At 45.2% G+C, this 142,890-nt stretch overlaps 3 protein-coding genes across 4 annotated transcripts; 1 reads left to right on the top strand and 2 right to left on the bottom strand.

Moving 5' to 3' along the window:
- The first annotated feature begins 33,732 nt into the window (after nt 1-33,732).
- Nucleotides 33,733-94,286, top strand: ARHGAP31 (Rho GTPase activating protein 31). 2 transcript variants are annotated; one of them, XM_035540387.2, is made up of 12 exons: nt 33,733-35,429; nt 69,059-69,161; nt 69,662-69,806; nt 75,106-75,188; nt 75,903-76,010; nt 77,764-77,909; nt 79,315-79,513; nt 81,242-81,366; nt 83,651-83,710; nt 84,368-84,994; nt 85,347-85,660; nt 86,536-94,286. In XM_035540387.2, exons 1-12 carry the CDS (start codon nt 35,330-35,332, stop codon nt 89,002-89,004), a joined length of 4,479 nt encoding a protein of 1,492 aa, XP_035396280.1. In that variant the 5' UTR covers nt 33,733-35,329; the 3' UTR covers nt 89,005-94,286. The 2 variants fall into 2 exon arrangements, with proteins under 2 accessions (XP_035396280.1, XP_035396281.1); XM_035540388.2 differs by having other exon boundaries at nt 34,672-35,429; nt 81,245-81,366.
- A 5,525-nt stretch (nt 94,287-99,811) lies between these two features.
- On the bottom strand, nt 99,812-106,490 carry UPK1B (uroplakin 1B). The gene is made up of 7 exons (XM_035540389.1): nt 106,408-106,490; nt 105,659-105,859; nt 103,993-104,067; nt 103,124-103,246; nt 102,645-102,824; nt 101,679-101,762; nt 99,812-101,073 (listed from the first exon to the last, which is right to left on the bottom strand). Exons 1-7 carry the CDS (start codon nt 106,474-106,476, stop codon nt 101,023-101,025), a joined length of 783 nt encoding a protein of 260 aa, XP_035396282.1. The 5' UTR covers nt 106,477-106,490; the 3' UTR covers nt 99,812-101,022.
- Nucleotides 106,491-122,938: 16,448 nt separating this feature from the next.
- Nucleotides 122,939-124,335, bottom strand: TEX55 (testis expressed 55). The gene is made up of 3 exons (XM_035540777.1): nt 124,223-124,335; nt 123,886-123,948; nt 122,939-123,141 (listed from the first exon to the last, which is right to left on the bottom strand). Exons 1-3 carry the CDS (start codon nt 124,292-124,294, stop codon nt 123,028-123,030), a joined length of 249 nt encoding a protein of 82 aa, XP_035396670.1. The 5' UTR covers nt 124,295-124,335; the 3' UTR covers nt 122,939-123,027.
- Between the last annotated feature and the right edge of the window lie 18,555 nt (nt 124,336-142,890).

Here is a 142,890-nt window from a genome sequence, read left to right as displayed (position 1 = left end):
GGTGCAGATCCCCCTAAATTTAGGCAATTCCTATCCTTCTATGGTCTGTGCTATGCACCTGGTCTGACTAAATGACGGAAAAAAACACGAACTATTTCTGAATAGGCGTGGAAGTGTTATCTTGGATTGCAGTGCTGTTTTGTCCTGGGAATTGGAAGATCTGCCTGGACTCTGCAGCTACCTTTGCTGGTCCTGCTTTATACGTGTTCTTTCCCTGCTGCACTACAGTATAACACAGTATGACAGAGTAATACCCACAGGTCTGGGTTAAAGACAGTCTTCCAGATGAGAGGAGTGAGTTCAGCCCTCCTCACAATGCTATGCCACAGATGACCTCGTGTTCATGTTTTGCTGATTTTTAGGATTTGCTCCTCAGACCTCTAATGTCAACAAAAAGGAAGACAGATCAAGCAGCAGCACAGTGTTAGTTTTGATTCTCCAAGCTCCCCATCTGCTTCCACAGCAGCCGTATGGACTAATGTGATCACAGGTGGCAGGACCAGACCCTCTCTTTACTTCTTGGAGATCAGATTTTTACAGCATGGCTCATTTGACAGAGCAAACGCAAATGTAATTCCTGGGTCTGCAGAGTTTCTGGCTAAAAGGAATCACAGTTTGATCAAGCAGCCTGACCTTTTGTGCACTGCAGGTCTCTTACATTTTTATTCAGCTGCCACTGCAATGAGAGGAGAGAACTTGTGTTTGGTGAAAGCATCTTTTTTTTTTCTTTTTTTTTTCTTTTTTTTTTTTTTCAGATGAGTATTTAGTCTTGATTTAAAGACAGCAGAGGATGGGACATCCACATTTTATGTCCATGACTGTTACCTGGTTAACCACCTTCTCTCTTGAAATTCATGCTTCATCTCCAGTATAAATTTGTCCAGCTTCAGCTTCCAGTCAGTGATTCCAACTCCTTTTTTTTTCCCCGTCTAGATTAGAAAGCCCTTTAATAGCTAACATTTTCTCCCCATGAAGGTACTTGTACATTGCAGTCAAGTCACTTCTCAGTCTTCTTTTTGACAAGCTAAACAGACTAATCTCTGAGAGTCCCACAGGCAGCTCTTTACAAATTTTTGTGTCTATTTCCTTCCTTCTTTGCTTTTCCCACATCCTTTTAGGAGTGGACAACAGAACTGAACATACTATTCCAGACTTACGTCTCACTAGTGCTACTATACAAACAAAAAATAACCTCTCTAAACCAGAGAAGCAAGAGGCATTTTTTTTCTTGTACATTCAAGGCTCTTACTAGCCCCCTTTTATCAGACGATAGTGCATGATCAGCTTTGTCTACCTTAACCACTACATCCTATTCAGAGACAATATGTACTCAGGCACTTTTGGTAGAAAAGGCTTGCATGCTTTCCTCTTAGCTTCGCATTGAACCATGTAAAAATGCGTTTTGTCTGCAAGCACATGCTTGCTGTTGAATGCATTTCAGGGTTTATGACTGCCTTTTTCGTTATATTTACCAGTCTGTCAAACTTTACGTCTCAATAAACATTACTGGCTGTGATTTTTCATTCACTTCCAGATCATTAGGCATCAGGCCCAGTTCTGGTGGTGGGTCTGGATGAGCAGCAGCCCCCATTTGAGGAGAAGTTCTTACTGACAACTCTTTTCAGAGGTCTTGCATCTGTTTATTCTTAACTCATTTATGATGTGCTTTACAGCTGCTGTAAATCATCACAGGTCTATTTTTAATCAGAATATCATGCACTACTAAATGAACAGAAATCTTTGTGGTTATCCTTATCAGCTAAACTTGTGAATCCAAGAAAATCATATCAGGTTTGACATGTTCTCTTGCAGTAAGAACACATTGATTGGCATTAATTATATTTCTGCGCATTACTTTGTCAGCAACTGACATCTGGTTATTTGACCTACCATTACTTGGAACGGGCTGCTTGCATCTTTTTCTACATTAACACAGCATTAGCGTCCTCTCAGGCTTCTGAGATTTTCCCTCCATGCCAAGATTTGTTTATTGTAGGCTGCTGCCTGTAATCAATAGGTAACACAGCACACTCTTTACAAATCGGGCACAAGTCATTCAGATCTGGAAACGTTAAAATATCTAACCTTAGCAGGTGATGTTTAATATCCTCAGACACTAATGGACTGGAAAGTACTTCATCCTCTTATGATTTTTTTACTTTTATTTTTTAATACAGACCAGAAGAAGTACTTAAGCTAGTCTCCCTTCTTCCAATAATAAAAAAAAAATGTTACCTCCATTAGTTATGGACCCATGCAACTGATAGAAATTATTTTGTTCCTAACACTCTGGAAATTCTCCTTATTGTCCTTAGATCTGCCAGTCACTTGTTTTTAACATGTATTTAGTTTCCTTCATAAATGTTCTATATTCATAGCTTCTAATTTATATTGACTGCCATCTATTTCTTGATAGAATTTAACTCATTTATCATACTTCTTTTCAGTTTCTGATTGCTGCTTTGACTTTGCAGCTGAATAAGGATGATGAGCTCTCAGCCAAAGTATGCCTTTTGTTGATTGCAAAACCCTACTTTTTTTTTTTTTTTCCCTTACAAATTCTTCTGTAAGACCTGCCAATTTTCAGTCATCTTTTATACCTACTTTTTCCCCCATCAATTTCTCTTCTACTGTTGAGAAATTAGCTCTTTGGAACTGCCCTCTGTTGGCCCACATTTAATGTAATCATCTCAGATTCATTATCATCTGGAGTTTTAGAAACCTTTAAACTCTATCAGCTCCAGCATATATCCTTACAAAAATCAAAGCCCCATGAAACAGTGCTTTCATATTTTTCCCTCTGCAGTGGGTATGAAGGAGGGAGCAGTGCTTAAAGAATAACTCATTTTCTGGTTTGATTTATTGGTCTCAAACATCCTTGTACCAGCTTGGCTCTGGGGGTTTATTAGGTGACACGTTAATCCATATGCATTCAACATCCTTTGGTTCTGGGTAAGTCTAGAATAACTGTAATCAAATAATGATGTCTTTAGTGTAGACTGCCACCACTTCTTTTATCTACTCACTTATATCAAAACTGATTAAAACTGTGGATTTTATCATTCTACTCATGCAAATTGTCCCACCAGGTTTCGGCAATGCCGGTTATATCAATGAGAATTTCTAATTTCTCCTGCTTGTTACAGAGTCCCTTTGCACTGCAACATGAACAGCTGAAACATTTCTTCCCATACATGCTGCCGTGTCAGTGCAGTTTATCTGTGATGAGATGAGTTTAACATCACTTTTTTCACTCCTGCACTCTGTGGCTAGAGTCTTAGGGTGTGGAGAACTTGATCCAGTATGAGGATATATATATACAGCATTCTTGATTTGTAACAGTACTTTAGACTAGCTTTGGAGATGACTTGCTCTTTTGTCTACAAGAACTGCATTGGAAGTTGGCACATGTCAAGTCCCTCTGTCTTCAGTAAGCTCATGATATAGTATTTAATGACAAGAGATGCTAAATAAGCAGGGCAAAAATGTCTTTATTCTGATATTTACAGCTGCAGGGAGATTTGTGGGGAGTCAATGGGAGAGGTAGCACTTGTACTTTAGTCTGGAGATGATGAGATAGAGTCCAGAGTGCAGCAGAATCTGTGCACATGCTCTGGAGGGTAGGGAGTCTCTTTAGCTGGTAGCCACAAGGAAAGTCGGAATATTTCTCTCTACATTCCAGCTAAATGTTTGTTTTTTTTTTTTTTTTTTTCCGAGTTGTTGCTCTCCATCCAGTTAAATTTTGCAGAGTTCACTGAAACTGGGCACGCTGTGCTGACCATGTCAGATGCAAGGTTGGTTAGCAGCAGACTGGGAATCAGTGATATCTCTCCATCTTCCCAGGGTTTTCAGGGGATAACATATTAAGTTGTGTATTAAGTTGTGCTAGCAGGAGCTTCTGAGGCAGATGAGCAACTGTCCATCATAACAGGATATCTCCTCTATAGTTTCCCTGGGGCACAGATTTCCAGGGCTATTTGCTGAGCAGGGGACAGACAGTTAGAAGGGAGAAAAATCTTTGCAGCAGGGGACGTCAAATAGCAGATAATAAATCTGAGACAGGAGTTCTTGTGACGCTGATAGTTGTACACATATAGATAGAACGATAACACAGGGGAGGATGTTTTGAAACACAAAATGAGATTAAAATTTCAATATAATCCCCTGAAATAAGATCTTGTCCTTATAAAAAGAGCCAGTCCCACAGATTCTAGGGTTTGATGCCTCAGTATCAAATCTTTGGGGTCACCAGGAGAGGGAAGTTGACTCAACTGATAAATGGTTCCCAACCCACAGCAGACTCCTACTGGAGGAGGCCAGGGGGAGAGAGACAATGTTTGTCTATCCTGGAGCAAGACAGGCACCTGCCAACCTTCTCTGTAGGGGAAAGACCTGTTGGTTATACTTCTTGGTACACCTCCAGCAGTGGCCAACAGGGAACAAACCAAAGCAAGAAAAAAAATCTCCCTAGCACATGTACCTCTATCAGAAATGTGCTCTTGATCCATGCTTATCATTATTTTAGGCTTTCAGTTACTATCACTAAGTGCAACACCAGACATTGTTCTTGTTTGCATCAGGCTGTCAAGCACCAGCACTTGTGTCACCCTCCACTGAGGCAAAGCTCAGGTGCCTGCTCCAATGCAAATCATTCAGGAGATGCTTGGTCACCTCTCAGCTGAGTCAAGCATTTAAAAAAGAACACATCACAGGAAGGGACACATCAGCTGCTTCCTCAGCCTTTCATACTGCTGGCTGCTTGATAACATGGAAGAGGAACTCGGCTCCATCTGAACAGTATTAATCATGGCTGGATTGTCAGCAGTACTAGAGGCAAAAAGATTTAACAGTAGTGTGGCTGAAGAGAAACATATTTGTCACAAAAGCCTGGGGGTCCCCTGATAGTGGCAGGGGCTTCTGGAGTGAAACCCTGGGCTGATGGGGAGGTGCTGTCAGGTGACTGCTCCCTTTTCTGGCCCTCAGAGTGATGGGGTGCTGATATCCCAACTAAGAACAGATGGAAAAACATTGCATTGCATTGCAACATGCCTCAGTAGTGCTTAAAGAGCAATCCTGCAGGGAGCCACCTCAGGACATGGTCACCACCGTTCATGCTGCCTAAGCTCTGGGCAAAGCACGGACACTCAGAGCCTCCTTGTGCAAATGTGCTCCATGCCTTCAGGACTGAAGTTTCAGGATTTATTCTACCAGACTCTGAGATAATATGACAAATTTGCATTTTCAGCTAGGTTGTGCAAATTCCACCACTTCCCGCCGCATGTAGCCATGCTTTGCTCCGTCAGGAGTGGCTCCCTTTGTTTCAGCAGGACAGCTGAGGAATGAGATATTATTCATTGTGAATGAAAAACCAGCAGATAACACTTAAGGAAACTAAGATGAGTAAACTGTCCCATGGGTCAGACGCTCCATCCACGGCAGAGGAAACTGGGAATATGACCAGAAGTTTAGCTTGCAATGGGGCAAAATGCTGCAGGGCTTCATATCACACAGGCTTTGCTAATTAGCCAGCTGGAAAACTCTACAGATAGATGTGCAATTATTTATGAACATATGATTGCAAGAACTCTCCAAGGTGACTGAGTCCAGCCCCTGCTAACAAAAGCAACTATACCACAATGCTCCTTCTAAACTGATCAAGTGCCAAGTAGCAACAAGGCTTGACCCTTCCCTCCCTTGGACTCCACATAATGCAAGACCAAAGATTATGAAAGACTTCGGAGTATCTGAACAAAGACAGGCAAAAACCACCACGCTGGTAGAGAGAGTTCAGCTGTTGAATTCTGTCTGACATATTCGGAGGAACCATCTCACTGAGCCCTACATGTCACAGGACCCAAATCAGCTCTCCCTAATGAACAGGTCATTGAAAACTTGTGCTCTGTTGCAGCGTTAGATGAAAACAAGCAGACAGAGGAAGGAGGAAGGGTACAGGACTTCTGTACGTGTTGGCAGAAATGTTTACAAAAACCTACGTTTGCAATGGCAGAGTTTTCCTTCTGTGATGGCTTGTGCTGACTGAAAGTGGTGACAACTGTCCAGCAGCACATTGAGCTTGAGCACTGGGTGAATGCTTCCCACCTTTACACCTGTCTGTAAAACAAACAGCATTAAATGTGGATGTATTAAATGACAACTTTTACTATTATATATAATAAACCACTCCCCGAAATGATCCAGGCTGGGAATTTTCAGAGTGTTTGTCTTAAAGGAAAGAGTCCCAGGACGTGCTAACTCTACTTTTTTCTTCCATTTGCTATTTTATGCTCCCCTAACCTAACAATTCTTATATGTCTCTTCTTCAAACTAATGGATCACATCCTTCTCAATCTTTCTTCAACAGTAGCCTCCCAGGCAGACAATCATTCATGTCACCAGTCTCTGAACTTCTTCCATTTCTTCTGCAACCACTTTGAGGGCTGGTGACTAGGACTGAACACAACATTCTGAGTGAAAGCACACTATTGATTTATTGAATGTCTTTATAATTTCAGTAATCTCTTTCATGCATGCTTTCTTACTGCTGATGCCAGAGGAGTAAATGGATAAAGCAATGTCTTTCAAATACACTGAAATGGAAGATCTCAGATATAAACCCTTCCTTCCCCTTGGAGAAGTAGCACATTTGACAACCTCTACGTTGCAAAAAGTGCACATCCATCTTGCCTTTTCAGGCAGCTGAACTTTTGACTTTCAGTGTGACTTTCAAAAATGCTGGTGTTTATTGTGTTACTGCACATTTTCAAAGTACCTGTATCTCATTTATAGAGGTGGAATTCAGTTAGCTGAAAATACGAATATCTTATATTGGGTTGAGATACATTGAAGGCGGGAATGCTGAAGGACTTTTCTTTGCCAATAACCATTTCTGTAGGTGGATTTTACCATTAAGCATCTGCTACTGTTTTAACAAAGGATTCTTTTTTCATATAAAATATATGGGTCATCTGTAGTACAGTGGTGGTGTTCAAGGAAAGGTTGGACCTGGTGACATAGTTTAGTGGGTGACATTGGTGGTTGGACCAGATGATCTTGGAGGTCTTTTCTAACCTTCTAGGATTCTCTGTTTCTAATATCACATAAATATGATGGCATAAAATATATATATGAAAACTGAATTCCTGAAATCAGTCCCAGAATATGTACAGCAGCACTTAGATTAGGTATTAGAAACTTCTTTTTCTTTTGGGACTTCATTTTGAAAAGTTTGCCTGTGGACGATTCTCTCCTATGTATATACCAGCCCTTGGAATAAATCACTTCAGCAGGCTAAAAGTTTGTTATGCCTTAAAAAAGCATTTTAAGGGAGGGAAAAAAAAAAAAAAGAAGAAGTGATGTATCTTCTGGAAAAACAAGAAGCAAGAATTTTTAGGAATTCAAAAGTAACTGATTCCTTCCGGCCACCTCCTGGCATGCTCTTCTCTGCCAGCTCCTGGATCCCTAAAAGTTGCACTTGGCCTTTAAGAAGGGGAGCATATATGTTTAGATATAAGGAGCAGATGCCTGTTGTCCCTAAAGCAGCAGTGCAGATACCCTCAGAGGCAGGTTTGGACTGAGTGCTAGCAGCCTCCATGCTGACTCCGAGATTTTTCTGCTCTGGTAAGGACTTAAGGATGAAGCTTCTGGACATACAGGCCCTTAGACTCTATTTATCTTGGCATATGCCAGTGTAGATGAAAGAGTATATGGCTATATGCTGAAGCTGTCTGCTAGAGCCAATTGACAAGAAATAAATGAAAAATTTAGACATAATTACGACTAAGTGTCTTCTAGACAACAAGGATCATCCTCACCTACAGGATACGAATCTCATGGAGTGCCTAATGAAACAGGCAGTAAGATGATTTTGCATCCAACTTACCATCCATTGCCTTCATCCATTGCTCTTTCTCAGTGTATAGTCACACTCTGTGGTCCACTAATTGACTCAGGATTTAATCATACTAAAAAGAGGCAGCTATTTAAATGACGACACTTGCACCTAATTTCCTAATTTCCTTTTTTTTTTTTTTTTTTTTGACTACTGAAAGCCACCTGAAGTTATTGGTGTCATGGGAGAACATACCCAGTCCTGAGAGTAACCACAGCCACGACTAAATGCTCACTTGTGTCAGCACATGTATTAGACAGGTCTCCTACACACAGAAACCTTCCCCAGGTGCTTATAACAAGCATTTAGCTATCACAACAGACTTGCAAATATGAAATATGAATCTTTAACACTGAGGGTATCTTTAGGGATAAGAACAGTTGTGCTTCTGAATCTAAACTGTTCACAGCACATATTTGATGTCAGTCTACCTATCAGCAAACAGCAGAGGTGATTAACAGACATGTATCTACAAAAGTGATACCTTAGGAGGCTAGGACTCCATGCAAATGCCTGTTATTTGATCTTGCTCATGTTTATCACCAAAGAATTTGATCATTTAACAGTGAATGCATGCAAATCTTGCAGTGAGACAGCAGGGAAGTGCTGGTCAGTCAGCAGGGTAGTTATCTGACAGGAACAGTTCCTCTTTGAATAGCTCGTTGAGCGTCACATTCTCCTGCTATGATCAGATGGAGAAAAAAATGGTTGGAGGATCTGGTTCAGACCATTAACCATGAGGCTGATGGGACATGTGCAGGCTTCATCCTTGGAGGTTTCCAAGATCAGGCAGAACCGAGCCCTGAGCAACCTGGTGTGACCTCACTGTTGACCCTGCTTTGAGCAGCAGATTGGACCAGAAGACTTCCTGAGGTCCCTTTTAACCTGAATTAAATTACCCTATCATCCTTTTTATTTTTTATTTTTTTTTGGGGGGTGGTGGGAACAAGAGTAATTTGCATTATCTAAGAGCCTGCAACTCAGTAAGAGCTATCTGACAGTTCCTGTTGCCAGGGTCCCAAATCACTGCTCTGATGCCAGAACATCTTCAAAGTCCAGCGTGCTTTCTTAGCTGACAGCAACCTTGCTATTAGCTTCACTTTTTGCAATCTATACTTTGAAAGCATTCTGCAGTCAGTGAAGCCACAGGTCTAGAAAAAAAATATCAACAGGGGATCCTTGGCTGTGAAATTCACATCCAGAGAGCAGACTAAAATGATGGACAGTAGCTATAACTTCCTATCACTTTCCCCAAGTCCATTTACCTTTCATTAGGACTAACGAAATATGGTGGCTATTTTCCACACATGACCTTCACCACAAATGTACAACTTTCATTTTTCTCCAAAGTTTTCCCCACCACTGACTTTGTTTCCTTTAGGAACTGTTGTGGTTTTAACCTGGCCGGCAGCTAAACACCACACAGCCATTCGCTCACCCTCCCCCGTCCCTCTCTGGGATGGGGGAGAGAAATGAGAGAAACTGAAGCCTGTGGGTTGAGATAGAGACAGTTTATTAGGAGAGAAAATATAATAATAATAATAATAATAATAATAGTAATAATAGTATGTACAAAACAAGTGATGCACAATGCAGTTGCTCACCACCCGCTGACCGATGCCCAGCATATCCCCGAGCAGCCGGCCCCCCCATCCCAGTTAGCCACCCCTATATATTGTTTAGCATGACATCAGATGGTATGGAATACCCCTTTGGCCAGTTTGGGTCAGCTGTCCTGGGTCTGTCCCCTCCCAGCTCCTGCTGCACCCCCAGCCTGCCCGCTGGCAGGACAGAGCGAGAAGCTGGAAAGTCCTTGGCTTGGTGTAAGCACTGCTCTGCAACAATTAAAACATCAGCATGTTATCAGCACTCTTCTCATCCTAATCCAAAACATAGCACCCTACCAGCTACTAGGAGGAAAATTAACTCTGTCCTAGCTAAAACCAGGACAGGAACGGACACTAAAACATACTTCCTGTTTTCATTTCATGTGGACTTTTTTTTCTGTCATATCAAACAATTTCATTCCATTTCAGTTCTAACAGAAAGATGTTTGTTTGTTTTAATACCCCTTCCTCAGCCTAAACAAACAAAAAATTGGAGATGAATCAAGTGCTTTTTTATTCTGAAGAATTAAAATCTCTAAGGCAACAAACATTTCTTTTGAGCATCCATTCCTTTGAAAACTAGTTTTTCGCCCAGAAAAAAAAAAAGGAAAAGCAAGCCTTTGATGAATGTATTAGCAACTCACTCTAACTACATTAATAAATGAAACCCTCTGGAAGCAAAAAGAACTAAATAGCCTCTTAAAGCAGATAGCTGCCTCTGTTGGCTTTTTATGGACTGATGAACTCGGCACAGCGTGCTCACGTAATCCTTCTGCAAGATGCTCTCCCACTTCGAGGTGCAATAGAAGTCACTATACCATTGTGGGAATCCCTCTGTGAACGGCTACCATGCACACAGGGGCTATATATAGTCTGAAATCAGGTTAAATGCCTATAATGCACCCTTCATTCTCTTTGTTGAGTTTATTGCTGCTGAAAGATGTCAGCCTGACAAGTGTTGAGACTGAAAACCCTTGTCTTCCACAGGGTAGATGACTGCAAGTGTAGGACAGGCTCCAGCAACATTTCGTCCCCTCTGCTGAGGCTGGGTATAATGGGACAAATGTGGTGACGTTTTTGTGATGCAGACAGTTCCTCAAGAGCAGTAAGACAGGATTGCCCACAACAGATAGCCATTGTTAGACAGAAGACACTTACGGCTACTGCTCAGTGGAAAAGATTTGAGGTTAATCATATTATTTTGAATTCAGAGGCTTCATACATTTTGGTGCACAGGCAGGTTTCTATATCTTTTCAGCTCTCTAAACTCCTCGTGAGGTGATCAGTCAGGTCCAGTGTCCCACTAGGGAACCCAAGCAGGAGCAGCAGAGACAGAGCTCGACACAGAGCTAGAGAAAAGACTTTCTGTAGTGCAGGGCCAGCATCCCTGCAGAAATACCACTCACTGAATTAGGACAAAGCTGAGCACAGGTGCACAGGCAACACAGACCAGGAGCTTTATTTAAGCTCAGGTCTGGGCTGCTGGGCAGAGGGTGCATGGGTGGAGGGCCCAGGTAAGCTGGCCGGGGTAATTAAGGTCTGTCAGTGCCTTCAGGGCCTGGCAGATAAATACCATAAAGGTCGTAAATAAGGGGAAGCACAGTTAAACAGAATGTGAACACAGAATCACAGGGAGCTCGCTCCAAACATCTTGCAAACAAGTGCCTCAGGGCTAAGCATGAATTGATAATCACACTTTTTTTTTTTTTTTTTTTTTTTTTGCAAAGGGCAGAAAACATTTTATCTTTGCACTGGGCTACAAGCCGCAATACACGGGCACAAAGGATACACATGTCTCAGCAGAAAAGCTGCGGATTCGGCAGAGAGGAGCAAGGTATATTAGGAGAAAATTGAAGGTAGGTGGAGAGGAGGAGGCCAGCATGTGCAGAAGAACAGAATTTGTAGGGCTACCTGCAGGTGAAAACAACCACAACTACCAGTTGTCATGTGTCAAGGTCCAAGTGGATCACCAGCTGGGGTCAGGAGGGCATTTCCTATCAAAGTAGACATGAAAGCATGAGATGAATCGTCAGCAATTTTATGTTATCTTAAAATGCATCTGGCTGGTCATTATTAGGGAGAGGATTCCATGGAAGACGATAACCAGAGCTGCCCTAGCACACAAGCTTCTGCTATTCCTCTGGCTCCTTCAGATTTGCCAGGCTCTATTCACCTCAGAGAACAGACTTGATAGAGCCTTATCCCATCAGAATGTTTTAGGGACGTAAGGTGTGAAGGTTTAGTCCCTATACATATACACTATAACAATCAGAAGGATCTTCATTTCTGTCTGGAAACATTATAGGACCATATTAACTTCTGTGGGCCAACCCCTGGAGAAATGCAGTATACCACCATCTCCTAGCACACCCTGCACACACTTCATGTGCTATTTGCACTTGAGAAGGGGACTTAGACAGCAGATGCTGCAGAAAAGGGAATTGCTGAATGTTTATTCAGATTCTGCACAGCTGCTCAGCTCCACTCCTCCCCCACTCCCTTTTGTCTCTTATTCATGAGCACTGGTGTGAATGGGGTTCTGCCTGGCGTGTAGTATTTGGGACACAGCTGTGGCAGGGGGATTTCATGCACGAGGAAGGCAAAATCTTGTCATTAAAAGGATTCTGATGCACAGTGCAAGAGCAGGAAAGCACAGCATGCATCGCCTAGGGAGCCACTTAGACGCCCTGAACAGGAGAGGGGAGCAAGCTGCAGACACATCCCACAGACAAGTTTATTTGCATGAACCATTCATGAAATAATTACCAAGAGCAACAAAAAGCAAAGTCTGTTTGCTAATGATTCATGAGCTGGATAAAGGGCTGAATTAGTCAGATAATTTATTTGTAAAAATAATCTACCCAGCTGTAATTAGAAGGCTGGATAGAGTGATCTAGAAAGAGAAGGGAAACATTCCCAACAGCACACGACCTTCTAGAGGTTATTGTTATTTTTGAATAGAAGTAGTCCTAAGAGCTTGTGAATTTGCCTGGGTGTAGGTTGGATCTGGTGGAGGCCCTGGAACTAGGATTTTTTTTTTTTTTTTTTTTTTTGTGGGGGGATCCTTTCCTTTCTTGGCCTTGGCCTGTTTGAGCAGTTGGTGCTATTCCCAGTGGCTTTTGGGTGTAGATCAAAGCATTGCTGAAATCACTTTCAAGTTAAGCAGAGAGCATTTGGAATTAGATCAGCAACTAGCTTCATTTTAAAGGAGTTAGAGATTTTCTGGTGAAAAAAAATATATTTATTTATTTATTTATTTATTTTATTTTAAACTTAGTAGGGCATTAACTTTCCTGAAAGCCTCTCCATACAGTTCAGGTCTTCTCCCCAACTCCAGCCCTGTGACTGAACAGGCTGAGACAGGGATATCCCTTGTGTGGAACACCATCCTCTGGGAATGTGCATCTAGCGATGATGAACATCTACAGGCCTGTGTGTGAGGGATCCCACACTATTCATGTAGCTTGCCAAAGAGGTGACCTCCAACAATTCCTTGTCTGCCAGCTGGCCTGGCCCTGACATCAGGAGTGTTGGCTGGCAATTCTGCTTTGTCCTGGGCCTTGCTGCCGGGTTGTCTTCTCTTTTTCTTCCAAGCAGGGCGTGGGGAGGACAAAGAGCTTATCTGAGAACAAGAAGAGGGGAAGAGGGGCATTTGCTAGGACCTCTCCCTGAGCAAACACCTCCAGCCACTTACGCACACTACTAGGCATGAAGGTGGCAGGGCAGTCCCTTTGGATGTTATCTACCTCCCCTGGGCCACTGCAGAGTTCAGGATGGTGAGCTGTGTGAATAGAGGCAGGGCCCTCCTTTGCCAGAGGAGAAATCCTCTGGAAGGAAGACAAGCACTGGCTGACCCCAACATCAGCAGTTGTGTCAAGCTCACCTCAGCCGGTCTGTAGTTTAATCATCTTTGCCTGTTTTTGTTGGCCTGCTCCGAAGCCCTTGGAACAACATGCAAAGGGGCCTTTCCTTGGAGCTGCAGCGAAATGTTAAAGGGATCGCTGCAGCTCTCCGTTGCACGGTGAAGCGATGAGGGAAGATAATATGCCAACTGTGCCACAGATTTTTGAACAAAGGGCTCTCATAAGTGTTCTCCCTCTAAACTATGCTGAGTCCTCCATCCCAGCAGGACAGGCAACAAAACTCTCTTTCATACCCACGGGATGCTGCAGCACAAGCTGACCCCTTCCTGACCCACACGCTGCTGGAGCGAGCCCTGTTCTGCTGCCAGGGACCTGGACGGTGTCAGCCAAGATGGGGTGAAAGCTTCATAGAGGGGTTAAAAGGACCTCACATGGAGAGTCCTATTTTTGAACAGCTATGCAAATTGGTGTCATCATTTTGAGGATATCATGGATTGTTCTTATAAGGTATATCTGGGAGCCACAGGGGATTTTTTCTTCTATCCTATGTGCAAAGTTAGTAACATCCAAAGTGAAGCAAGTCCCTTAGATATTGAAAAGTAACCATTCATTGCCAGCTATATAACAGATCTATAGAGATGGACTTGAGAAAAGAGTGGATGGGAAGGTTTTCCACTGGATCAAAATAAGATTGTAAATCATCAACGTCACATTGTTGTGACAACGTGTAAGACCATATGGCTAGACTCCTGGTAAGATTTAGGAAGTAATCCTTCAGCACTATCATCGGTATGAACTCAGCTCTACAGCTGGCACCACACTTCAAACACTTTGTGGATCGACTGGGCAGAGTCTAGGAAGGTCAGTGGTCAAGAAAACACAGTTTGTGAGAAAAGACAGAAAGAGCTGGGCTAGCTTAATCTAAAGAAGAAGACATTGGCTGATGAGGAGGAAGTGAAGTACAGTCTCCAACACATAAAAGGACCACTGCAAAAAGGACAAGAATAATTCTTTCTTAAGATCTATGCTGGGGAAAGGACATGTAGTGTACTGCAGCAAGAGGATTTCAAGCCAGACATTCAAGTTTTATGGGTAAGGCTAGCAATGCAATGATGTAGATCATTTGGGAAGGGTGAATTTCCATCACAATAAACTTTAGAAAGGGAGATACTAAATACCTGCCAGGAATGATCCAGCTATAGGTAATTCTCCTTTGGTAAAGCAACGGATGAAATGAATGCCTGAGGTCCCTTTTAACACATATTTTTGAATAGTCTACAACAAGTATCATAAAGCCTCATACTAGCCACACACAGAAGATAGGATTTTTGCACTGGAATAAGGGGAGAAGGAATGGACATTCATTCCAAAAGATGCTACACTTTAAAAAGGGAATCAGAGGGTATCCAGGTTAGAACATGCAATCAGACAATATTTATTTTCTGCATTAGCATGCCAAGCAGAACGCTGTCCACTCGTCATTAGGAAACATGGCCTGTAAAGTCTGCTCCGCAGTGGCACAGAAGACAAAAAAATTTCCCTGATAGGCTGTGTAAAAACAGAAAAAAATTCTCCCCCATGCCTAGCTGCCCCACACTGACTTCTGAACACGATTTGTTTGCCACTCTCCAGCCCAGTGATGGCTCAAAGTATAGCAGGAAGGTGTGCAGAATGCTTCAGGATGAAAGTTTCTCCCTACAGAGCCATATGGCCACTAGCAGATAACGCTGTGAGCAGCATTCATTAACAATTTCCAAATCTGCAGCAGCTGGAGCGTGGGATCATTTAAAACATGACTGATTTACTTCCTGCAGCCTTGAAAAGGAGGGATCAGTTCGAACCCAAAATGCACAACACATTTCTCTGGACTTATCAAATAAAGCCACATGCCTCTCATTACAAACGCACACGCGCAGGAGTTACCTCTTGGGGAGGGAAAACTGCAGAGGCTCACAGGACAGATGCTCGGTGGAACATTGGCAGGAGACCAGGTATCCCAGTTTGCTGGGGCGCCTCCAGAATCTGAGCAGAATGGCACAGAGAACATCCATAATAACTCCGATGAAAGCAAAGTATCAGGCTACTCGTTTATTTTAGCAGCGGCAAGAACAACAATAAAAGCTGTTAGAGGCAAGACCATTCTTTCAGCAAAACTGGTATGTGAAGGCTCGTAATGAGTGGCACTCACCTAAAAATAGTGCTCAAGTTAACACAGTATGCCTTAATTTGTGGGACGATGATCCAACTTTGCGCCCACCAGATGTTACCACATTAATTATTGACAACGGCATGGCATTTCTATAGCACTTCATAGGTTATAAATAGATAGATAAAAAATTAATCAATTGATTTTGTTAGACAATTAACTACCATCCACCATTTTAGTCTGAGATGATGCCAAGATGATGTTGTGTTTTTTTTTCCAAAGCATGCAAGAAGGGAGACTGAACTTGCCAGAAAAAAGGAGAAATGCTTCCAACTTAAAAAAAAAACATGGAATAATTTCTGAATGTTAAGCAATGGGGTTAAGTGTTTAGAGCCTCCAAAAATTTTGGGCGCTGGGACGGAATTCATCTCCCTCAACTTGATTGAATGCAGACGTTCGCAGCTAGGCTCATCATCATGGACTCCCTTTATAGTCAGCAGAAAGAAATGAACCATGCCCTTCAACTGCCTGTTCCTTTTGGTTGATCATAAAAAGAGATATTGTAGATGACAAGCTCTGACGTAGGCATGGCACATCTGGGGGAGAAGAATCCTCCCCTGACCGCTCCTTTGAAAATCCATCAGGAAAAACATTTCCAGCTCCAACCCCGGAGTTGCTGCAGTTCAGTTCTTTAAAGCCGAAGCGAGATGGGACCTCCAGAGGGCATGGACAACCCTGTTCCTCTGGCAGTTCAGCATGGGCTGTGCCTCTGAACTGCTCTGCCGCAGAGAATAAGCATCTGAGGTTCAGCTCATGGTGGACACTGTTGTCCAGAAAGAGGCTGCTTAAATTGCAGTGATGCTGGGGCTCTGGCTGGGATTTCAGGGGGGATGCTGGAAGCACAGGAGGTAGTGATCACCAGCTGCTGCTCATACTGCCATCCCAGCTCTGTGCTCTACACTGCCTGTGTGGCCTCGGGGAGCCCAAGGCAGTAAAATGACGCCAGCACCACAATGAGCTGGAGGGGCCTTAGTGACAAATGGCAACAATATCCAGAAGTGGATTGCAAAAGCCCCAACTCTGTTGTCCTTGGAAAAGGCATCAGAGCTGCTGATGCACTGTGATACATGGCCTCCTTCAGCCAATTCTCCACAGCAAAAAAAAAAGTGTTTTATTGTGCTTTTTTAGGATGTAAGAGGTCAGCTGGGTAACAGGAGCGTAGAGAGCTGATAGTGTTCAGGAAATACAGTATGTCCCTATGGCTGGGAGACTCACAGAGTAAAACAGTAGGACCAGCAGAAACCAGCACTCACCTGATTATTCAAGGTGGGAGGAGAAAGGGGAAGGGGTAACTTCCATAAACGGAGATGAAAATCCCATGTCTTCCTCCCATTTTGGAGGCCAAGACCAGGGCAGATTTTACCTTGGGGACAGAAGTGTCCAATTCCATCAGAGTTTTATAAATTTCACTAAAATCTTTCCTTCTCGTTTTGTTTTAACAGTGATGTACAGTCACAGCACAATGCAACAGATGTTTAAGGGAACAATATTGTACAAAGCAAGAACAGCACTGGTTATCATTATCAAGATAATTCTAACAAGACAGGAACATTTTGTTGTTATATGTTAGAAGACATACAGCCATTACTTTGTAAAGGACCAGCCTTTGCAACTTTCTCCTTCAGAGGGCCTTTTGGGATCATCTGAGTAGTACTCTGCAAATATTCAAATGTTATTTGAAAAATACATCCAAGGAAATTAGTTACAAGTACTTATAGTGAGCTCCCATATAATAATATATTTTGTAATAAGGCATAAACTTTTTAGAGTTCTTCTGCATTTGCACTCCTGTGTAGTAGTCCTCAACGGGGATTTTATTGCATGGAGACAGGCTCAGAGATGGGCATGCAGCAACTTAGGCTGATTGCAAAGGCAAGACATATAGAGGAAAGCTACAGGGTCTTTTTCAAGGTAATGGGCATTTTTCTCATCCCTTCCCACCCCTCCGCCCAAACAAAACAAAACAAAACAAAAAACAAAAAACCGACAACCGTGTATACTCTCTTCATGTAGCAATGTCTTGATTGTGAATTCACTGCTCATCCGATATTCTTTCTTTAAACCTCTATCACATTACATATGCATAAGCAAATCTACTACTTTTTTTTTTTTTTCCAAGTTCTCCATCAGGTAGAACACAATAGAGCTGCCTTTGGCCAGGACACTGATACTTTTGCTCTGGATCTTTTGCTGCTGCTGGATTATCTCCTCCTCCTGTGAAAGTACCTGCTTTCTAGAGGCAGCACGACTATGTTCATCTTGTGCCACAAATGTTTGTGGCACCTTCCTGGCAGACAGGCAGACATAGTTCCTGCCCTGAGGAGCTCTTGACTGCAGCTATGTTAAAAAGACATAATGACAGAGACAAGAGAGTGAAATGTGAGGCTTTTATGGAATTTCTTGTGCAGATTTTCTCTGATCCACGCTGGGATGTGTTGCTCTGTAACTCTCCTCAGAATTAAGGGTGTCATTAGGAAACCGTGCCATCTCTTTTGAATGTCCGAGGAAGCAAGCTGCTGTGAAGTGCATAAACAGGGCTGCGGACAGACTCTGAAGCCTTGACTGAGTTACCCTGACACTCAGATCTTGTGTCTCTTTGTTGTGTGTGAACTGGCCACAGGATAGAGCAAGAATGGGGTCAACAGGGGATTTCCCTTACGACCAACTGGTGTCAACTGGCACTTCTTGCTCCTTTCCACCCCTAGCACTTGGAGACCTCTGCAATCTGGAGACCACTAGTTAGGGAAGCCCTGGTTCCCATCTACCTTCCAGGGGAAACCAACCCACCCTGCCTCTCCAGCCATCCAGGCCCTCTGCCTGGCCGAGATAACAGGAATATTTCCAAGCAGGCAGGCTGATAAAGCAAGCCTAAGCTTATGGCCTTTCAGTTGAACATCCCCGTATGTACCTGTTGGACAGTTACAAATCTTGGGCTTGCTTCTGCCAGGAAAAAGCTGGCAAGGTGATTTTCAGGTGATCAGCTGAGCTACATCCTGAGAAGAGTTAAAACTGCACACTTCAATATAATCTAGAGACTGAGAAATCGCTCCCCAAGGAGCAAATATTATTTTACTGCACCAGAGAGTGGTTTGCACAGCAGCCCTATAGGGTTCACATAATGGTGCTACAGAGACTGAGCACTAGCCCCTGCATTAATGTACACAGAAAATGTGTTTACTTCCCAAAGATAGAAGGGGAATAGAGGCTCTCTACTCTGACATATCTGGAGGATAGGGAATGTGATTTCAACAACTCTAAACCATAACTGCTATTCTGATTTAAGCATTATTTTTATTTTCTCTTTCTGAAAATAAATAGAAAGAAAACAATTACTCTAAGTGCTCAAAAACTCTTAATATAATTTCTAATTAACACTCGTTCTTTTATTTCAGAATGTGGGCAGGTACACAGTGGACCGAATTCATTCCTGGTAAAATGTTACTAATCCCTGTACACCTATCTAATCTAATGTTTGCAGGCAGATGGAGAAACTGCCCAACCCCTATCTGTTTGTACAAGTAGGTTTTAGTAGCAAGAAGCAGATCTTGCAGGTTCAGAGGATCTGCTCACACTTGCACCCTAAGTTGAGTTTCTTTGAGGTAGAAACTAGCCAAACTTTTTAAGAGCATGCAATTTCCCTGTGAGATTTTGAGTTGGGCTGGAATCATGCTTCTAAAGGGATAATGATACTTTCCCATTCTGATTGTAGGAAATGTGGAGAAATACAAAAATAACAAAGATTTCAGTCTGTCTGTAACCCCCAGGTTGTGCTGCTGCTCACGTCACCTGAATCATTTTGCTCTTTGCTACATTTTCTTTTAATAAAGGCAGCTCTATCTGTGCATTCATTATTCAGCTCCTAGCAGCAGATCAGTTCCACAAGACTCTCCTGGTTGCAGTCATAACTGGCACCAGTCAAACCTGGAGCTGAAATATCTCAAATTTCTTTAAATTTGTCAGCCATCGAAATTAACTCTTTGGATATCTGTTGCTTTACTTAGGTTAAGACCCTCCTCCAATTGCTTCATTAGCATGGAAAAAGCATGCATAATGACACAAGATATCCCAAGCAGAGAGATCAAAACACAAATCTTAAAAGAGGTTGCTTCTCTGGATGAAACATGACCTGGGCCTACCTCCTAGCTGTTTTTCTCCCTTAATCTAATGTCAGTGGAGGACAGATGGCTCATAATACCAAGGTGCATGGCCGTACATGCAGCATGCAAGTGTGTCCCCTGCTGAGAAGTGGTGGATCCTCTCCCAGCCTGCTTTACCCGTGAATGTGACCCTTGCACTTGCCAGTGCGAGCTCTGGGATTATACCCAGGCGTTACCACTAGATGTCCAACTCTGTCCCAGATCCACAAATGCCTCCAGTGTCGAGTGAGGAGGCCCCTACGTGCTCTTCCAGCTGCAGCCATCTCAGCAGCAGTGTCAGGGTGGATTTGAAGTTTTCCCCAGAGGAAAATGATTGACGTATTTAAAGGGCTTTAACTACTGCAGCCGCAGGGATTTCTAAGGGGGGTACTTTGCCCACAGAGGCAGGCTCAGTGTTACTAAGAGGTACTAATCATGATTTTGTTCAAAAATTAAATCTACCTGCTCATACTGTTAATGAAAAAAATCAATTAATATAGGTCCATTGAGAAAATGTTAACTTATCAGCAACAGAAGCTACATGCTTCTTTGTTCCCTCTTGGACAGTTTGAGTTGCTCAGAAACCAAAATCAGTAAAGACAAAAAGCTGGGGAGCCTTTATCTTAGGTCTGCAGCTCTAGCAGCACTCATATGCGAAGCACAAAAAGTCCTCATCAGCATATGGATCAAAGATTACCCTGCAAACAATAAAACCCACAAGAACAGCCGAGTGGCTTCATTTAGAAATGGTGGAGATGCTCTCTTTCAGATGAGCTGAATACTGAAGCACCTAATGAAGAGTGTTTTTTAGAAGTCCCGTTTTTCCTTCTTCTGGAAAGGTCTATTGCACTGGTACTCTGGCCAGATTTGATGTGTTTAATCTACCTTTCACGTGTTTAATTTCTCAGATGTGTGCTTCTTTCCACTATTTTTGCTGTTAAATGACAGCTCTGTTCCCTCCCAGAGGGGGTTGCTTCTAAGCAGGAAGTGAAGGAATTCCTATTTAACTAAATACTTCTTCCACAAAAATGTATTACATGAGGGATGAGATCTTGCTTTTACTGTATAGAGGAAAATATATGTGGTTTGTTACGAGTAGGCTTCTGAAAGGACACCACTTGGGCTCTTTTTAGCTTCACCAGCAACCTTCCTGTTTCAGCCAAAAATAAACACAGTGAGGCTTTTCTTCTTTAGCAGTTCAGTCCCTCCTGGCTTTGTCACCAGTTGTGTGACAGGATGTCCCACATCACCACAAAGCACCACACCTCCACAACGTGACACAGGCTGAGATCACCCCAGAGCTCTCTCCTGCGAGGCAGTGGCCAGGCCCCCTCGTGCCCGCGGTGCCTCCTCATCTCCTCCCTGTGGATTAAGTGTGGCCAGAGACAGCCTGGGCATGTGCAGCCTCCACAGGGTAATGAGGAGGATTTCATCACCTCACTTTGGTCTTCTTGTGTAGCAACTGTGCCTTACACCTCTGAAAGGGCCAGAGCAAAACTTCTGAAACCTGAGTACTTGTGGGCAACAAGGATGCAGGGCCCCAGCTTGACAGCAGGGAGTTTATCTCATCTGGGTCACTGAATGGTCATCAGAGGGGAGCAAACATCATAAAAAAGTTGTAGGCTTAACAGGGCCAGTGTGAATAACCACATCTGGGGCCTTGCCCAACTCCCGCCCTGCATACAGACACTGTCATCCTCCACAAGGCCTAGCAATGGCTCATGTCTCATATTGGTTTGGTGCCTCCATGATACCTTCTGTGCTCTGTTTCCATGACTAGTGAGCCAAGCAGAGGCCGTGGTGTCTCCACAGTACTTTCTGTGGTCTGTTTCTATGACTAGCGAGCCAGGCAGAGGCCCTGAGGCACAGCTCTGAAAGGAGAGAGTGTCTATCAAGCAGAGAGTGTGGTGGTGGTGGTCTGCTCTGGCTGCACCCGACAGCCTAAGAGCGGTGTGGGAAGGAAGGGCTGTCTTGAAGTCCTTCATTTACACCTGGGACATTACCTGAAGGCCCATGGCAGGGCCTCTTTGGCAGTCCTGCTTTTGTGCACAGAGCAGCACATATAAGAGGAGGGTCTCCTTAGCCAGACAGGCTGCAGAATGAGCATGGTTAGAAATGCTGCTGCTCGTTACTTGTCCCTAGAGTTATTCTGTCAGCCAGAAAATTTCATCTTGACAGGAGGGCAGACTCCTCAGCAAGTGAGCTCTATCATGATTGGGGAAGAAAGGGCCTTGTGCCAACAAAACCAGCCCAAAACTATGCAACTGGACCTTCAGCACATTTAAAAATATATCTGGGTCCCTGAACATCCCACTTCTCCTGGCTCCCTTTCCAGCCTGCTCCTCATTGTGAGGAAGGACTCAGCTGCTAGCTGGGCTTTGGGATGTGGTTGAGACGTTTCTGTGGTAAGAGGGTGGAGTTCCTCTTTTCTTTTTTCTTTTTTTTTTTTTTTTTTCCATCCCCAAAGTACCCTGGCTCTTGGTCAGTGCCTGTTCAAATAAACCGTCACTATTCCTCTCCACTCCCTGCCTCTTTTTTAATCACTGGAAAGGTAAATTAAGGATCTCAGAGATGATGGGAGCCAGCAGCAAACCTGTGCTTTCCACCAACCCTCTCATTACAGCAAGGTGGGGCCAGCAGACAACCCAGCAGGGCAGCTAAGCCAAGCACATCCCTTCCAGGTGCCTCCCTCATACTGTACCATCTCTGGGACACCCTTTTCATGGGATTTCCTTAGTATGGCAACCCACACTCACATGGTGATTAAAGCAAAGATGGATTTGTTTTTTCCTGTGCCACTACCTGCTCTATGTGCCTTCAGAGCCATCTCCTGCAGCCAAACAACAAATTCGCAGGGACTGGGATGGGGATGTAGAAAACACCAGGGCACCTCAGGATAGCAATGTATAGCAAAGAGCCTACATAGAGCATATAGCAACATGTAACAAAGAGCCTGTTGGCACCTTGGCAATATAATTTCTCAGTCATCATTTCTTCCTCTGAATTCTGTTGGGCTTTATCCTGTTCTGAATATAATGCAAAAGTTATCCCCCTTCAACGATATACACCCTTATATGTAAAAGATTCTCCCTTCAGTGTTCATCTTTCCCATTCAGTTGTGAAAGACCTAAGTGTAAAAGTCAATTGTAACTTAAAGTAATGATGATCGTTTTGTGGTCAAACAGTGGCATGTGACTATGCACTTGATTTTTCTCAAGCCGTGCAGTCTAGCTGATCACTACAGGCCAATGTGCTTGAAACCACAACCAGCCATATAGCCCCTTCAAAGTCCACAAAGAATCCATGGACAAGAAGAAGAAGCTGTAGAAGACTTGCCAGTTAACATAGGATAACAAAGAACCTAAAGAAATTGCAGCCTCCTCTGGCATAGTCCACAAATGGAAAAAGAAGCTAGGTTTGCTGAATAAACAAATAATTGCAAAATTATTCACTGAACTCTAGGGGACAAATAAAAGGAGGGAGAAGGACCCAGAAGATGTTAAGGTAATAGAAGTTATGGTGTTACTGACACAGGAGGGATACACTTCCTAGGAAGGATGACAAAGAGGAGCTAGATCTTTACTGGCATTTTTCAGAAGCAGAACAAGAGGTAAGAATCTAGAAGAAAAATAGAGGTAGTTTTTATCCACAGCTCATAGATCCTGGGGCCCCAGAGCTGAGCTGTCACTTCTTATTTTTATATCCTACTCCCAGTGTGTGAGTGTTTTACCAAGATGTTTTCTTTTCTTCCATTTCATATTTTCAGCAATTGCTATTGTTCTGCAGCCTACACACAAGCTCTGGGAACCCAAGGACGGCATGAAAAACTGAAGTACAGGAAGCGTTGTACCAGGAAAGGGCAGAGCTAGAGGAATGATAGGGGTGACAGGGACTCCAAGGTCTTCTGAAAATGTGGCACCTAACCATGTCTGGTGCAAGAGCTGTGCTCAGATGCAATGGCACTTCAAAGCTTAGGTAGCAAGTTCAAAGAAATTTATAGTCTTTAGGTATTGAGTGTCTGTGGTTTCACAAGTCTGTAATAAGCAGCAGATAGTGTTTGACTATAGTGAACAGAAAGGGTGTTCCTTCCTTCCTTTTTTCTTTCTTTCTTTCTTTTTCTTTCTTTCTTTCTTTCTTTCTTTCTTTCTTTCTTTCTTTCTTTCTTTCTTTCTTTCTCTTTCTTTCTTTCTTTCTTTCTTTCTTTCTTTCTTTCTTTTTTATTTCTTTTCTTTCTTTTTCTTTTTCTTTCTTTCTTTCTTTCTTTCTTTCTTTCTCTCTCTCTTTCTCTGTTTCTCTCTCTTTCTCTTTCTCTCTTTTTTTCCTTTCTTTCTTTTTCTTTCTTTCTTTCTTTCTTTCTTTCTTTCTTTCTTTCTTTCTTTCTTTCTTTCTTTCTTTTTCTTTTTCTCTCTCTCTCTCTTTCTTTCTTTCTTTCTTTCTTTCTTTCCTTTCTTTCTTTCTCTTTCCTTCTCTCTCTCTCTCTCTCTTTCTCTCTTTCTCTATTTCTCTTTCATGCTCCTGGACACATACGGAAAGTTCTGGGTCTCCACTGTTCTTTGCTTCTGGCCACGAGGAGATAGGGAAAACAGCAAACACATGAGACACTGTGTTACTTATTGCAAAAGTTAATTTGAAAAGAGGAGATGATACAGCTCACACTCATTTGTGGGTAGCCCAGACAGTTTAAAAGGGTAATGAAAGTAAGTTGGCATGAACATGGAAAAACCTTTGTAAAATTTCCACAAGACTGATATGTGATAATGTCTGTTCAAGATGGTGTGATGTAAAAATGTCAGATAGCAAAATAAGATGATTGGAGCAATCTATTTTAATTATGTTTCAGATTTGTAGTTATTTCCAAAACACATAAAAATTACCAGAAAACAAAACAAAACTAAACTAAAAAGGTTGCTTCCTGTTAGCTGATAATTAAAGCATCCTGATTTGAAACTAAATATAGCCTTTCCACTAAATCTGGTAACTTTTTGCTAGCCTGAGCTCTCTGCACATTTAAATAGAACAATTTAATCGCTTACATTTATTCAGAAACATAATTTGCATTTAGTTATGTTAGAAAATAGTGAATGGCCTTGCTTATTTACATGATAATTATTTTTTTACTTTTGATTTGTGTCAAGCTATTTCTGGATGAGAATTGAAATTCAATTAAGATGCTGAAAGCCAGCATTTTAATTCTGCCTTTTATTAGATAATAAAACTGTACAGTAACTGCACAGGATATGCAAGACAAATTGATCAAAACCGATTAAGTAAGAGAAAAACATGTTATAAGTAGGTAGTGAATTCAATTGTTTCGTTTTGGTCAATATGTCCCACAAGGTTTTACAGCTAATAGATCTCAGCATCTCACGTCTCATTTGTACTGAGACCAAAAAAGAAAACCTAGTCTTCCTTGTTTTTCCAACATGCTACGTATTTCTTAGTGCTGATCAGAACATTAATGATTGAATCAAATATATACATATATATATATAAATTTTAAGGAAGTCTTCTCTAGAACTTCAAAAAAAGCTACAAATTGTAGAGAAAACAGTTTTTTGATTTCAGCAAACATTTCCTGGACTTTGTACTGATGACTTGCTTCTCTTCAGTGATGTGAGATCAGACCTTAAAACAATGTGTCAAAATTTTACATTCACTTTTCAAACATCTTTACTTTCTAAAATGAATATCCATGTCATTTAAAGGCTAAAGTTGCAATTAAAAGAAAAGTTAGGCAGCTATGATTCCTCCCTAGCTGTCCTCCTATTGCTCCTACTCCATTTCACACCTAAACAAGGGTTCCTGACAGAGGCTCCTCCCAGGGCATGGTCCACCACACAACCGCTCAATGCAGGTTTTTGCCAAGGGTCCCCGAGAGAATTGGCGTCACCTCAGCAGCCCTTTTCTTGCCATCCTTGAGCTTCTCAGTGTTTCATTAATACACCTTCTTCCCCCGATCCTCCTGGCCAGTAAGTTTCTCTGTTTCCTGTCCAGTTGAAGTTTAGGAGTTCCTCCACCTGGTCTTGCTGTCACAGAAGGTCACAAAAGGGGCCTAAGTGTGAAATCCTTGATTTCAAGCAATTGTCCACTGGTTTGCTTGTAGGTAAGGGGCTGCAGCGCTATCTTGGGGAAGTCAGAAGAGGGAAGTGGCTGCAGGCCAATCCTTCTCGCATCTCCTAAGCAACCACTAAAATAGATGAACAGTCTTTTCATAATGGCATCATGATAAAGTGATTTGGCAAAATGAGAATATAATTTCCTGTTGACTATTAAGGCTCCACAAATGATCTTTAGTCACTGAGCACAGTGGATCTGTGTTCTGCAATAAATAGCAAGTATGAAATAAACCCCTTTATTATTGCAACATGAACCAAGAGGATCCCAGATTTCTCAGCCAGACTGTGTGTACCAAATAAGGAGCTGCTATAGAGACAGGCCTTTGTTTTTTAGCTCGCCATCCAAAATTTTCCGAGCTTTTAGAGTTTGTATCTTTAAAATTTCCCTGTGCACTAGTGAAAGCTGTAGATTTTTCTTTTGGTACTGGTTTTAATGGAAAGCTGAGATTCTTACAAGAAGTCCCTTGACTCTAGGAGCTGGGCCTTTAAGAAAATCACTATGTGTGACAATAAAATTACAACTCAGAATACCTGATGTATATGAAACTGCCTTATTTCCCTATGACAAGGGCTATTCCCAGAAGATTCCTTCAGTCAGTTTTATTAGTTATGTTTGAATTATTCAGGTGGCCTTCTGCAATATGTTGAAGTGCAGCATTGCCAGATCCTGCTTACTGTATCCTATAAACCCTATCTGCTAAGGGTCAGTCTGAAATTCAGCCTTTCCTTGCTGCATTAATTTCTCCCCCTTACCTGATTTGCCTGCTGTAACTCTCAAATTACTCCCTGTACTTTCCACTAATCTACAAAATTTCTGCCTAAGACTGCTGTCCTACAATGCCTGTCAGCTGGTGCTGTGTACCCATGGTGTCAAAATACTATTATCTACTTATTTCTCCCCCTGCAGTGTTTTTGCTGCCAGCATGCGTTCTCCTGAGTCGTTCTTAACATTGGTTCTATTTTCAACTTGCAAACACTTGGCATCATTGCAGAAAAAAAAAGATGCTACGTAACTATAACTCAAACCTTTGGAATCGTCCCAACTTCTCTTAAATTTGCCAAAGAGGAGTGCATACCTGGTGACTGGTGGAGCAATAGTATGACATTCTGGCACTGGGGACGCACGTGCTCCCTCAATCCCTCTTCTCAGGCAGGAGCACCAGATGCCGGCATGGTTTGGGCAGATACCTTTTCAGCTGATCATTCTCTTGCCCTAAATTTTGCTCTGGTACTCAGCATCTTTATTCTACTTCTGGAAATGTTGATTCTTGTTGGCATCTATTTTTTGCAAGCTCTGACCTCTCAGAGGCTTTATGAGCCTAAAGGAAAACCCAGAACAGATCCAACTGAAGGACGTTCTTGGAATCTCCCTTTGGGATACACATCCTTTTCTGGCTAGAGAGAGTTTGGCTCAGGAGACCAAAAGAAGCAACAAAGTTGGAACCTAAGATAATGGAACAAAATCCATTTTGGATGCAAATCTGCAATTTCCAGGCTCTCATCCTTTAGGCTGCTGGGGATCAGGCAGACCCCTTGTTTTAAAGAAATCTCTGCTGATTCTCTTTCCTTTCCTTTCCTTGCCTTGCCTTGCCTTGCCTTGCCTTGCCTTGCCTCGCCTTGCCTCGCCTTGCCTCACCTTTCTTGCCTTGCCTTTTCCTTTCTTTTCTTTTCTTTTCTTTTCTTTTCTTTTCTTTTCTTTTCTTTTCTTTTCTTTTCTTTTCTTTTCTTTTCTTTTCTTTTCTTTTCTTTTCTTTTCTTTTCTTTTCTTTTCTTCTATTATTATTATTATTATTATTATTATTATTATTATTTTTCCCCCCACTTTGGCTCCATTTCTTTAAAACAAGCAGGAGAAATCTTAACATGTTTCTTGCTCTGCTCACCAGTGGGGTTGTGGCTGCTTTTTTTTCCTCACCATACAGTGCTTAGGTTGCAGAAAATGGTAGCCAAGCACCACAAGAGCTTAGAAAAGAAACACGGGGTGGGTGAGAAGGGCATCTGACCGCACCTCTAACTCTATATGTACACAAGCAGCTTCTGCTACAATCAGGAAAGATAGCAAAGTCTTTCCAGGAACAACCTGCCACTAAAACGCACATTGGCAGCAATACAGGATTAGGGGGTGAGGGAGAACAGAGAGCAGATCTCACATCGCTCCTTGCCACCCTGATTTGTTGCCTCTTCGCCTTCCTCCTCCCAGGTCTTCTGACACCTCCTCAGAGATAGTCCCTGGGGCTGGATCATACCACAGAGCTCTTAGCAAGGGGAAGAAGGCCGTGCTGGAGGTTGGAGCTGGAGGGACAATTGCTTCCCATTTCCCAGTACAGTATGTTACAAATGGCTGTTGCAAAGCTTGGCCGCCTGACAATTTCGTTTGCAAGAGCGCTGGCCCCTTTCCAAGCAATTCTTTCAGGTCTCATTGTTTGGTAGGAAACAAACAAGGGGAACAGCACTGGGTGGGCACACCAGAAGAGGGTCTAAAAATAGCAGGGCAGCATTAGGGAGCCAGACTTCTTAGCCAAAGCTTACTCTAAAGATAACAAAACCCCTCTGCTGGCCTGCAGAAAAGACGTGGCCACCTCAGTTATGCAGGAGAGGGCTCCCCAGATGTCCTGACCATATTGGCCTGCTACAATGATGCTCAACTAGCCATAAAAGTTGAAAGCAGACCATTAAGGTGTGTAAGTAATTGCAAAGCACAGAGAGAAAATTATTGGTTCCAGCCTGAAGTCTTCTGAGCACTTTCTGCTATAATTCACACCCAACACAATTTTGGATTGAGTCAGGAAATAATCTAAACCACAGGTTTAGACGATGAGGTGTCAGAGCCAAGGCAAGCCAAGACCTTTCAGCCTGTGATGGAAAGAAGATAACTTTGTGCCGCCTTTGGATGGAGGCGTTGAGACTCAGTCGGATTCAAGCTAAATAACGTTGTTGACAGCACTGCAGGACTGGTGACATTTCCAACAGCAGAGGAAAAGAAAAAAGCAAGTGTGCCAAAGAAGTTTAATAAATCCAACAAAATCTGGCAGATCCTCCCAGAAAACACCTCCTGATAAAACAGCCAAGGCCCAGGTAAGGAAATGTTAAAGAAGAGATGTGGCTTTCCCTAATGGAGAATATGGGGACCATTAATATTGTACATCCTGAGAGAGGGGGCACTCAAATCTCAGGCAGAAGGAATCTCCTCACTTAGCTGATTTCCCCACTCAGTACTGTCAGCATCTGAGAGCACAACAGACGGGTAAGTTGTTTTTCTACTTAGCCTAGGCACATGCCTGACCGTGAAGAGGGATGTGGTGCAAGGCAGGAAGAGAAAGCCTAGAAGGGAGAGAGGATATGGTCAGCTTTGCAGAGAAAACAATAGGAGATCATTTGTACAGACCCACCAGTATGTTCCCTACAGGGACTTAGACCAGAGTGTAGAAATAAGAAACAACAACTGCGCCGGAGCCTGCCACTTGCAAGAACACCTGGCTTTGCCTGCCACAGCTGCTAGCACTCTACCCATCACAGCTGACAGCCCTCTCACAGAGGTGTTTGCAGGGGGGACACATGGCTTTTGAAAACTTGTGTTTCCTCTCTCCCCTCTTCCTGCCTCAGACCCTGTTTTGCCTTGCTGAAGACAGAAGGAAGAGAGGTAGCAGTCTGTCCTAGCTGGAGACCATCATCATAGCTCACAGTTCTTCGTAGGAACTCTTCCTTGGCATGCTGGACATTCAGAAAAAATACAAGGAGTCCTAACTGAAAGCTTGTGCTAAAACAAGACATAACTCTCTCAGGGAAAATTTATTTCTCTCAAGTGATTAAGAGAAGACCCCAGAATAAAAATCAGGTTTTAAGTGGCTTCTAAAAATAGCACATAACAGGCTAGCTTTTATCCCTAAAATATTGAACATCCTGAGCTATATTTTATTTCAACAAATAAGGTATTACAGAACAGTCCTTATCTTCTACAGAAAGTGATCAAAACAGATTATTGCTTGAGTGAATGCCTGGATAAACTCATTTCTTTCCTCCCTTCCAGCCTAGTCCTTATAATTGAGACTTTTTCACAGTCTTTAGCTTACCATCACCATTAAAATAAAGCAACTGTAACAGACTGCTGTTTTTGTGGTTAACCCACAACTTCTTTCTCCCAGGGCAAAATGATTGGCAGACCTATTAATAACAGACGGGCATTTCAAAGTGGAGATACAGGCAGTGGAGAGGATGGTGGTGTTGGTGTCCTCTGAGAGGCTGGGAGCTGGGCTAATCAGAAGTTACACACTTGGGGACCTTTATAGTATACTAGCAATGCTGTTGGTTGGCAGAACTGGAAGTAGGAGAGACTAAATAGTTTCTCTTTTAGTGATTTAGGCCTCTGGTTCAACTGATTTCTCATTTCTGCTAGAACAATAACTATAGGATAAAGGGTCAGGGAAACTCCAGCAAAACCAGTGGGGTGCAAATATGGAGGAACAGATACTGAAAATCTTCTGTTCTGCTTTAGGCTGTGGTAGTATAGCAGCTGGACATAGTGACTAAGCAAAGGGTGTCTGAAGTGATAGATCTGAGGATTTTCTTCCCCTGTTAAGTTTTCTCAGCTCCTATAGATGCTGACTGCTTGAGAATCCTGGTTATTACCTGTGTTCACAGGCTGGTAAGACTTGAGGAGCAAAGAGATTACAGTCTAAAGTATTTACCACATTCATAGGTGTTGTTGATTGGCTTTTTGCTTTGCTATAGTTTAAAAAAATATTTTCAAGCAAGTTGTTTAATTCTTGTAGGCCTCTTTGGTTACCTGGTCAGGGGGAAAAAGTGAGACCAAAAAATTTCCCAGTTTGATGGGACTGCTTATTCCTGCTAGTTGCATTGAGGTAATGTGTTGAAGAATCACCTCTAAACGATGTGCTGTCTTGCTCGTACTCAGCACAGAGATGCCAGCTGCCTCTTCCATGTTATCCAAAAAGCTGCTGGCAAGATGCTCATGAAAGGGCCTGTGTGAATTTGGAATGGCTCCATGGTGTGAGGTTTGTGGACTTCCTGCCTCACCAAATGGGTCATCTCATTGGTTAGATGCATGGAGAGGGTTCAGAGCATGCCTCTGAGATGAAGGAAGCCTTTGCTAGCTGTACGGCTGGTCTGGAAGAGGTTTTCTCTGAATGTTTGCTTTATAATACTATTGCATATTATTGCACTATCAATGGAGTTTTACACTGGGAAACATAAAGTCTTCCTAGAATGGTTTTTATATTGTTTAAACAAAGAATAATTAGACCCCCCTGTCAAGAATTAGAGTTCCTCTGTGCTAGATGTTGTACAAACACAGAATTAAACAACCATCACTATTCAGACAAGTTTGTGGTCTGAGCAAGGGAAGGGAGATACATTCTTCACCTGTTTTTCTGTACACAAGACACCTCTGACATGACTGCGAACACTGGGAGAAGGCAGTCTGGCTAAAGATGTAGTTGCATGTTTGGTAGCTGTGGTATGTATAGTCAGTAACTGAATATTGAGGTATTAGGCTAATTCAGGGGATCGGTAGCAGGTGAGTGTGAGGTGCCTCCTTCATTTGTAGCTGAAGTGCTAGCACCTTCCTAGTAGCCAACAAAGTGCTGGGAGACCCATTGCATTGGGCAGATGGACACAGGAAAGGAGGTGTGTCACTTTGTGGAGCAAGAGGGTCTCTTGGGAGGTGGGAAGGGAGGTGAGAACTGGGGGAAACAGGACTTGTGACTGGGAGGAGGGGGTGTTTGGAAGTGGGAGTGGTGGGTGCCCTGTGACAAGAGGAGCCCCAGATTTGTGGTCCAATGGGTACTCAGAGAAACAAAAGCCTCCACACCAGGCTTTAGGCTTCACAATACGATGGGAGTAGGCAGGAAACAGGGACGGAGAGGGGCAGGGGAAGAAAGAGAGTATGTGGAGGGGCGGGGAGGGAGGTTGAACTGGCGTGTCAGGGTCTAACAATGACCCATCTGTGTCAGGAAAACAGTCCTACTCAGCAGGGCTATTTTTAGGGGAACCCACCCCCCCACAGTTCTTCCATTCCCCCCTGCCCCCAGCCGATCCTTTGTGCCGAGTGGCGCCTGGCAGGTCGGTGGAGATTTCAAAGCCATGGGCAGGGAAGAGCTCCACACAACGACGGAAACGCAGCAGGGAAGGGAGAGGTGGGAGCCCAGAAATAGCCCGCGTGACATCTCTGGTGCAGCCCCAGGCCTGCAGGAGGGGAAGCCTCATGGCCAAGGCTCTTCCCCAAGCTCTCCGTCTGCTTCTGGGGCCATGGACACCCCACCTGTGAGAACGAGGAGGACTGCATGGTCATTACCCATGCTACTTTCGTTCACACATAAAAACACCTCTTCTCTTCTCTTCTCTTCTCTTCTCTTCTCTTCTCTTCTCTTCTCTTCTCTTCTCTTCTCTTCTCTTCTCTTCTCTTCTCTTCTCTTCTCTTCTCTTCTCTTCTCTTCTCTTCTCTTCTCTTCTCCTTTTTGGTGGAATAAAAAATTTCCCCTTCTTTTCCAACTGCTTCAGCTTTAAACTACTTTTTCCTTTCCATACATCTAGCCCAAGCACTTTTCCTCTCTGGCTTTGTATGTCCTCATCAGAGAAAACTTTTCCAGGAGGGACACTGGTTTACATTTTAACCCCACAGCTCACGCCTGCTATTGCAGAGACTTTACCACCTTCCAGGCCATGCAAATCCAGACTTCTTATTTTTAACTCTGTGGAGGAGAATATCGCCCCTTTCCCTCAGAAAAATCCCCTGGCTCAGCACTGATTTTAGGCTGTGATATGAAGCGCTTTGTTTGTATAGCCTCTCTTGTTTGGTTCCCACTCACCTTGCGTGACCTCCTCCTCCTCCTCCCCCTCCTCCTCCTCCTCCTCCTCTCAGCCCAGGCTCCCCGGGCAATCCTCTCTGTCCTCATGCTGAACCTTGTCCTGGTGCAGCACAAGCCACCCCTGCAGCCCAGCCTCTTCTGGAGCTTCTCATGCCGCAGCACAGTGCCTCTTTCACCCCACCCATCACGCTGTTTTGGACTTCGAAGAAGATGGCGTGGTGGCTCACAGTGGTGAAGCCGCTCCCACCAGCTGGAGCGGTGCTGAGGCTGAGCATCACGGAGTGGGTTGATGTGAGCAGGAGGACATGCTTCCCACCCAAAGGGGCAAGGAGATGGGTTTCTCTTCCTGCAGAGGGTGGCCAGCCACCCGGGTGGTAGAGGACAGCCTAGTGGGACACGTGGAGCTGAGTGTCCTGTTGTCCATCCAACCCCTTTGAAGTCTGCCCCTTGGCAGGAAGGCAGGATTCTCTGTGGCATGCGATGGGTTTGGCGGAGTGCCATTATGGGGAAGGATCCCAACCCAACACTGAGGTGCTGTGAGAAGCCCAAGATAAATTAAAGTCAGTTTTAATTTCTGTAGGGACACAGAGGGTTCCTGAGAACAGCTGTTGGTCTGGTCAAAAGAGCTCAGTCTTCCCTCTTAGCCTGGTAGAAGGAACAGGAGGCTGGGGGCCCACAGACCAGACATCTCTCTGATACCCTTCTGCAAATCATCTTCCCATCAGCCATCGTGCTATAAAATGAGGATAATGGCAATAATTGCAATGATAAGCTGCACAATAGGAGTTATAATTGCTCAAGGTCCTTCACTAGGGCTCGTGGTGTTTTTTCTCGTATGTGATGTGATAACATTCAACCCTTTTGACGAAAAAGGAAAAAAAGTTGCCCTACTGAGGGACAGAACCTGAATGGCTTTTGACAGCAGAAGAATCACAACGAGGCTTGATTTATCAGAAAATCTTTGTTAAAATAAAGGAGTGTGGGTCTGTGGGAGGAGGCAGGTTTTCTGTGCTGGTAGGGGCTGAGGCAGGACAGAGTCCTTTGCCCCATTTCCTGGCCAATTTTCCTCCAAACCAAAGCTCTTTGGTCAGAATATAACTCATTTTTGGTGAAAAGCTGCAAGGTCCTGTTTTTGCTTGTTTATTTTTCACTGAGACCCACAGACTGACAAGTGGTGTGTGGCAAGAGGGGGCAGTGAAGCCTTGGCAGAGCTAGGCTTGCCTCCTGAGAAGAAGCGTGCAGCCCACGGGCATTCCCAGCTCTGTAAGGAGGTCTGAGTTTCTGGAATAAAAAATGTGGAGAAGGGACAAGGGACTGCCCTCATGATCAGAGATGCATGTAGGGTAGGGTAGAGAGGTGTTGGTGGGGGGCAGGTATCAAGGCTGAGGGAAAGCCCATCCAATTTTCTTTCTTTCCACTACTGGGTGATTGCTGTCCCTTGCCTCCTAACCCCTTCTTTGGCAGAGGGCAGCCTTTTCTGGGAGCTGACTCTGCAGCATGGGAACTTCAGTGCCCGGATGGCATCTGTTTCTGCTTGCTGGGCGGGGAGCCGGGGAGGAGGGAGCTGAGGGCTTCCTGCCTCCCCCCTCTTCAGTTTCCCAACTTTCTGCCCCCGTCTCATGCTTTGCCAGCCCCAGCCCATGCCCCTGAAGGGACAGAGACACGGTGGAGGGATGCCTTGGGATGGAGGAACCAGCCAGCAGAGGCAGAGACCTCCTGGAGCAGCTCCTGGCCTCCCTCCTCCTCACCGGCCCTTCCTTGGGCCTTTCTAGGGCTGAGACCTGGTAGTGCAGGAAGCACCCGACCGCGGGCCACAGCTCTCCCAGCCGTGATTTCCTCTGGCGGCCCGTTATCTGCCCACGGGCAGGGAAGGCTTCCCCTCTTCCTCCCCCCGTCCCCCAACTCCTCTCTCCGCCTCCCCTCAGCCTCTTGCACACAAACGCACTTTACTGCCAAAAAAGTCTTCCCCCCCCCCCCCCCCCCCCAGCTCCTCCTCGGCTAACTTCCTTTCAGCATTTTTTTGAGCTGGATAATCCTAGGATTTGTCAAAGGGGGGAAAGGAGGGAGAGCGGGCGAGGGAGTCAGGACAGGAAGCTGGTTTCTCATTCCTCTTGCTGTCCGACGACGGCAGGAGGAGGGGAAGGGGGGGAGCCAGCGAGGAGCCTCGCACAGGCTCTTCCCCAGTCCCTTTCCATTAGCCTGCTGGAGCTCCCACTCTCCTCCGAAAGCTGGGAGAAGGAAGACCAGAGTGGGACGCCTGCGGCTGGCGGCAGCGACAGCCCAGCTGACAAAACCCAGAAGGGTGGCCGTGAAGGGTCCCAGTACAGCGCTGAGGGACAGACGTCCCCACCACCACCACCATCTCGACAGCTCGGATGCGGGCACCCGTCCACCACAGGCTTCCCCTCGATGCGAAGCCTTCCGGGCTCGGGCTATGATCGCTGCTGCTGCCGGCTGGGGAGCCTCCTCGCGCCCTGACCTTCCCCTGCCGCCGGAGCAGCCCAACATCTGGTGGGGATTAATGTTGATTTCTCCAGACGGACGCCGCGTGGGACCCCCGATGCTACCCCCTGGAAGCGGGACACGGGCGGTGGTCTGAGGAGAAGAGACAGCTTTTTGCCTCCCAGCGTGAGGCCGGGGGGAGGGGGGCAAGGCAGGAGGGGGGCAAACCTCTTTTGGGACTAACCTCATGAAGAACAAGGGAGCCAAGCAGAAACTCAAGAGGAAGGGAGCCGCGAGCGCGTTCGGCTGCGACCTGACGGAGCATCTGGAGAGCTCTGGGCAGGATGGTAAATGCCTCTTTATTTTCACTCTGGTTGCGGAGGAGCAGAGTGCGCGTCCTGTTTTTGGTTTTGTCTGTTTGCTCATTCTCCATCAGTGGGATTGGAAACCAAACATTTCCGAAGGGCGAGGGCTAAGCAACCTGGAGCTGTTTTATCTGTGGGAAGTAGAGTCACTGCCCAGGCACTCACAATGAATGAACGAGCGGGGGATTGCTTTGGTGACGCGCCTGCATGGCCCTTGCATGAGTAGCACAGTGCGTAGGGAAAGGACAGGGACAGGGCTGTGTGAGCGGGGACAGAGACGGCCAGGCGTATGCTGTGCAGCCCTCTCCCGTGCCCTTGGCCTTGGGAGTGGGGGTAGCACGCTTTTAGGGAGCTAGGCTTGGAAAGCAGAGCGTTGTCTCCTCCCAAACCCAAAAATCCTCACGAAGTCCATGAGAGGAGAGCACAGCAGGGCCTGTAGAGGGAAGCTGGGGATGTCCTATCCACCCCTCCTTGACTCCAGGTCCCATATCGCCCTTTCACTGCTGGACTGAGGCAGGATAGAGGCTGGGGATGGAGAACGGATGGGTGTGAGGTGCTGGGGGCAGCTGAGCTAATATTTTCAGTACCCTGCCTGTTATCTTTCCCTCCTTGCCTCCTCCCCCTGACCTCCATGCCCCCAGATATCGGATGGGAACACGGTAGCTCAGCCAAGAGATAACAGCGATAAGATCAGAGGGTCCCAGGCTTGAAATGATCAGTCGTGGGTGCAGGAAGGAGCACAAGATTTTTTTCTGAAAGAGGGTTGGAGGATAAGAGAAGCAGCTGAGAGTTTGGCTTACAGAAAGACTGGCAGTTTAGAAAGAGGAAAAGTAAATACGTGCCTGTTCCCATCCCTGCTGTTAGCACTGTGTGCCAGTTGGAGTTAACTAAGTTTTACCAAAGTCAGGCTACTCAGAGCAAAAAAAGCTTCCAGCAGCAATGTCAGCTTTGTACGGGGAGGGCTGTACAATCAGGTCTTTCATTTGCTGATGAGCATGGCTGATGAAGTGCAGTGTGGAAGTACAGTGGCAGAGGGATGGACTGCTTAGCAGCAGCCCTTTCCACTGCACAGGGAGGAGGACAGTGCATATATCACTAAGATAAAACGTTATATATGTGCATTTATTTAGGTATGGTGGAAAATAGACATTCAATTTCATTGTGAGATGACAGTAACAATTACTGTATCTTTTAACTTATATAGCCCTTAATGGCAACTGAATCGAAACAGCCAAAGTAACAGACTTAATGAACTGGTATCACTTTGCCAGCACAAGATGCAGTTAGATAAATTCCATTCATTGCTTACACGAGCTACCACAGCAGAGGAACAGCTTACAGCTGTTTACAGGGACACTAAAAAACAACACAGGGAAGGCAGGTACAGAGAGTATATTCAGCTGAAGCATTGAGGGGGATTTTTAAGTGAGAAATATAAGTACTGCGGCTGAAATTATGCAAAAACAGCAGAATTTACTACCAGAAATCCTATATTCCTCTAAAATTGTTTTTGGGGCACAAGAAAGAAAGACATTGTCTCAAGTCTCATCTGTGGGATGGTTCACAGTTCCAACCTACTTAACTCTCTGTGCTGAGGAGTGCCGGGGGAGGACACGAAGTCCCTTTTCCTTTATACAGTACTGCTGTTTGCTGAATAGCACATCCCGTTGCCCAGTGCTGTGGGATCCTGAAATGAAAGGCTCAATTGTTACAGGTTTATTGGGAAGAGTGTACAATTGGTACAATTCGAACTGTTGGGATAGTGGGAGAAGAAATCAGAGAACTGGAGATACTTGTTTCTTTGCTAGCAGGGCTCTCAGGATCAGTAGGAATGTGCTCGAGTATGCCAAGGTGGCCTCCTGAGAAGAAACAAGTGTTCAGATGTCACCAGGACATCGTAAATATGCACCCTGTAACCGTGAAACAAAATCAGAAGAACAATTAGGGTGTGAGAGATGGCTGGTTTGAGGTTAAATTGTTCTGCTAAGAACAGTTCTCAGCGACAAGCCAGCGCTCCTGTGAGCAGAGGCTATGTCAGAGACGTAAAGCAATAACTTTCTGACTGCTTTAGATTGTGCTCTGAGTTTAACTGGTGGGATGCTGGCTCTGGTTGTTCCCTACTTGGAAGCAGCGACGATACAAGACCGTTCATGGTAGCTGGCAGTGCTGAGGAGGGGTAGAGCGCTTTGGCTGCTGTCCAGGAAATGGTTTGCTGCGGAAAGCAAGTTCTAAAACACACCCAGAAGGGTTAACTGGGAAAGAAGAAGCGGTTGTCGGGATGGTATAATTGGTTCTGCATTTGGGCTCAGGTCTGCTTTGTGCCGCCCTGAAGTGCTGCTTTGCGTGACATGGGTCCCGCACACTCGCACAGACGAAGGCAAACTGAGATGGCAAAGGCAACGGCTAGCATAGACAACTCAATTTTTTTTTTTTTTTTTTTTTTTTCCCCGATCTGGATTAATGCACAGCCGTTACAGTTAGGGGGTGCTGCTCTACTCATGTGATGCTTCGCGGAGGCAATACACGAGTTGGGTCCCTACACGCTTGCGGTTGTTGAGGAGCAGCTTGTGTGCCCTGTACGGACCTTAGTCCCTGTGTCCTTGCCAAATTCCAGTGGAGAGAATAATGTCCTGCTTAAGGTATCAGCATTTCCTCTCCTGTCATGTTAACTGTTTAATAACTTGCTGCGGTCCTCATCAGAGATGGCTGTGTTTCAATGAAAGGTGGAAAGATCTCTCGGTCTACCTTATCAGACGGATGTAGCTAGGGCTCAGTTGTCATAAGCTTTATATAATGCAATAAAAGCTGTGGTGGAATTACAAAATATTTAAGAGTGGTGTAGATGTAAAGACTTTAGCAGGTATAGTGGGGATAGCTCAGGAGATTTAAAATCAGTGGTGATGGACAGATAGATGTTTCTGTCTGGTGGTTGGTTTGAAGCTTGGCTGTGCTGAATTTACCATATTTCAAGGCAGCTCCTGTCATTGCCGCATTTGACCCTACTTGGCCTTTTCCTGCTGGCAGTCTCGACACAGAGGCTGGTTATGCTCCTTACAGAGGCAGACTGTTATCAGTGCTCCCAAGCATTTGAAGTCATGAGTCAGGCCACAAAAATCATGAGATAAAATGCTGTCTCTGCCAGCATCAAATTCACACATGGAGACAAGTGGTCTTCTGGACTATAAACCTTCACTAGAAAGCAGGCTTTGGGCATGGGTAGGCACCCATGCAGGAGGAGGTTTGCCCCCTACTAAAACATTTTATTGTGGCTGAAGTGTCTTAAAATGTTATAGCAGTGCAATGGAGCTAGTGGGTATTAACCCTGAATGGTTAATATTAGAGTTATATTTTGGCCTCTTGATAATCAGCCAGGTGTCCAGCAGAGAAAAGCAGACAGTGCTTCTGCTGAATGAGTGCTTTTCTCAATGAGAGCTGCATGTCAGGCCCCCAGTTCCTTTTATAACAACAGTATAATATTATAGCCATGGGTGGGCCAGCAGAATAGATAAGTCGCAAAGCTGTGAATGAACCTTAATTGAGGCAAGATAGTCTGCTCTGCTTAAGGAAACAGTCAGAAAGAGTAGCCTTGCTTCTGGTCATATCAAAGAATTGCTGTAAGAGGGGGCTGAAAAAGTTAAAGCTGTTAAAATGAGAGGAACTAAGTCAAAATGGAGTTTAATATTTCCAGTATTCCTAGTTGTTGGAAATTCAGACTGGGGTATCAGGTATACAACCAGGTACCACTTCTATGCTTTTTAAATGGAAATGGCCACAGCATCTATGAAACTTGGATTATGCTGGTAAAAGATGATCCAGTCTTTTGCTTAGGAACCACTACTGATTCAGGTCTACCTTTGCTTCATTTGCTCAGAGCCAGCTAGGACTTGGAGAAAGGCTGAGGCATTTCCTTAGATTTTATTATGATGGTGTCTAGATGCAGGGCAAGGAGATGATACCTGGATGGCAAAAGGCCAAATCTCAGATTAGACACCTTCTTCTCAGGCTGCAGGTCAGCTCTGCACGTCCTAGCTTCCCCCATTTGCCAGAGAGTTATTTCTGCAGTTGCTGTACCCCTCTGTGGTTTGTTGCACATCTGTTTCCTGCCTGATGTTGTCTGGTTGGGATGCAATGAGCTCAGCTTTTCCCCTTAACCCCCTCCCACACTCCCCACAGCTCCCTCGGTGATTCTCATCCTGAGCCTGTAGCACCCTAAGCACTTTTGGTCTCTTTGTCCAAGGCTGGTTATTGTCTTTATTTGTTATTTGTTGTTGAAATGTGGCTGGTTGACTACAGGAGCTCTCTTGTGCTCTCCTTCTTGCCATGGCAGAGCTCAGGGCTGGCCACCATCACTCCCTGGAGGCAGGGGAGGGAAAGGGATTTGTGTTCTGCAGACATAGCACAGGGAGACATTATCAGCCTTTGCAGTGACTGCTTCTGCCTTCTCACAACTGCATTTGAATGAAAGAGTAAGAAAAGTTTTCATTTAGTGCTAACGGTCTCACAGAAACATGGTGGTTCTGGCTGGCACTAGTTCCTCTAACAAAATCTTAACTGCTGCAGTAGGTCAAGGATTGTCAAGCAATTCTGAGGGAAAATAGTAACAATAATTCAATGGTAATAGGCTTTGTACAAAGGAAAGGTGGCCCTGGACGCTCTTGGGCTGCTTTGGGACAGCCCCTTAACATGCTGCCTACTGCCTGGTTTTGATGCTCTGTATTTCATCACGAAGCTGCCTCTTCCGTGCTCAGGCAGATGAGACCTGCCACTCGAGAAGAAAGTTTGCTTTGACGCCTCCCATCAGAGCCAATCCTTAAACCTGCTGCCCAGATGTGAAGCAGCTTTTAGGGGTCACGGGGCTTTCTTTCCTCACACTTGCATGTGCAGCAGAGTGCTTCTGGGATAAGAGCATGCAGGGATGAGCGTGGGGGTGTGCACAAGCCCAGAGCGCATGTAAGCGTGTAGCAACCAGCATGTGCTTTTGCCTAACATAGCTGAACATCAAAGAATTACCCAATGCTGCTGTGTGTATTTCTAGGCTCCTAAGTGGAATTAGATGCTGCAAACTTACACCACGAAAAAATAAGCATTTGTGATTACTTTATTTTCTCTTTAAGCTGCTCTTCCTGTGTTGACGTATTGAAGTGAATGCATGCCCTTGCTTTTGGTTAGGTGATTCTGGTTAGTGATGCATGCAGAAAGTCCTGGGAAAGCTGCTGAAGGATCATTAATGGCAATGTGGAAGAAAAAGAGAAAAAGAGGAGGCCTTTTTTTTAAAAAAAATCTCCTTGGAAAAATGAAAATGCCACATGCTCATTTAATCTGCTGCAGAATGAAGAGCTGCCTTCATCCCGCTCTCAAAATTAGAAACTTTGGCACTGGGGATTTCTCTCAAGAAATGATCTGAAAAGAAGCCTTCTTCTCTTTTTGTGCCAGGTGCTTTCAATCTACATCAGTTCCCTGACCCACTTCACACCGGGGCTAGGCAAACACTTGTCACCCTGCACAGGAGGAAGGGGCAGGGGCTGGAGGAGAAGGGGACAAGCAAAGCCTCTTGGGCTGGCTTGAAAGGCAGTAGTCCTCTTCTTTTGCTGGACATGCCACTGCAGTCTGCTCTGCATTTCACACTGCTGATGTACCAAGCAGCCCCATGACTTGTGCTCTGTGGGGTCCGTTCCTGGCAGGAGACATGTGGCCTGTGTGGATACTTAAGTCTGCATCTCCTCATCTTTGTGACAGGAGCCGGAGGGACAGTTGGGCTCTCAAGTTTGGGGCTAAAGAAGGGGTCTGCATTGTTATGCAGTAAAGGAGAACCATGGCAGAGGGGTCCTGAGAGCTGAGTACATGAAATGGAGGAGCTGGGCTGGGGTTACCACTTCAGGGTCTGCCAAGGCACGTGCAGGGGACAGAGGGGTGAGGCAGAGTGCTGCCAAGATGGACAGCAGAGGGGGAAAATTGTTAATCACACAGAGGTTGCTTTTTCTCCCCCCTGTTCTCACAAGTGGAGTGTCACGTTTTGGGTCCCAGATACCAGCCTCTATGGCAACAAAGTGAGAGCAACGAGACACTGGGAACAACGGGAGCAGGAGCCATCTGTCTGCTTCTGCTGCTCCGCTGTTACTCCTTGCTTTGGACGATGTTTGTGTTACTTCCTCAATCTGTTTTTCCTGGGAGTTTTTTTTTTTTTTTTTTTTTTGTGTCACTGTGGCACAGTGTTGCTGCAGTTAAAAATTCATGTTGCAGCTCCTTGTTCTGTATTGACTTTTCATTGCTAGCACCGTGTGATTAGCGGGGAGCTCTTCCACACTACGTCCTGCATTACGTTTCCCTTACCAAGCACTGCAGGAGGCACACGTGTCCTCTGCATGCACTAAGCCCCACTTTGATCCTGCCTTCTCCCCCATCCCTGGTGAAGAACAGCATGAATCACGTCTTGCCTGCAGATCCTAGATTAGAAAATGTATTTTGATTTAGCAAATGTTTTCTCTTTGTGGGGAATAGCCGATTTCATCTGGACATGGGCACCAAGGACTAGAGACTTCAGTGCCTGTGATATGACAGCTCGCAAAGGCTCAAGCAAATTGAATACCTGCAATGGATGAAATGCTGGCACTGCACAAGGTGGATGTACAGCACAGGCTGATGTAGCTGTGGCGAACAAGTAGGTTGAGTGATCTCAGTGCTCAGATCCAGAGTTTTGGTGTAGGCCTGGTTCTGCTTTGGAGAGCTTGTGACACAAAAGAAATACTAGAAAGGTTGCATCCATGACACAGTTCTACAGCAGCAGCATTTGCTTGCAGTCAGGGCTGTGCCAAAAATGTATGTTCTGGTGTTTCTCCTTTACTGGTATTAGGGGAAATGAAAACAGCCCATCACTAACAGCGTACCCAGTCCTGCTCTGCGGGGTGGGCTCAATGTCAGATTGACCACCGGTGTCACTTCTTGGACTGTATCTCTGATTTGCAGCAGATGTGGTTTTCCTAAGTGTGAAATACAAATGGAGGGTGACTAAAGGATGGAGAGCTACCAGCATCTACCTCCAGTCCTGAACTACCTGCCTAAGGGCACACAGGGAACCTATGTGTGGACATGGTGTTTAGGGTTTAGTGGTGGATGACACAGTAGTGTTAGGTTGATGGTTGGGCTTGATTTTAAGTGTCTTTTCCAACCTAAATGATTCTATGATTCTAGGTACTTATTACAATATCAAAGCTGCTGACTGGCTCCACTGATGGTTGTTTTAAGGGCAACTAAAGTGTCCATCTACTTTCCATCAATTCCCAGAGCCTCAAGACCCAATTATCCTTTGTTCGTATGCCAGAGCCTTCAGTTTCTCCTCTGATAACTTCAGTGGACGTTTTGCATTGTCAACAAAAAATTCTGCAGCATGTTTACAATGGACACAGACAGAACAGAGTAACATAAATTTAATTTAGTGTTAAATCAAATAACGTGGGGCAACTGTGCTGACTGTATTATTAACTTTCCTACTTAATGCAATAATGTAACCCTCTGTTTTCTGTATTTATCTGAAACTGCAAGCAGACTTTCTGGTCTTCTGCACCAGAGTGACTGAAGAAAGGAAAGAACTTAACATGGGCCTTGAGACCTAGTTTGCTGTCAGATGTATAGACCCTTGTATATAATGAAGTTAAAGACACTGGTACTGAACTTTACACTCACTAGAGTGTTAAATCAATGCAATTATTGTGTGTGGAAGTGAGGAGTTCAGTCCCTAAGACTACAAGCCTTCTGGCATACACCACTTAAGTGGACAGGGAAGTCCCAGTCCTCTTCTGCCTCCTGGAGATGGCTGCCCAGGACCATGTCCAGTTGAGCTTTGAATATCTCCACAGGTAGAGATTCCACAACCTCTCTGGACAACCTGTGCCATCCTTTGAATTTGGCACAGTTAAGTAGGTATTTCCTTGTGTTCATATGGAATCTCATGGTTTTTAATTCATGCCCATTGCCTCTTGTCATCCCAGTGGGCACCACTAAGAAAAGCCTGTCCCCTTTTATCATTCCCTCCCTCCCATCAGGTATCTGTTAGAATTGATAAGATCCCTCTGGAGCCTTCTCTTCTCTGTGCTGAACAGTCCCAGCTCTTTCAGCCTTTCTTCATGTGAGAGATGCTCCTGTTCCTTAATCATCCCTGCAGCGCTGAGCCAGACTAGCTCCGGTAAGTCCATGTCCTCTCCTGGGGAGCCCAGAGCTGGACACAGCACTCCAGACATGATCTCACCAGTGCTGAGTAGATGGGAAGGATCACCTCCCTTGACCCGCTGGTAATGCTCTTCCCGGTTCTTCTAGCATTCCCAGTAATGTACAGTTTCTGTCAGAAATTGGCCTTGGTAACCAAGGCCAGCAATTTCAGTAAGTAACTAACATGCAATTGAGACAATGTTGAGCATCCTTTCTACCCTGGTTAATGCTGAAAATGAATTATATTTTCATAAAGGGCCGCTGTTCTTTAATGGTTTCTGCAGTCTTGCTGCTGGCCAGCTCAAGCAACTTAATGTATGCTTTATGTAATACGCTGGTACGCTGCATCTTGTGAAAGCTGTGCAGCACCTTGGCTTAATAAAGGCCTAAAAATAATGTTGCAAGGCAGCACGCCATTCTCAGGTGCTTAGCTGTGTAGTCCTGCAGGCACCAAGCTGGGACTTGTGGGCTGGCTTTTTCCTTTGCTGTTGGGTGTGTTACATGCCCTCCTCCAGCATGGGGACTGGGCAAGGCAGGGGGATATGTGTGTCCCCATGAAGGATGCTCAGCTGTGGCTGCTGCTCTCCAAAATATGCCCTGAGCAGCTGAGCTGGGTTCACAGCCATTTGTCTCCACCTCCTCTCTGCCCTCTTCTACACTCAAGGCTCAGCTAACTAAATGCCTTTGGAAATGCTATTATCTCCTGTGCTCTCTGGGGCCAGGAGCAGCTTGAAGATTTATCATCTGGAACAAGAGGCTTTGTTTAGTTCTGTAAAGCACAGAACAGTTAAAGAAAGAATAAAAACTAAACCCCAAACCAAATGCAAAACTCCCTTTACATCTCATGTCCTTTCTTTGCTCTCTCTCATCTGTGGCGGTGTGTACATTTGTTTTTGTAATGTGATTAAATACATGGCTAAATGGTTAGAGGAGATGTACCTACATCTCTAAAACAGGGATTGAACAGCCAAAGGGCCAGGAGACATCCTTGCTATAATTAAGCTGTGTAACTTGCTTCCTGAAGATTGTAGGCAAGAGAGTGGTTCAGATTCCCCAGCACCACCTTCATTTAGAGAATATCACTGTGGTTTTCACCAGACACAGCGGCATCGGTGCTGCTTTTTTGTTTCCTGAAAGGTGCTGACATACTCACAAACTTTCTCTGAATTTGGGATGCAGGGCCCAGAAGGCAGGGTGAGATCCAGGCCAGAGCCGTGCAAAGCTCACCAGCTCATCAAAAACGCTGATTTGGCAAACCCAGAACACTGGGAAGAAAGGGAGGGGTTTGTTTATCTGGATCTGAGTATTTCAGATGGGATATTCTTGCTACTGTTAGTATTCTGCGCTTGCCATCTCTAGCAGTGAATGTGACTGTCTGTCCCATTGCAGACAGGCAGCTTGGCAGCACAACAGGGCCAACCAGCACGTGGAAAAACACTTGCTCCGCGTGCACCTTGTGCTTGTTTTTCCATTCATCCTTCATTATGGTGCTGCAGTCACACCCCGGGAGGTTCAGAGGTGTGATCGGGCAGGATGAGCCCTCCTTCTGGACCCTGGTGTCTGCAACACAATTTGTGTGAAATAAATAAGCTGTCAGCAGGGCTGAATTGCTTTCTTACGCAGAATTGGAGAGGGAAACAGCTTCACCATCTTGCTCTTTTTATCCTCCTAGTGTTCTCCACTTGGTATTGCATTCGTCTTACCCTTGCTCTGGTCAGGTAGTTTCAGATCCGTGAGAGGCTAAATGAGAACAAGCTCTCCTGTGAGATTTATTGCACCTTCTGCTTCTAATCAAGCCAGAAAAATAGAGCAACAGCCTTTCTTATATAATCCTGTTCTCTCCCTTCCCGTCCCTGCTGGAAACCAGACGTACAACAAGGTAGAGGAATGCAGCAAAGAAAAGTTAAAACAAATGGTCTGGGACCTCTGAAGAAACCATGGGGCTTGGCCTGGGGTGATGGCTCTGGGTCACAGGGAGGGCACAGGGGATTCTCCCTCGTTGCTAGCACTTTTGGTTCCCCTTACGTAGCTGCTTGCTTTTCATTTTTTTCTCCTTCCATTTCAATAACTTCATTGCCAGGATGGCAATATGCGTATGTTGCCAAAGTCAATACATCAAGCGTCTGTGCCTAAGGCGGGCTTAAGAGCAGTAAATGGGAAGAGCTGTTTTTGATCTATTGACTCCATTATTCTTCCTTCCTGGCTCCATCACGAGCGTCAGTCACATAGTGCTGCCCGAGGTCTGCTGTGTAAAGCCACAAAAGGGATCCGAGCCAGGAAATTCAGTCCCAGATCCCAACAAAGCTTGGATCTGGGGTCCCATCTTGGACTTGCAGGGACCTGGACAAGACCCTTCTGTGGCTCTGTCCCCGGATCAGCCAGGCACGGGTGACCCGGGCTGGCAGGCAGCTCCCTGGCAACAAACGGGCTAACAAACCTGCTAACAAACCTGCTTCAGGGGCAGGGAAGGAACCAGTGTAATAAATACAAAGCAGGGTTAGGACTTCTAATTAGTCCTCATTTCTAGCCGGCTAAAATACCCATCTGTCACTCCACTGCAATAATGAGATTTGAGAAGATTAACTGGATACTGCTCAGGCTCCTAAACATGGCAGCTAAATAAGCGTGCTGCTACTCAGCCCTAAGACCTGCTTGCAGCAACCACAGCCTAAGCAGGCTCATGTCTGGCAAGTGCTTGTATGGGAGTTACCCAAGAAAGTCTGCTGCCAGCAAGGGCTGGGTGATTCAGGAGATGGCAAGCTCAGCATCAGCCAGTCAAGTTGTTGCCCTGGCGTCTTTTAGGGAAATGTTGCCGTCTGGGTGCAGGATAGAACACGGGCACCAATCCTTTCAATGCTTTTTAAAAAGTTCTAGTTTATCTTGTATTTCTAAAGGATAGGGACCTTTTCACATACATACATGCTGTGCCGTGTCTTTCCCTTTCCAAAAGCAATTTCAGCTGGAGCTGTGACTTGTTTTTACTCAGTGTCCCATACTGTCACGTAGTGCTGCTCTGCCCAGTTCAACAGCTGCCACCTCCCAGCCTAGAGTTGGGTGGAGTGAATCTTGTTTTTGCAGTTTGTGAAATATTTCAGGATGTAAGGCGCTCATTAAATTATTGATGTTAGCTCTTGGCCATTAAAGACAGACCTGAACTGCAGCTCTGGATCCCAGAGGCTTTTGAAGCTTGTCCTTGCCCTAACTAACAATGGTTTGCTACTTTGGATTTTTCGTGCTTCTCTTATGACAGATCTGAACTCACTGTAGGATGGTGGAAAGATCTGGCAGGTTAACAATGGGTGACAGCAAGGATTTTCTTCATAAAACTATGTACCTACGAAGGAAATTTAAATAAGAATAGGTTAAAAAAAAAAAAAAAGGAAAAAGAGACATTAGACCAGGTTGCTCAAAGCCCTGAATGTGTTCAAGGTGAGGTTGGTTGGGGCTGTGAGGAACCTGGTCTAGTGGAAGGTGTCCCTGCCCATGGCAGGGGGGGGTTGGAATTACACAGGCTTTGAGGTCCCTTCCAACCCAAACCATTCTGTGATTCTATGACATGCATGTGTTTGCTTTGGGAGAATGGGAAAAATAAGGAAAATGTGCTCCTGCCCCTTTCCAGAGGATGTTTGCAGAATATGAAACTCTTCTGTCCATCACAGGGGTGAGGGCCATCTCCGATGCCCTCCTTCCCAGGGCAGCTTGCATGTTAATGAGCCCATCCAAACGAGACGAGCCTACAGCCCGACAGAGCCGCGATTCAATGGCCAAACAATGTCTGATTATCCCATCCCGGGAGCATGGGGCCAGTCCCTGGCATGTGGGCTCTGCGTGAATGAAGGCTGAGTTGCTCAGATCTGGGCTGGAACTGCGTGGAGCAAGGGAGGTGGTGGTAGGACTCCCACCGGTGACATGCCACAAGCCATGGCAAGCTCTGCTCCCGCAGAGACACCTTCAGGCCACTCCTTCTCCTACACCCCACTCCCCACAGGGGTTAAATGATGCTGGTATCATCTTTTTTTATACGAAGTTCTCAGTGTTATGATTTTCGCTCTTATTATTAAATGTGAAGGGTCTCATCTGTTTTCTTCACCCCATACTGAAAAGAGAGCCAATGAGAAATGTCATTTTGGACGACAGGCAGAGCAGAAAAGGGTGGCACTTGCCCACTTGCCCAACTCAAGCAGTCCCCATACCAACATCATGATGGTATTGCATGCCCAAAGAGGAAGGTTGCTGGTGCTTTCTTCTGAGTCAGAGGCAGAGCTCTGCCCTGATACATGGCGTTTTAGCTTTAAGGAGAACATGACAGCCATTTGCCAACTGATCTCTGCTGCTAGGAGATGGAGGAACAATCCAGCATCTATCTGAACTAGCAGTAGGGATTACCTAAACTGGAATTTATCCAGGATGCTGTCTTTATTTCTGCTAATCTTGAAAAAAAAAAAAAAGTGCTGCAAAAACTTTCTGCAAGACTGCAACCTTCATTTTATAGACACCAATTTAGGAGGGAGTCTATGCAATGACACAGCTTTCTCTGCATGTTGTGGGACATGGTTCATTACTGGCTCATGGAAAGGACTGCCCTAGAAGTCACTGGCAACAATTTTGATTGATTCTGGTTTTGGGATCAGGCCCAACGTTAGGTTATGGCTAGAAACTAATGATAATGCATCTAAAGAAACAGCTGGGAGGGGGGAAGTGTGGCAGAGAAATGAAAAATTGACTGGAGGTAATGAACATGGAAAGGGAAGAAGGGCAAAGTCAGAATGGAGAAAACGTGAGGAAATCCCAATATGCTTACGCTGAAGAAGGGCAAGGTTGGAAAAGCTAGCCTGGGAACAAAACCAACCATATCAGAGCAACTGGAGACTGCCAGTGAATAGGAGAAGAGAGAGGACCATAAGCGGGTGCAAGATTCAAAGTCCTGGCACATCTGTAGTAGGGGTAGAACAGATGAGGAGAGGCTTTTCTGAGTACAGGCAGCCAGGAATAGTGTTCATCAGCAGCAGTGGTCAGTGAAGGAAAATGCTCACAGCACCAACAGCTCTTCTTATCCCACACTCCTCTTCCAGCTTCTTACCCAAAACCGAGCCAATGTGAGAGACGAGGGAATTATTTCTGGCTCCTTCCAACCTCCGAAACAAGCTTGGTTTTGGAAAGTGTGAGAAGTTGCCATTGAGTTCCTGCATTGCCAGGGATGCAGTTTTTCATCAGCTAGCTACAATTTTTTTTTTCATTCTCCTTTCGGTGCCTAATTGATTTTAAAATGAGCTTCATTCTCTGAACGGTTCCTGAGTCTATGGGTGTGAGCAGCAGCAGCTTTGTCTCGCTTGGGTGAGCTTGCAATCCTTAACGTTTAAACATGCTCAGTTTTGTCACATCAGCTTCCTTCGCTTTGGAAGCCAGTGCTATGGTGCTCTTAATCAAAACTTCTCCAGTTTCAGAGTCTTCGACAAGTTCCTGTTTTTAGATCCTGCGGTTTGTCCCCCTTTGAGATGACAGGTTGCTTGTGCAGGGAGACGGACTCAGCCTGGTGTTTTTTTTCAGTTCTGAAACCCTCCAGCCTTATACAAACATCAGGATACAGGTCTTGGCCTGAAGCCTCTGCCTCAGCAGAGAGCTGCAAAGGCAACAAGATGATTGACTTATACGGCAGTACCAGAGCTATCAAAATGTAAGGAAGTTTGATTAAGTATGATCTCAACGCCCTTTTCCTGCAACACCCCTTCTTGTGTTTGCAATGTGTTTGTTAGTGCCTCAAAGCCCTTAGTACAGCAAGATCCAGCAGTCAGAAAGACAAAAGAAACACAGCCCAGAACAGCAACTCCTTGGCATTTGCCTTTGACGAAACATAGAGCATTAAAGGAATTTTTTTTTTCTTATTTCCTCTTTCCTTGCTTCCCCCAATCTTTGTTATTCCCGGCGACGACTGCATTTATTTATTTGCCTCTTCCCAAACTGCTGGACAGACGGGGGCTCCGTCAGGGAGCGGTCTAGCCCTGCTGCTGGAGAGGGCAAAACAATGGGGCTTTAATCCGGGCGCCTCCAGCAGCTGCCGCTGGCCAGAGGTTTCTCTGGGTTCCCAACACGGAACAGTTGCCTCTTTCATGAAGCGCCTGTGGGATGAGCCCGGGATTGCTACACCCAAAGCATTTCCATGCTGCAATGGCTCTCCGAAATGAAACGCTGCCGAGAACACTGCCTGCAACGCCCCAAGCAACTGGGATGTCCAGTGTGAGAGCCTCTTTCTTCCAGGCCTGGGCTGTGTTTGCTGTCCGCATGCAATCTGTGAATAGCTCAAGTCTGGAAAGTGTTTAGGAAAGCGTCTAACTTTTCTTCTTAAGGGAGAAAAGAAGGGCGAAAAAAAAAAAGAAAAAAAAAAAAAGAAAATGGCAAGGGTAATAAAATAGTTTCCAATGATTTGATGCAGTGTGGCCAAACTGTTTGTAATCATTTCCTTTAAATTCCTTTTATATAGGAAGAATTAAATACGAAATCATGAAGCAGGAAGCAGTCATCCTGCCAGCCAGTGACATGTACAGAGAGATCAGAGCGAGGCGAGAAAGACACACAACAGCAGGAGACATGCAGAAATCTTTTTTAGCTCTCTCTTTTTCTTCCTCTTTTTGTTTAGCATACACATCCATGTAGTACTAACATTTCTTGCCCAAAAGGAGCTGCGGGAATCTCCTGCTGTTCCTTGTCTCTCCGATGGCAGCCCTGAACCTTCCTGCCTTGATACGTCTCATCTGTCTGTGTTTCCTGATGGGTTTTGCAGTCCCCAGATGTTTGGATACCTGATTCATCTCAAAGGAGACTGTGAAACATTAAGTATTTTTAAATACCCAGCTTTATAATTGCTTTGTTTAACTTTGCAGCATTCTGAACTCATATAAGGCAATAATAAAAATCACTGCTGTTTTCCTTCAAAGGGTTTTGCTGTTGCTGCTTCAAAACTTGTGTGTGATGGCTTTTGCCTTTGTACTAGCAAGGTTATAACATTCCTATTCCCCGAAATCATATTTTTTCAATTCTCTTTTTCAAACCCTCTATAAAGCTTCCTGACAAGAGTGCCCAGGCTATTGTGTAAAAGAGGACTGAGGTTACCCAAGTGCTACCAAATCAAAGTTAAGAAATTTCCCTTACAAATCCTGAAGCCAGAAGAAAAAGACCTCGTGTCTGTTGTCTACAAAGGTCTTTGGGTCTGCAAATCTGACTTGAGTTGCCCTTGAGGTTTGCATATCTCAATGTCAAGCTCAAAAGCCTGCTTAGGTTATGCTCTGGAGGTCTGGCGCTGGCCTCTCTGCTGTCTCTAGCCCAAAGCAGGAGATGAGGATGCTTGTCTGGAGCCCTGTTCATTTTGAACGGGTTCTTCTCAGGTTTCTCTGATCGGGGTTGAATGTGAAGTAAGGGCTCCTGAGACCAATTTCCCTGAAACCTGGGGTGTTCAGCCGCAGGGTTTTTATCTGAGTCTGTCTCTAGCTTGGCTCCAAGGGAAGGCAGAGTGAACATTACAGGCCAGGAGCCTACAGATGCAAAAAATTATAGGCTTTAAAATGTCACTAGCTGTGCATATAATGGATATTCTTTGGATTTTATGATTAGCTGTTGTGTTTAGTTGGCCAATGCTGCCTTCCTGATGCGATTTATAAAGTAGTCTCAGGTCATGGCCAGGCAAGACGGATTCAAAAGTTCCTTGGATTTCCCTGGAAACATCACTGTCTTCTGCATCATTTCCTGTATTTCTTCTGAGCAGGACAACCTTACTGATACATACCTGTGACTTCCATGAGCTTTGCAATCTCCTCTTCCATCCCGAGTCCAGCAAGACATTGTCCACCCAAATGTTTACCCATATACTGTAAAACCAAGGGGACAGTTATAAACCAAACTCTGCTGTTAAATCATGGCAATACGGCCAGCATCAAGGGTAGTGTGTTACATGTGGGATCCATACAACTGATTGCCGTCTCATGCTCTCCCCAAAGCCATCCTAAATACCAGGATGGCCCAAACACTATATGTGTGCCTAACTCTGCATGAGACTGAGGACCATCTGTGCCTTGGGGACACGGGCATTGGTCTGGACCCCATGACACCTACGTGTGCACTTCTTACATTTGCACTGATGTGTCTCCATGCAGCCTCCTTCCTACTCTGATTGGGTGGACTTGAGGCACAGCTGGCCTGACGGGTGTCCCCTAGGGGCTCAGCTCTCTGCTGGTGTAAAGCTGCAGTGTAGAAGGGAAGGTGCAGAGCTGTTTGGCAAAATTGGATGGCTCAGGGCTGTACAAGCCAGGGCGCGCAATTAAGAGGATGCTCCTTGGCTGCACGTTGCTTCACAGCAATCTTCACATGCCCTTCTTGGCATGTGGGTCCTGGGACCCAGTGTGTCCTTTCTAGAGCTCCAGCAAGTTGTATCTCTCACACTGGGACACCAGGAGTGTAAGGGATTCATGTGCTGGCAGAGAAAGGGTGTCTTCATTTTTTTTTCCTGTGGCTCTGAAAAGTTTTTCCAGCACCTTGCAGCACTCTGACACCATGCCTGCATTTCAGCATACTGTCTTTTAGCATTGAGCTCCTCCAGAAGCACAGACTGTGTGGCGCTGGGCCAGCTCCTGACCTCAGTGACACTAGCATGAATCTGGGATGCTGCAGCCAACTGGTGTGGAAGTACTTCAAATCTGCATATACAGCAAGTGTTTTCAGTTGTAAAGGGGGTTACGATTTCAGCTAGCAAAACAGCAGAACAAACGCAACATCTACGTGGCTGTGGCATGTATGAATCTCCCCTTCAAAGGGGACAAAGTGCTCCTGTGACACCCACACTTGTCCCGTTACCACCAGGCTGAGCCAGGAATTAGCTCCAGGGAGATCCAAGGAATGCACCAGAACAAAGCCACCAGGAGCGATAAAAAGAACCACAGATTTTAGGTGAATTTGCCAACATCAGGAAACATTGCCTTGATTTACTGCAGTTGTTATTGAAAATGGTGGTACCATCAACTCCAAGAGAAGTAGATTGTGTTGGCCCGAATCTCTTGTGGGACAGAGTGCTGAGAAATTACTGGTGAGGTTGGATACATATTAGAAAGCTTCGATGACAGTGCCTGGATGGGACATACTGGACACCTGGAGATGAGGCATTGTCTGTTTTCAGGAAGCCTGACCACAGAATGACATTAAACAAAGCCAAACTGCAGACAAATATGATCTTTTGTGAGACTTGCTGCAAAATTCCCCTTTGACCAGGGCCTTCTCTGGTGTAATTGGAGAAAATGAATTGGTTATAAACAGCGGGGAAAAAAAAGAAAAAAGCACTGTGGTAGAAGAAGTTTGATTGAACCTGAGAGAGATACAGAGCAGAGAGCACAAAGAGCCTCGGCTCATTTGTAAACACGATCACATCCATAACATGACAACTACCAGTGAAGTGCAGTGCAGTCACACTACTCGGGCTCTTCAGACAGAAGCCAAACATGTAATTTCAGAAAGGCTGAGAGGCCAAGGCTGGTATTTTCAGCATATTGGAAGGCAAAGTAAAGAAAGAGCAGCATGTATGTCCTGGAAGCCCTATGAGGATCCCCTGTGGTAGAAATACTTCATGTGGACAGGGGAGTGATGCTAAGGCAAGCACTGCAGTGCAGGCTAAAAGTGGGTCCTGTAATGGGGCAGAGAAATATGGCCTGGGGCTGACAGCTGACTCACAGCATATCTTACTCCCCATCTCTCCCGAGAGCCACCCTGTGATGCTGTGACAGCAGGCAGACACATTTTGTGGGTACTCCCCACGGCTCAGGCAGAGCCTGCTGGACTCTGCACAGGCTCTCCCATAGCCTTGTAGGGCCAGGATGGCCAGCAGTGCTGTCTGCCCGTGTCCTGCTCTGCAGCCAGCACTGAGCAAGTCGCAGCTCATCTCAGAGCAGCCCCAGAGGCCTCCAAAGTGGGGAATGCATCCATGCCCACGTCCAAGGAGAGCACCGAGTTCCCAGAGTGGTTCCTTGTCCTCCCAGCAGCATCGGCAGCTGCTGGCTCGGAACAAAGAGCCTGCGTGTCCCTTTGTGAGCCGGGGCAGCTGGAGGTGGATTTGTTTTCTGTTGATTTCATGGCAGTGTTGCTGCTTCAGGCCGCTGCCGTGGTGTGAGGAACAACGTGGTAGAGGAGACACCCAGCGAGTTGCTGACTGCTCCACGGCTGCCCAGTCTGCATGCCCAGCGTGGGAAGTGGTCAGACCACCCTGGCGGCATCGACAGAGCCATCATGTTTGCTGACATTTCAAGGGAACAGAGAAGGGAACAAAAGCTGGGAACAGAAGCCTTTGATCCAGCTCAGAGCTGCAGCTGGAAGATACAGGACTGAGTTGTAAACACCAGACCGAAATTTCCCTTTTTGCAGGGGAAGCATTTTAAACCTCCACTCAGGTCCCTTCAGTTCGGCCTCCAAGGGAAGAAAGCTATGCAGAAAACTGTGTGTCCTGTGAAGCAGAGATGAGAGGTAAAGGAGGGAAAGCAGCATTCAGCTGAGGAGATGAACGAAGTCAGAGGACAGAGAGTGCAAGAAGTTTGGGATAACCAATCTGTGAACAGACAGGACAGCACATCTTTTCCATTGAATTCAGGCCTCTCCTCCCTCCCCCACCAACCTCCATTCCCTGAAATGATCAGAAATAATGCAGTTTCTCCCCAGATAGCCTCTGGGTAGTTTCTTGCCATTACTGTGGTATTTAGTTATGAGAGAACCATTCACACGTTCACATGGAAAAAAAATAAAAAATGAGAATTAGAAGTGAGACCAAGCCACAAGGCGTGGATCCCATTCCAAAGTTCCCAGGCACAGGGATATTGCCATCTGGCCTTTTGGTACAAGACTAAGTTTTATGACAACCAGAACACAGCTCCAATAATCTGATTGGCACACTCTGACCCAAATCTCCTTCTGAGGTTTCAGACTGTGTGTCCAGATTTTGGCTGGAGTTTTGGGTAAGGAGGGTCTGTTGGTTTGGTAGGGCCCTAGAAGAGTTGAGCTTCCCCCAGAAAAGCACATCTGTGTGAGATTTTCAGCTTGACTTTTGGGGTCAGTGACTCTGATAAGCCAGTTGCAATCTGTGTGTGCTTTACCAGCTTGTGAACTTTTGGAGGCAAGCTCCTATTTACTTGGAGTTTGGATGCAGGAAAGCTGGCTGTGCGGTTTAGTTACAGAGTGGGAGTCAAAGAGGCGAGCTCTAACCTTAGCTCTTCCACTAACTCACTGCACAACCTCAGGCTGCCGGCTCATTTCTGTTTCTCATTTTTTGCACCTATGGGATGAGAATGATACTTACCCTGTGTGAATTCACGGCTCCTTGCCGAGGGGCTGGATTTTTGCTGATGGAAGCGAAGCACGTTCTGTAAGGCCATGCTGGGGCTTTATCCTCACAATGGGGGATGTGAGATACAAATAAGATTTCAAATGAGGGTTTGTTGTAACCCGAGGGCTGAAAAGCAAACCCTAGGACACTCGCCTCCTTTTTCTCTCATTCGCTGACAAGAAACACACACAATAGTCTGCACTTTGGCTTGCAAGGAATTATGCTGCCATCCTTTAAGTGTGCAGAGAGGAGCAGGCGCTAGCCAGCCTCTGTTGATATCGCTACATATCCAGTAGAGCTGGCTTCTCTTTCGCACTGCATTCCACTTCACTGCTGCAAGATTACCTTCATCCATACTCAGAATAAAAAAGCAGAAACTCCCCATAAATAAAAATTGTCGCAAAGGTGATATTACGTTGAAAATAATGATATTGAAGCAAATGTATTTCACCTTCTGGAAACAATATGTCTGGATGGTTCTTTGGTCAAAAAATTGAATTGAATCCCTGCATTCCCATGAACCATTTTGATTCTGTGAAATGCACACTTTCCCACTGGAAAATCATTCTGCTGGAAGGTTTTCAAGTAGCCTTTCTTCCCGCATGCTTTAGGATCCAATTTAAACTCCAGCTGCTGGTTGTGGTTGTCCCTTCTTGTAGCAAGTGCTGGCACTACATGCTTTCCTTTATAATTTACACACTGCACTCTTCCAGGGGATCTTGCTGTGGCTTAGAAAGCATTACCTGATAACAACATGGGAAGGACAGTGAGATTATTTTGTCTTGCTTGCGGAGGCCCATGCAAGACTGTTCCCTTCAGAGCAATCTCCTGCCTAATTTTGAATATCCAGGCATGGTAGCTCACGCCCCTTCCCCTGAGGAGGCAATTCTGCAGCATGATACTATGTCTCGCTCTTAGGCCCTTTTTCCTACCACTCAACCTAAATTTCCCCTCATAATTTCATTCAGTCACTCCCAGTTACAGCTCCTCGATCATCCAGAACGAGCCCTTTCCCTCTGTGGTGTTTCCCTCTGCAGACCGCTATTGTGCATTCGCCTCTCTCCTCCTAATTTGGGCCAGCTGTGCCTATTTACCACCGTCACTTTGTTCTTCCTTTCGAGTCAGTCCCTGTAGATCATTAGTTTCTACTCCTTTTCTCTTCCTCCTCCCCATATGCAGTGTGGTATCCTGTTTTCTTTGTAACTGTAGCCATGCGCAGGGCTAAAAGATTCAAGGATTTTTCCATTAATAAACCCCACACCCTTTTCCTGGTCGGTACATTGCTTAAGAGCGATTGAGGTAATTCATTCACGAACAGCAAAGCCGTACTGAGAGAGAGAGGGAGAGTGTGAAGGGAAAATGTGAGCTCAGTGGGATCTCGAGTCGCGGTCCTTCCTCGAAGCAAGGCTTTGCTCACGGGGCAGCTTTGCAAGCAGGGCCTGATCCTGCAGCATGCTCAGTGTCCTCGGTGCTCGTGGGATTCAGCTCCAGATGGGTTTAGCTGTGTGAGGCTGGGCTCCAAATGGCAATCATCTGCTGCCCCAGCCAGCTTCTGCTGTGAGGACCTAGGTGGGCTTTTTGCTTTTGCCTCTTGCACACTTACCAACAAAGATTTTGCAATCGCACCTTGAGTAAGAAGTTCTGCTTGTGAGGAAAACGAAGCTCCAGCTCACTCTCTTGCAACTCCGCTGGCTCTGCCAGGCTTGGGGCCATGTCTGTTGCATAAAGCTTGAGAAATTTTGCCAACCTCTGTGGCAACTTACGCACAGGGACTGGAAGAGTAACCCTTTGTTTAGCTTCTACAGTGACACAAGAAGGTGGCCAGGCAATAGATAGGAAAGGAAGGAGAAAATCACATTGGAACAGTGTATTTTATTGAAATATACATCAAACACCCCCTGAGGACCATGACTCAAAAAGTCTGGTCCTGTTTTGGCTATTAGGCACTGGGACCCTATAGTAAATCCCCTCCTCACTCCCCCTCTTTTGGCAGCAGTTTTAGGTGTGGTGTAGAAAATGCCGGGGGAGCTGATTTCCCTGGTCATTCCTCACATAGGGGAAACTTGGTTTTGCAGGGGAATGTGTCCTAATGCAAGCCAGCTCTTCACCCAGTGCTGGAGGCTGTGGCAGCCGTGTAACTGGGATGCTCTGGAGGGCAGGAAATACCATTGCAAGTGTTGGCTGTGCTCCTCGTGCTCTGCCCAGTTGCGTGCCCAAGCTATGGTGGAGCCTGCAAATATGCGTTCCCAGGCTGCTCCTTACATAGTGCACACCCTCCTATCACCCAGGGTGTGTTTATGGTCTGAGATGATTGTCATTGATGCAGTACACACTGCAGAAATGCAGACTCTGAGTCCTGTTGTGCTAAGGGTGGTGTAAATACACACGTGGGCTCTTCTGCGTCCTTCCCTGTGTATACTATGGTGCCCAGACAGCACTAAGGGAATTCCTCCTCATCTGGGTGACCCTGTCCTTGATAACCTGCTGATGGGAGCTGGGGGAAGACCATCAGCTTCTCTCAGTGGAACAAGTGCAAGCCTTGAATGCCATGGACCAGGGGAGGTCCAAAATGGTGCTTGGTTAGGTTCACCCTTCCTTGCTGGGGAGTCAACTGGTGCAATGGCAGGCTGTGAAGAAGCACTCCAGCTTGGTGTAAGCCATGTTCTGCAATCTCTGTCCAGTTTCTCCACTGCTGATGAAACAGTGCTGGCAGCAGAAGAGGTTCCTCCATTTAAGAGAATGAAAATGAAGGCAGTGGTCTAGTGTAAAGGTCTTGGCATCTCCCTCAGCTTATGACAGCACTGCTGGAGTACAGGGGCCGAGGCTGTAGCTTTTCTTCTGTGAGCCTTCATTCCTTAGCAGTGGGAAATCATCAGCTGTAATTAGTCTCTGATGTTCTCTGCTAATAAGTGATTTCCCTGGTACTTGCAAGTAAAGGCATCCCTGAGACACAGCTCTGTTGTTGTGACCTCTGGTCCCACTCCTCCTCATGGAGAGGGGCTCCAAATACATCCTGATGTCCTCCAACACTGCAAGGAAAGGAGTCCTCCTCTGCTCCTCCCCATTACATCCCTGTCTCTTTTATTTATTTATTTATTTTTTCTCTCAGCCACAGTGTAGGAAAATGGCTCCTGCTGGTCCTCATGGAAAAGGATACATGTGCTGGCAGGAAGGCCATTTGCTTTGGGAGGAAGAGGGGCCTGACATCAACAGGAAGAGCTGTGCAGCCGGACGGCTGCCGCGTCCAAGCGAGAGGGGCCTTGAAAACAATGTCGGCCCGAGGTTCAGGGCTCGCCAGCAGGAAATGAATGCACGCTGGTGTTTGCAGTGCAGAGGAAATGATAAGCACTACCTGGTCTGACTTGGAGCAGAGATAGCGGAGAGAAAAAAAAATGAAAAAGAAAAAGAGAGAGAAGAAAAAAAAAGAAAGGTTGTTTTTCTTCACACTGGTTTGGAGCCCGTCCTTCGCCAAATGGAAAACAAAATAAAGAGCAAAATATGGAATGTATCAGGAGTCCGTTGGGGGGCTTGGGAACTGAGGAGAACAGTTGTGAAGTGACTAGATTTACTACTTTGGTAACAGCTGGATATTGCCATTTTTTCCATTGTTAGCACTGAGAATGACCCTCAGCTTGATAACTGCTGCCATGCTTATTTATTGAGAGATGAAGGGAGGTGGAGGCTGTATCCCATGTGGAAATGGGAGGAGAAAAGCCATGGATGGGGACAACTCTTCCTGCTGGGGCCTATAGCAGCCTAACGATAGAAACCTCTCCTGTCTTGTCCCTACTAGGTGAGGAAATCGAAGCCTGTTTGGGGAATAAGAAGACAGGATTATGCTGTAACAGTTGATTTGGCTTTATTTCTTCCCCCTTTTTATTACAGAATCACAGAAGTGTAGGAGTTGGAAGGGACCTCGAGAGATCATCGAGTCCAACCCCTCTGCCAAAGCAGGTTCCTTACAGCAGGACCTAGGGACCTTAGAGCAGGACCTTAGGGCTTGTAAAAGCCATATCATGCATCCTTTCATCGTTGGCCTTCTGACAGTTTCTGGTTCTGATATCCTTACCCTTCTTCCAGGCAGCTGCAGAGGTACAGGCCCTGCAGGTCAGCTTTGGAGAAACCATACCTCATGGCTGGGCTGCATCTCAGCAGTTATGTGCTGATGTTGTGGGGTGGAGGTAGCCACAAAGAGCACGGCAGGAATTTTTTTCTTCTAAACCATCCCAGCCCAGCATCAGCCTCCAGAAGGCCTGGAGGCTGTGTGACACCATCTGCAAATGATGTTCTGCATCCTGTGCTGTCCTTGATGACTCTTGTGGAGGTCAGAGAGGTAGAGCTGCCCTCCTGCAACACAAAAACTGCCACAAGGCTGGCAGATGGAGCAGTACTGTATTCCCTGCTGCCTCTGCAAGCAGTCCTGAAGGTGCAGCACCACATCCAGATGTTGGAACCAGGCTGCTTAGATGCTCATTTTAGAGCTCTTTACTTCCTGGTGTATGGAAGGGCAAACATGATCCCTGAGACCAAGGCTGTAAGGTACAGCTTGGACAAGTGCAGCTTGCAGAGGCGAAAAGGTATAGAAAAAATGACCTTTATCAAATGGTCTACTCTTAACTAAGCTGCTAAGAAAAACCAACCCACAGAGACAGGTTCTGAACTTCCTGATGTAGAAATACATGCATGCTTGAGGAATTCACCCCCAAACCAACAGCTTTGCTTGACTAAGAGCAAGTACTTCACCCAGAAAGACCTTCAGCATACAGTAATAATACGCAGGACAATGCACTAACTAGCTAAATGAACTTTGCCTGGGAAGGGAGAGAGTAGGAAATGTCTGTGGCAATGGCTTACTCTCTGGCTGGCTGAGCAACCTGCAACAAGCAAGAGCACCAGCCTGTAGGGATGCACCCCCAGACCTATGACATCAGCTTAGAGAGACTTTTGCGGCTTCTGACTCTAAATATCACCTGTAGGTTTTAGGATTTCAATTGACACCTTATTGAGAAAAAAATCTATTTCTCTAAGAAGAATTTCCTGGTAATACACAGGAAACCTCTCTCACACACACATATACATGCACATACATGAATATACCTGTACGTATATGTAAAAATACGTATGTATATATGTGTGTGTATGCACACATGCTTAAATATATATGTCACTTTATATGTACATATTTATTTATATATATAGGTATGTGTGCCTGACCAGATGTTTCTTCTGGCAGAATTTTCTCCATCCTGGCTGGACACAGAAACTGAGCCAAGAGACTGTGGCGATCATACACCCTGGGCAGTGTTACTTAGAATGGGTAGAACAGCACTTCTTTTCACCAGACAGACATCAGTGATCCAAGTCACCTACAATTTAATCCTCTTGAAATAAAGACTAACTTGTCTTCATCCTTCTCTGAGCAGACCTGGGAGGAGCATTTCTGCGTGACCTCCTGCTGTCAGCAGCAGTCTTAGTTCTCTGCTCAGTGTTGAACCTCACACCATCATTTTATGTTCTTGAAAAGTTGGTGCAAATGCTCCTATCAGTCCTATCCATAGTTTGGTAGTATTTGAATGTTCCAGTAAGAGGTAGGACGGAGTTGGATATAGAGTTTTTTTCCTCTTGTGGAAAATGTTGCTGAATTCAATGGGATTTTTTTGTATGAGTGAAGTTCCTTGGGTCAGGCCCAGCCAGCCTTGCAGTGAAAACACTCAGTCTAAATATATGCCTCAACAACTGTGCAAAGATGGAATGGATTTTATACTGCTTGGCTTTAAACTATAATGACTGATTATTGCTAGTGCCTTCACATGTTTGTTTTCAATCACATTGACATCATAAAGCCTTATTTACTTTTTCTCAAAAGTCTGTTTTCATTTGCTTTTCACTTCTCATCTGCAGCCTGTAAGGGTTTGTTATTTGGGCTCCTCATCTGTCTGTCTGTGATATATAATGATTCTCTACAATGTTCCCTGCTCTTTGCCCTAAGTTGTTGACTATTCGTAAAACAGCCCACTTGGAGTAACCTCTGGAAATTGCTGTGTCCACTCTTCACCAGGAGAGCCCTAGAGGCAAGCTCAGTGAAGAGCCTGAGTGAAAGAACATTGCTGCATAGCCTAGTGTCAGTCTGCATCAGTCTGTCAGTGTGACAGAGGGCAAAATAAAAAGAAGAGAAAATCACAGCATCAGTTATAAATGTGTACTTTGAGATTTAGCTATACAGTTTTAAATCCATATGAAAACATGGTCCAATGCCTCCTTCTCAGTTACTTTGTACCTTGTTACCAAACATTAACCTGGGCTCTCAGAGGAGTAACTGGCCCCTTGTTTCCCTTCCAAACACCTGAGCTTACAGGCAGTGCCATTCTGCATTTGCTGGCACCTCTGGATTTGTGCTATAAAGCTGGGGAATGGCTATCACATATGCATGCAAGTGATCCACTGTGCAGAAAACTTGGAAAGAGAACCATGAGTGCTGATGGTCCGTCCTACCCTTGCGTGCTCAAAGGGACAACAGTGTTTTGCTGGGGAAGAACCACATGGAGAATTGTAGATATCCTGGCACACTGAAGTCTAAGTCAGAAAGGACTAAGGAACAAACTAACTGAGAGCCAGCTATGGATTACAAACTGGTCTCCTTGAATTACCATTCTCCAGGTTCTGGGATCCTAAGAATCCTGCACAGGAGTTCCCATGCATCAATGCAGTTGTTGGTTTCTACAGTTTTTACAGCCAAAAATGGTTGTAATAGCTTACAATCACTCCCAGCATCATTTTGGTCTGTAAGAAACTGAACAAACCTGCATTAGCTAAACAGGCTCAAGTAGAATATGGAGGCTGTGGACTATTTGTTATCAAACTTGCTGATGAAGCCCTTGTAAATGAAAGCATATAGTCTAAAAGCTGTTGAGAGGAGGAAAAAACCTTACGAAATCCATATATTTTCTTTGCTTTGTTACCAGCAGTAAAGTAGCTTAGCATGACTTACTTTGCTTTCCATGCTTAAGTAGAGAGTGAAGGAAGGAAGAAAAACATGATACAATGAGACAGCTGTAGTCCATAAACTTGTTTATTGATTTGGATGAAAGACAGTAAGCACTCAAGAGGCTTCAAATAGAGCCTACATCACTGTCCATCCATTCTGGCGCTCTTTTCTTGCAGGCTGCCTCTCCCGGCTCCCCTGAGCCGCAACATCAGTATTGCCCCACTCGCTCCTGCATTCCCTCAGCCTCTGACACTGCCTTCAAATTTGGCATTGTGTTCAGCATGTGTCGTCAGAAATGAGGTTAGCTGAAGAGCCCCTGCCTCACAGCCTGCTTATTCTCACTGTGCCTAGGCTTTCACCAAGGTCAATTCGCTACACGCAGCTCCACAGCTATTCTGATTTTTCCTGTACTTGACCTTTTTGTGACAACGTGAACTGTCCTGTCACACCTATGTCCAGAATTCAGTACCCCAATTGCCTTTGATGTGGTGAACAAAACCTCATACAACATCCACCCTGTGGATCAGAGCTGTTAGGATTTCAACGGTGGCTGAGACTGTGCACAGCTCACTGACCTGCCCCACAGAATCTGAGCCACAAAGCCATAAAAGTTAGGACTGGAGACATCCTGTTCGGTTATCTGGTCCTTTTTAGCAGGAAACCCACAGCAGGATGTTTCCCTAACAAAACTATTCTTGTATTTAGTACAATCTCTTTTCAAAAGTGCCTGCACGACAGAATTTGCCAGCTATGTCAAGGTATTAGCCACATTTCAGAGGGGTATGGTGACCGCTGGGTTTGAGAGTCAGCACTCATTGTCTCCTTGCACAGTGCTTTCTTCTCGTTTTCCTTTGGTGTGCTGGTCAGGTCTGCTTCAGGCTCTTTCATTTCTGCCTGTAGCATCATGATCATCAGATCTGCTCTGGAAAATCAGGTGTTCCTACATGTCTTATTTAGATATGTGAGATGTAAGCTGTGTATAATACCAATAGGAAAAAAACCTTGCTGGTGGTGCTGTTGACTTTATTCAAGCTCACACTGGGCCTGTGGGCTGTGTTTAAGTGCATCTGCTTGAAATCCACCTGCCCCATCCCGAACAGAGCTTGGTGTTTCCACTTCCCTCTCTGACCATGAAGGGGGATGGCTTGCAGCATTTGGCAGATCCGAGACCATACTTTTTTTTTTTCTTCTTCTTTTTTTTTTTCTCATGTCTGATCCCACCAAAATCACAAGTGCATTCAGGACGGTGCTTTCATCGCACGGAACAGCATTGTTGTGCTGACCTTCGTGACGATGCAGAGAGGTTTCCCACAGAAGCAGAGGAAAAAAAAATATGAAGTGTGTGACTGAGGTGGTGATTCAGTTGTGCTGGCCATGCAGACAGGGTCACCTTGGCGCCAGCTATTCATCTTTTTTTAACTGTGTTTATGGCAGCTAGGGGGGAAGAGGCGAGGAGGGCTCCAACAAGGTGATTTGTTTTTCAGCCTGTTTGGTGTTGTTTAGATATCTCGTGCTGTTCAAACACAGGTGGGTGTGGGTGGTCCTGGTAGCTCGGCCCTCGCAGCCTAACTAAACACTGGAAGTTGATGATGAAACTGTTTTATTTTTTCTTCTTCTGTAAAATTAATTTATTGATGGTGAAAAGTACGCACAGACATCCTGCGGGATGAAGCCCTCTGTTTGTCCTGGTAGGCAGATGAAAGCTTCTCCATCCCCAGCTCTGCCAATGCACCTTGCCTCTGAGCAGGGGAGGTCCTCTGCAGGGATTTTAGACACTGTGGTCCCTGCCATCCCTGGCCACTGATGACAAGGGGACTGTGGATGGCAAAGGAGGCGATGCCTGGGGGTAAGGCAGGATTTATTCCTAGCTGCCATGGGTTGGGAGTGCAAACTGGGATGCGGTTTCAAATCCTGACTGCTGTGCTGAACCAGAGCTTAAGTGAGCCACAGAGGGGAGAGCACGGTTTGATCTCCTCTAGAATCTGCTTCTCAGCCAACCTGATGCGTAGTAAAAGTCAGACAAGATCAGCAATAAGTAAATAAATAAATGAAAAAAATAGTGAATCAGCATTAAAGTTCATGATTTAAAATAGGAATCATCAGGAAATGCAGAAAAATGTCACATCTGAGATACTAACTCTCAAGCTTGTTGCCATTTATACAATGCTGTTTCTTTCCTGTGATTAAGAGGCCAAGTTAATATATTAGTATGTTCTAAAATGTGTACCGTTTTGTTATTTTTGTGCATGTAAAGTACAGCTCTTGCTTAGCACAGAATGAGACACTCATTTTCAAGGGAGAAATATCTCCTAATTTAGTAATTTAAATTGAAACAAGAGACTGTTTAAACCTTTATTGTCTCATGATTTCACATGGTATTATAGGAAGCATACATTACAGTTAAGGGCAATGAAGAAAAGAAAAGAAAACTTAAGAAAATACTGGTACAAAGCAAAACAAAAATGGTGAAATACAAATGCCCACATCTCTTTTTTTTTTATGGCACAGGATTCATTCTTTGGGGAAATTTTTGAAAAAAAACACCACCAAAACAACACCGTTTCCTACAAAGTCAAATGGTTAATGTTTCACATGAAATGAAATGTCTACATTTATCCCTCCAGTTACTTGAACTAAAATTAAAATAAAATGAAAAAGGATGTGAAACCACCTCCGTCTAGCTTAAACCAAGCACTAAGGAGGATCTGAGTAGCTCTGTCACTAACTTTTACCGTTGGAAGGAGCTTTCTGAGAAAACAGCAAAAGGATAAAGGGAAAAATGAAGCCTGCCACTATTCAGACCAGTTTGTTACAGTGTGCTCTGGGCAAGATGACCCAGTCCAGGTTAGCTAACTTAAAGCACAGTCTTGCTAAATGGTGTTCATACCGACTAGTTTGGGTGGCTAACTTAGCAGCCTCCTCCCTAGGGTCCTTCTGTAGTCCATAGAGACCCAGAGTTTCTTCTAGTAGGCACCACTGAAGACCACAGGTGGTTGCTTGCAGCTCCTGCTGGATTAGTATCTTTCTTGCTCTTTGCTGGCTTTGTTTGCTAAATGGCCTAACTCACTCCCTCCGAGTGACCTTTCCTCTTAGGACTGCTGAGTGATTTAGTTGCCTACATGCTTAAAAGTCTTGCTGGTTTTGATCCAAAACGCTCAGTCCTGTGCCAGACGAAACCTTGGTCAGCCATAGCTCAGAAGGGGCAGGAGATGGGAGAGACCCAATGCTGTGGGCATGAGCTGTGCTCTTGGAAAAGATGCTGCTGAAGGTGAGGGTCTGCGTATGCTGAGCTCAGAGGTGATATCCAGTGAGAGTGGAATGAGTTACTGTGACTGCCCTTCTGGTTTATTTTTGTCTAGGGGAAGAGAAGTATTGTTTTTTTGTGCGCAGTATGTTTATAACTCAATTTCCCTTCTGACTGATGCCTCGCTCCACACTCTCCTCTCCTCTTCCATCTGGTTTCTATTGTAGTTTTAAATGAGGACAGTTTGGCTGTCTGGCAGAACAAGCGGGGTCTGTGTGACACCAGCTGCCTCTTCCAACTTCTAAGCCTCCAGCATAGTTTTAATTATAGAAGTGTCAAGATTGGACACCCCCCCCCCCAAACTTCTGTGTCTGCATGCACGCACAGCCCTCACTACAAATCCTCATCCCCATCTAATCTTCCTTCAGGAGACACCCATGTCTCTGATTTATGTGTTTCTTGTAAAGCTAATAGAGTCTAGGGCTGCATCTCCCCGCATCCAAGGTTGATCACAGCCTGTGTTTTGGTTTGTGCACATCAGTAGCCATACCCAAAACAACCCAACCACCTCAGAGATGGCTGGAAGTGGGAGGGAGCCACTCACTGCCTCTCTAACCTCACCTCCCCCAAGTGCCCTAAAGACCCAGCTTTGTAGGAGATCAGAGCTGCTCAGGAATTTCAGAGCTGCAGGTTCTGCTCAAAGAAAACACTTATTGTGCTCTGGTTTCATACAAGTGCTGCATTTAGGGGCTTGCTTTGCAGGAAGCCGATGCAGTCCTTTCACCTCCAGGGATCTGAGGTCAAAGTCTGTAATTTTTGGTTGCAAGTGAAATGTGCCCTATGTGGGATTTTATTGACATCACAGAACCGCCACACATTTTGGCATGACTAGCTGTTTCTCTTCATTAGAGTCAAAGACCTGGTATGGCAGGAAGTTATGTTCATGATGAGTGAAGGGCATTGGCAGAAATATGTGAGAAGCCCAGGGCTGGAAAAGCAGTTAAGATTGCAGGGCTGGTGTAAAAGATATTGGCAGAGCTTGGTGCGTATTGTCCATCTGTGGTCTATAAGGTTGTCTCTACTGTGCAGTCTTCACCCACTTTTAAAAATGAGTTGAATTTTTTATGTTTGCTGCAGATTATTCCCCTCAGCCCCCCCCCCCTTTTTTTTTTTTTTTTCTTTCCGTCCTCAACAGATGGAGCTATCCTTCTCCAGTCTATGTATAAGAGGTTTGCTTATGTGCCTGAGGCCTCTTGACCTAATTTATCCCAAGGAAATTTAAACCTCAGCAAAACAAAACAAAACAAAACAAGACAAACAGAAAAAAAAAAGTGTGATTTAATAGATCTTCCTTGCAAGAGGTCAAATTAGTCACAACAAACATCAATGTATGCATTTTTATTTGGTGTCCTTGTTCTTCACACTGAGGTTTTAAAAAGTGTTAAACAAAGGTCACTGTTGGTACAGACTACATTCGTGTGGCAGCTAGACACCATCACATACAGTTTGTCTATATGAAAGGCTGCTCAGTTTTCTGACAGACCTTGGCAAGTGGATTTCCTCCTCAGATAGGTTTTCTGTTCAATTCAGTCTTTTTTTTTTCTAGATGGCATGGCGTTCACACATTTTCCCACCCCTGTGGGTCTGAAGTGATGATGGATCTGCCTTGCTTTCATTTTTGCTGCTTATTTCACTTTTATTCCCAGACCCCAACCAAGAAGGCAATCTTAATATGCCATGTACCCATAGCTTCTGCCTCAAAGACATTACAGCTTAACCAGACAAAAATGAAGAAGAGGCTTGAAGTTATTTTCTTTCCTTGTCTTTATTTCTAGCGTGCTCACCATCATATGATCTGAGTTCTCTGCTGTGGTTACAGATAACCAAGTCTTACTTGGAGAAAGGAAGGTTCTCTTTCTTGATGCGTCACTTGGGCAGGATATTTAGGAAATGTTGTACTTTTATTTTGCTCTGTATCCTTCCATGTCACCTAGTCCTTTTAGTAAGTGGGTGCTGTAGGCACTGAAAAGAATGCTTCCCATGTTCCTTTTGGAATATGATATGAAAAAGTCCATGACTGCCGTGGAGAAATCTTATACCATGTAGTCTTCACTGGTTTTCCATGAACATTGTTGTTGTGGTAGGCTAGGGCCCCTGCAAGAGGTTCAGCTGGTACTTAGTCCTAGCCCAGCAACGTGGAGATCTTAAAAATCACCCTACGGACTTCAAGCATGACCCAACATGGCTATTTTAACCTGTATTATGAGTCCTTGATTCAAAAAACAAAGAAACAAACTAAAAAAATAAAAGACAATTTTCTCTGTTGTTCTGAAGAGGCTCCTTTGGCCTCTTTCAAAGAGAATTAGCCTGTTTGGATCAATCAGGTTTCCAAGGAATTGCTGCCACTCCCCCTCCATTTGGGTTGGCCATGCTGAGAAGAGAAGGGATGCACAAGAAGAACCTCTTTAACTCCCTTGGTGCCAGCTGAGAGGCAGACGGGCGGCACTTCCCTGGCTCTCTGGGCTCAGCAAGAGTGTGTCACTGAGGTAAGGCACCAGCCTGGGAGCCCTCCTCACCAGAGCCAAGGCCCTGGTCTGTGTGGTAGGAGCAAACCCACACTTCTGAGAAACCATGAGCTGGCTCTGGCCTCAGCGGCACCTAGGAGAAAAACAACAATGTACCAGCTCTTTGTTTTTCAGGCCGTCCTTGGGGTGCTGTCTTTGGATCTTGTGGGATGAAGCATGTGTTAATATGTCATTATGGCCCTGAACTCAGGCAGAAAAACTCAGGGAAGGTCCAGCCAGAGGCATTATCTCTGTGGTGTCACAGAGATGCAGTAATTTCTATGCCTGGCTTTCCAGTAAAATGTGTGGCTTAGCCTGTTTTCTTCCGCACAGCTTTCCGAATGTGCAGTGCAGCAGAGTCAGCATTACAGCGAGGAACTTCAACTTCTGCATTTACTGGCTTCTGTGCTTATGGCTGTGTGAAGCATTGCATTAAATACACAGTAGTTTCTAGCACCTAATAAGGAAGGACTCTCTTACTGTTATTGTTATAGCTAGGGTTGTTATAGTACTGGGGACAGAGAGGCTTGGTCTGACCAAGGGGATGAGGGTTTCCTCTACCTATATAATGGAAAAAAATAAACACAAGCTTTGGGTCCGGGTCTGGATATAAATGCTGTGCCTCAGGCTCCTCTCAACTTTAAGGCTGATTAAGTCCTTGGCTGGTTATGTTGATGGAGTTCTTTTGAAGCCAATGTCAGATTTTGCCAGTGTGCAGATCTAGTCAATATTTGAACTTTATACCCCCTCTGTGGAAGTTTATGAGTACTAAACTGTGGGTATGTAGGCTTATATGGAAGTGTGAATGCTTCTCTGAGTTTTATCCAAGCCAATCAGACCTTTTGGCTTGATTCAGCAAGGCTGGAGCTCTATCCTGGGGAGGGGGGAGGTTCTTGGGACCACATGCTTTACCTCATGCTTTCAATTAGAGTGAAAATGCCTCTTTTTCTGGAAAGGAAAAAAGAAAAAAAAATAGAAAAAAAGAAAAAAGAGAAAACCTACCTTTCTTCCCACAGTGCTTCTGTGACTTCAGGCTCAGTAATTGTCACATGGCAGAATCACTGCATATCTTTACTCCACAAATTAGCCACGGCTACTTTGTGGGGGCTATTTTTTTTTGTTTGCCCTGTATTTCTCCTGTTACTGGACACTTTCCTGTGTCTGCAGACAGCCTCCAGTACTGTCTGATGAAACTGTCTCCTCTGTGGTGACTTGTGGAAGCTCTTGTTGTATATTCACTGTGTTTCTTGCTTTGCTTTCTTCTCCTAGTCCCCTATGTGCTGAAGAGCTGTGCAGAGTTCATTGAGACTCATGGCATTGTGGATGGGATCTACCGTCTCTCAGGAGTGACGTCCAACATTCAAAAGCTGAGGTAAGGGTAACCTGTCTGAGTGCCAGAGGGATTTGGTGGCATTGCTCAGCATCTTTGAGCTGTTAGTCCCTCAAGTACGTATTGGGGCCAATAGAGCTCTGCACTGATGCAGAATGGGAACTGTCTCTGAAGCTGGTAGCAGGAAAATACAGTGTTTCGGGGATTAGTCTGTGACAAAGAAAAGAAGTCTCCTTCTGTGTCCATTAATGGGAAGGGCCTGGAGTGTCTCAGCACAAATACTGAGTTGTTCTTTCTCATTTCAAGACAGAGAGATCTCTTTATATCACTTTGGTGGGCCCCTCATGGGACTATGCTGGGGCAGCCAGAGCCTAGCTGAAACCTTGAGGCTTGGTCCCAGGCTGGGCCAGGCCGCAGATAATACAGTCATCTCTGCTTTCCAGTTTGTTTTATCCTCCAGCTGTAAAAGGGTATGCAGAGTGGAGTTTAGGCATGCTACAGCTCTTATTCAACTAGGTTGCCATGTCTGTGTGTTGTTTCAGACAAGAGTTTGTTTCTGACCAATGCCCGGACCTGACAAGGGAAGTTTACCTCCAGGACATCCACTGCGTGGGGTCTCTCTGCAAGCTGTACTTCAGGGAGCTGCCCAACCCTCTCCTCACTTATGAGCTCTACAAGAAATTCACGGTGAGCCCTCTTCCTGCCCTTATTCCTAACCAGAAGTGTGGACATGTCACAGGTTCCCCCATGACAGCTGTTTGGGTTTCAATCTGGTGTCCTGGCTTCTGGTGCATGAATCTGTATAAACACTTCCCAGTGCTCTTCCCTTCTCATCTTGCACTGGCTGTCTTTCCCTGTCCTTGTTTCTCTCCCCGCTTTCATGTTTGTTTCGCTCGTTTTCTCTGTTGTTTCCTTCCCTTTGCTCATTTTATTCACTGCGCTGCTTCCCTGGTGTTACTCTTTCTCCCCACTGTGCACCTCCTTCCAGAATGGCTAATTCTCTTTGTTTTCCTCATTACTGTCCATCACTGAGAGCCCTTGGGGTCACCTGGGGCCTCTGATCATAATCACAGGGGAGTGGTTTCCTCTTCCCTGTTCCTTCCACAGTCCTTGACACCTGAACAAATGGATTGCTCAATCCATGTGTAAAGTATCGACTTCTTTTTTGCATCTGTAGCATTTTCACAGAGTTTGTCAGAGAGCAAATGATGACACAGGTTATGCCAGCTATGACATATCAGGTCTGTCATGATCATATCATAAATACAAACAGCAGAGGAAAGTGGCAGCTGGCCAAGCAGAAATCTCCAACCTTGTTTAAATGGATTGTAATTCAAAGAGTAGTAAATCGATTCTTCAAAACAACCATAGATTATACATGGATACAGTAAGAGAAGATGGCAGGGAGCTGGAAAATATGACTGTGAAGCCTGAATTTTTAAGAGAGTTGGCTAATATTGGTGACATAATATTTTATTAAAAGGTGGCAGCGCAAGCTATACTTGTCGTAAAGGCTGCCTGTTTCTTACCCTTCTAAATCCACTTTTAGCTGTCTATGACACCAACAAATTTAAATCTAGTCATTCAGGCTGAAATTGTCCATGCTAGAGGTGTGAATTTTCAGATTAAAAGCATTCACCAGCTTCTTCAAACAACAGGGGTGGGGGAATGGGAAAGATTATTTTCTCAGTGCTAGAAACATCCGTCCTTTGTTAAGAATTGCTATCATCCTACTCTTTCTCATTTGCTGGGGGGTGGAGAGGACAGGCATCGCCAAAAATGCTGGATATTGCATAGAAGAAATTTTGCAAAATCATGTCGAGATGAAATGGGAAGTGACAAGCAAGCTTAGCTTCAGGTGCTGCTATCTGCATTACCTCTACCCTGAGTCAAGCATTTCCAAACAGCAATGCTATGGCTCAGGAGGCCCTGAGAAAAATACATGCGGTCCACACAAGAAGACATTCTTCAAAGACGCCTTGTGCAAGGGATCGTACTGTAGGGCAGAGAAAAAAGAGACCAGTCAACTTGCTATAAGAACCAGCAACTGGCTATAAGAAGTCACGTAGCTGCTTGGGACTATAACTGAGCTGGGGAACAAGAACTTGCTAGCCTTGCTGTGCTGCCTGACAGCTACACAAAAGTGCTAGGTGTCTTTCTATTTCCATGATGATTTTTAAGTAAGACTATGCTGTGTTTTGAGGTGGTGGATAGTCAAAACCTCAATCACAACTCTGAGCAGATGTGAAAAATTGTCCTATACCCTCAAGATATAGGGATCGTTAGGATATAGGATAGGATCTCCAAAATGGAGACAGTCAGGGTGAATAGGACCTTGAAAATACAGGGTATAATTGAACCATTCATAGTAACTGATGAGCCTCATTCTTGTTGCAGATATTTGGCTGGTGTCTTTCTGGCTATCATTACTGATTTATGAAAGAAAAATGCTATAAAGGAAACATGAAGATTTAGATGGAAACTTTTTTAGGAAAGAATGTTTGCTGAAAAGTGCAGTTTTGAGATGATGACTTGCAGATTTTGGTCAGATACATTTGGTAAATAGTTTTATTCAAAAACAAAAGGGAAAACACTTCTGTAACTATCCAAATGTTTCTTTTACAAATACTTTCTAAAGGAAATGTTTCAACTTTAAATCAACACATCCAGCTCTTAAATAAAACATCTTTCAGAAAAGGGTTAAATAGCCCCAAATTTAAATGAGTTTTTCTTTCACTTTTGGTTGAAATGTGAACCTTAGTCAACCTTGAACAACTGTTTTTAAAAATCTTGTGCCAGCTCCCCCAAATGTTATCACTTTTGATTGACCTAAAAGGGATTTTTTTTTTAAAACTCCGTCTTCTTAGTTTGCTCTGCCACAAAATCTCTTATTCACATAATTCTGCTCAGTGGAGATTTATAATGGGTAACCCAGCTGACAGGAAACACAGTCAGATACAGGGAGGAAAGAAATAAAAAAGACCAAATCCCCAAGGACCAGAAAAAGCACTATAGGAGCGTGCATGTGCGTGGGGTGTCTGAACAGGGAATGGTGGCAGCTGTGCCTAGGCAGAAGAGCTCTAGTAGGAGTAAAGGATGCATGCTAATCCCAGACTGACTCACTCAGAGTTGCTTCTGAGACGGGATAGGCTCCACATTGAGTCATCAGGGTGATTCAGATATTTGTGGCTAAGGAAAGTCAAATTCTTAATGACTAGAGAGGGATTGGCCTTTTGGTCATCATTCATGGATGTAACATCCCAGTCACGACCTCATAGGCTGTTGACCTTTGCAGAATGGTGCCCTCTCATGCTCCCCAGTTTTCCATCTAGTATTCTGGTGCTGGCTGCTTGTTTCATGGAATAGATAAGTTGACTCTGCTTGGCTCCTTCCAACCTGGGCATAGAGGTGGATGGTCCTTCAGGACAAATCATCTGTAGGAGGCCAAGCCTACCTCCTCTCTCTGGTCTCAGTTCAAGTTGTTATTTGAGGCTTTTGTGAATTGTGCATTCCTAGAATCACCATCAGAGTCAAAAAAAAGAAATCCAGGATTTTAAATTGTTTTAGATACCTACCTTCTACCATCCTCAGAGTGCTCTTTTCCTGTTTGTGAGATGAAAATATAAACAACTGGAATTCATGCTGTGATTAGCGGACGTGTAATAAATGGAGTTATTGGTTCTTCCTTGATTTCTGTATTTTGCTGTTCTAATCCTGAAGTTGGAAAGGTCCTCAGATTTCAAAGGCACAACACATGTGGGTCAGAAATGTGACTTGGAGGTTTGAATGGGTCACGACCACAGAAAATCTGGTATTCACTTGCTGTCTAAGCATTAGGTCTTTGAGAACTGGAAGTTAAATGTAGGAATGAAAATCAGCACAAATCAGGAGAGAAAATTCTGTGTACAATCCGGTTGAAATATAATGTTTTAGATGCACTAGTTAAAATTTGCATTCCTCTCTTTCTTCATCTTTGGGTAAGGTCATTCAGCTGGAAACCTTGTATGAAGATTGTGAGAATTCTTGTTCTTAGGATTTCTAGGCTGATTGTAATAGTGTTTTTTGTTTGTTGGTTTCTTTGTTTTTAAAGGATTGATTTCAAACTTTTAAATATTCCTATTTGTTGCAGTGAAAGGGCTGTCCCTAAACCTCCTGAGGAGTCACATGCCTCAGAAGGGGTCCTTTGCTTGGTCCTTCCTCCTCACCAAGGCATTGTTTCAGCAGAATAACAATGAAAACAAGGAGAAAGTTAGCATCACTTTCTCAAATCTCAGAACAGTTTTGTTTCCTGCTTACGGTTGGAAATGAAGTGTACAGCCAGCTCTTTTCAATTCACAAGGGCTTATCATTCGCAATTCAGGTGTTTTGCAACAGGCGGCCTGGCACACTGCTGTTGTGGATTGCTCTCCTTGGCAGAGACCTGATTCATGCACATGTGCAGCTGCCTGTGGGGGCAATGCAGGTCATGGAGGAGTTGTACTGGTGTTGGCAGTGTTGTGACATGGCCCGTCTGTGGCACTGCAAGGCTTGATTCCTGGCCTGTGGAGATGGCAATGTTCGGGCATTTGTATGAGTGTGAGCTTGTGACAAAGATAATCAGTTGGCCCACTGCTGTTGTTATGGGTAAAATGTAGTACAAGGCGTTAACCTACCTTTAATTTGGGCAAAAGAAATGCATCCACATCTCACATACACCAAACTGGTGAGTTCACTCATTTTTCTTTGCTGTAACACCAATGAGTAAATTCAAGCTAGAGGGCATAGATCTTAATTCCCAGTCTTAGGGAATAAAATATATTCGTATTCATCTCTGACCTTGAAACTAGCTAGATTTGGTTTACCGTTGGTTGTACATGAGAAATGGTCTGCAGGGAAAAGGACAGTGACCTGAACAGAGATGGCAGCATCGTTAGTGTAGATGTCGTAGGGATTGCAAGGACAAGAAGATGCTTCCGTAGTCGTAACTCGTAATTTCAGGTTGATGATGTTTAAGCAGCGGGTGGTTTGGGACGGGTTATTTCCTTCCTCTCCTTTCCTAGCAGTGCTGACGTCTGTCTGTAGGCAAAGCTTCTGCTGGCAGCGTGGGTCCCAGCATCTTTCTTTGAACCCACTCCAAAATCCAGTGGCAGCAGGGTAGGCAGGAGGTTCCCAGACAGTCATGCATTGTTTGAAGTCGCTGGTGGTTTGCCCTCCCCCAGCACAAAAACTGAAAGGGAATAGCTGAACAGATGGATACCAATGCAGTAAACTCCTAGGAATGCAGACAAAAGCTTATCATGGCTTTTTAAGCTTTTGCTCCAGAGACACTTGATCAAGACCAAGATGTATAACCTCGATTCTGTCTAACCTACTCTAACCTTGAGTATTGGAATTTATTAATCTACCAGGACAGTGATTTTGCTAAGGCTTCTCCCACCATGTAAGATGAAAACTCACACAGACTATTTCTAGTTATCTTCATATGACAGACACAAATATGGCTTATTTTAATGAGTATAGAGTATGCATATCCAATCCTTTTTTATTACACTGGGCTTGAAAGACCTATTTTATTTCAACACAGTTTTGGGGGATGGACGTTTTCATTCATTCATCTTTTTCATTTTTCATTGTTTTCACTTTTCTCTTTCCCTCTATTTCTATTTTACCCGTCACTATCCTTGTTAAATGAAGGGAAAAAGAGAGGGGAAAAAAAACACAAGAAACATAATTCCTAATTGAAGCTCTCAGTTTTCAACCCTCTCTCCCCTCAAAACATGGAACACCCTGTTGCAAGGTGTGGGGAAGATGTACCCATACATGAAATAACAGCACGGCAAATCTCTGATGTGCTGGGAACACAAAGCAACTTCTCCTACCAATAGCTCTGCAAGGTAACAAGAGAGCATTCCCTCAGAGACAGGGTGTCTCGTGTGACCTTCCTTATCCCTCTTCCTTTTCCCCTAAGTCCGTCGCCAGGGTGGACTGTTTCCTTGTATCTCCGCAGGAAGCAGTATCACGCTTCCCTGAGGACGAGCAGTTGGCACGAATACAAAATGTCATCCAGGAGCTCCCACCATCGCATTACAGGTGAGAATGTGTCCACTCAGGCTCTGAGGAACAGGGTGGTGGCTGTCACCATCAGGGAACGTTGCTTGAAACAGCAACAGAGTTCATTTCCAGAAGTTAATTCCCAAAAGCTGACTCACTATTTCCAAATCTGGCAACAATTTATCTGGCATTTAAATGTCATCGAACAAGCCATCATTAAACAGGCTCTCCCTGCCTCAGCCTATCCTCCTCCTCCCTGGGTATGACCACCATGGTACCCTTGGCCAGTGTACTGGGTGTGGTGAGAAGCAGATGATCTTCTGGAGGCACTTCAGCATGAGCTAAGCCCTCGGACTTTGCAGGATCCAACCCTTTCTCCTACCCAGATGCCATCTCCCTTGCACCCACATCGTGCTAAGGATTGATTGGTTTATGTCCCATCCTTGGCCACCACAGAGCAAGGATGTTCAGGGATTCACTGCCATCCCATCAAAATCCTGGCTCTGTAAATCCTCAGTTCAATGGGGCCTATTGTGCAGACACTGCCCTCCTTGAGGAGGGGACAACTCCGAGCTCCAGGCTGAGCCCGAGACCTGCTGTCCCTGTAGACAAGCATTGGTCACCTGGGTGGAAGGGAGAGCCCACCGGTGGGTCTCACACTTCAGGCCGCAATGGGCAGCCCTCAGAGGAGACAACCATGCGCACGGTGAGGGACTTGACAATTTTCTCTCTATTCATGTGAAACCACTGCAGAACGCTGGAATACCTGATCAAGCACCTGACTCACCTGGCCTCCTTCAGCAACATGACCAACATGCACACCAGAAACCTGGCCTTGGTGTGGGCTCCCAATCTCCTCAGGTACAGTAGAGTCCTCCCAGCCTGAGCACCATGTTGAGCTCCACGGGGAGCATCAGCACCTGAGCCTAGAGACGCATCCACTGAGGGAAAAGCAGAGGCAGGAAAAAACAGAACAACTAAAGGGAATGCTAGAGTAGAGCAAGCAGCTCTTACAATGGGAAAAAATTCTTCCAGGTTGAATAATCTGAGGTTTTACTGCCAGCATCCAAGGAAACTTGTGGTTTTGCTTCTTCACTTCTTTTTTTTTTTTTTTTTTTTTTTTTTTCTTCAAAAATAAGGCTGTTATTTGTAAGTTGAGCACATTGATTTAAAAATGACAAGTTAGCTCATCACTGTGGAACGGAAATGACATTTCTGACAGTGCCAGTGCTTCTGCAGTGATGCGGTGAGAGACAGCAGGGCTTGGAAGGGAAGAAAACAGGGTAATAATATCCCAGGCCTGTCTTGCATCCGGGTCTGCTACAGCATGAGTGAAATGAGCTCGATAGACTTAAGATGGCAGCTCATGTCAGATCACAAGACCACCAGTTACATTTTGATTGATTTGCTGGGCACTTTTCTGAGAAGAGGTCCAAATAAGGCGCAGGCAGAAGTTTGTCTGATATGTTGTAGAGCCGAGTAGAACAAGAAAACATTTTATCTGAAAATTTTATATTTAAATGTTTTGTATTTTGGTGAAGTTGCCTTCCCCGCCTATCCCATACCTGTGTGTTGAGAGGATTGAGCTCTGCAGGGGTAGTCCAGATAAGGCGGGCTGGGCAGGAGAGGGACATTGGCAGAGTTGGTGCAGGGAACCAGGAGGTGGGGGGGGCTGAGAGGAGGCTGCAGGGCAGGCTGGAGGGACATTGGCAAGAGAGCTACAGGCAAATCACAACAAAGGCAGAGCAGGTTCTGAAAATGATTCAGATGCTTACTCTACCGAACATCACAAAGTGTGCCTTTACTACTGAGAAGTTTTCATGCCAGCATCTGTCCTTGTCAAAAAAAACTGAAGTCTGTTTCCTCTTGCAATCCATTGTAAGTGCATATCCCAGAGAGGATAAGAAAGGAGCAAGCAATGCAACTGCAGTCTCCTTACATGGTTATCCTCTTGGCAATGCCCCAAGCTATTATCTAACACACCAGTCATTAACTTTACAAAGGATCCATTGCCCAGAGATAATTTCTTCAGCAACACTTTGGCATGTCAAGATAAGGAATGTTTCTTTGCTGAGAGCAAGAGTGAGAATGTGAGAGTGCAGGGGGGCAGTGAAGAGCCTACTGGGACACGCAGCAGAACATTGGCAAAACTGGCATGGGGAGAACATGAGCAGGTTTCTGAGGGATTTCATTTGAACTCTCCTTGGAGAGATGATTGAAGCATTGCACAGGGATCTGGAAGCAGTGCTTGAAGGCTCCTGTGTTGTCTTTCAGGGCTAACTTTGAAAGTGCTAAAGGGGGACCAAAGAGGGAGAAAAGAGAGCAGTTTGAGAGTCAGTTTTATCTACAGCTGAAGAATGTGAAAGGGAAGGAGGGAAAATAACAGGCAGGAAAGAAATAACAAAGGTGAGAGAGAAAACGGAAATAGATTTTTAAAAGAGTGAAAAGGCAGAGAGAAGGTGAGGGCTTGGTGATCAAACGAAAGCAAAAGATGCAGCAAGGGAGGCCAAAACATCCCTGTTCCAAGTCTTGCAGGAAGAAAGCCAGTTCCTCATTCCCAAAGGCCTCATGTGACAATAATTCTGGCTACTAGTAAACCTCTTTCCTGGTGCAGGTCAAAGGAGATAGAGGCTGTTGGCTGCAATGGGGATGCAGCTTTCCTGGAGGTGCGAGTCCAGCAGTTGGTGATAGAGTTCATCCTGAATCACGTGGATCAGATCTTCAGCAAAAACAGAAAAGCCAGCTCTGCAGAGAACATTGGTAACAACCTCCCCAAACCACCCTATGTGTCACTTGCCCTGTACTATAGCTCTAACTGTATCCCCTTCCACCAATATTTCAAAAGCATCAACACTTAGAAATGCTCACACACTCCCCCAAATACACCTTGATCCCAATCCCTCACTACCCTAGTCCTTCTCATCCTCATCTCCAATATTTCTGGGTACTAGTCTCCTCCAGTGTGCTCCCAGATTGCCCTATGGCTCATTCTTCACATGATCTCACGTGGCTTAACCCCTTCTTCAGAAGGAAGACCACCCAACTAGCTTCTCAGTCTGGGCCTAAGTTTCTCTCTAAGCGCATCAGCCACACTCTTGGTTCTGTCAGGCTTCCCCACATATAATTTATCATACCAGCGATACCTGCCCTGCAGCCATTGTATCCATCCAACTCGGAGGCCACACTCCCAAGATAAAACTTTTGCTTGTGTTTTAAAAACTTCTGTCTTGTTCTTGGAGAAGTTCTATGAGAAGTGATTGATTTATTTTTACTGGGACTTCAACACACTTGGGAGATGCTGATTTTTTTATCTAGTGACAGGTTTGCTGTCAAAATTCTTAAAAGGCTGAGAAGTGAGAGGGCTTGGAACCACAGTGATCTCACATCATTTCAGCACTATGTGTCTTCCTGTTATACACACTGGGAAGACACCTGCAGAAATGATAGAGTAACCATGCTTCTTCTCTCCAGCCCTGTGTCAGCTCATCCCATCCACTTTTTCCTGCTGGCTGTCCCTGGAGCCTGCGGTTCCAGCGCAGTGCCCTGTTCGACCTGCAGCACCTGTGCTGTGCTGGTGCAGGTGCCACTGCTATGCCCATGTTTATGCCCTGGCAGAAGGCAGGGAGAGAGGAACTGTGTCCTTACTGCCACCAGCAGTACGGCAAGACATCGATTAGCAAATTCCAAGCCTCCTGGTTGTACTGCAGGTACTCCCCGTAGCCCCGAAGGGAAGGTATAGTAATGGTGGTTTTTAGAGCAGTCCCCCTTCCTAGAACAAAAGAAGGAGAAAGATGTGGAAGTGAGAGGGAGAATGAGGCACCAGGCTTGGGTGGGGACTCAGCTGCTCCAAAACCTAGGGAGGAAGGAGAATGTATGCATCCTGGTGTTTTTCAGGGACGCCTCTTTAACACCAGTGCATCTACAGCAGGGGCAGCAAGCCTGTGCAAAGCAGCCTTTGGCTGGCAAGTGTGGCCCCTGCTGGGAATGCGCTCAGATGGATAAGGTTGCTGGGGAGATGGAAGGCTTATCTGACAAAAGCCTCTCTCTCTGCACGTGCTGCTCCTTTTCCCCCTCCACAGGAGTTGTTCCAGTCAAATAAAGACACAAAGCTCTTGCTCTCGTCTCTCCTCACCCCGGGGCTGGAATGTACTTTCTTGCTTTTCAGAGAACGCACCAGTTGTGAGAAATCTGTCACTCCCCTCGGCCTCCCTGCCGATGAAGCTGGTGAGCCTGGAAGAAGCGCAGGCACGGAGTCTGTCGGCCTCCCACCCTGCTCGGAAGGAGAGGAGAGAGAACAGCTTGCCTGAGATTGTCCCTGTAACCGGCTCCCTCTTCCACACAGTTGTTGACCTCCCTGACAGCAAGTAAGTGCCAAGAAGAGTGTAAAGTGTGAGTAAAAGGAGCAGGTTCCCCAGTATGATTAGGAATGAGACTTCTCTTAGTGTGAAAGCCGCACACCTGCACACATGAATTTACAGCCACCATTGAGAGAAAATTGCATATTCTTCTCAAGAGGCACAGCTGCTCCTGAGAAGCATTTCAGTTGCTGGATTCATAGCTCCACTAGTCCTCGTCCCTCCGTTAGGGCAGAACATCCTGCAGGAGGAATTAATTGTCTTTGCGACCTTGTGTGAGTTCAAGGTTTGACTAAATGAGGGCTGGGCAAGGAGCAGGTCCAGACACTGCTCTCATATGAGTTCCACCTGCTGGTAGCTTGTCCATAGCGCACCTGATGGTACTGACCTGCTCAGCTTCATCCTTCTCCACCTTCCTCTCTGCTCACAGCCAAGCAGCAACGCAAAATTTCTCCAGCACGAGATATTTACATAGTGGCACCTATGTTGACAAGAGTCCAATTTCAGCTTACATTGCTGCAGTTGTTGGCACTGGTGCCCAGCCTAATTATTTATCTATTGGTCTATCTATCTGTTAATATATGGCTGCTTGACTGCCTGGTTCTGAGAGATTATAGCCTCTGCAGCAGGAGACTCATTAATCTACTGACCCATAAAGCACCGTAGCAAAGATATTTCTTCACACTTGATATATTAAAGGAAAAATGAGCTGTCTAATAGAATACTGGCAAGAAGATAACCAGTTTAAAACAAAAGGGTGTATTGCCTGTCTACAGTGCCTTTTCCTTTCTCACTTGAAGAGAACAGTCCTATCACTAAGATGTTAATACTCTTCGTAGGACTGATTTGTGCTTTTCTGAGTACTGATCTGAAAGAAAAGCAGAACTGTGAGAAGGGGTAGAAAACCAATTTTGGAGGGTGAGACAGGGAGGTAAAATGGTTCTTGCTCTTGAAGATTGAAGGAGGAGTCAGAATGGGTACGCGAAGGAACTGAAACAGAGCTTCATGCAATAGTATTCATAGAAGAAAATTGGCTTCAGGAACAGCAGCTTCTTTCTGTTTAAAGCTGGGCTTTCCGAAAAGACACAGGGAACTGGCATCCCACTTCCTCTGACATTTACAAGAAATTGATTTAATTCCCTTAAGCCTCCTCCTTTCAGTTATTACATTATACTAGCATATGATCAACACTCATGATTAAATTCAGATTGACCTGAGAAGCATTAATATCCATTTGTATTAACAGATCCTTTTATTTTTGCAAATTCATAAAAACTATAAATCATGAGGACTTTAAAGGATAGCTTCATGCACCAGGCAATAGCACACATTCCATCAGTTCTCTGGAATTTATCTTGCATACTGTCATCAAAACCTATCTAAAAGGCAATTATTTCTTTACTGTGTTACAAGACAGTTCTAGCCCCAGAAACATCTCCTTTCTGGAGGCAGGCATGGTTGATCACTCAATCACAGTTGCTGTAGAATGATGCCAAAGCCAACTGTGTGAAGAGTTGGCTCAGGTGTCTTTCCATCCTTGACATGGTTAAATCAGCAGTACAGATAAATCACTTGCAGATAAGGGAGAGGTGTTCATGTAGCAATGCCTTGCATATGCTAGAATTAGAAGAGATTTGAGAGGAAAAGAAGGGAAGTGTTCAGGGGAAAGACTTCAGGGACTTTTATGAGATTCTGAAAAAAACAAAAGGGTAGCTCTATTTTTTTTTTTTGTTCCAGAAGAAAGTTATCTACCAAGTCCAAGAAATGGAAGTCGATATTTAACTTGGGCCGTTCTGGCTCAGAATCAAAGTCTAAATTGAGTCGAAATGGGAGTGTCTTCGTAAGGGCACAGAAACTCTCTGGTAAGAACACACTTTTCAGTTACATATTTCTCTCCACAGCTTCTCCTGTGGCACTGATAGCACGAGGCAACTTGTATCCATGTGACACTAATGTCATTAGACTTGAGATAGTTTAATGGAGTCATGTTTGTTGCCTGGTTTCATGAACATCTTATTTGCATGTGATGGCAAAAAGCACCCTTAAGGATGATATGCCAGGCAGCTACAGCAAATATTCCATTTTGGTATGTGATAAACAGGCTCCCACTGCCCAGCTGTCGAGCCTGGGGACTAGGAAATGCTACGTGGCATATTGGGTTGGATTAGTCCACTCTTCCAACCCAGCCAACTCCTTACATTCCTTACACAGCACTGGGTGAGCGGCTGTCCTACCACAGGGCATTAAAGAACCAACTGTCTTCAATGTCTGTGAAAAACAAGGAGTTCCTATGGCTCCTAGCTCTCAGCACGTTGAGGGAAATGATTACTTTTGCAACATTTACAAGGGAGAAAATGTCTTTCCTCCTGACTGGAATCCTAAATTCTAGATTCTCCTGAGCTGCAATATCTTTAGTGCTGTGCTTCCTAAAAAATTACCTAGGAGTGCCAATTCCAAGTGTTCAGAAATGATGACTCAACTCCTAAAAATCATAGAGATAACTTTAAAGTAATCATGATTTGCTTATTAAAAAGAAGATAAGCTTGTGATTTTTAAGATAACTTCATGATTCTAGGAGTTGATGTTTGAAGGAATACTACCAAACATCTCAAGACTTAAAATGGTTAGTGTTGCCAACATTACATAATGTTGCCAACCACATATAAGAGAGGCTGTCTTTGGATCAAAGATAAGTGTGAAGCCAAAAGCTGGATCCAACTTTCTTTGGACACCTGCCTTCCCCCTGTGTTTTACATGTACAGATGGCCTCACACAGAGTGTCCATGGCGGACCTCAAAATAGCTCTCCATCCTATTTTGATCATGGGATCACCTTCTCACTTTGATAAGGAATACTCTGTCCCAAAATAGTACTAGCCTAGGGTTGCCTGGGAATGTTTGGAGCCCAGTGATTGTCAGGGCTGAGCCTTTGTTCCAAGCATAGTACTGAGTGATAGGAGGTTGTACATTTTCACCAGCAGGACATAAAAATGCAGAACCATGCAGAGATTTAGGCATCAGAGCAGTGCTTTGGAGAAGCAATGTTTTAGCGCTGCCATGTTGTATTTTTGTGTACTCTCTGCTTACAGCGTAATGTGGGGAAACAGATGAACTTGCTGTTGAAACTCAGCACATGCTTTAGCACGGTTTTTGTCCATGCACACAAGTCTGCAAGTCACATAAAATGTGAGCTCCGCAGCTTGAATTCTGTTCCTCTGGGAATGCAGAGCCAGTGCTCAAGACATCATGCCATATGAACGTGAAAGGTAGCCAGGACTCCATATAAATGCGAAAGGTAGCTGGAGTTTCTCCCCTGCTCATGTGAAAGTCCCAGAAGCCTTAATTATATAAACAAATAAAGTCCAACAAGCCCACTCACTTTCTGCCTTACCTACTTTGTGCACCATTGTAAACAGCGAAGTTTGCTCCCAGATGTTTTCCAGAGCTCCCAGGATAGTTTTTGGGCTGCCAGAAACTAACTTGCTGTTCTTGCCAGCTACTTTCCCCTCCATCTCCCCTTTCAGAGCAGTAACAGTCACATGCTTCCAAAACCTCTTGGGAACAGACCTGTAGAGTGTCTGGTGACAAATGGCAGATCATGTTTGGACAAGTAAGTCCAGTGAGGATGACCAGGGAATAAGTTGCTTACTGACCACATAATTTTCCTGCTGTGCTTGCTGGAGGCTGAGCATGCTCATGCCAGCAAGAATCTGGGGATGGAACATGAAAATAACCCAACATTTACTATAAGGAATGAGAAGTGGGAAGGCATTTATGCCAGTTTAGTTAAAAAGTCCCCACAAGCAATAGCCTGGCATGATTGGGGAGGGCAATGAGACAAGATGGCTTTGGGGATGTCAAACTGCTTCAGAGTGAAGATGGTGTTGACTGGCTGGGTTAAGTATAGCTCTCCACATGTCTGGCAGGTGCAAAGCTGTTGTTAGCACTAGTGGATCCCCAGCTGTGTGGACAAGTGTTGTGGGTAATAAGCGGCATGGTGTGGATGCAGAGGGGGAACGCTCGGAAACAGAAAATAACCTTGATGTCTGTCTGGCATGTCTGTCTATATTCAGCTTTTGTTCTTTATGGGCTGAAGCCTGCAAAGCTGCGGGATATGAAGCCTGTTTCTAAAACTCATTTTCCACAGAAAAAGCAACCATTCGGCCCGCAAAGAGCATGGACTCACTGTGTTCCCTGCCAGTGGAAGGTGAGACATCAACCACCTATGCTGTAAGGGTGAAGGGCTGCTCCTCTGCTCTCTCGGCTCTCCCCCATGCTTGCATATATGTTGTGGTCTGTCTTTTCTTATCTCACCATGTTGTATATCCTCATGTGCTTATGCCCCAGCTGCTGACAAGTGCCCTCACCCTTCTGTGCATGCATTTTTAACCTTCAACTGTGTCTTTTGTGTTTGTGTGTGCACCTGAGAATTATCACTGTGCCTAGCTGCATCTTTATTAGCAGTGGGATTGCTTTGATTTCATTCTTGGTTATTCTGGTGGGTGCAAAGTTCCCTTTTACAAGAAAAAGTATAAAGCAATTAAAAATACTCACAACAAACCAAGAAAGCCCTGAGCTATGATCTCTGTGGGCAATGTGTGGTAGCTCTAGACTTGGCTGCATCTGATTGAGAGTGGCCTCTAATAAAAGTCCTAGCTGATTTCCAGTGGAAGGCATCCTATTCAGCCCTGCCTGCCTAGTTTGAAGGAGTCGCAGGGCTACAGTCCCCATCCCTCTGAGGAAATGTGGGTGTTCACCAAGGGCAGTAGCCATTCCTGGAGGGATGAAGATGGGCTCCTTGCAGAGGAAGGCTGCTGCTAGTGCTTTGCTTCCCACTGATTGCCTTGTATCTTCCCTCCTCTAGGGGAGGATGAAAAGAGCAGATTCAAACGAGCAGTGACTACTGGAGGTTTTTTTGTCCCAGTGATGAAAATGCGGACCGGAGGCACAGGCAGCTCATATGACCTCAGCAAGGAGAACGAGTGGGAGCGGGAAGGATCTGCCATGGGGGCAAAAGGAAGCTCAGAGCTGAGTGGAGACAAAGCTCCTTGCCGGACACCACAGGCAAAATCACCCCCCGAGCAGCTGAAGGTCTTCCGAGCAGCAGAGGAGGCCGAAAACGAGCAGACTTCCCCCAAAGGCAGTCGCATGTTCTACACCTCTGAAACAGCTGCCAAGTCAGGCTTTCCCAGCAGCCTCTTCCCCTTGGAGGCCTCCCCTCGGCACCAGAGGAAAGCCCTGAACATCTCAGAGCCCTTCGCTGTCTCTGTCCCGCTCCGGGTGTCCGCGGTCATCAGCACCAACAGCACCCCGTGCCGCGTGCCCGCCAAGGACAAGCCTTCCCTCTCCAGCCTGGAGGAGCTGTCTGCCCTAGTGCCTGAGAGTACAAGCCCCTCGGCCCTGGAAGCAGGGAGCCACACGAGGATGGAACTGGCCCCGGAGAGGAAGGAGAAGCCACCGGGGCCTCTCCTGCCAACGGGAGTAGCCCGAGGTAAAGGCGTGTTGAGGAGAGCTGTGTGGAGCCCATGCTGGGCTAGTGGAGGTACCCTGATGGTTGGCTGCAGTGGCATGGAGGTGGCTCCAGCCTGCCCTCGTGGCAGGAAAGAGACCAAGCAGTGCCAGGGCTGGTGTTGGCAGCTGCAGATCGTGTTGGCCCTTGCAGCAGTACTGGGGCTGGGGAGGTGGGTGTCCTTACAGCAACGCCCTGTTCTGCCCGGAGGAAGCTCTGCAGCTTTCTTTGTTCTCGCTGGGCCAAAATCACACTGCTTCATTTCAGGGAGCGCTGCCAGGCACATGCTTTCAGTCACAAGTCGTTACAAAGTTCATTTGTGTTTCTGATCCAGGCTCTCACCCTGAGGAGCTGGTGGCAGCCAGGAAACCCGAGACATTAGAAACTGCACAGCCTGCAGCAGAAAATCAAGAGATGTTATGTGGGCAGAGCAGCAGCACCAGCAGCAGCAGCAGCCCCCGGCAATCCTCAGAGCAAAGTCCCACCTTGGAACAAACTCCAGCCTCAGAGGTTCATACAGGGATGCTCCCTGCAGACAAGGCAGAGCAAGGGCAGCTCAAGATGAAGGATGTCTCCCCAGAAGGCAGCTGTGGCCAGCAGGATATCCAGAAGGCTAAGCAAGAGGAGGCGCCACACTTAAGGGATGCGGTAAGGAAGAAGCCGTGAGAAAAAAGATGGGGGGCGATGTCATGGTGGTCACTGAGAAGCTGTTCAAAATTTCATTGTGTGTCCGTCCATAGGCATGAAAACTCAGTCTATGACCTAGGCTAAGCAGGGTCAAGAATTGACCACGTATTAGTTTCAGTTCCGCTCCCATGAACATTTGGTGATTTAGCTTTATGCAACTACCTACTGTCTCTTCTTTGTTTTCTCTTTTTGTAACTATGACTGCAGTCAGTACAATCTGTCTGCTGTGAGACTCTCCAAATGTGAGACTGTCCAGGTGTCTGATCCTTTTGACCCAGGGTCTCTGAAATCCTCATGTATTTTTGCTGTCCCATTCTGTTGATCTGTACAGACTGAACATTTCATTTTTTTTCCATTCTCTAGACACTTTTTTTTCCCGCCCTTACCTCCCCTGTATCTCTACTAGAGCTTTTTCACTAAGTTTCTTACAGTGATACTCCTCTCTCGATATCTATTCAAAGATCTGTTCGCCTATATTCTTAAACAGATTATTCATTCCAGTTAGAGTGCAACTTGGGAATGCAGAGCCTCTGGCGAGGACAAGTGAATGGGAAGAGCTGAGAAATGGGCTGAGACATTCCAGCTCCTCATTCACCTCTTTTTTCCAAGTGCATCTTCCCAGGCCTCATTCTGGCTACGTCACAGATCTTCTTCATAAAACCTACTTGTAATATTTCCTTCAGTGGATTGGTGGCAGTATGTGTGTGTGTTTCTGTACCCATGAACATGCTTGTCCAGAAGCCACCCTATCCTAAGAGGACTGTACGAGAAAAACAGAGGTGTATTTACTGGTAAGTTGTGAGCTGTCGGGTCATGGTGTTTCTTCTGTTTTTCAGACTGAGGAGGACCCTGTGAATGCCCTTCTAGAACCGCTGTGGCCAGAGATACAGCATGAACTGAAAATCATCGAACCTGAAGAGGAGCTCTTGATCTTGCCAGCAGCTGTCCCCAAGACAGGCCCAATTTCTGAATCTTCTTCAGTACAAACAAATAGCTTTTCCTCTGGCCCGGGGCAAAGCCCAACCCTGTCTGAGCAGAAATCTGCAAGTGGAACGCCACAGACCACAGATCAGGTGCCTTTATTTGGTGCCACCAACGTGGAGCGACCAGACAGCCACCACAGCTGCCAGTCTGATGTGGCTGCACAGCAGAGCTTTGCTCCAGCCCTACCCAAACAGGGTACTGTCCCGACTGGCGCAGCTGCCTCGAAGAACCACCACCCAGTGGTGGAGGACAGCATGAGTGAATGTCTCGCTCCTACCCTGGACTGGAAGCTTCATAGTCAACCAGAAATTAATGAGATTCCCCCAACAGATACATTTTCTCTTTCCAAAGGAGCATGCTCAGAGCCAGAGAAAGAAAAAGATAGCACTTGCAAGCTGCAGAAGGAAACTGAGGGTCATGCCACAGTCCATACTCAGAGTGAGAAGCCCGAGATAATGCCTGCTGATGGAAGGGACACATTCTCCTCCAAGGAGCTGAGTGGAGCTGGAATCCAGGAACTGAAGGATGGCAATGCTGTTAGCAGAACTCATGATGCTGGTGAGCAGGATGACGAGGATACCTGGACAGACAACGTGCAGAGCTTAGAACTTGTGGAGCCATGGGAGGATCATCAGTGGGTCACGAGCCCCCTCCACTCCCCCACCTTTAAGGACATTCAAGAGAAGACAATACCAGAGTTTCAGCCACAGAGTCAGAGATCAGAGACAGGGCTTTCTCTTAGACCACGATTCAGTCGCAGCCTCTCCCTGGATAGTAAAGACACGGTGATGAGTCTGTGGACTATCCCATTCCCTTTCATAGATGCCCCTGAACAGCAGCAACCTTGCAGTGACATCTTGCCAGCGTCTTGTGAGCTGCCTAAAACACAGCCCATCTCCCCCTCTAGTTTGGGCAGAGCTAAGCAAGATGAGAATAGCACAAGTCTTCCTGAAGAACCTCTGAAACCTGAAGAGCTGGGATATCCCCTCGGCAGGGAGGAAACACCAGCTAAGCAAGAAGAACCCTCCAGAATCCCTCTTTCAGAACCAGAGGAGAAAAAAGTGGATGTGAGCAAAGAAAACCCTTGGAGCTCAAAGCTCGAGCTGTCTTTGTCGTACCCAGATACCCCAGACTGTTCTTTACAGACAAAGAACACAAAGGAGGAGTTGCCCATATCTCAGGACACTGCCCTGGGAGGAGATGCTGTTACCAAAGCATTGTGCTCTGCCACTGAATCAGGTCTGAATAGTAAAGATGAAGAAACACCTCGTAAAGTGAAGACTAGGCCATCGTCCCTCAACTTGGATACACTCCTTCCAGCCCCAGATTTCTTCACGTTTGAGAGCCTGGCCATGCCCTCCGCCACTGGACACCACCTCTGTGGGCAGAAGGAAGTGAAAAGCAGTGACTCTGTCCCATCCCTGCCAACTGCCTGCCCTGCTGTGGGTAAAGGTGTTCCCTGGAGATCTCCTTTCAATGCCCACATGGATCTGGACTTGGATTACCTGGCAGTGGCCCATGCCACCACCGGCCGTCGTAACTCTGCCCCTGTCAGTGTGTCGGCAGTCAGAACCTCCTTCATGATTAAGATGTGCCAGGCTAGAGCTGTGCCTGTGATACCGCCTAAGATTCAGTACACCCAGATCCCCCAGCCCCTGCAGGCTCAAAATGCTGCTCCCCCAGCAGAGAAGAAGGAGGCAGAAGCTAAGCAGGCTGGCAGACAGGCTCAACGGGTGGCATGGGGCCATCTGGAGCCCCCCAAGAGTCCACAGACAGAGAAGAAAGCCAAGGCAGAGAAAGAGAACAGTGACCCAGCTCAGAAGGACTCGGCCTTCCCTTGGCACAGCAGCCTTGGATCTCCACTGGAGCCATCTCAATCCAATCATAACCCTGGCCTGGATGCCCCCATTTTGCGCCGAAAGCGCACTTCTGAGGGGGAGACAGCTGAAGATAACCCACAGTCCTCGAAGATGGAGAGGCCATCAGGGTTCTCCAAGCCTTCCTATAGATCTAGGCCCGGGAGGCCCCAGAGTCTAATTCTCTTCAGCCCCCCTTTCCCCATTATGGACCACCCCTCCTCTTCAGCAGACTCCAGGGTGCTGTTATCACCCATAAGGAGCCCCACTCAGACCACCTCTTCGAGCCCCATCTGTGGCGATCTGTCTGAGACGTCGCGAACAACACCTGAGGGGGTGACGCTGAGGAACAAAATGACCATCCCCAAGAATGGACAGAGACTGGAGACTTCTACCAGCTGCTTTTACCAGCCACAGAGGCGCTCTGTGATTCTGGATGGACGAAGCGGGAGGCAGATTGAATAGCAACAGCTTCCGTTACTCCTTTTCTGTGGTGGATGGAATGGCAGTGTCTACACCAAGACCAACTGTTTCCATTTTGCTGTTGTTATAACTGTTTTGTGCTAGGAAGACCCAAATCTTTTACCATTTCCTGCAAAGCATTTTGCTATGGAGGGCCACAGTCTTTTTGTCTTGCTTTTCCTTCCCTTTCTCATCCCTTTGTAGTCCCTCACTGTCTTGCTTTTTTGTAAACCAGTCCCAAGGAACTTGCCTTTCCTCGTTCTTGTTATCTAACAAGCCCTGTGGAAGTCTCATCCTTTCTACAGAAAAAAAAAAAAAAAAAAAGGAAAAGTAAATCTTGGATAACTGAAAAAAATAGAGTAGGGGGAAACTGTTTTAAAGTACTGCAGCCCAGGGTGCAGGGGCAAAACATCTGCTGAGGAGGTAAGTTCAAATGCTTGGGACCTCCTTCTATCTTTTCGCAGCAGCCATTGAAGGACCATGGCTTTCTGTCTCTGCTGTCTTTTTTTTGGAGAGCATAAGTAAACAGCGTAGGAAGCCGGGGATAGCTGAAGAGGAAAGATGAAGCTGGCATGAGCAAGTTACAAAAGGTGTGAGCTACACAACGATGTTCCAGTGGCAAACATACAACCTGAGGGCACTTCCTCCAGCTTTTCTCTTGCATCAAAGATGTAATCTTTCCACCATGTGTGAGGTCTGGAATGAAAGCTGGACTGGAAATACCTATTTGTTCTTTCAGTCTTCCAAGTCCTGATCATGTTTTTTTTTTTTTTTTTTTTTTTGTGCTCAGCCACACCTTTCTTTGGCAGGCAAGACTTGTGTGGCTGGGGAATGAGTGTCCATTGATAGAGACTTCTCAGGCTGGTATCAATGGAAGTGAAGATAAAGTCATAACAAAGGCCAGTATCAACTATTTTCATCATTGCTTAAAGCCAGGTGACACTTCTGTAACTATCTCCAGCTGTGCTCCACACTGCCAACAGCAGAGAAAACCAAGAGGATCTTCTGATCTGCATGTCCTTGGGCTACTGCCCTCCTGCACCCTGACCGATGTATCTTTGACCCTTGGTCTTTCATTGCCACTGTGTGGCATGTCCCCAGGTGCTTCTTCCTCCTTCAAACTTCCTGTCCTTATGATTTTACGTTGTTTCTTTGAGAGCATGGCTGGCTTTCACCTCCCTGCCCCTCAGTGCTTTCAAATCGATTGAGGGTATGGTAAAGAGGATGCTTTGTGGGACTGTAGAACAGATCGCAAACAATATCCTGAGAGGGGGATCTGAAGTGAATTAAACTCTCTCCTGAAGGGCTGTTATCATTACAGGCAAATACATGTTCATATAAGCAATATCTGCTGTGGGAATAGAATTAAAGCTTCCTTTATAAAGCCTCTAACTCTGAGTTAACCACAGGTTCATCTGTTGCCTGGTATGTGACGGTGGGCGATTGCAAAGTCAAGTACAGCCCATGCTGTTTCTGAGATTTAAATGTCACCAGTGGCTAGGAGGAGACGGTGTTACTACCAGCGCTGAGATTGTCCCTGTAATGGTGCTTGCAGGGCCCATCATTCATGGAGGTGTCTGGGTCTGTAGGCTCTCTGATGGGTATTATGGGCTATAGTTTGAGCAGTAACTGGGCATCTGGTAGGAAGTGCTATAGCCACCACAATGAGTATCAGTCAGAATTTCCCAGCGGATGTATGGTTAGGGCTTTTTCATAATGTACTGGCATTTTAAAATTGTTGGCAAGCTCAGCCCATGAGCTCTTGGTCTGTCCTGAATGTGTCACTTAATTAGTGTCATTGTGGCTGGAGTGCCCGGTCTATACACTGCTTTGTCTGCACACTTTGATTGCTAAGGGGGAGAGGTGCCAGAGTACTTTTGAGAAGCTCCGGGCACACAGATGCAAGGAATACGTCTTCAGCAGAATTTTATCTTGCCATATCCAAAGGGAGGGTGAAAAAACAAGAGGGCCTTTCCCTGTAACAAGTTGCTGTATTTGATCCTCCCCATTGCACGTCCCACTTGTGTGTAATGCAGTGTAGGAGGGAACAGAGCAAAGGACTAAGTCCATGCTGTCAGTTTGGTTGAGGGAGAATATTATTCCTGGAGTTCTTGTTTGGGTCCATGCTGTCTCACAGATGCCAGCCTCTGCTTTACCTGGGCAAGCTGTGGACGGCCAGTTCAGCATATGCAGCTTCATGACAACTGTATTAGCCTTCTAGACCATAAAATGCCTGTGCAGCCTCCCATTAAAACCAGGGGTTTGCCAGTTTTCCATATTCCTCATAGTACAGCTCTGTGTTGAATTTAGATGGCATCCAAGTGCTTTTCTTACTGCCTCACGGGAAAGCTTTTAAACACCATGGCTAGAGTAATGGCAAAGGACTTTGGAAGGTGTGATACGAGGTATTGTGGTAAGGCTTTACAGAGAGCAAAAGTAATGGAAATGGTGCCCAGATTTTTTGGCATCAATAAAACAGTTTACTTTGGGCAGGGATTTATATTTTCTCAGTTCCTAGTTGTGACTGCCAAGGCATCTGGAATGGAGCCAGCCAAACTCATAAAATAATGTGTCAAAAGAAAAAGAAAATGTGATGAAACCTCGGCACCTTAAAACCATTCTTTCTTTTCCTCCTTGATCTCATATAAGCTGATCTATGAACAAGAAATGAGGTCTGGCAATTTGTATATAATAAACTGCCTCAACTCTTAACAGTGTTCCAGTTAGTAATAGTGCTTTTGGCATAATTGGTGAAGTTCCTGCATGAGAAAATTATTAGAAAATTATATATAATATTAAAGGTCGACCTCAACTAAAATCTGTATCCAGACTGTAATTTTTAAAGGTGTTTCAGAATTTGAGCTCAGATCCAGGTCCTGGATTTTAATTAAGCAGAGATTCTGTAACAAGATCTATATTTTGTAACTTGATCACAGCTGTATTTGCAATTTCAGATCCAACCTGCAGCTGCTGTATCAAACTTCCAAGATCCTAGCCAGGTGGACAGAATGCAGGCACATCATGATAGCTTTATGGTTGTAAGGGGACTTGTATCACAAGAGCAGAGATAAGGCCCCAGATCCTGCAGAGCTGGGAGTAATTTCTTTATTGCACAGATATCACCATGCCCAGCTCCAGACCCAAACTTCTGCAGAGTTTCTAATGATCAAGGGTGGGTCTGTGTTGGTACTACAGTTGCAGTCAGCTTCAACAGCCAAAGCTTGATAGTTGGACAGAGCCAAGAAACAGAAGCTGTCAACCATTGAGTGGTGCTGACTGTGTGGTTGGAACCTCCTGAGACCCCACTTTACTAAGCCATTCCTGAGGTCAGCCCCAGGATCAGACCTGATGTCATCATCACTTTAGGGTCCTTAGGTTGTTCTCTGCCACCCTGCAGTAGCAGATTGAACCTGAGACTAGAAGATTTTCTGAGGTTCAGTGTTTTGCAGTTGTACTTGGGGTAGTATCAAGCTCCTGCCCTCCAGAATGATCCTGCAAACAGTTTTAAGAAAGGATATTGTTTCTTTGATTGTTCCTTGGTTTTGTTTGTTTTTCTGTGAAGCATTGAGAGGGATAGGACAGTGTTACGGGAGATGGGCCTGGCCCAGTATTTGAAGTTTTGTGAGATCTAAGTCAATGGTTCTTGGCACTATGGAAAGGATCTTCCTAAACAGACTATCACATCATTTGCAGCTTTGCAAGGATCATTTCAGAGACCTAAAAAAAATCAATTTCCCTGGGACTATGGATGGTTTAAAGGCCACCCCTAAACTTGCAGATGGACTCAGTCTCAATCATGATATCGTACCACCAGCATTTGCTGCTTGTAGACTTCTACCAGTGGGAGACAGGAGAGGTGGCTTAAGTTCACTTATTTTTTGCATGTAATCAGTGGGTTTGTACAGCTTCTGTTAAGTGCAGGAGCATAGGTCAGGGTGAAATGGTTGGGCTGGCAAAGAGGTAGATCCCCTGATGGAAAAGAGAGAGGTGGTTAATGTTAGCCTGTGTGGGAGCTGCCTTATTGGAGAGAGGGTAAGCAGAAATGAGTGTTCTATCTCACCTTATAAGCCACATTCCTCTGGACTGCCCATCCTATGCTATCACTGCAGAAAGACGGAAGCACTTCTTTTTTTCACCTTTAGAGCTTCAGGGGAACTAAGGTCTGCATCAGAGGGCATTCATAAAGCCCTGCAACATTTTCCCCCACCTGGAGTCCAAAAGGTGCAATCAAAATCTATTTTCTTTCCTAATGAATTCTGAAATGCCTGTAGTGGTGAATATTGTGTTAAATTTATATATATATATATATATATATAAAAGAACGTTTTATATAAATATATTAAAAAGGAAATGTAATTAAAATGAAGGAATTGTCTAAATGGAATCCTGCACATCTGTGAAACTTGGGCTGATGCATGGAACTGTTTTATGTTGCAACTTTTCTAGCCCTGAAAGTGTGAGATCAACTGGCTGCCTGCCCACAGAGAAGCTAATTAGTTCTGACTGTTTTGTGGTGGGCAGAAGGTCTGAATTGGCCTTCCTGAGCAAGATCTTGTCCTGGGAGAGGAAGGATGACATCAGGGGAGACCAGAGTGTAAAGACTGACTTGGCTTCCTACCACAAGCTTCTCCCCAGTCCTTGAAAACACAAGCCATCTGCTGGAACATAGTCCCTTTTGGGCATGCCCAGGTTTTGCAGTTGTCTCTCTTGCTTCTCTCCATCTCTAGAAAATAACCTCTAGGGCTGGGGGAGAAGCTGTAGCTGATCACAATTCAGTTTATCTTTTTCTCGCTCCTAATCAATGTAAAGGCTTGGTGTTAACTACTTGTGCTCCAAGCAAGGCATGGAAAGCTTGCCACTAAGTTCAACTGGAGATGGAGCAGCACTTTCACAGGCCTGGAAAGGAAGGACGGCAGGAGGCAAGTGCTTCCTGAGGGCTCCATGCAGCAGCCCAGACCTCAGATATTGTTCTTGCAGATACTGGTCTCCTTCAAAACGCTATTTGCTGCCACATGAAGGGAAGGGTTGGAAGTCAGACACTGTGAAAAGGACTGTCCCCATCCCGCTGGCTCTGGTTTTTGATTATTTCTCCTGCTAGCCCTGATGGGTTGTACTTTTTTAAGCTTTGTTCTCTGTGTGGACTTGCCTGTCTTTGTGCCTTATTGCTTAAAAAAAGAAAGAAAGAAAAAAAGAAAAAAGAAAACATTAAAAAAAAAAAAGATGTTTTGCCAGGTCTCAGCCATGAGATTAAACTGGAGTTTTTATAAAAACAGATCTGTGCCCTAGTGATGTTTTGAAATATTTTCTTTCTCCTGGATTTGGTTTATGAATGCAATGTATATGCATTTGCCTTCCTCTGACATGGAGTTTGAGCCCTTCTCTTGCTGTGTGAGTGGCCAGGGCACTAAGCTGTGTTTGTCTGGGTTTTGACTGTGGGGGTGAATGTTAAGGCCTTGATCATACGTATTTCTGACTGGAATTTATGAGGGCTACAGCTGCTCTGCAGCTCTGAAAATGGTGAGGACTTGGAGACTTCTGTAGAAGTACCATTATCGGCAACACTTTAAAATTTCCGAGGGTAAAATTCATCTTTTTTCTTACTATTTCTAGTTCTACCACGCTGATGTTTCAGTGATGCCTAATCATGTCATAAAATCACAGAATCATTAAGATTGGAAAAGACCTCCAAGATCATCTGGTCCAACCATCCCTCTACCACCAATGTTACCCACTAAACCATGTCCCTAAGCACCACGTCCAACCTTTTCTTAAACACCCCCAGGGACGGTGATGCCACTGTCTCCCTGGGCAACCCGTTCCAATGCCTGACTGCTCTTTCTGAGAAGAAATGTCTCCTAATTTCCAACCTGAGAATGTCCTACCATTTAGGACAGGTCCTGTAGAATTCTGCCTTGTCTGCAATAGTGCAGAGCAGCAGAGAGTAAGGAGCAGAAACACTTTGGGATCCCAACACTTGTAGAGTGAACAAGAGAAGCTGAACAAGATAGTTTACCATGAAGCTTTTGGTGCCTCATGTTTGGTGCTTTTGATGATATGTAAAGGATAAGCAAGAACTTAACAAAATTATGAATTAAGTTTCCTGGTTCTCTGGATTCTTGAAGAGTCCTCATTGATTCAATCTCTGAGATGTAGTGTGGATGTAAATATTATCTGTCCATTATTCTGCTGTGGGGTAAAAAGGACCGAAAAAAAGGCTGGTGTTCTTGTGTTTATAGCCTCCTTGGGCATATCTGCACTCCAGCCTGCTCTTGTTCCCCCCCAAACCGTAGAGGAATCATTAGGGTAAATTAAATATATATTTTTTTTCCTACTCAGCAGCTGAACTCAGAACTTGACTCTTTTCCTACCAGCTTCATGACTGCATTTCCCTTTAGGAAAATGCCTGGGTTGTGCTTCCTGCTTTCCATGGCAACTGGCACGCACAGTGGGACAGAAAAACACGTCTGTTGAACTCTGCAATTGTGTTAGCCCTAACCAATTATTAGTGCTGTATGTGAAGCAGTATTTTTGTATTCTTTGTGCCACAGAGTCTATCAATGACTTGGCAATAAGACAAGAGGAGACGCTCAAACTGCCCCCAGCATTTCCATTTTAGATATCAAGCAAAAGGGGCGCTACAGACCTGGCCATACTCCAGTCAGCACTGTGCTTCAGCGCAATTTCAGCCAATTCCTTTTGCCTACTTTCCCATCACTATGGGTCTGAAAGTCTGACTCAGGACAAACATCTGTGTAGGTTGTATTAGAAACACCAGTTATAACATCTTCAATACTGTCAGCTAAGTCAAAAGTAAGATTAAGCAAGTTCCCAAGCTGGCTGTTAACCAGGAGAAAAGCTAACCCAGTACAAAGGGAGCTTGATACTTGTGTCTCATACAACCTCCTTGCCACGCAGGAGTCCAGCAGCTCTGGGCAACAGGACGTGTCAAGCTGCTATCCCACTTGGCAGGCAGGCAGTGCAGGGAGGGAAATTCATCCCAGCGGGGGAAACTTAGGTCAAGCTGGCACAAGGCAGAAACAACAGCAGGGAGAACATGATCATAATGGCCAAGATGGAGAAAGGCAGTAAGATATTTGATTACATTTTCTAGCTGAACAGGATTAACTCTTCCAAGAACATGTTGTCTCACATGGGAGCTGCAAAGCTCACACCTGGCCAGGTTCTGATGCCTCCAGAAGTTAGGTAAAACATAAGGGTTAAAACATGAGAGTTTGGTTCATTCCATAAGAAAAAAGGGTAGCTGTTTTCTCATGTCTTATTTGCAAACTGCAGTGTGAGAGGAACGATGTTTTGTGTACCTAGAAAATCCGTAGGAATCGTGTCATGCACTTTGGGTCCAGATGCATCTTAAAACTGGACCTGTTTTCTCTCATAGAACATCTGCTACAGGGAGCACATATCTATCATTCAACTCCCTTATCTGAAAAGACCAGGGAATATTTGAATTCTGTGAGAGGAAATGACTTCAAAGAAAATTCAGTAGCTACTTGAGAATGAACCACAAGGAACAGGAACATGAGAACAACCAGAGCTAGAGAAAGGAGAGTAACACATATGATGGTTATTAAACAGGGAAAGTTTCCAGATAAGTAAAACCTGAAAAGGAAGCAGAAAAAAAATGCCTATAAGCTATATGATGGAGTTGAACCAGTCTGGAAAATATCAGGTAACTTCTTTCCCTCCTCCTTCATACAAGTCAGTTTCAGTTTAGATCATTAAAAACAGGTGCTCACATAGTGCTTTACTTACCTTTCTTTTTTCTTTACTGTTTTTTTTTTTTTTTTTTTTTTTTTTTGTATCATGAGATAATACGTTTTAAACACAATCTGCCAGACAGTGGAAGTAGAAGAGAGATGTAAAAAGACTAGGCAGCTTATTTGCACGGGTTATCTGTGGTGGCTTTACCTGCTCCAGGCTTGGTGCCATCCACAGTGCCTTTCTAAAGGTGTACGTTGCTGTACATTGCCTAAGGAAAATGATAGAGATTCAAGGTTTTCAGCCCTGCACTCGCATTCAGTAAGAGCCCCGAGCAGACATAACAGCTCGCTGCTCATCACTGTTTCTCTTGAAGAGTTTATCTCAGCGAGTGAATATGTAAGAACTACAGATGACCTTGCCTATGCTGGAATTTCACCTCGCGTGCAAGCTAATGTTGTCAGAAACACCCTCACCTTTTTTTTTTTTTTTTTTTTGCTGTTGAGGATAAACCCTCAGCAGTCATCCGCAGCTCCTCACGCAGCAGGCTCTCCTAAAGATAGATGCCAGAGATTACAGGAAGAGTTCTTGCAGGAGGTTCCCAGCATACCACACGTTGCACAGGCTTTCCCCAGTTGCCAGAGGGAGTAGGGCTGCCAAGGGGTAGAAGAAGGAGGCTTCATTTATGAGCTAGTTTTAGGTCAACCAAGTATGGTTCCAATAAATATTTTTTTGGCATGAGTGCCTGTTGTAAGGAATGCGAAAAACGAAGATGCCAGAGCGGTGAGCAGGATGAGAAATAAATCATCTGAGCACACATTCATGCGCTGAGGTGGGTAGCTAGATGCAAGCACAGCACAAAGCAGCAAGGCTCTGTACACTGTTTATAACCAGCAAGGTGAGGAGAAATAGGGCCTGAGAGATTGCGTGCAAACAGATTTCATGCAGATGAAGAACAAGTGAGAGGAAAGAAGGAAGGGGTAGGAGAACCTGTTGGAGAAACGAGGACAAAGGCAGGCCTGTGTTGCCCGATGGCCTGAAGAAACGAAGACTTTCAGCATTGACAGCTACAATTATTCAAGAATTTGAAAGGCTTTGGGTTATGTTTGTGTGTGTATGGGAGGGGAGCAGCTGGGATTTGGGATACTTGTTGGCTTGGAGGTCAAGCTGCTCAGTTAAGTATGAACAAAGGATATTTCTCAGTGAAAATCTGATTTCTCAGAATTAGAATATTACAATATATTAATAATCTAAAAATTCAGTTGGTAACTGTGGGAGAATTGAAACTTTTTTCTTTTTGCCAGGAGAGAACTGTGAATATTCACACCCACAGAGAAGAAATACACAGAGAAAATCTGCAAAAACAAAACCAGCCAAACAAAAAATACCACCCAACTTCCATCTGGTAGATTTTTTTCGTCATCTTGTCTTAGTCCAGCAAACTTAGTCCAGTTTCATACGTCTATGGACATTGCCTGCTCTGATGACCAGTTACAGCCATAACCTCCAGCAGAAATCCAAATAGCTGAGAATCATCAGGATTTCTTTACAAGCCACAGCCAACACACGAACCAGTTCACCACCATTCCTGTCATGGACTCCATCCCTTCCTCACCCTCCCCTGGCATCCCAGGTAGGGAACTTGTAGAGATTGGAATCAACCTTCAGAAGCTGAAAAACCAGAAAAAGCTGTGCAGGATTTTTCAAAAGCATGCTCAGCGTCATTCTGCCACCAGCCCAGTCTTCTTCTCCCACCTTAGTTCAAATGTGCCAAGTGAGCTAAAGGCTCAAAAAGCAGAAGGTAAACTTGATGAACCCAAATTTTATTGGCTTAAACTGCCATTTATGCCATAGGTCAATAATATCATCTGCAACTGGTTGGAGCAGTTAATACTGCAATAGTCTGTTCAAGCTATTATCGGTTCCTCTTCTCCTATAAAATCCTACAGCATTTTCTCTATATTGAGAGCAGTGCTATAATCACAGCACATTTAGATGGTGAAGGAAGAAAGAGACTTCTGGGTCTGAAGTAAAAGACCAGATGAGAAAATAATGTTTGAAGTCAGTTATTACTGTGGTCTTAAAGTTTTCTGCAGGCCATATCTCCAGCCACAACCATATGCAGAAGGCCTTGCTAGTCTCTAACATGTTCCATACTGGTCATGTTACTCATTTTCAGAGCTACTTGGGTTGTAGAAATAACTCAATCAAGAGATCTTTAGGCAGGTGAGAAACTATCCACGAAGGCTCTCATGACTGAGAAGTTATTAGAGGGATTTGGACAAGCCAAAAGGACAGAGGCATTGTCGCTGCATTTTGTCCTTATTCCCCCATTTGTCTCCTGTCCTGTCCTGTCCTGTCCTGTCCTCTCCTCTCCTCTCCTCTCCTCTCCTCTCATCCCCATCTCCTCTCCTCTCCTCTGATGTAGTAGGCAGGGATTTGCAGTTCACAGCAAGTAGTATTTAACTAAGTCTTTGCTGTTGCTGCCTATCTTAGGCAGACACCAATTCTCTTCAGATTTATTTAGGTCTTTGTATGATTGTAGCTCTCAGCAACACACACACAAACAAAAGGCATTCATAAGACAAACCCCAACCACTGACATACACAGTCCCCGTGGACTAGCCATGTCCTCAAGTCTCACAAAAAAGCACTGAAGACACAAGGCAGTCCTTACAGAAATTGCTGAGAGTCCGGTCTCTCAAAAACCATCACCACCCCACTGAAACAAGACTTTTGCACGTGGTCTGCCCTACTAGGATGGCTGATCCGTGGGGATTTTCCTTTTCGAAGGCACGCACATAAAGAAAAACCTTTCTGTGCTACCGAGACTTGCTTCTCCTTCAAGCTATTCACCCTCTTTTTCTCCAGCAGTGCTCTAGTGAGGGACTATTGAGCTGCAGACATACTGTAGCACCATACATCAGGGCACTGCATACTCAGACCTTCAGGATGGGCTTACAGGACTACAGAGTGCACTGCCCAGGGTGTCCCAGATACAGGCCTTCATCGTTTCCCCTTCCCAAACACAGAATCATGAGTAAAAGGAAAATTTCACTTCCACTTCTTTTTAATTAGCATTTTGGCAAATATACAAAAAACAAGGCATCACAGCAGCTGGCAAACTGTCACAACCTGAGCCAGAACACCTTGGGAAGAGGCTTCACCTTAAAATGCTCTACACGGGAGCACGTTTACATTACACGTGTAACTGAAACATCCACTAGGAAAGACACCAGATCAGTCTGGGCCAAAGTAAACTGCCACTATTGAACCGAGTGAGATTTGTAACTGTTGATGCAACAATTGGACTTGGCTCACTAAGGACCTTGCTGGCATTTTTCACAAGATTGTTGGCATTATTTGATGCCTGTCCTGCCTTATCTGGGGATGTGGGAGGAGGAGTACACATGAGACATGACCATGTACACGTAGGTAGCTGACACAAGAAGCACGGTGATCTACGGGTGTGGGATTGCCACTTCCACAAAGCCAACTATGGCACAGGACCCCTTGTATTCTGCACAAATTCTAGTGAAATCTTCTGTGAAGTACATGTAGATTTTGGTGGAGTTGCTTGCTAGCAAGAGGAGCTTTTCATGAACTGGCACTTCTGAAGGCAGGAGAACAGGCAGCAGTTTCATCGGTCACAGGAGGTAGGCCTGAATGCAGGCAGCGTATTGCAGAGGAGTGAGCTGGCCTTTTGTTGGGCCTGACTAGCAACAGACTTTTCATCTGTGATACGTCTTTACTGCTGACACACTTAAACTCTAAGAGAATCTGCCTTACTCAAAGGCATGGGGTGACAGAGACCAGGAACAGAAGTTGAAAGATAAAATATATTAGGGAGTTCTCCAGTCTTCTCCCTTGCAGTGTCCGTCTTTATTGGTCACAGGAGGTTACAGCTTTGCTCATACAGCCCTTGCCAGAGCCTTTAGCATTACGATTTACACTCAGCCAAGTTTTAGAGAGAGACTTTTCTGGAGCAAGCATATCTGGGCATTTTCCTCTCTGATGTCATCACAGAACAAATCGGACCATTTCTTATCTTATGCTCCAAGGATTTCTTGAACAGCAGAAGGACTGTACCTCAGCTGGGAGGCAGAACAAGGGGCAAAGAAGGGACAAGAAGGTTCTTTCCTGGAAGGATCAACTCAGTGTTTCAGGTTTTTGGAGGGGCAAAAGTAATATGGGAGAGGTAGCAGGAAAACTTCAAATCCTCAGTGGCACAAGGAACATGGAGCAGGAGACAAATGAATGCAGTTTCACGGAGTGCTTCAGGACAACGCTGAGGACACCAGGCCTTCAGTATTCGATTCTGCTCCAGTAGAACATGGTACCAAGGAGGACAAAGAACTGAAAAGACAAGACTACTAAGTCTCTCTACTCCCCTTTCTTTCCCCACACCTCTCCCCCGAGTCCCATGTAGTCCTACTGAGAGAAGAGAGCAACAATGGACTTTGATAAACAAGGTCCATTCAGGCACAAGAAGCTTAAAGAAAGTAAGAAGATATGTGCAGATGTAACTCTTTGACTGCATCACTCAGCTCACTGGGGATTATCTGTCATGAAGCTGATGAACCCAGAGCACCTGAAACACACGTGCAAAGTCTTCAAACCAGATACTGGATTATCTGTCATGATTGCAGTTCAGACGATCCAATACCCTTAAAAAACAAGTATCTGCATTTTGTGTTTGCTGTGCTGTATTACTGAGGTGGCAGCAAGCCACAGCAGGCTGGCAGGCCGTTTAGCTCTTCGAGTGTTGGAGCCAGGATGGAGGGGAGCTTCTGAATGTAGCCCTGTTAGTGGAACTGGCTACTAGCAGATTGGTGACAAATAAATAACCATCATCTACAGATTTTTTTAAAAATGTGTCAGCTGTCATCTACCTCCACCCAACTGGGTGTGGGATAGCAAGGAAAGAGAAGCAGAAATAAAAGCAAATATTAAGTACTCACAGTCCAGCAGAGGATGGCAAAACCAAACCAGGCAACACCCCAGGCTTGTCTGTTCATTGGCCCAGAAATAGCAGCATAACAACCCTGTAAGACAACCATGCCTGAATCAACACCAGCTTTGAGCTTTTGCTGCTAAGTTACAAGGTCATCCACCTCTAAGAGAGAGTCAAGTGGCATGTTTCTCTCCTATTTTAATTTGGGTAACTCAAGAAGACAAACCAGAACTGAACTGCTTATTGACAACTTGCAGAATGCCTATCTGTTTCTAGCTCCAAATACAAAGTAGATCCATCTTAAACACTTCAAGAACAATTCTCTGTGCCATCCACACGCCAAATAAACATATGTAATCAAACAGCCAACAAAGAGATGGCCTCCATAATCAAGAAGGTGTAGGCAAATTTGGAAACTTGAACACCCTCTAGAAATGTCTGTTAGCTCATGACCTAACAATTTGTCTGAATAGGAAAAGCTGTTCTACTGGAAAGCTCAGCAAGTGATGCGTTCAGTAACTGGATGTCCCCACAGGAAACAACTTCCACTTTTCAGAGATGCCCTACTATTCATTTCCTGGGGTACCATACCAGAAGACAGCCTCTTCATCCTCCCCTGACATCTGTTCTCCATTGGTTATGGCAACTGCCTTGAAGAGGAGAACTGCTGACTTGCTCATTCATGTTGTATCTTTGGGTTAAGTTTGGTTTAGCTGCTGTCCACCTGCATGTAGAAGATGCCATAGTTGGCACTGGAAGAGTTTTCTAAATAATGTTTTATCAGAAATGCCTTTATCACAATCTGCCCTGTGTTCAACATGACGAGGACCCTACAGGCATTGCTTCTCCTCCAGAAACCTTTTCAACACCTGTAGCTTACAGTAGAGGAGGAAGGCTATTCCTTGTTTCCTTCCCTTCCATCAAGGCACCTTTGACCAACACAAGTTAATTGGAAAAGCATAGAAAACCTTACATTGCTCTTATAGAACCCAGGGACTCCAAGTTTGCAGCCATCAAGGTTGATGGGAGACCCTCGAGAATCCAAGACACAGCAATTGTGTGGCCAAGGGAAGTCAGCATCACTGTGTGTCATGCGGAAGGCAGATGTGTACTCCTGCCAGTCGGAGGGCCCGTGCACTCCACAGCACTGATTCTGTGGGGAGAGAGAAGGGAATGATCTTCAACAGCCAAGATCATGGCCCTGCACAAGACCGGACCCTGCACATGGCTAGTTAGTCATTAACCATGAATTTATGGGAAAGATTCTTGAAGTTCCTGCCTTTGAGAGTCTGCCATCTGATAAACAAGTGAAATAGGGAGTGTGGCAGGACTTCATTTAAGGTTCAAGGCAGATACCATCCTCTTTATTAGTGAGTGGCCCCAAGGAGGACTTGAAATTCCAGAGCTGCAGGGCATTTAGTCATTAACGAGCATTTTCAGTGTTATTATTACCTGAAGCATGAGTTTATCCCATGTCTTTGTGACCCCTTCACTCATCCATTTGTCATTGTTATTGTCCGCGTCTGGCTTCTGATACCTCTCCAGCATCTGCTTCAGGAAGAGATTTGGTGTGAGCTGCAGGAAAAAAAAAAAAAGAAGAAAAGAATGAAGGAACTATGTAATTAAGCGGCCATGCAAAGCAAATATGGGGTTATTTGGGGTGGGTTTGTTTGCTTATGTCAGTGTCCTGACAGAGAAGAGGAATGAAGATTTCCCCCTCCCAGTTTTACACAGAGGAGGGTAACGAGCTAGATTGAAGGAGCAGGAGCAACAAAAACATAGATCTTGAGCATGAATCTTGAGCAGGTCCCTCCAGATGTCAGATCACAGGAGATGTGCAGAAGCTATAGGTTGCACTTGATATGCTGCCTCGAGCTGAAATGCCACAGGTCATTTCCCCCCACCAATATCTGCAGTTACCCACGTAGTCTTTCCCTCACTAGTAACACTGCCTGTGGCAATGCAGAAGATGTGTCTTCTGCATGTGTGATAGATTAATCAGCCTATAGCTGAAAGACTAAACACTGTATTGATGATTCAGCTAACCCACGCTATTATTTCCTTAGATGCAAGGTTATAAACATTTTAAAATATCAAAAATAACAAAACTATGTTAAAAACAACAAAGATATTTCCTTCATTAGAATAATGAGGCTGAAGGTTTCCCTTGTGGGGTCTTACTGTATCTCAGCAGTAGTCCTTTGAGCTTACAGTGTACCACCACACAGGCCAGTTACTCTACTGAACAGGAGTCAGCATGCTGTAGAACTGCAACATTTTCTGATGTGGTTGCATAAACACATGAGGAAAGCAATACTCACAAAGTCTCGGTGAGTTGCTGCTGTGATGCAAGAAGCCATTTCAAATGCAAAAGTGATCAGCATCAGAATAATATACTGTGGGAGAGAGAGAGAGCAGAATTGGCTTAGTTAAGCAGTTTCTTCCAGTTCTGTATTTTTCAAGATTAAGCCCTGACTCCTGTTCAAGCCAGAAGAAGACAGACTATCTTAGTCTCCCCAGTCTTCTCCTCTAAACATTCATGTAGCCCTTCTCTGTACTTGTTTCAGTTTGCAGCCTGCTTTCCTGAAGGTAAATGATGAGAATTGTACTCCATCTCACAGACGTAATTTCATCAGAACCTCATTGAATGGCATTAATGCCACCCTGTCTTTATGGAAAACACTTTGCCCGATATGCCCTAGAATAACATTAGCCATTTTCATCGCTGTATTTCATTGGCAAATTATTTTTGTGCCACATCTCCTCCTTTCACTTCCACTTGCAAGCTAAAAGCTTTTCAGCAAGAAGCTATTCAATTCTAGCAGGAGACCTCGTACTTTATGGAAAAAGAAGGTGAAATTTAATGGGTTGATCAGATCCTACTGATCTCAGGATTTCCCCAGCATCATCAGATTTCCTCAGCACTCTTACTCTGTAAGCAAAGATCCTTCATGAAAACTGATCCTCAAGAGAACCTCTCACCTGCTTCTCTTCCTTTCTTAGCACAACTCCTTTTAGCGTTTTCCATATTCCTTTTGCAGTTTTCATGCGTCTATTTCTCCTCTCACTTTTTTTATTTTTTATTTTTTAATTTATTTATTTTTCCTCATATTCAGGGCATTGTTTTTTTTTTTGTTTGTTTGTTTGTTTTTTTACCCCAGCTTCTGCCACCTGTATTCTCTGTTTTCTCTTATACCACAGCCTTGGGTTTCAGCCAAGACACTAAAATTTAGAAATTCTCTTCCATCAGCTGTTTTTTAGCGAATTCTCTGGCACGAGAGCTCAGATCTCTAAGTGTCTCCTGTTTAAAACGGACACCCTGCCATCTTACATTAATTCAAGAGAGAGCTGATTGCATAGTTTTCAGCTCCACCCTTAATGCAAGCACCAATTAAGTTCACCACTGTCAACCTGAAGGACTAAGTAAGAAATTATATAGAGTTTTGTTCACGTCTTAACATTGTCTTTGGCTTATCCAAAGCTCTCTGTCCTCACCCCTGTAATTTCTGCTTGCTCACTGATGTATAATGTTGTCAGTTGCACCCATATTTGGTATACTAACACATACTAATGCCTTGTAAAGCAGTCATTACTTATCAGCTCCTAAACTGAATGGTACATGACAGCTGAAAGGCAGTAGGGGGTGGGGAGAAACAAGAATCTAAACCACATCTCAGCTGCATGTGATTGCACAAGTGTTTCTGCATGGCTTCAGGGCAAGGTCAGGGTCAAACCCGTGAGTTTAAACCTCCATTGTGGCTCTCACTATTAATTCCCTCGTCCTGGCTTGGGAGTTTGTCATGCGTGTCCTCACAGGTATCACCTTGTGGGAGAACACAGCCATGGTGGAGAAGAAACTTTGGCTCCTCTTCACTAATAAAAGCTGTCTTTGCTCGGTGGGTGATTATCAAGGTGAGCAGGGAAACTAAACCAGCCTTTTTTTTTTCATTTTGTCAGGAATCAGTGGGAAAACTTTGCTACACTTACCACCAGCAGCAAAGTCCTGTTGGACTTAATGACTGCTATAATGCCAAGGATAGACAGAGCAAGGAGTGCAAAGCCAACGAAGATGCCAATCCAGGCAGCAGCATAGATGTCATCATTTTCTGTGGCTTCCAGCAGAGGGTAGAGACCATGGGGATCGGACACAAAGTAGATGCACTCTGCTGTCAGGGCAATACCACACATCTGAGAAGTACAAGTTGAGGAAATCCATTAAATCAGGCTTCTTCAAAGAAATAAAGACACAAAAAGAAGCAGACTACATTTGTTTCTTTCACCCTCCTGCCCAACAAGAGCTCCTCAATTCCTCCTCTGTCCAACTCTACAACCTCTTTTACTGTGCCTTAACACAAGGATTGCAAGTTGAACTCACCCAGCTTAGACCTGAAATGTTAGGCCTAGATCTTGAGTACTTTAAGAAAGAATTAACACAACTTTTGCCTTCACTATAATGGAAGGAGCTGGCTGGAAAGATGTTGGTCAGCAGCAAGGGCTGTTCCTCTAGAAGAGCTGTTGGTCTTGCGTATCAGTCTCTGCTGTTCCTTGTTGTCCCCTCCCCACCCTACTGACCAACCTTAGCAGCTCTCCTTTACCTCTCCTCTCACACTCTACTGCTCTGCTTACAGGTGGACTTCACATGGGAAGAGGGATTTCATGGCTGGGAAATGCTGTTTCAAGAAGTGTCATACTGGAAGGAAGCCACCACCCACCCACCCCTCTCCCACTTCACTTACCCCAATGACCACGTTCCCCAGGATTAATAGACCCTGAAAGATGCGTACGCCATTTTCAGTTTTTGCCATCTTTAGCTCTTCATGCAACCTGAGAAAAAAAAGAAAAAAAAAATAAAAAGAAAAACAGTCATCAATTAGGCAGGCACAATAGATTCATTCAGAAATTGAAGTTACCCTATGGAAAAGGATAGACAGAACCTGCCAGCCTTTCTGTACCCCCACTCCAGAGGAAAAACTTCCCTAGGTGTGAAGCGGATAACTCGTACTCTCCCTGACAGTTGAGCTATACAAGATTGGGGTAACTCTGTGCACAGCCAGTGGCTTCAGCTCGCTTTTTGGATAGGTTTTCACAGACACAACAGCACCCACCAGGATGGATAAGGGATGAGTTCAGACCTCTCACGTTGCTCCTCCTTCAAAGGACCCAGCTTTATCCTAGGGCATGCCATCCATCCTTTTGGTCATTTCCTCTCAGCCAGCACCAGCACAGGACCATGCTGGTAACTGCAGCTCTATCACACACATGCTGGCACTGCAGGGCTTGGCAGCACCTTGCTAAGGGTAGTTCCCTCTCACACCCATGCCAGGAGCCAAAGCTGGGGCCCCTGTCCCCGGTCAGGTGCGAGGGATGGAGCTGCTCAGGCTGCAGCTGGCTCACGGGAGCCGGGCCAAGCAGCATTCCCACCAAATTCCTGAGAGTGCTACATCCTGCAGGCTGGGCCCAGGCGCCCCGCCTCGGATTCACCCCCCTCCAGAGAGAGTGCCATAAAGGCACTAGTCAGAGGTGTGAGGCCTCTTGGAGAAACAAGCCCAAATTCCAGTGCTGGTGGAGCCCTTGTTTCAAAGGGACAGAGTGCATGTGTGCATGGCGAGGGGGAGGAAGAATAACCCCAACCCCGAGACAGCTGCATTTATTGGGTGGTTAGGAAAACAGACACCACGAACGAAAGGCTGAAGTGGGCCCAACTTGAGCTGGCAAAGGAAAAAGCAGCTGGAACTCCTCCCTGCTGGAGTACCAGCACTCCTGCTGGGGTTACGAACCTGGGTTCCTGGGGTTACGAACTCTGTGATTCTTCAGAAAACTTTTGGGATTCCCCAAGAATTCCCCAAGTATTTCCCCAAGATAGCATGAGTAGCCATTGTTTCCCAGGTAAGAAGTCATTCTTATTACCAGCCAGGTGGTCAGAGGCTGGCACAATACATCTGAAGCTGCAGAGCTCTGTACAGGCTTATGTGATCAACCTGAAGCTGCCAAACTTGCAAATTTTTTGGCCAGCCAGCATGTCCAGGAGTCACATCAACTGCCTTGGAGGTCTGGGCAGTGCTTGGCCACATGTGGTCTGCAGTACAATATTGCAGACCCTGACAAACCTGAGACAGACTGGTTCTCCAAATATCTGAAAGCTGTAGAAATCACTGCCTTAATCCTTGCAGGGATTTTAGAAAAGCCTTTAGTTATTGCTGGCTAAAAGACATCACAAGTCAGGGCACAGTCCAAAAAGCAAGGAAATCTTCCCTGCTTGAATGCAGGTGCATGAACTCTGACTACCACGTGAAAAAGCAGGTCTGCTCCAGCTGCCATGCAGAGAGCTGTGCTGAGTGTGCCATGTGTCTAGCACGACAGATCACGCTAAGTGTGGTTAACAAAGTCACAACCCTTTCCTTAACACTACAGAAATGTCTTTATCCTCCCCTTCTCTCCTGCAGACACCCCTGCAGCATAACAACAGCACTCAGACTGAAGAAAACTAGACCTGGCTTGCTCTTGGCTACCCAAGGGCACAGCTCAGCTACTTCATTTTTGTTAACTAGCCACCTGTTTGGAGACCCTTGCACTTCAACTCTCCACCCAGCCCACATGCTTGCCTCCCTACAACCTGGATTTGTTCTTGTAGGCAGGACCTGGCTTTCTCTTGCCTCACTTTGGCCAGGTATTACTGCAGGCACACCAGCCCCAGAAAGGGGACCTCTTCTCCTGGTGTAAACCCATCTCCTAGAATGCTGTAGCTGGGAGGAAAGCGGGGAATGATCACCACCACACAGATATCAACTCGAAATTGCCAGACTTCTAGGCAACTTAAGGCTTTCCAGAATCTTAGGACTTCATTTCAAACCCTGTATGGGGTTGGTCACCTAAAAGAAGCTGCAGGGGATTTGTGACTTCCCATCCGGCCTGTTCCTTGTCCCTCAGAATTAAGCGGCATTAAGCAAGAGCACAGCACTGGGGTCAGGTGCATGACTGCAGAGGCATGAGACAAACCTGTGCTGCCTTGCCCGAGGCAGGCTGCATGCAGGCATGACTCGTCACCATCCCCTGGGAGTGACACTGGCAGGCAGTCCTCCTCCCACCTCCCAGAGAGACATGCGCCAGCAGCTCATGCCTGCGGACACAAATCATTTCAGAACAAGGGAAGCCTTCTGTGTGGGCTGGCTAAGGAAAGTTTTACAACCCAAACACACTTTCCTGGGGCTCCAGGGAAACCCCTGAAGAGACAGGAGCTTCAGCTGCAACTGTTATCCAAAACATATCCAAAAACTCAACCTGTGACACAAGAAGGGGGCAAGGTCCTGGGATTTCAGCTGTGAGCTTGCATGGACCCGGTGTTCCTCAGCACATGCCGGGGACCTTGTAAGTTAGCTGTGACACTTCAAGGTTTTCAGTTATCACTACCATAGGCTTTGCTTCATGCTCCAAGGAGCTCTGGAAAGGTTTCTGTTGCTCCCATTGCACCACAAAAACCCACAGCCCTCCTGCAGCACCTCCTTCTTCCCCTTCCTACACCTGGCCACAACACAGACTGCAGCTTCTCCCTTATCCTCTCCAAGCTCCTGTCTGAAAAGTCAGGCATCTGCCCTTGTGTTTTAGGTGACTAATCCCATGCAGACTTTCAAACGAAGTACTGCTGGCAGCAGTGCCTTGATACAGGGAGGACTCAGCCTCTTATGCATCAATTAACACACATTGCTCTGACTGACTTTTTGAAACCTCTATACCCTATTTTTACAGACTGAGACAAGATTTCAGTAGCCTTACAGATGAATGTCCCCTGCTTTACTCTATTTCTACTCCATCTATAGACAAAAAAGCCCATGGGTAAGAATCGGTTTGGCATTGCCTCATGTAGAAGAGGGTCCTGTTCTCATTGCCACGTGTTCTGTGCCAGTTCTCATGGCGGAGTCACAGCACCGTAGCCAAAAGGATGTCCAGAACCTCTCCTGTGAGCATCATTTGCTTCCACAAAGAGCCCCAGCCCTTGTGAAGCCCTAGGTCCTCCTTGCAAACAGAATTATGGAGTTTCCCTCCTTGCAGATATTTAAAAATCACCTGGACGTCATCCTGGGCAGCCTGCAGAGAGGTTGGACAAGACAACCCCCAGCCCCTCACAGCACGGGCAGCAGCTGGGGGTGCTCAAGCCATTGCCCACCATCACGGGCATAACATCCCCACATCCCTCCTGGCCTGGAGTGCAGGGGCTGGCACAAAGCAGCACCTCTGGAGGGTGGGAAGAGGAGTGGGGACAGTGCCTGAGCACTATGAATGGGCCCCGCAGGACTTCACCTCACCCACTGTTACCTCCCTGGGTTTCATCATACCTGCACTCTACGTGGCTTTCTTCTCCCCTTGTGCAAGGAGGCAGAGACAAGGGGTGCGTTTGTACTGTTTCCCATGGATTCTGCAGCCTCCAGTTGCCTCAGCTGAAAGGCTCGGAAGCACTTGAGCACAACTAAACAAACCCAGCCTTTCAGCTGCTGAAACCTCATCCTTGCCCAGGGGCCCTGCCCTGCCCGTCACCCCATCCAGCCACCTCCTCCTACCCCTCTGGCTTTCCCAGGCCTGTCTCTACAAGCACGAGCAAAACGCCCATGGTGGGGTGCCAAGGGGGGGAAGTTGGCGAGGAGGAGCCATCAGGGGAGCAGTGCAGGTGCTGTAGGATGCCCCAGGCAAGGCACAGACCTGACTAACCCACTAGGGTGTCCCGTGCAGCAAGGCTTGAGTAAACCAACTTCATAATTATTAATTACCGTGATTGCTGTTGTTATTATTATTTTCTGTTTTTTTTTTCTTTTTATAAGCCCCCAAGGGGCTTAAAAAACAAAGGCAGTTTCAAAGTGTTTGGGAAATCTGCAGAGTTATACTGCCTTTAAGAGGAGGCAATTAAATATTTTATTGATGAGTCTTTTGGACCCTGCTGCTGCAAAGGCGGATGATTTACAAGTGTCGATTCATCATTTATTTATTTTGAGGCGAAGATTTCCAGCACACATGCACACAATCCTCCTGCCCCACCGAACCTCTCCCGTCACTCCACCTGCCAGTGAAAGGCAGCCACCCCTGACAGAGAGCAGCTTGCTCGCCAGGATCCAGCCACTCCGAGAAAATGAAGAGCCAGCCAGTTATTTTATGCTACCAGGGGAGAAATATAAAGCAAAAACAAAGCTCGGCATCAAGCAGGGGTCATAGACTAATTAAGTTTCCTTTCAAGAGAGATCGCTATGAAATGAAGCCTATGTGAACAGTGAAGCAGCTGCTAAATCATCATCAGGCATAATTACCTTGGAAATAGAGCTGGGAGGTAGTTTTTTCCTCTCTCCCTCATTAGTTCAGCAGAGCCAAAACAAGAGGGTTTTTTTTTTGTTGTTGTTTTTTTTTTGTTTGTTTGTTTTTATATAGATATACTTTTCTATTTTCACAAGTGAGGGAGAATTACAGGATTTGTCTTTCTCTGTGATGATTTTTTTTTTGACATTCAAACATGTTGGCAACAGATCTAATTTTCCCATTTCCTCCTCCCTAGTCTTTAGGAGAAAAAAATATGAAACAAATTAAAACAGCCATATAGAAGACGCAGCCTGCGGTAGAAGAAAAAAAGAAATGCTTAATAATCATCCGCAGTTAACCTCATCCAGGTACCAGCCTCCCACATACTAAACACAGCCCAGGGTCTGAAATGAAAATCATTTAACATAAAAGGCTGTTTTCTTGTACCAGATGCTTCTCGTTGATTTGCCTCATGAAGAAGAAGATGGTGACCAAAGCCAGGTACTCACCCCTCTCTCCTGGTGATGCTTCCCAGCAGAAAACCACGCACACCTGTCCAGCCAAAAAAAAGCCCCCTTTCTCCTGCCTCGCCTGGTCTTTAAAGAGCCCAGGTTGCTTGAGAAGAGCGCTGTGTGATTGGTAGGGTGCCCATCACATGAGGAAAACTTTTTTTTTTCTAGCCAAACCTGTTCCCTGGCTCGTGTGGGACCAGAGGGTGTCTCTCCGATTCTCAGATTGTATCGGAATGTCGTTGTGCCGAAAAAAGAAAGCTTAAAGAATTTCTAGCATTGTACTCTCAAAAGGGTGGATAAATGACTCACTCGTGTGATACTTGAACTTTAAAGAGTATAGGCAAATTTGAAGGAAGTAAATATAAATATTAGGGTTGCCAGACAGTTGTTTGAATGTGGTATAAGAAGAATGCGCTGACTAGAAAAGAGAGTAAACGAGTATCAGTGTTTTCATTGAATTGTGTTGCATGGGGAAGACTTGAAAAATACAGTGGTTTGGGTTGGAGCCATTTTGATTTTCTTTAGCCCAGGGTGTTTTTAGAAACAAAAATGTAGGAGTTGGCTACTGTGCACGACACTATGGACAATGAGGAAAGTGGGGAGACCATTGCATTGCCTTGTGCCCTGTGGATTTTTAACTCATTCAGTTTTATGAAGAGTGAGTAAAATTGAGAACACATATATATAATGATTGGCCCGTGATGAACTAGGAGGGGCTGAAGATGAGGAACACATCAGGAAAGGCACTTCCGTCACCTTCCTCGCATGTTCCAGCCCAAATCTGCCAAAAATCATCATTCCTATTACCGGAGCCTTGATCAAATCTTTGGCAAAAGCACAGCTGCTTGTGCTCGGTGTTCTTCATCTCTGGGTGCAAACCCCAACCTACTGAACCGTGAGCTTGGGATGGGTGATGGGAACTTCACATTTCTAGAGTCCTTCACAAGTCAAAAACAAACATTTAAAGAATACATGAGACCCAGCCTGAGCAAGAAAGGGTGGTGTGGCTGACAAACCACTCAATGTGAGCCCAGGTGCCACCATGGGCACCCCCAGTGAGCTGTCCACAGCTGCTTCAGCCTTCCCTGTAGATCTGCATCTGAGTTTGCATAGTCCAGATGAGAAAAAGCCACCTGGTCCGTATAGACAGATACATACACTTTTGAAAACTGTTGCATTTACAAACGCTACAGACTCACAAATGCATGTACCCCTCCCAAAAAGTCATGTGCACAAGTGTATAGGGACATGTAGAAAAATACAAGTGCATGTGGTTTCTACACACACATATGCACACATAGACCCACATATGTGCACACCTCTGCTGCCTGTAGATTAAAAGCAGAGTGCTGGACTGAGTGTGAAGACACTGCAATTTGGGGTTTCATTTGATGACACAGTTGGAGGAGGAAAATGAAATTCCTTGGGAGAATTATCACTATGACCGTGAGCTCTATGGGAGACTGGGCAATGTGAGAATGTGCCTGTCATTAAATGTGCCTTAGTTTTTCAAAATAGGGCATGGGAGGGAGATGGAGAATGCCTGAAGAAAGAAAAAAGCTGCTGATAAATGCTGAATAGATGCTGTAGGCAATTCTAATGGACTGACCTTGCTCCCAACCTCTAAGAACACCCTTTCACCTTCCTGCACCCTTTCAATGTCTTTTCTTTATAGCATGGAAATAATGATTTAAGACTGAAAGAGTGTGAGGGGGGGTAGCTGGGGAGGAAGAGAGCACACAGAAAGGAAAAGGAGATTGTGGCCAAACTGGCAGGAGTCATTTCTATGCCTGCCTCATGCCAGCATCATGAACAAACCACTCCTATCCACAAGTGAGGGAGCTCCTAACTGCATTTGCAATGTTGCATGCAAAGATTGGGTCTCACAGTTAAGGAAAAACTCAAAGAGGGCTTAGGAAATCTTACATCCCTTGCAGTGTGGCTGCACTGTCAACCATGCCCATGCACAGGTTCAATCTGACAGGCACCCTCTGTTTGTCCTAGGGAGGGGGACCTTCCTGATGAATGTCCCTCCACCGTGCATGGCATCCTTGGAGCAAGGCTGAGCATCCCTGCCACAACATGCTGCAGAAGGTGCTGCCCGTGAGTTGAGCCACCGCCTTGGTGACCTCCTTCCGAAGGTGCCACTCCAGCAGCCCTGTCCCCAGCCCCTGCCACCTGGCTTTGCTCCCGCATTCCCAGGAGGGCTGTGAACAGCTGCTTCCCCCTCCGCAGTTCAACCTTCCTTCCCCTGCCAGGCGGGGGGCTGAGGCTGGCTCTGGCTGCCCAAGCCCTCCACGTGCAGTGGCCAAGTGCCAGGCCCTCCCTGGAGGAGCAGGGAATTCCTGATGGCTGCCTACTGCTGCCTCCACATGGGGGGCGAGGGGCAGATGTCCACCATGCCCCTGGGGTCTGCAGCTGACCTCCTGTCTCCGCTCCTCTGCCGGCCGGGCCGTGGCTTGTGCTGCAGCTGCTTCCAACTTTCGCGAGGTTTTGCCCTTCTTCTGACACTTCTGATACATCTCGAGAGAGGGTGAGGGGAATAAATAAGTGAACACCACCTAGGGAGATCAGGGGAGAGCAGCTCTGTCCCGGAAAATGTTTACCAAACAGTGTTGAGTGCGGGGAGACAAATGGCATACCATTAGCAACAACCGTGGGCTAATTATAGTGGGCTCGGATAAACCACTGGGTTGATGGGCTAGCCCCTCCATCTAGGCCTGGAAATAGAGAGAGTGAAAAGCAGAACTGTATGTATATATTTAGTGTGATGCGGAATGTGGAAAGTAACTTCTTTCTAAAGCCTCAGATACCTTGGTGGAGAGTGCTACAGAAAAAGCAGATACAGGCATCTTTGTGATGCTGGTAGTTCTGGTATTCTGCATTTGGCAGGGCACAACCCACCCATGAATATGGCACTGCACTCCTCATTCCTAAGAAGAGAGGTATAAAGCACGCTCTCAACAACTGGGGTTTCTTAATATTCCATGAAAAGAGGGGGTTACACTTTATTCTTCTGATTTTGTATGATAGAGTTTTATTCATGAGCTCTTTTTTTTTTTTTTTATGATACGTGGCTGTATTTTGGTTTTAAGACTTGCAATTTTCAGTGCTTGCACGGAATCTAAGCTATTAAAATCATGTGATTGCATGAAAATCTGTACTTTCAGCCTTTCAAAATAGATCGTTTCTTGTCCTTCTGATAAGTGAGCAATTGGAAAGGACAAACAAGTTGGAGGAAGCTGCTCTGTCTGGTAAAGAACTAGGTTCAGGCTGGCAACTGCTTCCCCAGGGAGTTTTGGGCTAGAGCTTATATTGAAATTTCCTCATCTGGATATAGGTGATAACAAATTAAATTCCAGTATTCTACTGCTAACAACCTAGTCAGCTGCTGTGGCTCCATTCCTCAGTGGTCTTGGCCCAAAAGCTTAGACAAACAGTGAATGTTTATAAAAGGTAATTTCTGTTAGTTGCTATTACTGTTGGCAAAGAAGATCCTCAGGGTGCTTTCCTGAGTACCTTGAGATAGATTTGGGCTCTGAAAGTCCCCTAGGGAAGCCTCTTTTATTCTTCAGACTATGAAGGAAACTAGTAGGAGAGCCTCATCACAGATCTGAGGCTAATTTCTGCAAAGAAAAACCCAGACCAAAATATCTACACCTTAGATCTGCTCATCCCACCTAGGTCTTTCAGCAACTTAGAGGTCACTTTTTGGTATACACAGAGACCAGAAGATAAAACAAGCACAGAGGAGCCTGGGGGAGTCCTGAGGTCAAAACCTGCCCCGGGCCCATCCCACCAGCTGGAGTTTCTGCTGGTGTGGAAGGGGTGCCAAGCCCTGCAAGAGTGGCATTCCCTAGCCAACACCCATGATGGTGTAAAAGGGTAAGTAAATCATAGAATCATTTGGGTTGGAAGGGACCTTAAAGATTATTTAGTTCCAACCCCACTGCCATGGGCAGGGATGCCACCCACTGGATCAGGTTGCCCAAAGCCCCATCCAGCCCGGCCTTGAAGACCTCCAGGGAAGGGGCATCATGGGCCACATAAATGGAATGTGGCTTTCTCTTGAATCTCATCTTCAGCTTCCTCTGGTGGACCTGGCTGTCTTGGCTGGGTCTTTCAGGCTGAGCATTTATCCAGGCAGTGGAGGGCATGGGGAAACAGCGGTGGTTATTACCTCTGCTCTCCTCCTGTCATGAGGGATTAACCAGGCTGGGCTGTGGTCCTCAGCAGCAGAGTGTCTGTGAAGCACATATAAATCATCAGAGGATGTTACGGACCCTCCTGGTGGCTTTAAAAAGAGGAAAAGAATGAGTCCTGGGTAGATCTGGCCAAAGTGGAAAGCCTTGGAAAGTATACAGCAAGCAACTGCTGTCCTGGGGACTCACAAGCACCTATTTACTGGCAGGGAGCACTGCTCGTCGTACAGCCACATCGTCTCTAACCTCTCAGCCCATATGCTGAAGGGCAGCACAAAAACACATCCACAAAGGAACCAATGCTCCTAAGTCTGCTAGATGGAAATGTTGAGCATGCTACAAGGAGGGTGGTTTTATAATGTGTGATCTCCCCTTTCCTTACTGATCTTGTGTTCCCATAGATTGAAGTCCACTTCTTTCCTGTAGGGGACCATTACTTTATCATTTTCTTCATTATTAATAATCTCTCTCCTCTCCATATACCACCTACCTTTTCCCTCCAGTGGCCTATCCTCGTGGATATGAAGCTCTGCTCAAAGCAAATGTTTTCAACTTGCACTTCACTTTGAGGATTGCTGTTTTACTGCAGACCTGAAGAAGGATTTGTGTGCCCTTCTTGCATGCTTTTTGCAGCTCTACTAGTTGATCTGATAAAAGCTATTACTTCTGCCTCCAAGCATTCTCCTATGTCAGTCTCAGGAAGAGTTCAAGGGTGTTTTATTGGGGAGTCTTCCCTGTGATGACCAGAATACGCTCACAGGGCACCTCGCCAATGGAGAGAACACTCTAGGGCAGGCTAGCTCACTCTGAACAGGAGCCTGGCCATAGGGAAGGCTCACAGGAGGCTAGAAATCTCGGTGTACCTAGAAAAGGATTGACTGGGACCCTGCAAAATGTATGGCAGGAGAAAAGACTTTTGAGAACACAGAACTTTTCTGCTTGTGCTTTAGATAGCTCCTTTAAAAGGCTGGCAATGTCCTGGGAAGGTCTGCTGGAAAGTGCCTCCATATCGCTCTTGGTTGGGAATTTGAGGGCCTTCCGGATTACTGCCTCTGAAAGAATGCAGATGCCAGTGTTGATATATCTGCTAGCATGTGGCCTCAGGTCCTGAATGGCCTTGGCACTGTGGTAGTCCTTTGGTTCTGGTATTTCACTTGTATTTCATCTAACAGACCGGGAACAAGCTGTTCTGTCTGGACCCAATGGCTGCACTGCTGTTGCTGGTGATTAAAAATCTCTCCTCCAAAAATCTGTGTGTCAGTCAGGAGCTGCAATATGGTAGAAAGAAGAGCTCTTATTTGGAGACTTTTACTGCTTGTTTGGAAGGGGACAAAGAAATTTATTCACATGAGTTGTTCCAGCTCATTATTGAAAGGTGATTGGGGATACCTCATTCCTCCCATATCCAGCCTGTTCGCCTCCTCTGCATTAGCTGCTTCTGATCTGGGAGGCTGCAGAGGGCTGGCAGTGGAGCACTGCCATCTACATACAGTTCCCTGTCACTATCCAGTTTGCAACATGCTTGCTGTAAGCCAAATACTTCAAGCCCATGTCTGATTTATCTTAGCATCTCCACAACCCACCTCGGCAGAGGGTTGGAGCACCCAAAATGAAGAGGGAGGACAGTCGAGATAAAGTTGCATTGCAAGAGTCTCAGCAGTAGGAACACGGAGTAATAGCAGAGGAGTGTTGGCTGGTGCAGTGCTTAGGAGAGCTGGGTTGGAAATAAACAGCATGCATGCCTTGGGTGAGTTTACAGGGTTCCTGGGTTGACAGCTTCTACTTTGGCAAGGGAGTGGTTGGCATCTCACACCAACTGATTGCTTTGACAGAACTGTAGGTACTGTCCAAAGCACTTCCTCTCTTTTAATGTTTCAGTAACTAACTGGAAACTTCCCTGAGAAGTCTGCGAGACACAGATCCTGTCGTGCACATGAGGTTTGACTTTGTCACACCTGTACCTAGCTAATCTGAATTTTAGTTTCAGGTGGGCGAAGGTTGGAGCTGTACTTCGGACCATCAAGTCCTTTTACACGGACTTTTTCTCCTCTGCTTGTAGCTGCTGCACTGCTAGACATAAATCACGGTGAGCTAGTGAGCAACTGAATAAAGTCACCTTGCCTCTTAAAAGCCTTTAGCGAAGGCTGCGCCGGTCTGTGCTGCCCTCTCATGGACATATACAGGAAAGGTTAAATTTCACTCTGTTTTATACAAGATGCTTTGAAAGCCACTAAAGCTACAGTTTTCAACGCACGATTTCTGAAAAGCCGGGGAGGTTTATGAACGGCTTCTAAGAGGGCTCTGAAACCTAAAAAGAAAATTAATTCTGTTTATAGTTGTGTTGGACACTCCCTTTCTTAAGCTCTTAAACTGTGTTGGACTCCTCCCAGCTCTTACGTTTCTTAAGCTCTTAAGCTTTGCTTCTCTTTTGGAAACATTCAGACATCTAATGCGGAAAAAGGTGGGTAGCTGTTGCTCTAGAGAACAGGCTGAGCTTCTCCCATATGCACTTCCATCCACCTTGTCAAACACAGATCATCATCATCATGGCATCATGCCACAGTCAAAGAGTCTCTCAGAAGAGCTCAGTTATGCTACCACAGGTTCAAACAGTAAGCAGAGTTGGTGCATGGTGTCCCAGGGCCAAAAAATGGGTTCTCTGCTGCACAGAGTTCCCACTGCTTTTAATACTCTGGGGTTTCAGCAAACTTGTGACACTTCCCTTCCCTGGATCTCCTTGCAAAGAGGCAGGATGTTGTACTAGACCCAAGGGGATACTTAAATAATAGCAGGACAGAGCAGGCACCTCTCTGCTCTTCAGAGTGACTCCTGTTGTGTGTTTTATGATGTTTATGCAAGTTTAAGTCAGTTTTAAAAGTCTATGGCTCTTTGACCACCCACTTGCCTGCATTTTAATGTAACCTCCCTCCTGATGTCTACTCATATGTCCAAACACCAATAGCTTTTTAAGGTGGGAACAGTTTTTCTTCAATGGCTCATATAGCACATGTTTTTCCCATTAGCAAGCAACTGTGCTATTCTATGTGTTTATTCACCTCTACTTCCTGTTTTATAGCAGGAGATACACTAAGTGAAGGGAAGGAGGAAGGACAGAGGTCACCTCCTATTCTCACAAACTCCCTAAACCTCATATGGAGCCTAGCTCCTAGCTCATAAGAAGAATTTTTAAATGTTGGACCAGGTGATTCCAAATAAGACATTTCCCTTAAAGGCTTGTCAGTTTTTAGTGATGTTTTCATAGCCAAGGTAAGCTGGGTGTAGTACTCCCTTAGCTACATTACCTACATTTTCACACCTGCAAACTGTACTAGGTACCAGTCCACCTTCATAATACTGGCTCAGTGTACCCCCATGTTCCTCCATCTCTTGCCACTTTAATGGCTGGCAATGAACAAGAGGTTAATTTTGGTCTCAAAGTAGGTAACAACACACAAAAAGCAAGTGGTTCCATCTTATAGTTCTAGTTTCTTCTCTAGTATTACTTCCCTGCAGTTAATGAAATGACTCCAGCATTTTCTCCCATCTTCTGCACTGACAGAAAGCTCACCCCAGGCTCCTGGATGAATATGACATGGAGATGACCTTCTGAAAGCTGGAAGGCAGCTAGTTCTGTGGTAAAAAAGGGTGAGCTCTTCCCACCAGGGAAAGGAGCTGCATAGGGAATTGGTATGACATCCTTGAGGGAAAAAAGATCCATTCCGTTCATTCACACCAGGCATTTCTAAAACAGACCAAGCACTGCAGTGTCTGCAGTAAGTTTCTGATCTTGAATTATGAGTGTAGAAGTCTGAGATTGCCTTGCCCAACTTCTGCTGTTCTGCAGTGACATTCCAGCCCATCACCTTTCCCCAGGAGAGGATGGTAGGTGGCTGCTCATCAGACAACGTCACTTCAACAAGTCAGTTTCCATTTTCATTTGTGATATGTTAAGGTATGGCCAAGCACTTTTGATGATATTGCTGCATCAATGTTGTCCATGAAGGTAGTGACCAAAAGGCAATGCAGCCACAGATATTGAAGCCTGACCTTAACAGCATGTTTCTTCTTTTTCTTCTGCATTTCTTCTGGCTATAAGAATGGTCAGGAGAAACTTTCCCTTGAATACAACCTGAAGGCATGTCAGACAGGGTATGATCAGTTTGCCCTGGTATATTCCCTTCCTAAGCACTCCCATAGTCCCCAGTCTTCAGACTGAGTTCTCTTCTGAGCTAAGCTCTTTATTAGAGTTTACCTAGAGGTTAATTTCTTCCATTTCAGACATGCAGTTCTCTGAATATTTGCTGCTGCCTACTTCAAGTTTCACATAATTGTGAAACTTCAAAATCAGTGGCATTAAACTAGCTTAAAATTGGTGTTATGTAGCCATGATTCATACCCAGTGAGTCACGATGAAATGTCTCATGCTATAAGTGGCACGCCATTGAAGAGCTATCATTCTTGTGCTGTCCACCTAAGAAGCAGAGCAGAGCAGAGACAGGGTGAACTTTTCAAAAGACCTTTAATCAGCAGTTACAAGACTTTTTTTTTTTTTATTGCTTAGAGGCACTACACTGGCAACTTTAATATTGCCTGGGCACCTCAGTTCTTTCAAGTTATATACAGAGATGGCAGAAAAAGAATCTGGCCTTTTGATCCATGACACCTATCTCAAGGTGAGTACAATCTCTTTCTGATTGGCCCCATGGCATCTAAGATTCACAACAGAAATGCTCTGTGCACCACAAGACCATGCTATTCGTAAGCCAAACTGGACGTCATGCTTCTGCATCAGTTCATGGATCAACAACAATTCTCATCCGTGAAAATACTGTGCTTGCTCACTGTCCGTCTTGAACTACAGAGTAGGCACCCTTGGGAACAACAAACTATTTCCAGCCTCCCCACCTTCCACTCTGTGACTTACCCTTATCCATTGGAAACACAAAGCAATGCGCAGGTGTGGGTAAAAAAAAACCAACACAACACAAAGCACCCTTTTTAAAAGAATGTACGTCAGTTCATTCTCCCTTGTGCAGAGGAGAAAACAAACAGCAGATGTTAGTCACGTTGCTTAGCACACTACTGGAGGGCATTCAAATATACAGTGACTAGCATGCCGCTAGGACTTATATGGAATAGTTTCGGTTACACACAATGAACTGTTAATTCCTTCAGAGCACCCAAGGCAAGAAATTTAATGACAGTTTAATGCCATGATGATAAATGTCCACTTATGAAGAAGAAACAAGGATCCAAAGGTTTGGGAAAGAGTTTATGGAAAAGGGACAGTCACTCTGGAATTAATGCTGTAATAAATGTTTCCATTTTAAATCTAACTTTTCTCCTTGTCTTCAACACACAAAAGGAAAATTTTGGCCCTGAGATTGCTGAAGAACACTGTGTAGGGCCTTTCTTGCAAAACTTCCAGCACCTGTAGAAGGAATACTTTACAGCTCTTTTCAATTTGTCTGAAAGAGAAATTAAGGAACTTTCCTTGCATAACACTCTTGATGCTGACACGAAGTTGAGGGTACACACCTATAGCCTGACAACGTCACAACTCACAAGTTTTTCATAAGTAAAACAGAATAACAAAATACAAATGATAGAAACCTAGGAAATTCACAGCTACGGCTGTACCCAAAAGTACCTTAATTCTGTTCTACAATAAAATTCAAAGACATGCCAACCCCTCTGTCTCTCGGAAAATGTGCTGACAAGCGAGCACAGAGATCAGAAAGCCTCAGCCAGTATCTTCACATGATGTTGATTATCTTCCACTCATTTCCTGTTTCACAGAGGTGCTTTAGCGCTTCCCTTGCAAATTCTTGATCAAAACTATATAAGCCTGAAAAGCAATCCAATTCATCTAGTTGCTGAAAATAAGCAGGGCTTTCAAAAGCACTTCAGTGCTTCAGTGGGACCTAGACACCTAAGACCACATCATAACTCTTACAAAACCCATGAAGAGCTATCTAATCTTTAGCTATCTTTGGGATCATAGTACCTTGAAAACCTGTGTGCTCTGTGAATGACAGAGGTGCTTCCTGCCTTTAACCTGGAAACACAGGAGTTAACTCATCTTTTTTGGATCTTAGATAGAAAGGCGTCTCTTCACAGATGCAGAATTTGTATGCCAAATACTTGCCTCTGTTATTCCCAAACTTTTTGGGCCCAGGGTCTGCTGTGGAGTATCACACAACCTAATCATCAGACTTTTAGCTGCAAATAGATAGATGGAAGATAAGTTTCTGTGGTGCTCTCTTCATAGCCAGAGACAGACATTTGGGAACATGCTACTATCCATCATGAAATTAGAGCACTTGCCTAAAAAAGAGAAAAGTCTGTAGTGACAAAAAGCTTTCTGGCACCTACTGCACATACACATGAAATGATGCCAAAATAACAGTATGGTCTATTGCACATTTTCAATAATCTTCAGACAAGAGACAAGAAATACAAACGTCCTTTGGAGGGTGAAAACAGACACTTGGAAAGTATGAAAATGAGCATTGCAAATGTTTTGAGAATTAAAAGCAGTTCAAATGACATGTTTGCAAAGTGTATCTTAACTCTGAATTTCCTGTGCTACCAGTGCATGTCTTTGGTTTGTTCAGTTTTATTCACCTCTCACATTCCCGAGTGACAGTGCCTTCTGAAGCCACAGAGCGTGTAGGCAACTGTTGCTTTACTGTTCTTTTAATCAAAACACACACTGTACTTGCAATGATACAGGCAGGGCAGCACCAAAAAGCAGAGTGATCTGAACCCAGCAGGGATAGTTAAGAGTGAGACAGCTGCTGACAGTGTGTGGAAGCAACAAAGAGATGGCTCCTTGTGCCAGAGGAGCTTTGGGACAGCAGAGGAGCTTTGAGGCACTACTGGCTGAGCCTCTCCCAGTGTGGACTTCAAAGTGTTAGATGGACATTGGTGATACTGCATAGTTTGAGACAGTAAGCCACCAATGCAGCATGAAACATTGAGGACTGTGGGTTGTCCAGGGCTGCTTTTTAATTCTACTTGCTTTTGCACTTGTATCATCTGCGCTGTGAGGTTTCCCTGCACAGAAAAGTTGAATCTAGTGGTGGCCTACATGTGGGAGTTGTGGATTTGTACAGACCATACAAGATTTCAGGAGAGCAGCCTTTTCAAAATGTACCATATGTGCATGCAGGTTCATGCACTCTTTCAGATTTGAGTTTGAGAGTCCATAAAGACACTAGATTACAGGATTTATATTAAAGGGGAAGCACAAGCACATGAAAAATCAAGAAACAGAGATACCAGCAGACATTTCCAAAGTTACTTCCACTGGTTGCAAAAGCAGGATGCTGCAAAGGCCATGTGCAACATCACAATAGCAAGGTCAGTAGGGGCCAAAAGGAGTGCACAGGACTTGTTCCAGAAACTCCTCTCTATCTTTGCTCTCATCCAATATTCCCTCCATTTCTGCCTGCCGGGCATTTATCATAGACTGCACCTGGGCAAAAGGAAAAGGAAAAGAGTCATTTGGGAACCTATTTCCCTGCCAACAGTGCCCAGAATCAATCTTACCACCCCTCTGCAGGTCCTGCACATATCCCATACAGGATGAACCCAGCAGCAAATCACAAAAGTGGTGCTTCCCCTTACTGACTAGATGGCAGGGAGGGAAAGAACCCTCTCTCTTTCTGCTCATTTTCCTCTGAGCTACTCCTTTTTCCAAAGAGCTCCCAATGCTTCTAACTCTAACTTCTAATGCACTCCCAGTATATCACTCTCTCAACAGACTGAATTTTCTGTTTTAAAATCATCCAGGATCAGCAGAGGCAGCTCACCTGAATAGGGGTACCTGGCAGGAAAAGTGTTTGCTCCCAGTATGGAACAGAGGGAGCTACAGACAGATCACAGGGACACAAATCAGCCCTAACTTTCTCCCCAGGCTTCCCTTACCTGTCAGATAATGGTTCTTTGGGGCACATCCACCCTATTCTCTCCCTCACATCATGCTCTTTCACGCACCCACCCTCCTGTACCTCTCTTCCCTCTCCCTTAAGAGCACATGTGAGCACTTGCACCATGGGCATTCTGCTCCTGCCCTGTCCTCCTCCTCCTCCCATCTGAGCAGGCACAAAGTGAGAGAAAGAGTCATGAGTTCACCATGTTTCCAGCATGCTCAGCAAAGCTGGCTTTCTGTTGTGGATCTAACAGGCAGTCCCTGCTGAGCAACTACAAGACACCATACCTGCAGCAACATGAACTGCAAAGGGTCATCAGGCTTCTCATACACCAGTTTTTCTGTGATATCCTAAGACAGAGACAGACAGAAGGAAAGAAGTATTGATCCTTGGGAAGACACGTGGCTGCACTTTCTTCTCCAACACTAGCTGCATTTTAAAAAGCAACCATCTCTTTCAATCCCTGAGGATGATCAAGTGTCCCTTTCTACTGCTTTTAAGTTTACACTGAAGAAAGCTCAGGACCAGGAGGGATCCAGAGGAAGGGACAATTTGATCCAAGCTAATTTTAAGCCCAGCTTCACAAGCAAGTCTTGGAACAGAGAAGGGAAAGAGAAATATCACCTGAAATATCTGCAGAATATTATGTTTCTCCATGTACTTAACAGAGACTTCATAGGGGTCTTCATACACCATTGGCTGCTCTGATATTTCACATGTTGGTTTGACTACAGGTGCTGATGGCCCAGCCTGAGATGTTTTACCCCCAGACCGTGAGGGTTCAGACAAGAATGTCTCAACTGCTGGGAAGTCGTTCAGTGATGGTGGGAATTCAACTATAGGTCTCTGGTCCTCTGATGGTTCAGCAACTGATGGTATGCTGGATTTCTTCACTTCATTTTCTGAATGGTCACTGGCATCTTGCTAAAATATTAAACAAAGAACAATGAATGTTTTAAATAGGTAGCCCTGCAGACCAGATACATCAAATTACTTCATCCTTCTGAAAATATGCTGCAGCCCCTCTTAGAGCAAATGTTAGGGCTCTGAGAGCAACACTAGGCTTAAATTTCTGTGACGGGTCTCCCCCACTGCCCCTGTCCATGAGCCCAGGAACACCATTTAAGCTCAGACCCAAACCTTCAGACCTCATCTGTGATATGTTGGGGGAGTTCCCGTGCCTGGTCCTTGCATACTGACTGGTTTTCCTTGGGGGACTCCAGATGTATGTTTCAGGTGGTTTTGTCTGTGTCCCTGTCTCCTTCATGGAAGTCCCTGGTTGTGTCCCAGAGCAGCTCATTACGTTCCCTGTCTGGCACTGCTGATGAGCCCTGTTACCAGCACCCTGCCCATGTGCTGTGTACCCATGCCCTCTTGCCTAAGGGTGAGGCTTGGCACAGCGAGGTTCATCCTCCTTGGCACAGCGCTGCTCTTTCTCCCCAGTGGCAAACAGCCAAAACCTGCGAGGGCTTCATCCACCTCCCAGCAGCTGCCTGGGCACCGCACCCTGCCCGTGCCCCACATCCCCCTTCACAGCCCCGTGACCGAGCTCAGGCACCATGAAATCACACCAACAGCACGAACACCCCGATGGAAAGGGCTGGTCTGCCCCGCACTGGGGGGAGATGCCCCTCCAGAGGCATCTGTCCCCTTCAGAGGGGACGGACAGGGGTCGGGAGGATGGCAGGGGCCACGGGATGGTTGGGATGAGGATCTGGGGATGGGGGGTCTCCGATCCCAGGGCCTTTCTGCTGCCACTGCCTGTGCTCACCGGCTGCCGGCCCTCCATGGCGGGGAGAGAATGGGAGAGAATGTGAAAGCCGCTGGGGAGGTTGCCAGGGAAGCACGGCCGTTGGGTCCCACCCCCCGGTCTCTAGGCGATGCTGCACGGCCATCTTAGGTTCGGGCGGAAGAGCTGGGGGAGGTGGGGTGGCCCTGGCTCTGGCCTTGGTCCTGGTCCTGGTCCTGGTCCTGGACCTGATCCTGATCCTGGCCCTGGCTCTGGCCCTGGCCCTGGTCCCGGTCCTGGTCCTGGTGCACTGTGGAAGCAGGCATCTCTTGGCTGAGAGAGGGGACATGGTGAAGGGTTGCATGTCACTCTGCCTGCCACGGAGCAGGTGGGTTTTTTGTTTTACTGTGAGCTTTGTATATTCACCACAAATTCAGTGCCATTAACTTTTCTATTTTGACAAAACAGGCCCTGATGTTGCCTCTCTACTTTACCAAGCTCTGGCAAAGGAAGCAGCAAAGCACATGGTAGCTATTTTTTCTTGCTGGCCCTACTAGTAAGTATCACTGTAGTGAGAAGGTCTGGAAGGGAAGGGCAGACCATGGCAGAGACATGCTCTACAAAGAGGGTCAAATGTAGAAGGATATGGCAAATATCTTGTTATAAGAAGCAGGGACGCAAGAGGTAGGGTAGTAGAGCAGTGAGTGAAATGTGTGTGTGCATTCAAGTGAGAGGTACTTTCTCCTCTCGGTTTTACACAAATCCTGACAGTGTGCTGTGTGATGAACTACTTCAGAAAAAAAGCAAATAAACAGATTGCCAGTTTCCCCCAAAGAGGAGATGAAAGGAAAAAAAAGATAAAAGCAGTGCTGGGTTACCACAGTAACCAGCTTCTGAAATACTCTGGTTCGTGCTCCAGTGTGACAAGAGCTCGGATTGAAACATGAGTGGCTGAAACTGCCATGGGCATTGAGGCGGGGAGAGTGAAAGGGGAACACAGGACTTCAAAAACTGTGCTAAACTAACAGATGTCACTTAGATTCAGAGCAGCTCACTTTGTGTGTATTTTTCAGGTTAAGCTGTTGACCTTTTACAAGAAACACTTTCCCCACTGCTCCCATACTAGGTTCATAACACCATTGTCCATGTCTGCTGGCATGCTGACTGCTCAGATCCTCTTGCATTGGAATGCAGCTGCCTGCTCTCAGGGGATGCCAGGTCATTGCTCAACTCCTTTGAGCCTGTCTTGCCTTTCCCAGTTGCCCACGTGACTACTGTAGTACTGGACAACATTGGACTGCCAAGGTTTTGAGTATGGATTCTTATCATTTATTTTATTTTATTTTATTTATTTTATTTTATTTTTATTTGTGTGTGTGTGTGTGTATGTTGGCTTAGGAAGATCTTGAAAGGTGATGGATAAAATTGTTGATGGGTCTTAGGCAGTTGGTTGTCTTCACATGATGGGAGGAAGCACTGTATACTGCCTGGTGTTAGGGATTGTCAGTCTTTGATTTCTGGACCCTGATATTTTTCATCCAGGAAATGTGGGCCCATGGAGCAGGCTTAAGTACCTAGACAGGATATTCACAAGTTTGTGTTGTATCTGTGAAGAATTTTTTCTAGACAAGGTCTTCTTGCCAACTGGTCCAAGAAAGAAAAGTCCAGAAACCCAGAAACAGTTGAGGCATGAGTTAGGTGATCTTCCCTGCCCTACAGCTAGATATGTGCTGTAATGCTCACAGAACTAGTTTATTGAGGGTCTGAAAGGAAAGCTGTAAAATGTTGTATCCCTGTCATACTTCAGGGGAGCAGTGTTTGCTGTAGTAACTGCAATTGCAGTTTGAGCTGAAGTAGGCACCTGCTTTCAGTTGTGTGCTGAGCATCACAGTCTGAGCATCACAGTTTTCTCCACAGCATGACTTCCTGCAGAACTTCTCCCATGGGTTTCTCCTCTCCATCCTTTACTGGACAGGACTGAGCAGTTCTCAGCTGCCTGCTGTCTTCAAATAGAGTCCTGCTGTGGGCAAATCTCAAGCCCCATGTCTTCCTTTCATCTGTGCCTCATTGGTAAACAGCATATCTTTCCATTTCCAACCCCACTGTCTACTGCAGGGAACTGGCTGCTGGGGGTGGAAAGCTAGGATTTTGTACAGGAAAGTAAGATGAATGACTCCATTAAATAAATACCACTGCTCTGCTTATTATTTCAAAAGAAGAGATTACAAAAAAACAATAGATGCATTTTAAATACATTAAAATTCTGAGTAAAATAAAGCCTTAAATACAATGCTCATGTAACATAAATCATACAGCTTTTTTCTATCCCTGCACATGGAAAGCAAAACCGTATTATTATATCATTATTTATATGGCACCATATGCTAAGTCTGGAACTTAAAGACTTTCAAATAAATAAGAAAACACCAGCTGCAGATCAGCAATACGCTCTTTTATTGGGAGTCACTGTGTAACTGTGGCTATCATTCCTGCTGTTAAGTTAAAACTTAAATAAATTGTCAGAGAAATAAGATAGCCATTAGAGATTCAGTGTCTGTCTCCTGGGGACACTTTTTCTAACAGCTGTAACAAAGATCTGCTGCTGGTTTTGTCCTATCTGTGTAGTAACTCATTGCATTTGTCCCTGCAGTATCACAGTTGTTCAGTAGAGATGGTTGAGCTGTTCACTATAAATAATGTTGGTTAACAATGCGGCCCCTTTTGGGTTAATAAATTACGGTCAAACCACTCCTGAGCCCCTTTGATTGGTTTCTTGCAAGTCTGCAGTGAAGAGTTGGAACAAATCACTTTTCACAGTCTCTTCACTTTGAATATTTCTTCTCATTTTATTGTGCTGTAAATAAATAAATATATAAGCCAAAGCCTGAAAATGCATGTCCTAAACTCCTGCCTCTTTATCCAGTACTTGACAATCATAACGGGATGCACAGGACGAAACGCATCAGAAAATTACATGGCTTTGCTTAAAGACACAGAGAACCCTGGCCAGTGCCAGGCTGTGGGATCCATCCCCCTCCTGGGTGTGAGAGCTGTTTTCTGGCAGACAGAGGTTGCTGGACAGGGCAGTGAGCTCACCTGCTACACTGTCTATGAGGTTGCTGCAACCCAGCCGATACCCGAGGCCATGGCCTCATGGTTCCTCATCCGCTGTGGCTCTGAGGTTCTCCGACCTGTGGTTTTGCACAGTTGCAGCTGGGCATAGTTAAAACCTTCCTGAGGTCTGGAGAGCAAAGGGCAGCATTGTGGCATGGACCAATCATTAAGAAAAGCAGGCTGCAGAGGGGGATGGAGTGGTGGCTGGAGTCTCTGCTTATCCACACACTGACCTAAGACTTGTCCTGCATGTTTGTAATTGCTCAGCCCTCTGTCCAGGGGACTGTTGAGAAATTAAGTTATTTACAAGCTGGGAGGAGAGTGGTTATAAGTGCAGCAGAGCATCGTGGAGACAGCTAGCTCCCAAATGAGGTGGGGAGGGCTGGGATGTGAGGGGAGAGAGGCAGGCAGGGGGTGCTGACTTACACCAACAGTCCTTGATGTGGGCCCGGAGCTGACAGCGATGCTGCGAGAGAGGTTGCACCAAAGTGTCTGTTTCCATGCAGTGCCTCTGTTCGTGTGTGGGGGGACCAAGCCAGAGCATGCTGGTGAATCCAGCTCTTGCTGGGGCTCTGCCTGCATTTCCCAGCAGAGAGCAGCAGAGCCTCGTAGCTGCTTGCAGGGCCTCCGAGTGCATCCTCCAAGATTTCGTGCACTGCTTGCCTCCCCAGAACACAGCAGTAAAGCACTGAGCTCGCAGGCACGTCAGACCTGTCAGGAGCATTGGTGTGAACAAACAGAAAACACATGCCAGGAATCCCAAAAATTTGGTGCTTTCCTGAAAATCTGGGTGTTCGCAGAGAACAGAGGAACCTTTCATGAGGGGATGCTCTGCAGGTCGTCTTTGTACCCAGGGCCAAAAGGGGATACCTCAAGTATGGCTTCAGAAAGGAGACAGGTACCTGTAGCAGGTTAAGCAAACCCCTTTCACAGCTGATGTACACGGAATAAGTAACACCCTGAGGTCTTCTTCAGCTCCATCTTCGGCAGGGCAGGAAAGAAATGTGTCTGTAGGTTCTGTATTTTGGAATATTTCTTTGGAAACCTGTTCACCACACTTTAGGTTTAACCTTTTATATTAAAAATAAACCTTCATCTGTATTCTTCTTGTTCCCTCCTCCCTTTATGAAGTTATCATGAATGCTATTGGCAGTAAAAATGAATGAAAAATGTGAGACACTGCTTCTTTGCCAAGGTGTCAAAACTAATTAATCTGTGTCTAATTTAGACATCATTCTTGAAAAAAAACCAAGACTTTGGCCCTCTGTTTGGAAACTCACCTCCTGTTCCTAGGGGAATGAAAGAAGCCAACTTCGGTATTATACTGGAAGTTCCTCAGTGATATTAACTGGGGCAGCTTCTGTCATTCTGTGATTGCCCCATTTCTAACTTCTGAAGCCTAAAGCTGTCAAGGTTTTATACTTCCCCATGGGAAATAATCATAGACCTTCTGGGATGCCAAATGCTTGTAAGAGAGAAGGCTTTAGTTTTGTCTCAGCATCACCTGGCACTAGAGGGAGCGGATGCTCTGTTCTGACTCATGTTTATGCTGAACTTTTATCCCACACTCTCCACATTAGCTGTGAACTCCCTGCAGGAAGGGAGAGTCGAGGCTTGATGTTCACCTGAAGGAGTGGTGTTTGTGGAGGATGGTGAGAATAAAACCAGCAATAGGATAGAGGGAAAGCGCAGGTTTGCCTACAAATGCTGCCATATTCCTGTGCTGTGACCCTGTCTTTCACCATGGGGCAAAGAGCCACCATTGTATTGGACAGACATGGTATGGGACAGGCTTTTGGGAGACAAATATATCACACAGTGACAGTAAGACCGTGGATAGCCCTGTCTGGAAAAGCCTGTAATCCCTGGAGAGTTGTGAGTGGCTTTTTGTGCTCCTCAAAGTATGGAGTGCCCCCTCCCTCCTCTGATCTGCCTGTTCCCCTCTCCCAGCTTCCCCCCTGATTTGGCCTGTATGCCAAATTAATTTAAAATGTGATGCAAACCACCGCAGTCCTGGGGCCACTGAGCTTGTCTCCACAGCCTCCTACCACTCACCCCAGGTGGGATCTGTCCTTCTTTATGGATGCAAATGATGCTTCATCTCTGAATCGTAGCTGTACATGGGAAAGGTGCAATTAGCTGCTGCAAGGAGCTGGGCCCATCTGACTTGCCTTGTTTAACAGAGGCTTTAATTAAAGACCCCCTGATGCTAGAAAGTCACATTAATTATTCATCTGAAAACATTTACATAGAGTCCCCCGCTTCCCTTCTTCAATAAATTATCAACTTCACGTCTCCATAATTCATCGAAATGACTAAAAATACATTGTCTCAGCCTCCATCACCTCCCTCCTCACTCTGGCTTTGTCTGTTCCAACTGTGATGGCTTCAGTGTCTTAATGTGAAGTTCTCCTGCAGCTCTCATGTAAAAAAAAGGGGATGGAGGAAAAGGGGGAGAGTGAGAGGGAAAGATATTTCTCCACACAGAAGTCATGGAGATGGCAGTACTTTTTTTCTCTTTTTCTTTCCCACAGAACTAGCATGATACTGAGGTTTGCAGAAGCTCATTGACTATTTCTAGTGAGGAAAAAATCAACTGAGGGAGGAGAAAAGATGTTTCCAGGCCTGGATATAGATAGTTTCTGTGCTCAGCTGCAGATATTTTATGTGAACCAGAGCTCAGCACTTAATCTCACTGGATCCCCTTCATACCCCACCTCTAGATCAGGTCAACGGTCCCTGTCTGCCTGGTAAAGGGATGGTGCTTTACTAATTATAAGCTGTTCTAATATAGCTGTTGTAAGGAGGAAAAAAGGCAGACGAACTTAGGCAGAGGGAGAAGTTCTGCAGCAGATCACAACCAAGATGTCACTGCAGGCACAACTGAAGGAAAATTCACTGCAAATAGTTTTCTTCAACACATTTCACTTTGTGATAAAGTGAACTGTCACATGAGAGAGGGAAAAAACAGTCCTCTGAGGGCTTGTTTACATGGGGAGTTAAGACAAATTAGTGTGAGGTGTGAGTTAATGCGCAGAAGTTGAAGTGCATTAAACCCCTGTGTGGGTGCTCTAATACAGGAGGAAAACAGCATCCTTTCACTATGGTGACAATTAAACAAAGCAAAGCAAGGTCACTTTATCCTCGAATGTCCACACAAGGTTTAACATGCTTTAATTCATGTGCATTCATTTCACATCTTTGGTTAATTTACCTTAACTTTCACGAATGTCCTAACCCACAGGGCCTGGTCAAGTGTGTGCTCCACCTGGCTCTAAATAACTCCTGTTATTTCCAGAAACAGGAGTGGTCTGGTGCCTACAGAAATCAGACCTGATTTCTGGAAGCAGAGGGAGTTGGTGGCTAGGAAGGAGTGATCTTCCAAAATAATGGGTGGACAGGGGCAGTATAGGTACCAGCAAGTTTCTCAAGACGTGATAAAAGAGATTAGTAAATGATAAATCAGGAAAAGAAAACACTGACTCAAAGACCGACTTTAACACTGACTTTAAAGACATGACTTCAGTATTTTGAATAGGAAATAAAGAGGTTTTTGTGTAGAGACCAGAACATGTGTAGGGTCTGAGACTAAGACTGAAAATGGGGTTGAACTGCTAACAGAGTAATATGCTTATCCTAAGCATTATTCCATTTATTTCTGTCTTTGTTTCCCCATCCCATGCTCTTGTTGCTGTTCTAGTTGGGCTGTCTTGACCCAGCAGTGAATGATGGTGACAATACCCTTTTGGGCCATGAGAATGTATCCAAATCTTGGCATATCTTGTGTGATGGACTGGTATTTGTCGGCTTATCTCAACTGTTAATGATGTGCTTTAACACAGCCTTTATTTTTGGCCGGGCTGGAAACTAGCTGAACTAGTTGATGTAAGAAGTGCCAGCGGAGATGAGCAGTGCTACATTCTGCTTTGACTGCATCTATAAAAATACAATTTAGATGGATACATGACAACTTTAACTTCCCTACTTGTCATGGGATAGGGATGGGGGTCGCTGAGATGTACAGTAGACTACCATGTGTAGGTAACCCAACACTGCCTGTCCTTGGCACTGGAGTTTTTGGCCGTGCCTCCAGAAACTGAGCCAAGGAGCAAAGTCATGTTCTTCGCTGACATCTCCAGACAGCACTTGAGTTACTGTTTGTGAATTCGTGCTGTGTCTCACTGACCTGCTCAGGGAGAATAAACTAGTAACCATCAGCCACATTTTGTCTTCTCAGCTGCTCCAGGGATTAAGGACCAAAGGCAGGAAAGGTGAAGCAGAACTTTCCAATGATGGTAAAGCCCTAAGTAAAGCTCTTGGGGGATTTCTTAAGTCCTTAAGGTTCTTTATTGGGAAGGGAGAACTTGTATTCAAAGAAAAATAGTAATACAGCCTCCAGTGTTTGCTGACCCTATATACTGCTTTCTTGGAACTGAGAGACTAGAAACTCTTCCTGCATCCAGTTCCTGGAAGACAATCCACTGAGGTCTTTTAAAATCTGAAGATGGTAGTTCTGATTCAAACTGTTCCTCACAAATAGATGGTGTCTGGAAGGGCATAGGAGTGCCGTACAGCCATACTCTGCTCTTCACCAAAGATATGTTCCTGAAAGGTGAGATGATTAACAGTTTAAGGTAGAACAAAACAGTTCTTCCTGTAGAATTAAAGTCCATGTGTGCAGGGGCGCAGGGAATACACAAATTTAAATGTACAGAAGCAGTATTGATGGCATAGAGGACAGAGGGAGAAATAGGATTGTCAGATGGAGGGGATGCTGGCTCTTCAGAGGCCGACTTCTGGAAATGTTTCACTGTTTGGAAGATGTCAGCTGCTTCCTCCATGAATGGCATGGAACAGTACACTCTAGTTTGTTAGCCCCAGCCCAAATCTTGAGTTTGGTGTAGGTTTTAGCTTGGTGTGCTGTTAGCTCTGGGAGTGACCTCTTCCAGGTGACCATTTCCTTGGAGAGTGGAGATACTATTTCATAGCATCTGTTGGAAAAGAATGCCAATAGAGGTCATTCTGTCAGCAATTATACCTCTAGAGGATGCTAAATAGCACTGAATTCAAAGCTTGCTAGCATTCAAATGGAGTCAGATACTTAGGATTAAATTTGCTAAGATATAAATATCATCTATTGCTTATCAATTAAATTCTATTTCAGACTGTGTTATTAAGGGATCTGAATTAACATGCTTTTGGATGTAAGTCAAACACATCTTTGCAAGCACTAGGAAAAACTCCCATCCATCTCTTCCATCTAAGCAAATTGGGTTTAAATTGTCCGCAGTGAAGTTTTTTTAGCACTTTATAGAGTCTATGGAGGACCCTTAAAAATAGTCCAGGCTGTGGCTTCCATCTAGATGCACATAAATATCGGTTGTCGGATACACCACTCACAGTTTAGTTTTTGCTATTTAATTTGTATTGGCCTTAACGGGCTTCAAAGTGATAATTTTTGCTGTGGCTCCTGCAGGATAGGACAATATGTAATTGGCTTAAACAGAAGGAAGATCGGTTTAGATATTGAGAAGTCTTTACTAATGGTACAGTAATGACAGATAAGAATAAATGGCTTGGGTCCTTCTACCTCTAGAGGAGTTTGGATGAAAATGGCAAAATGATCTTGTCTTCTCCTGGAGGGAGAGCAGAGACAGTTCTTTGACGTTTCTTTCAACTTTATTTTCCAAGATTCTGTATATGCCCACAAAGTTTTCTTGCCAAAAGTGGCAATAACAGCATGTTCATTGCCACTGCATTGCCATTGAAAATGCTGTCTCATCAGTGCCCCGAAGGAAGAACAGGCTGACATAACAGCATGACAACGAGATCATTCTTTCTTTCCAAGCTGGCAGAAGCAAGCCATTTTGGAAGGTGTTGTACATCTCCCATAACCCGTGCTCCAGCTTCCTTGGTTGAGCCAAATTGTCTTCCCAGCTTGTTAAACTGGAAAAGTGTTACCACTGTAATTAAAGACATTAAAGCAATCAAAATGAGCATACAAGCATAATTAAGACACTAGTGGTTTATGTCCCCTGCAGGCATTCTGTCAGAATAAATGACTTTTTGGTTTAATTTAAGCCTCTTCCAAAACATCACTAAGACTAAGAAGGAAAGGAATTTTTATTCATATATTCACTAGTGAAACTACATAGTTTTCAGTCTCATAACCTAGCTTACACTGGTAAAATTCTCCCACATAGAAAAAAGCTGGAGGGTATTGCTGCATAAGAAGGATGTAGCTTTGAAATAGTAAGTTGGATCTGGAGGACAACAAGAACCAAATGGGAGCAAGAGAGACTTCCCTGGCACTGGATCAAGCCCTTCATAAAAGAGAAATCAGTTGTGTTGCACCAGCATAGGACACAGTGTCCTGAAAGTCTCTTCCCTCCCTCTGAAAGGAAGGTACACAGAATAATTAACAAGGTTGGAAGAGCCTGGGTCAGAAGGAAGAAGAGGAGAGGGAGGTCAGGAACATCTAGTGAGTACTGGGGATTTGCAACTCCTCTGTGTCTTTGTAAGATTGGAGTAGGGTTGCTCTATGGAGGAGGTCAAGTCCACTTGTAGAGCTCACTGGGTTAAACCTCAGGGAAGTAGATGTTTCACCTCCAGATAGGTTGGTAAGTTTATAGGTACATGGCTTGCAGCTTTGCTCATCTCTGGCCCTTTTGCAATAAACATCCAAGGTCTTTTAACAGCCATACCACTGCGAATCCTATGTCGTGTCACTGAGACCGGGCAGTGGCTGGCTGCAGATTGAAACCACCGCTGTGCTGACGGTTGGTACTGGGATGTGTACAGCACTGCAGATGGGGTTACCCCAACAGTACTACACCCCCATTCTCAGAGCTACTATGGTGACCTCAAGGCAGGCTCATAGGGGCTGCCCTGGGCTGTTCAGCTCTGACATACTGAGGTTGAGCTGTCTTTATTTGAGGTTGATTCTAACCTTCCCACTGGTGGGGGGGGTCAGAGTGTCTGCTGAGTATTCTGAGTGGTCTGGGAAGAAGACTGAAATTTGACTTTCTTCACAGGGATTTGAGGCTATGATATATTCCCAGATATGCCTTCCTCAGAGCTAGTTTTCTGTGTTCTGTTGTAATGAGGCTCTTCAATTTATCCTGTGATGTAATACCGTGCAAAAACTCAATCCGACTGGTATAGTCCAGAAACATAAAGAGCCAGCTAATGGTGGTACAGCTTTGTGGACACTACAGCAATGTGGACACTTCCTTTGAGGACCTGCCTGTATAGCAGGACTAACGAGACCTCCCATTAGCACTGTAGAGTCACTGACCCCCACAGCTATTCCAGACTCAGCTGTTTGCACACAAGCCAGAAGAATGTTGGCTCCACAGCTGGCACCTCCCACTGCCGGGGTCCTGACCTACTCATTTACTGTGATCTCCAAACCAAACTCAACAGACAAGCTCCTTCATGTGAACAACATGGCAAGCCACAGGTACCACTGGGTACTGCTGCAGCTTTCTGGTTCTGGTACTGCCTTCACAGATGAGAAGTGCCACCAGAATCTGAATGTCGCGGTGCTGGACACCTGAGAAGATATGGGCAGTCTAAGCCATGGTGGTAAGTATCAGACGTAGACTCTGAGTTTTCATTGTAGTTCTACCTGACGGAACTGAATCATGGTGAGAGTCAATAGGAGTACCTTTTGCCCCCAAAACTGACCCAGCAAGGGACTTGGGGATGCGAGGGTAATTTTTTGGCTCAGATTCTAGCATGCACATGAAGGTGAGAACTATGGAGATCATTACTGCCACTAACTCTGTCTGGGATCTGCAGTCTTAGCTGCAACTGGATCAAGCAGCTCCATTACCCCTAATCCTTGCGCTTTTATTGAGGATGCTGCTTTCCTGGTTGCTTGGCTTAGACCTGCTGCAGTTCCTGGCCAGGGAAGAAAACACAGGAGGACCCTTAAGGTGGGGAATCTCCTGCAGCACCTCTGCAGAGTTGTGTAAATACCAGTCTGCCACCTTGCTGCTTCTGTTTTTCTTCCCTGTCCCCATTGAGTGTTACCACAGCTGATGTGCCATCTGTACAGAACAGACTGCTGGCTCTTTCCCTCACCCCATGCCCTCTTCAGAGGCAAGGAGCTGGCGACTGGCTGTGACAGATGTGTGAAAGGACAAGGTGAACGTCACAGGCAGCACCAAGAAAATCCAGCCAAAACCCCACTCCGTATGGGGAAACACAGTTCCAGCTGTTTGTCCTCTGGAGGAAGTAATCTCTGAAGCTGCTGCTACCCTGGCCCTGACACTAGGCAAACTCAGTCCCATCAGAGATGGTGAACAGGGGGAAAGCAGCAGGTAGCAGCATCACTCTGGTACAAGGAATCTCGTGATGATGTCGCTCCCCATGATTATGCTGTTAACAGCCAGGCAGGGTGGAGTGTAATGAGCAAAGGTAGATGAGAAAAGGAAAACAGATGAGACAAATGATGTTTAAATGTGATGGCTCATTAAACAAAAGCTCTCTTCTATGTTTCTTTCCTCAGTAGCAACAGAAGGGACAATGGTCATAAGGAAGAGGCAACCCACTGACAATAGGAAGCATTTATAGAAAGTAATGCACTTGATTTAGCAGCTCCAGCATCAAGCACCAATGAGCAAAGATATTTTGCATCAAGTAACTCAAATAAAGGGCTTTGCAATGTTTTTGCATGAGTCAGAGAGCTCTTTTCTACCCAAACCCGAGTTGCTTCTCGCTGTTGAGTATGAAGGACCACTCCTGTTTTTCCCACGGATTTGAACCCCTGCTGTCTCCAGCCGATGTTTGGGAATGCAGAATTAAGGGCAGCACAGGCTGTGGGTCTCAAACTAATGCATCCGTGATCCTGTCTGGAATGGCTTGCTCAGAGGGCTTTGATCCTGACCAGATCCTGGAATGTTTACTGACCTGTCAGCTTTAATAGACTTTGAGAAGTTATCCCAATCAATCCTCTTCCAAAAGGCAGGGTCTGTTTCACCATTGTCTGTCCTGCCAGCTGCACAACCTGTTCTCAAAGCATCCAAGTGATGGAGTCTCTGCACCTCTGAGCAACTCTTCCAGTGTTCCATTGACATCATCCAGCTTGTCAGTGTATTGTCCTATACAGCCAGAAAATGGAGGACAGATTGTTTCCTCCCTCTTTGTCGAAGCCTTTGTATTGATTTTGTAATAGACTGCCTTTCAGCTTTCCAAAAACATGCATGAAAAGATCTTCACAGTGTTCATCTGTCTTACATGGCAAATGGCTACTTTGCATTTGTATAAATCACGTCACCAGGTGTGATTTTCTATCTGAAAAAGAAGATGCAGTCTATCATATTGAAGTTTCTATTGAGTTATTTATGCGAATGCTAAAGGCAATAGACAGTCTTCAGACATGAAATACCTGATCCTCCAAGAACTTCCACCAGTAAGTTCTTGAGCTGAGAAGCTGGCCCAGCAATCCGGCAAGAGAGGAGGACAGGGCCCTGGAATTATTTGCCAATTCGGAATATGTCAGGAATGAGAAGGACAGCATGCACAATGACTTCAGATATTAGGACATCTTGGATGGCAAGAAAGGAATGTCCTGACTGCTTTTTTCTTGTTGACCACACTTTTTTGCCTAGTCAGAAATTATATTGCCTACAACTAATTTACCCCTTTGGCCATTTGGAAAGCTGCTAGCTCTCTCCAAAATAAATAAATAAATAAGTAATCTTAGCAGCAGGTTCAGAGATATCAGATTTAAACACCCTATTCTTTGTCCTTTTTTTTAAGGTCAGCCACAAGGAACTAATACATATTCTAGGATTCCCATTGAAATGGGGGTGCACAACAGCCGTGGTGTAGGCCCTTTTGTCTGTTGTGTTGTGCACATGACTGTGCTGACATAGTAAACTACAGTAAAACAAGTAACTGTTCTCGCTGCTGCAACAGAAGGTCCTCTGTCTCCAAAGCATCATTTGATCCAAGAGGGATTGAACTGACTTGAAAGCAGCTTTCATCAACACCCTCTCTGTTCCAAGTGAGGAGCTTGCACCACTGGAACTGCCTATTCACAAAGCTCATGGGAAGACAGCCGTCAAAATACAGCTTCCATATGGAAAACACTTATTGGTTAAGAAGTGGCAACTCTGCGGACAGGAAAAATACTGCTGAGACAATTAATCTGCAGTGGGGAGTTTAAACCTGTAGTTTTTGTTACTGTACCACTGTATCTGACGTTTAGTGGATGTCAAAATCTTGCAGTTGAGCAATACCTCATTTTATGCATACAAATCAATGATCTGATTGATTGCCCTCAGACTGATTTTTGTTCAGAATTGCTGAAGCCCCATTGCCTGGATGACAAGAGTCAGAGAAATTAAAGTCTCACTGATTATAATGTTTTAAAGCAACCTGAGTTTGCAAAGCAGTAGCCTACATATTTGATACCAGGTCAGGCTGTGTTTTCAATTAACACTTTGAAGGCAGACACCTAATGTTAATCATTGCAACACACAAGGAATGCAGGTCATAATGATAAGGCAAGGACAGCTGGACAGAGAATGACTGAAGTGTTTCACCTTGGCCTCTGGCTGTGGGAGAATTTCCAAAACTTCACGAGTTAGCTCCAAAACCCAACACTCAATTGTGGGTTTTTGGAACGTTATGAGGTTGCCCTCAGCACAGATCCAGTCAATGCAGGTGGTGGAGTCTGGAGAGAGATGTAAGTTTTTGCTGAAGTAGACACAACTGGTCAGCCTAGTGGCTCTCCAGACTCCACCACCTGCATTGACTGGTTTTCACTGATTGTAAAGAGGTATTTGGCCCCTAGTTCATGTTCAGGTGCCTACAGCATAGACACCTACATCCCTCACTGGCTGTGTCTGCATACAGTTTAACTCACTCCTGAGCTGCAAACCTCACCTTGGTGTGCTCCTTGTCAGTCAATAACAGATAGCAAGCTCCTGTAAAAACAGTTACCCGAGCATAATCTCAGATTCTTGGGGCATCAGCTAAATATTTAAGAGCAGTCCTTCCACTTTGTTTCACACCAGGAGGATGGAGAAAGTTTCTGGAAACTGAGTCCTGTGCTGCAATGTCTTCTGAATGATGTGTTCACAAAAAACACTCAGTCCCAGAAGCTAAATATATGCAAATAAGTCCTTCTCTTAAACTTTTCACCCACCTTGCCTATCTTAAAAATGGCTTGTCAAGTTTTATTCTGATGTATTTCTTACAGCTTTCTTAATTCTTTCCAGGTGGCCTCTCTCCAGTTTCACATCTACTGATGACCATATTTTCTTCATGCATCTCTTGAAAGCAACAACCACTGTAACTGTTCCAAAACACCTCCCCCTGTATAGATCCAGGGGGCTTCTGATAACAAACAACATTTTGATGCTCATTCATGTTATGCTGACATTTAAACCCACCGAGGGTGACCAGAACAAATGGGACCTGACTGTCTTCATAAATTTCCTCGACTGCCTGGTGGGAAGCAGAACATGCTCTTGCCAACGACCTCTGAGACAGCAGTATAAAAATAGCCTAACGCATTTAAAAAGCAACAAGAGGGGAAGGATGCATTTTATGTCAATTCAGTCAAAAAGTCCTCAGAATTAGTTGCCTGAAGTGTTTGGGAAAGCTGACAGAGTATAATAGCACAGAGACTATTTTCTTGCTTCTCAGCAAATACAGCATTAATCGTCTGGGCTTAATATAGCCTTCCACATGCCAACTGGGTGCAAAATTATGGCTAGTATTAGAAAACCACTTACCATGTGGACAGGCTTAAAGTGCAATAAGCTGGGGGGTGTGGATGCAGATGGAGTATGCCTAAGGATGTACAGTGACCTTGAGAATTGTATGCCATGTCTCTGGAGATATAGTGCCTCTTCTTCATGAACCCTAACAGAGATGGAGCTCTTCATCATTGGTGGGGCATGGAATGGACTTGGATTTGTAGTCAGCCTTGAATTTTGGGATCCTGGTGTAACTGGAGATGTCTGAGCACAAGAGATTTACTGGAATTTGTTTTATACACCATTGTATCCGAATGCATAATACATAGACCAATATACAGCAGGATTATGCCAGGAAAGGAAATCCACAGCTCTAGGTGTTTGCAACAACATTATGTATAGAAAAAAAACACAGACCTGTAAGAACTCTCTATTCTCTTCCATACCTAGCCTGGTTTGGTTGGCGGACCTTCTGCCAAATAACTATTTTTATTTTGATAGAAATGGAGAAGGAATATGACTGAATATCTCATCTGAGACAGTCTTAGCGCTTGAAGGATGCAGAGTATTACAAATAAGGTCAAACCCTTTAACACCCTGTATTGTAACATCTGTACAACACAGCTTAGAGACTGTTGTTCCAGTATTACTACCTAGTAAAGTGGGCTCAGTCACTCAGTGCTTATGTAACACTCTTTTTTTCTGTACATGAATTTCATTTCAGTCCTGTTTTTCTCTCAATATTGTGTTGAAAGTTATTAATAAACAGCTTTGACTAATGACTTACAGGTTTTGCAGTGAATTCCTTGTCATTCTTTCTGTAGTTGGCCTCCTTGATTATTCATCGAACTCTCTTTGATCTCTGACAAGAGGATTAATTGTAAGAGCACAATAATAAATATACCATTGGTGAAGTCTTTTGGACAAATGTAAATCTTTGCTAAAATTAGAATTCATTCAGCCTAGCATTTCCATGGTTATCCAGATACTGACATGCAATGACATCATGCAGAGTGTATCAAGAAGAAGGCTGTGATTCACAATTCAGGATTCTTGATAATCAACCAGCACTAGTATTAAGGTAATTATATCTGTACAGGATGTTATGACATGTCTGTCTTACATGTATTGCTGGTTACTGAGACAGCTCCTTTTTATTACTAAAATATACCTTTCTTGCCTTAAAACATTATGACAATTGTGTGAATTTCTCTAATTACTGAGCCACATGCTGCCTTGGTGAAAGTGACAGGGCTCAGCATGTATGAATTAATACAGAACTGGAAGAACGGAGGAGACAACCTATGGCTCCTTGCCTGAATTCCAGAAAGATGAAAGGTTTGGCAGCAGGGCTGGCATTGAGAGAAGAAAATACAAAGAGGTGGAAGTGAGAACATCCTGGTCATTTCTAATGGTTTTCTTGCATCGCTGGCCAAATAGTGTGAGATCACCAAGTGCCCTTTCTCCTGCTTCAACCCATGTTTCTGCAGGTGCAGCTGCACTCAGTGTCACCAAGACCTGCTAAGCTGAAAGGATGATCCAATACTCAATTTATAGATGGGAATTGGGGCCTGAGTCATTTTCTTTGAGCAGGGAGATGGCCAGATACTTAGCCAGTGCTCGGTTCTTGTGGCTATGAGGAGGTATGAGCATCCTTTACCTCTGCGCATGCTCTTGCGCACACCCCTCTCCTGGCCCCAGTTGGGAAGAGGAAAGGTGACTTGATGAAAAGTAGCTTACATCTTGTGTTGGTTGTTGGTTACATAGGGGACCTTCTTTCCTTCCCATCCTGACTGTGGGAAGCACAGCTGTGCTCCTCAGCTCTAGGTCACTCTTTGGGCCATGGGTGCTTGATGTCAAGGTCAAGTGCAGAAGCCTTGCTGGTGTTCACCTGCACACCACCAGCTAAATGCTGCTCACTGTGCTCCTTCCACTGGATGATGCCTCGCTGTTCCCACTGCCTTCTCCCTTTTCCCCTCCTTGTGCCAGGAAAGACTCCTTGCCTTTTAGGTGGGGGCAGATCACGGCAGATGTATGTTCTCCTTTGAGATTAGCCCACTGTTTGGCTTAATTAATCCTGACATGTTGCTGTTGCTATTATGGAAGAAACGTCAAGAGAAATTAGACCAGCTGGTAGCATGAAAATGGGGGAAGCCAGGGCTGAGCAGTGCCTCACTTTCCTGGAAAAGTTTGGTTTGCCCTTCCAGCAGAGGTGGCAGGGGACTGAAACACTGTCACCTGTGTGTGTCAGCTAGCCTTGGCACAGTCCCCTCACACCGAAATCCATCGAGAGGACATCAAAGAGCCATTCCCCAAACAAGGATGGCTGGGAGTCTGGCCAGCAGCAACTGGCATGGCTGGGCTTTTGTGAGAACCAGGACAGTCCTGTGATTCAGCTTGGCTTAGGGTCCCTCTTCCCTGTAGCATGAGGCTGCAAGGAGCTCTGGGGTTTAGCTCAGCTCCTCTGGGAGGAGAGGAGCACTGCTCATTTGTTCCTTTATCTTCTCTTATTCTATCTATCAGCACCTTTAACTGCTGTTTCTCACTGCTTCCCTCACCTTTATATCTATTGACTTGAATGATTTCATACACAATCAATTTTGCTGGATTTATCAGCAGCTTTCACACTTTTTGTTTTTTTCAAAGCAAACAACCTTCATATTTTGAAGTTCCATTAGACCACTGAATTTGAGCTTTTTCCTCTCTGCGATGATCTGATTTAAAAAAAAATG

The sequence above is a fragment of the Cygnus atratus genome, chromosome 1 (assembly GCF_013377495.2).
Source record: "Cygnus atratus isolate AKBS03 ecotype Queensland, Australia chromosome 1, CAtr_DNAZoo_HiC_assembly, whole genome shotgun sequence".
Taxonomy (NCBI): Eukaryota; Metazoa; Chordata; class Aves; order Anseriformes; family Anatidae; genus Cygnus; species Cygnus atratus.
The sequence above is the reverse complement of the archived record's forward strand: the minus strand, read 5'-3'. Positions and strand labels throughout refer to the sequence as shown.

What these genes read in the sequence shown, in the direction of transcription:
- ARHGAP31 (XM_035540387.2), top strand. Translation starts at nt 35,330, where the DNA reads ATGAAGAACAAGGGAGCCAAGCAGAAACTCAAGAGGAAGGGAGCCGCG. An exon ending in CAGCTCTGCAGAGAACATTG is followed by an intron (nt 77,910 to 79,314) that starts GTAACAACCTCC and finishes CTTGCTTTTCAG; the next exon opens with AGAACGCACCAGTTGTGAGA. An exon ending in CGCCACACTTAAGGGATGCG is followed by an intron (nt 85,661 to 86,535) that starts GTAAGGAAGAAG and finishes TCTGTTTTTCAG; the next exon opens with ACTGAGGAGGACCCTGTGAA.
- TEX55 (XM_035540777.1), bottom strand. Translation starts at nt 124,294, where the DNA reads ATGGTGTATGAAGACCCCTATGAAGTCTCTGTTAAGTACATGGAGAAA. An exon ending in ATATTCTGCAGATATTTCAG is followed by an intron (nt 123,949 to 124,222) that starts GTGATATTTCTC and finishes TCTCTGTCTTAG; the next exon opens with GATATCACAGAAAAACTGGT. An exon ending in TGCAGTTCATGTTGCTGCAG is followed by an intron (nt 123,142 to 123,885) that starts GTATGGTGTCTT and finishes CCTTTTGCCCAG; the next exon opens with GTGCAGTCTATGATAAATGC.
- UPK1B (XM_035540389.1), bottom strand. Translation starts at nt 106,476, where the DNA reads ATGGCAAAAACTGAAAATGGCGTACGCATCTTTCAGGGTCTATTAATC. An exon ending in ACAGGACTTTGCTGCTGGTG is followed by an intron (nt 104,068 to 105,658) that starts GTAAGTGTAGCA and finishes TCTCTCCCACAG; the next exon opens with TATATTATTCTGATGCTGAT. An exon ending in CTGGGTTCTATAAGAGCAAT is followed by an intron (nt 101,763 to 102,644) that starts GTAAGGTTTTCT and finishes GTTGTCTTACAG; the next exon opens with GGTTGTTATGCTGCTATTTC.